Below are 144179 nucleotides of genomic sequence, written 5' to 3'. Positions count from 1 at the left end.
AAAATAAATATCTAGATCACAAAATTACTTTTTAACAGCACAAACATAAGCAAATACACATTCTTATGTCACGTTGAGATGAATTATTACCTGGTAAGACCCTTTATTTAAAGGTCTATCAAAACTATGGCAATGACAACTGCATAGTAACATGATAATTATACTTCATATTAAATGGGAAGAATGTAAAATTGTATATAAGTGCAATGATGTGTGACCAGGATCTGGGATGGATGTTGTGGCTCCTGGCTTCCCGTGTCCCAGACACTCTGGGGACCTTGAGGAGTTGGGAACAGGGGTCCATGCTTCCCTAGGCCTTGTTTGGGGAATTTAGATGAGGCTCTTTATAATGAAGGCCTCCTCCAGCAATGTCGATCCTTGGCAAAGGAGACAGCCTTTGCTTGTCCAAATTGGTTTATTTGATGATGAATGTGAATGCGTACATCTTCTTAGGGTGAACCAGAGATTAATAACCTTTTACAGAAAGAGATGCCCAGGAAGGGAAGCATACTGTCTAAACACTGGAGGCCTAGCTAGAAACCTCGTTAGCACAGCAGTTTTCTATGCTGTGACCAATTGCCATGGTCCTCTCAGTGGGTGGCATGGTTACATGTCCAGATCATGTAGTCTGGCAAGGAGCTGACCTAATGCCTGCTCTCCTCAATTCTGAGATTCTCCAGGGTTTAGGCTGGCTGAGCTTTACCAGTTCTTCTGTCTGGTGGGACCATCTATTGGCCCCACAATTAATATGCATTTCTTAGAAGGTACCATGTTTATGTCACGAAGAAACTGAATTCCTTCCTAGATCATATGTGAACACAGTCTAAAGATGCTTCAGATTTTCAAAGTGAGAAAAGGCAGGTACCAGATTTTAGGCAAGGGTGCTAGAGACTGTCACAAACACTACCTCACTTCATTCTCACGGCAATCCTTTCACTGCCGCCCCCTCTTCCACCTTTGCAGTATGGTAGGCAAGCTCTCTACCACTAACCCCGCCCCCCCAAAAGCCAACAAGAACAAACAAAAGCCAAGTAATTTGCTAAGGGCAGATTTGAATCCAGATCTGACCCTGTGTCTTTGAAGGTCTTTCTAACTCCCGGACTTTTTTTTTTTTTTAGGATCCTCAATTTACTTTCAATTATTTTGTGTGTAGGGCAGAATTTGACATGTCTTCCACAATCCACTTGATTCTTTGCAGGGTCTGTTTGCCAATCCTATAGCTCAATAACTCAGATAATCTAGGTAGCCTGTTTGTCCTTAGGGATCCCATCTTCACCTCCCGAGCACTGGGCTTGCAGGTGGGTCAGATCACTTGGTTTTTATGTTGGTTGCTGAGGAATCCAAAATTCAATCCTTACACTTTTTCAGCAAGCCACTTACCACTGAGCTACTTCTTTCTTTAAATGGTAAAGTTCCATGTAGAGCCCATATCCACAGTAATCCCTGTCCTTGCCAGGACTGCTCAGAATTCTTGCAGCAGAGACACTCTGAAGTTTTGTAGAGTGACATTGCTAGGGATTGAGGGCATTGTCTACACTGAGGCCTAGGAAAAGAACGTGGCAACCGGGACTAAGAGACATGACTGAACAAGATCTGAGATATCAGCAAACACATCCGTCTGAGTAAAACTATTATTAATGCTGCCATGTAGCTTCCCATTTTAATAACGAACTTTTAATACAAAGATTACCAAAAGAACAGACAGCAAGCCTTCATATGTGCATGTAGACGTTTGGCCTGGTCCTTCTTCCTAGCTCCATGCTCCCAGAAATAAGACTCAGACTTAAAATATATTTACAAATACTCTGGCCATGTAGTTAGGCTTTTCTCTGGCTAGATCATAACTTAATATAACCCATTTATTCTGATAAGCATCTGCCAATGTGGCTGGTCACCTGTGCTCAGGTGTCACTTGTCTATCTTGTCACATCTTCCTGGGCAAATCCTCCCATGCCTCACTCCATCCCAGAAATTTCTCTCCCGGATGCTCCACCTTCTGTTCCTGTGGGCCGTAGGTTTTTAATCGGCAGGGGAAGCAACAGAAGACTGGATTCTCTCCTCGTGTTCACCACTCAGCTTACCTATCTGCCCTGATACTGCCGCGTTTGCTTCATTTATTGTTTTTTATTGTTTTCTTGCTAAAGGGTTTTAAAGCAAAGTCTGAGTATGTGGTTTCTCCCTTTGAATATTTTCTTACTTAGCTGTAATGTCCTGGTCACACTGTTGCAGAGATCATTGTTTTACACAGCTGACATCATGTAAGGGAAGGGTGGAGCTGAAGGCTTGTCACAGAAGGACGAGTTGCTCTCTGGGGCCATGTTGTACAGGGTCCACAGGAGAGAAACGTTTTAAGGTCTGTCCTCTAAGACACTTCACTCACCTCAACCCAGACAAGTTTGCTTATCAATACCCAGTCTATAGTCATGCTGCCTTCATTGCTTCTAACTTTTCTTTTAAAATCTGTTTGTGTCATTTGGTGGTTGTACATTCCCTTAATCCCAATTCTGGAGGCAGAGGTAGGTGGATCTCTGAGTTTGAGGTTAACCTGGTCTACAGATCGAGTTCCAGAACAGCCAGAGCTGCACAGACAAAACAAAATAAAAACAAAACAAAATAAAACAAAAATTGGTTTGTTCAAATCTGAAGTTTAAAAGCCACCATTTTAAAGTGCTGAGAATAAGTAACTGTTGAATGCTAATGAGTTATCCCTATCACTGTCTCAAAGGCTCAAGAAACATCACCGATAAGAGGGTAGAGGCTGTGAGACAAAGGATGAAGAATTATATGAAGCACTGTCTGAATATGGCATGGCTATCACAATCTCAAACACACAACAGTTGTGACTACACATATGTGCATGTGAACACATGCACACACACATACAAGACGCACACATGACATGGGGTTAGAAGAGAACTTGTTGCAAAGAAAGGAGTAGGTAAGAGCAGAAGAGAAAGAAGAGGATTGTGGGAGTGAGTACAATCTACCCTTGCAATATCCCCTCCCCAAATAAAAATACAAAACCAGACCAAAAACTAAAACGAAAGCATAGAAAACATCTCATGGTGGAAGCTGTGGTGTGTCACAGTGTCTCTCACACTACAGCCCTCTGTCCACACATCTTCACTTGCACTGCAAATGCTCATTGCATGAGTCATCGGTTTGGTTCAAGGTTTCTGCCTTCTGTCAAACCATCAATAGTGGAACCTCACTGGAACTCTTCCTGGTTGTCCTGTTGTTACCTGTGTCATGGAGAGCCTGCTCAGACTGTTCCTCTTCTCTTTCTCGCCCACCCGTCTAGCACAGCCTAGCACATTATAGTGACTCCCACTGCAAGGGCCCCGCGGCTGGTGGACTCCTTTATCAGCACTTACAGCCCAGCAGGCATGGCAGCAGGCAAGTCTGTGGACATCTTTCCTCTTTCACCTCATTGCAAGGTGGTAGGCAGGGCTCTGCGTGCTCACCATCTGACAGTACAGTACAGGGGGTCAGAAGGCAGGTCTGTGGGCGTCTTTCCCTGCCCGTGCTGCGTGGCACGGTGCTTGGCAAGTCTGTCTCCCCATAGAATTATCTTAGGACTCATGTTCTCTTCTCGTGCAACTGTGTACACCTTTGTGGTTTGTAACAGTGCCTTTGTTTCCCAACTCTATTTTATCATTTCAAAGGACTACCTTTGAATTTTAATGAAATTCTTCTTTTATATAATTGTTTTCATTATTTACTTCCACTAACTACAATCCTGATGCTCTCATCTGAGTGACTGCCATCCGCTCTGAACCCAAGTGGTCCTGCCCAGACTGGAGATGCAACCTGGCCCAGATGTGACCATTCCTCAGCAGGTTTCCCTGAAAACATCTGAGATTCTGTGATGCCGTTTCTTCTTTCAATCAATTCCATTTGCTTTTCATTCTTTGGGGATTCATCATTTTCACAAACTTCAAATATGATGTTTTATGGACTGGAAGATGGCCTAGCAGTTAGAAATTCTGGCAGCTCTTGAGGAAGATCCAAGCTTTGTTCCCAGTATCCATGTGAGATGACTCGCAACAGCCTATAATTCAGGTTCCAGAGGATCTGACAGCATCTTTTGTCTTTGGGCACCCACGTGTAATGACAGACACATACAAACATAAACAAAATACGGTTACTTAAAACAGTTATAACTACAGAATAAATATCCTTTACCTGAAATATTTAGAACCAAGTGTTTCTGACTTTATACATTTTTTAAATTTTAGGATATTTATATTTTCTTTTATTCATAGATTATTTTATTTTTTGAAATTATAATTACATCATTTTCCCTTCCTTTCCTCCCTCCAAAACCTGCTATATACGCTGCTTGCTCTTTTCCACCAGGCTATCCTTTACTTGAGTGTTGTTGTATACATACATGCACACACACATTTCTAAATACACAAATATAACTATCTAAATCTGTATACTATTACTTGGATGAATGCATAATAAGATGTTATATACATATATTCTGGAATCCCATTGAGCTATTAAAATGATCTTTACAGGTAAATGGATGGAACTAGCAAAGATCATATTGAGTGAGGTAGCCCATATCCAGGAAGACAATGAAGCATGCTCTGACTTGGCAGAAGACTTCTACCTCCAATGAGATATACTTCAGATGAGAGTACACATCCTGGAGTCACTGCAAATACCAGGAAAATAAAAGGGATATATTACCAGAGTTGGGTGTGAGAGAGCAATAAAGAAATGAATAGTGGGATATTATTAATCTTATTTAAAATGGGTAAAGAGTGCTCTAGGGATGGGAAAAGGAGATAAATATAGGAGGGAAGAGGGTAAAATAACTGTAAGGATGTCTGAAAACGTAATAAGAATCACACTATTAACTGTTTACCTAAAAACCAACAATACATGTAAGTCTCTGTATAAATGGACATATATAGCTTAAAGGAAATTTTCCCACCTGGATTGAGAATGATTCCCCAAAGAGACAAAGGCCAGGTATAACACACCCTCTTTGGAGTCGTTGGCTAGGATTCTCCAAGAGACTTGCAAACATTACAAGCTATTGCTGTTGCCCTTGGTTGCCCCCCAAGATATGGAAGGTAAGCCTCTATTGCTCTTCAAACACAGGTCTTAGAGGCCTCTAAACTGGAACCAACCTGAGTGCTTCCTTCCTGAGGACTTGCCTTTTTGGTATGAGAAGCCATATAAGCTTCCAAAGGAGGGAGGCAACCAGCAGTCCTACCCAGATACTCATGATAACCCTAGAAAACGAAGTAGTTTCACACAGGACTTGGTGGTAAGAAATAGCTTTTTGGTTGGACTTAAGACAACTTAACAAGTGAGAAATCATTACAGGTACTAAACCTAGCAAACTAGCCAGTAATAATAAAACCATGGAGCTTGAAAAATAACAAAAAATTACTTTACTAAACCATCACAATTCCTAACTATATTCTAAATACTTATCCTTATACCCATGGGAGAAGTGTAGTTCTTAGTGGTCATCAAGGAAACATTGGGTTTTTGTTTTTGTCTTTGTTCTGGTTTTGTTTTTTTGCAACAGATGGAGTATACCATTACAGAAAACCACAACCAATCAAATGCTGAGTTGTGGAGCCCAGTCCCAATGGATACATCTACAAAACAACTTCTGCACTTAAGGTTCATGAAACACTGTGGAAGGGGGGCAGAAAGGGTGTAAGAGTCGGAGTCACAGTCAGAGTTTGCTGTAAGATTGTCTCCTAATAATGACAGCAGCTATACCCATCAAGTCTCACCAACATGGCTGCCTAAACATGAGCTGACTGAGGACAAGGACAGACACACTAAGGTGGCCAAGGGAAAGCCCATGAGGCCACAGTCTTACATAAGGAACTACAGACAGCTAATGAATGCTGAGATCAGGAGAAACAGTCTTCTACAGAGAAGAGAATTGCTTGTGCAACACCAACGGTCAGCCCTGGAAACAAACATACAGTAACATTCAGATTGAGGAGGTTGTATTTATGTATTTGCAATTTTCTAAGAGATATATTGGGCCTGGGACCCAAGTACATAAAGATTCACTAATGATTCATATCTACACCACACACCTAGCTGAGGGTAATTTTAGACAAAATTTTAAAAATGTAGGGGCTGGAGAGATTCCTTAGTAGTTAAGAGCACTTAATGCTCTTCCAGAGGGGCCAGGTTTGCTTCCCAACTACCACATGGTGGCTCACAACCATCTGTAACTACAATTCCAATGGATCCAATGCCCTTTTCTGTCTTCCATAAGTACCAGGCTTGCTCATAGTGTACGTACATGCATAGGATAACACTCATACACATAAAATAAACTTTAAACTATTATGAGTAAGACAGGTGGGCAGAGGAAACCCAGAGGCCAGCTTACCATTCTGCCTGCCTGCAGTGGGAGCCACTACAGTGTTAACAAGTATGTGGTGGAGGGATGGGAAAGAAAGAGAAGTGAAATGGTTTCAGCACTGTGAAGAGACAGAGTGCACAGAAGGCCTGATGTGAGCGGCCTGCCCTGCTACCTGAGGCCATGGTGAAATCCCAGCCCATGCTGCTTCTGAGGGCCATATCTCAGTCTGTAGCTGTGCTATAGCAGGGGTCTGTGTAGATGGTCCGTGGATCATATTACCACTAAACACAATTCGAGTCCCTGGTCTGAGCTGCTGCCTGAGACCATACTGATGTCCAAGGACTGTGCAGAGCTGGCCCCACCCTTCACTGGCTGAGGCACTCTAGAGAGCTGGCCCCACCCCTAGTCAGCTGCAGCATTCAAAATAGCAAGCCCTGCACCTCACCAGGACAGCACAGTAAAAATGGACCTACTGTCAGAAGCATGGGTGTACTTACCTGTAATGAGGTATTGTAAGTGAGGTAGAGATATACTTGCCTCTCCCCTCAATACCTGTGGCAAGTGAGAGAGCTGACCCAAAGGGCATGAGCAGGAGAGAAATGGTCCTGCCACTCACTGGCTGTGGCATTCAGGAGCGCACAAGTGCTCTACTGTGGGGGGCACAGTAGAGCTGGCCAGCCTAAGGGCATGAGTATAGGAGAGATGGCCCTGCTCCTTGCCCACTGAGTAAACTAGCCAGGGTAGTGCTGGAAAATTCACCATGGTGGTGTGAATGAGGGACAGCTGTCTGGATCACCATCTCAGCTACCACCCAGGCCCAGATCCAGGGCTTTGAGTTGGCCCAACCCAACATCTACCCATCTATGAACTGCTGGAGCACGTGAAAGGGCTATTGTGCAGCCTGAAAACTACAGAATCTGTATGGCACAGGACAACAACAGAATATCCTGGAAAAGTAACAGTGATGATCCAGTATTGATAGTGTAGCAGAAGCCAGAGGCCTCAATTCAGACCAATGACTCATTGCAATAACATTTGCAAGTAAAGATGTAGGGACAAAAGTGTATAGTTGTGGACACACTGTGACACAGTACAGCTTCCACAATGAGATGTTTTTCTGCTTTGTTTTTTTTATTTTTTGGTGGGAGCTTGCAAGGTCAGAGGGCAGATATTAAGAGACAGGGAGATGAGTGAGATTGGGGCACATGATGTGAAACTCACAAGGAATCAATAAAAACTTTTTTAAATGTGCATAAAATAAGTTCTGAGCACGGAGTAGTGAAAAAGTAAAGACATCACTACCTCAGATACTCGTGTGAGTCACCTAGATTCTCACTGTACCCATTATACTCAAACATGTTTAAGTATTTCAGATTTTGAATCTTAGTATTACTGATAACCTGTATTTTACTCAGTAATATGCCAAGCACGCAGGGTCAGATAGGAATAGGCAATCTCTGCTCCATGCAGTATTGCCTGGGAAGGTACAACCTCTCTAACTGGGCTCATCTACATCAAATAAATTATCAACTACAGCTGAAGTAGAGGTGAGTGCCACAGGTTGCTTGGGCTTCCTTACAACATGGTGGGTCCATCCAAAAGTAATCTCAAATTTTTAAAGGTCACAAGTGTGGCATTTTACACTCTCTGAGGCACCTAAGAAATGCTCAACATCCCTAGTCATTAGGGAAATGCAAATCAAAACAACCCTAAGATTCCACCTCACACCAGTCAGAATGGCCAAGATAAAAAAAAAACCTCAGGTGACAGCAGATGCTGGTGAGGATGTGGAGAAAAAGGAACGCTCCTGTTGGTGGGATTGCAAGCTGATACAACCACTCTGGGAATCAGGTGGAGGTTCCTCAGAAAAATTGGACATAGTATTACCTGAGAACCCAGTTATACCAACTCCTGAGAATATACCAAAAAGATGCTCCAACATGTTCCCCTATGTTTATAGCAGCCTTATTTATAATAGCCAGAAGCTGGAAAGAACCCAGATGTCCTTCAACAGAGGAATGGATACAGAAAATGTGGTGCATTTACACAATGGATTACTACTCAGCTATTAAAAACAATGACTTCATGAAATTCTTAGGCAAATGGATGGAACTAGAAACTATCATCCTGAGTGAGGTAACCCAGCCACAAAAGAAAACACATGGTATGCACTCACTGACAAGTGGATATTAGCCCAAAATCTTCAGCTTACAAAAGATACAATTCACAGACCACATGAAGCTCAAGGAGAAGGAAGGCCAAAGCAGATGCTTCAGTCCTTCTTAGAAGGGGGAGCAAAAATATGGAGATAAAGTTTCAAGCAGAGACTGAAGCAAAGACCATCCAGAGACTGTCCCATCTGGAGATCCAGCCCATATACAACCACCAAAACCCAGACAATATTGCTGATTCCAAGAAATACATGCTAACAGAAGCCTGATTTAGCTGTCTCCCGAGAAGCTCTGACAGATCATGACAAATACAGAGGCAGATGCTTACATCCAACTATTGAACTGAGAATGGGATCCCCAGTGGAGGAGTTATAGAAAAGATTGAAGAAACTAAAGGGATTTGCAACCCCACAAGAACAACAATACCAACCAATCAAAACTCCCAGGGACTAAACCACCAACCAAAGAGTACACATGGATGGACCCATGGCTCCAGTTACATATGTAGCAGAGGATGGCCTTGTTGGGCATCAATGGAAAAAGAAGCCCTTGATCCTGCCAAGATTTGATGCCCCAGTGTAGGGGAATGTGAGGGTGGGAGTTGGGAAGGGGTTGGTGGGGGGGTACCCTCATAGAAGCAGTGAGAGGGCATAGGGGTTTATGGAGAGGTGAAACTGGAAAAGGGAATAACATTTGAAATGTAAACAAAATATATTCAAGGGAAAAACATATAATGTGGAACACAGAAAGACATCAACTGACACTATGTGAGAAGTTGAGCTTTTATTGGTTTTTGTTTCATATCTGACATTCGGTAAAACAAAAATAACATTTATATTAACTAAAAAATGATACTGTTGATATGACTGTTGTAATACTGCTGTGAGTCACTCTGCCTACTTTTCTTATTTTTCTCAGTGAATACTACTAGAAGGCACATAGCCAAGTCAAAGAGTGTAGTTTCCTGTTCCTGGTACACACTGCCATATCCTTTTAAAGTTGGCTAAATCAATTACAGTACCACTAGTGAAGATAAAAGTTCCAGTCTCAGCAGAGCAGCAAATTCTCATTCTCCCTCCCCTTCTCCCACTCTTATTTCTTTTGAGACAAGGTATTATGTAGCCTAGATGGGATTACAGAAGTGAGCTATTATGACCAGCATATTATTAATTTTCAGTTCTTGCTAATTTCATAAATAGAATGTATTTTGTTTCTAAAGAACTAGAGATCGAACCCAAAGCCTCAGACATGTGGGACAAGTGCTCTACTTCGTCTAGCTCTTTCTTCTAGCTAATTGACATTTTCCTTCACAGGTAAATCTTTTTCTGTTTGTTTGTTTATTTTGCACAATTACCTATTTTTGCTCTTTAACCATGTGTTTATAAAGATCCTAATGAATGGGCTGGAAAGATGAATTAGCAGTTAAGAGCACTGACTGTTCTTCCAGAGGTCCTGAGTTCAATTCCCAGCAACCACATGGTGGCTCACAGACATCTGTAATGGAATCTGATGCCCTCCTCTGGTGTGTCTGAAGACAGCTACGGTATAGTCACATAAATAAAATAAATCTTAAAAATAAAAAAGATCCTAATGAACAAAGTCTCTGTAATACAAAGCTACCATTCTCTCTTTTTTTCTTTTTTCTTAGTATTTTTGAGAAAAGATTACAGATTTAAATAGTTTTTTTCTTCGTGGTTACTTTCCATAGCTCTATACTTAGAAAGTTTTTCTTCTAGAAATCATTTAAATATTTATAAACATTTTTATAAATACTATTACTTTGCAATTTTTTTAAACCAGTACTTTGATTTTGCCAGAGAGGATCTATTTGGTTGGTTGGTTGGTTGGTTGGTTGGTCAGTTGGTTGGTTGGTTGGGTTTTCAAGACAGGGTGTCTTTTGTAGCCCTGGTTTTACTGGAACTCACTATGTAGATAAGGTGAGTTTTGAACTCAGATCCACCTGGTGTAGTTCTCAAAGCATTTACTGAATTTTATCAGTTACCTGCCATCCATGTCCTCTGTGTCTGGGAGCCTTGATCTGACTAAGGGATGAAGAAATGATGGAAGGGCAAGTACACATACAGAAAAGGTGGGGTTAGGCGGGCTGTGTGCATTCTGATGAGAGAACAACAGCTATGCCACAACGGACAACTTCCATGCGTTTATTATGAAGAGCGGGGGAGGAGCTAGCTGTCTCAGTAGTCGGTCTTTGTGGGTAAGAAGTCTTAGGCTGTAAAATTCCTGGAGGAGGAAGCTGCAGTCGTTATTTTTTGCACACAGTGGACAACTGTTCATAAATACTTTGTCAATACTTGCACTGGGACCAGAGGAAAGCTTTGCTAGTTCTCAGCCTGACATGTATGGGGAAGGTTTTAACAGGTTCCCAGGGGTCTCAGGCAGTGTTCCTTGAAACGGCCTTGCCCAGGTCAACAATGCACACTCCCTTAGAACCTCCTCAGTTCTTTACACGCTCACTCGGGGTCCCTTGGCCCCCACAATTGCCTCTGATGCTTCTCTTTCCACAGATTTTTATGGACAGTTACAATCTGTTTAAAGATTCTATAATATCCGATTATTTTATTTGATAAGCATTGCTTTAAATACGTAGCTCAAAAGTATTTTTATGGTTTATTTTGTATGGAATAGATGATTTGATGATACCTAACCTTTTTTTTCCTTCTAGGGTGAAATTTTCATAAGGTCCTTAAAAATAAATTTTAAATAAATTTGTCTAACTTGAGATTTTGATCATAATATGAAATCTTGCCATCCTTTGACATAGTGTTCGATTATTCATTGTTTTATTTTCTTATTTGGGGCAAGTTGTTATAAGATTGGATTTTTTTAACTTAAGTGTGCCCTCCTGTTTCCTGTGATACACATTAGACATTATATGATAGTCTTCAGCCTCTTGAAAGGATGAATACATACATTTTCCAGGGTAGAATACATGTTTCCATATTTCACTTATGTTATCTCTAGTGGTTTCTTTTAGGTTTTAGATATACAGACAATATAAAATGAACAAACTAAAGATTGGAGAACCATATATTTCAGATGAAGAAATAATGCTGCTTATTTGATTTGTATTATTGGTATGAGATTCAACTTTCTTAAGATGCAGATATTTAAAATAAATGACTAATTTCATAATGTTTATTCTAGTTTGATTGATGTGTATCTATGCAGAATATGAAAAATTAAATGTCCAGAGTACTTGCTTAACATAGCTTTTCTAATGATGACTTCAGTTCCTGGTAATTATTTCTGTGTCAAACTGTTTCTAACTATTTGGATTTGGCCTGAATGAGACAAGCAAGTCTTAACTAATCTGGCTCCTAATATTAAAGCCACCAAAGAACAGCTTTACCTCTGAAGAAGTTATCTATATGAAAACAGAGCATTGTGTGTATATGGTTGCTGCTGTTTTATTATATTAAGTAATCTTATAATTTAATTTTGTTTCAGGGTAACCCTCTTCTCTCAGATTTTGACATCAGTTGGAAATCTCACCTTGTTCTGGAGAACTGTAAGCATACCATTTGCCAATATTGAATAATGCTGGCATTAAGTACTATTGCTTTATTTATAAAACAGTCATTAATTACATTAAAAGTTGTTTATTTGGACATCTTTTTACTTTAGAAAATGTGTTATAAGTTCTTTATATCAGAAACTTTTAAGTATCCTCATTTGGGATAAACTAAGTATCCCAAATGCAGAACACTTTTCTAAAAAATGATATTCAGGTTTTAAAACTTGTATAATTAATATGGTCAACCAGACAAATATTTTACAGACAATACTAGTTTCTAGTCCTAAATATTTGCAAGATAACATAGCTTGATATATATAAATTTTAAATGACACATATTTTCCCACATTTCTCTCCATCTGCACTTGAATTTTCTACCTAGAATCTTGGCAAATGATTAAGTACTTGACTAAGTACTTAATCCTGATTAAGTACTTGATTGTGGTTACTGATTTTTGAAGTTTTTCAACGGTTTGCTTAAGTTCCACTTCAGGCACTCTGTGATCAATATCTGTATCAATTCTCCTACATCCCTACAACAAATACGTTCTGAAGGATGCTCATATGGACTTGATCATATCTCTGCCTTGGAGAAAACTGAGAATCAAGCCATCTGACCTAAATGCTGGAGAGCTGGGTATTAGATAGCTTGGCAGGTAGGAGCTCAATTATACATTTTTTATTCAGCAGACTGAGTAATTCCTTTGAAGAATCTTAAGGAGCCTAGGCCACATAAGGCTTTTTGTGAAACTTCGATAGGCAGCTCTCCATCAGGTTAAAATCCCAACTCTTCTTTCTGCATTTGCCATATCAATCAATATAATTTTGAATATCTATGATTACTTTTCAGAATTTCACCTGGGCAAAATTCTAACTATGAACAGCTGTTTTTCTTTCTTTCTGGCATGGCATATGGACCTGTCTTGTCTTCCATATTTTTAACTCCTAGGAGGTGGGGCTACCTATGATCCAATTCTTTTCATTTCTAGCAACTCCCAAACACATGGTAAGCTGTCAATAAATGTTTCAGATGACTTTTATTTCTTCCTGTTACAACTATGCCAATTGTCCTGAGACATTCTAACCTGCCAATTTTATTCTGAAGTTGTTCTGTTGATAAACCAATCATAGCTTACCACTTTCTCTAGCTTCACTTTTTACATCTGCTCTGTCCCATTAGGCACTACTGTACTATTCTGATACCTACCTTCCTTTTTCTTGCTCTCATCTGTAGTTTTTCTCCCTCCCTTTTTATTCTTTCTCCCTCTTGCCATCTCTCATCTTCCCCTTTAATCCCCCACTGCTTCTGTTGTTATGAAACAGGGTCTTGTTATGTAGGCTGATCTGAAACTTAGTCCAGGTTTAATCCTCCAGTTTCATCCTTCTAAGAGCTGGGATTATAAGCATGTGCCAACCCAGGCTTACCCTCTTCTCTGAAATGTGCTCTTTGGAAAGAGGTGGGATTACACTTATGACATACAAGGATAGATAGATGTAACAATTCAATTCTCTTCAAAGACTTTTATACTTTTCTCTTGTGACAGGATAGTGGAGACTGGAGAAAATTTCATCAAGATTAATATATGGAAATCCAATGAAAAAAGCATAGAGAGGTTGGGGAAAACCGAATGGGAAAGGCAGGGAACTATACAAGGCCATATGCTAAGTAAAGGAATGTTTTTTTTGGGGGGGGGAGGGGTGTTTTCCTCAGCTTACTTGCCCACTTCTATTCTAGGGAGTGTTCTCTATTTCTAGATCTAATGAGTCCCTGGAACACAAAAGCCTGAGATCAAATATCCTCTGAATGTAACATTTGCAGCTTCTAAGCACATTTTCCTACCACTATAGGATTCCTCACTGTTTCTCTGATCTCCATGGCTAACTTAAAAGGTATAACTTTTTCTCAATAGCACTTTCTGTGGATGCTGGGATTTTTAGTTTGTCTATATTGTTGCTTTATTTCAAAATCTAAGAAAAAATGTCTTCAAACTTACTTCTTAGACTTTTAAAAATCCTTTTACTTAAGAGATTACATCCCTCACCCAAATGGAATCTCAATTTCTTTACTAACAATACTGTCACATTCTTCAGCCCCTAACCCTACCATGTGTTCTGCACTGGCATGACCCTGTAAGCTCTAGTGACACATCGAGCATCTCTGGACATTCTAACTTACAGGCCAAAACAATGACACTCAAGAGAGGTTAGCAAATGTGTTCAAGGTCGTCTAGGTAGATGCAGCAGCCTTTTGAGTCTACTGTATTTTCAGTTTTCAACACCCCCATGAAGAGAGGTTCACACATCATCATTCACAATGCTGAGACAGTCTCCCATGAAAAACCATTTCATAACACTAGCTCATCTCATCTAGAGCCATTTATTGATACACTTTTTGATTGCTGAATGTATTATATTTTTCTATGTTTGCTAAGTAGGTTTTCATATATTGTAAATAATGCAGAAGGACAATGTCTCACATATGGGAGCTGACTAAACATCAGTCTTTATTTTGCCAGATAATTGCAAAATAATAAACACCTAGAAAAATCAGATATAGCTTTCGGTACTCTATTGTCTTCAATAGCATTGGGTTTGATTAACATGGGAGAAAAGAGCTGAAATGAGAAAATGGAAGAGGGTTATTTACATCCTGGTTTGTTTGTATGTCCTCAAAGAGGCTGTAATACAGCACAATTTCAATGATTGTCACAAAATTGGTAGTTCTCAGCAGCACCTAAGATTCTCCATTGACCTGACTGTTCCTGGAATTCATTATAAAACAAAGATAAGGATAATTTTCCTGGGATTATTGTTAAGCGTCTGATTGTGTGTGTAAGCAACTACCATTTTCAGTTTTCTGAATATAAAAACATGGCAAACAGAAAGCAGTGATTAGGAAGAAATTCAAACCATGTTATATTCAACTTCATAGCATGCATCAGTATTTGTTTTGTGTTTAGAATTAAAATTCAAAGAAACAGAGACTATATCCTTTTGGATTCATCTTTATTTAATTTTCACTTCCTTTCTACTTCTTATGTTTGGCATGCATCTGTGCTTTACTTTTATTTGTTTTAATGGTGAATCTTCTAAATAGTGTATGGTCATTTCCAAAGTAAAATGTCTTCTTCAATGCTTAAAAGAAGTATATCCAGTTATAAACAGAGTCTCAATGATGGCTAATTTGAGTTTATCTGTTAATGTGAAGGTGGGTTTCCCACTCTACAATAAGGCCTTTAAGCAGGAACATTTTAGTTTAGGTTCTTCAAGAAGTAGATACTGCTTTTAGATAGACTTTTTAAAAATTGCATGTCACTAGGAGTTTATTAGTTAATATTATTTACAGATAAAAGAATATTTTCTTTAACACTTGTCATCCACAGCATCAGTACCTTTCAAATGAAACACGTCCCACGATTTTCTAAACAAATTGTCCCTGATTCTTTAACATTACAAATGAGACCTAATCTGTGCCATTACTTGTTATTCACATTTCTGTTTACTGCCATGTATTGTAAAATGTAGTATCAAAGGGAAGTAGGTTTATAAGATTAAAATACAACCTAATGGGAAGAGAATGAGAGAGCTCATCCTCATAATCTGATCTGGTACTCTGAACACACAAACCTGGGCATCCAAAATTTCCAAAACATCCCAGAAGACCATGCAGTCAGTTCATTAAAGGGTTTTAGAAGCTGTTCTAGTTTACTGTCATGGTGACACAACCTCATGTGCTCCTATTACATTAGACAGACTTTTCATCTTCCAAGTATCTGATGTCTCCTTGGGTTCAAGCCAATACTCAGGTATAATAATGTATAGGTAATATCATCTCTTGCTCAGTATTTTATTCGAAAGCACAAAATGTTTTCTCACTGGCATCTGTCTCTCTTTAGTATTGTTAATTATGATCACCTAATCAAGGTATATCTAATTTCTCCTAATAATAAGCCTTAAAGAAGATACTTTAAGGTCACACAAATCACTGCTACGCATCAGAACTTCTCCTTAGGACTGGCCAAAGGATACAAAAAATAAATTATGTTATTCTTTTGCATAGTAGAGTGACTCTAACAATAATGCACTTGTATATTTTTTAAAACATATAAGAGTAATTTTTGGCTTGCATGCCTACCAAGATTTCCTTCTTTTGCAATTATTCCTTGTTTGCAGAAATCTCTTTAATTCTGTTGGTATGCAATGTCATTTACACATTACAGAGTTACAAATGTATTTTAAGAAGAAAAAAAAGCCAAGCACTGACACAATTGTATTTGTATACATTTATGCAAAAATGTTTAAAATTTTTTCCTTTATCTTTGTTTTTTAAAATAAAGTTTAAAAAAAAACAAATGTAAAAAAAGAGTAATTTTTATGATTTCTCCACAAATGTAACACTTTGAGATTATTTACTTATTTATTTTGATTTGAACATGACACACTGTAAGCACAAACTAAAACACTAAATGATATTCAAGAAATATTTACTATCTACATAACCATCTCTAAAAATACATAAATAAAAGCATAAAACATAAAACCACCTACAAATTGAAATCTGGAGTGACAAATGTAAGCATTTAAGCTGAGGAAATGTCTCAGTGTGCAAAAGAGCTTGCTCTGTAATCATGAGAACTAACCTGAGTTTGAATTCCCAGAACCCATGTAAAAAGCCAGGCATGCATGTGGGTACCTGTAACTCCAGCACAGCACTGATGGGCTAAGACAGGTGAGTCCAGAGAGTTCACTGGCCAGTCAGCTTAGTCAACATGATGGGCTTCTGGCTGTGTGAGAGAGAGAGAGAGGAAGAAGAAGGGAAGGAGGGAGGGAGAGACAGAGACAGAGACAAAGAGAGAGAGAAAGAGAGAGAGAGAGAGAGAGAGAGAGAGAACTTATCTCAAGGCAGTAAGGCTGAGTAATAGAGGAAGATGTCCTTCTTTGGACTCCCATCCATGCACACACACATACATATATACATACACGTATACATATACATACATTCACCACATACAAACACACACACACACACAAAACCACTCATACATATGTGATACAACCCTCACATCAACACACATGAAATAAAAGTAATCTGTGCTCTCTCAGAAGAAAAGAGGTGGTAGATATCAGGAAAACTGAGTGAATATATAGATTTGAATCTATTCCTTACACTGTAAGAATTTACTGTAGTGTGGCAGTAGTGGTGCGTAACCGTAAGCTCAGCACTTGGGGGGCTGAGGAAGGAAGACTGCCATGAATCCGAGAGCATGCTGGAATGCATAGTGAGTTCAGGGCCAGCTGGAACTGTAGACCACACCCCACCTCCAAACAATGCTTCAGCATCAAGAATGAAAGAATACCAGGGGGAGGGGTGGTGAAAAACCAAAGTGAACATCTATAATCTAAAGATGAGATTATGACTTTAAAACCTAAAAAGGGACTTATGGTATAGTTCTGCTGATAACATGGTTGTTGTATAAGTATAATAAATTCAATGTTAATTTAATCCCCAGCAGTTACATAAATTAAATTGAGCCATGGTGGTGCATTCTTGCAGCTCGAGTGCAGAGGAACAAAGACAGAAGGGTCTGGGCTCACTCTCCACCCAGTCTAGCCTGACTGGCAAGTCCCAGACCCCAGTTGGAGAACCTGTGTTAAAAAGACCTAGCAATAGCTCCTGAGAAATGATACCAGAGGTTGTCTCTGGCCTATACATAAACACATATGCAAATGCACCTGCACACACATGTACACCATACACAAAAACATACAAACGCAAATAAAAAAAGTATAAAGAAAAAATGGCTCACAATCAGGCTCCAAAATGTCAGTCTGATGATATGTTTAAAGATGGAAGCTAAGATCCCACCGTAAGTTGTTTTTGCTAGGAAATATAAACCAAACCTCCAACATTTCTCAGAAAACCTTAACCCTTGACCTCATCTCCTCCTGCAAAGTCCCCTACAGGCCACCTCCCAGGACAAAATTGACAAAGCTTTTGCTGCCAAGCTGCTGCTTTCTGCTCTAGTGGACTTTGGCAATTTATCCGCCAATAAACTTTTCTTCCTATGTACATAATGGTCTAGTTTGGCACTTTTTTTAAATAATGATAAACTAGGAAATTGCTTTTGTTATTCATAGCAAGGCATATAGGGTTGTCATTCTTTTATAGGAAGAGAGTCCAAACGAAAAGAAGGAAATAGTCAATATCCCAACTGAAAAAAAAAAATGGACCAAAACTTCGAACAGGAAATTCAAGCTGCATCCTAGTTTGCGTTCTCTTGCTGTGATCAAACACCACAGCTAAAGACAACTAAGGAGCAAGGCTTCCTTCCAGTCAGCCCATCATCAGGGGAAGCTACAGGGGGAGCTCAAGGCAGGAATCCAGATACAGGAACCTGGAGGCAGGAAGTGAAGCAGTGGTCACAGAGAAAAGCCTGCTCACTGGCTTGCTTCACACAGCTCGGCTGGCTCAGCCTGCTTCCTCATAGCACCTAGAATAGGCTGTGCCCTCCTGTAACTGCCGACACGAAATCAGATGGGGGCATTTTCTTGACTGAGATTTCTTTTTTTCCAGATGACCTTAGTTTGTGTCAAGTTGGCAAAACTATCCAGCACAGCTGGGGATACAACTCAGAGATGTCCTTAGCAGGATGATGTCCCTGGGTTCATTCTCTTGTGTGGCAGGAAGAAAAGAGAGGGAAACGAAATAGGAAAGAAAGTCTTAGCCATGTGAAAAGGTCATTACCACATAAAAGGATGTTAAACCTTCCTTGCAATAAAGGGAAATAGAAATTAAGAGAATGCTGAAATACTATTCACCAGATTAGGAGAAGTTATCAAAAGCAGCACTGGCAAAATACAAAATGACACAACCTTCCCTGAAAAAGAACTTAGAAACATGTAAAATTACCAAGACAGTTTTTTTACCCAATAATTCTAACCTAAACCCCAAACATCTCCTGGGAAAAAACATAAAGTGCTACATATTATTTACTGCAGTATGCTTTGTAATAGTGAAAGACTTGAAAGACTCAAATTTCAATCGGAAGGGGACTAGGTGAATATATTGTAACATTCATCAAATGAAGCATCATTTACCTATTCAAAAATAGGAAATGTATATTACCTCCACACAGTAATCGCCAGGACATACTGGTATATGAAAAGTAAGTTTAAGAAAAGTTAAAAATCCCTTTCACTGCTGCATCCACAGCCATGAGTACGCTCAGGCTACAGAAAGGCTTACCTCTAGTGTCCTCTGCTGCGGTAAAAAGGTCTGGTTGGACCCCAATAAGACCAACGAAATCGCCAATGCCAACTCCCGTCAGCAGATCAGGAAATGATCAAAGATGGCTGATCATCTGGAAGCCTGTGCCTGTCCATTCCTGGGCTCACTGCCAGAAAAACACTTTGGCCCGACAGAAGAGCAGGCATATGGGCATAGGGAAGAGAAAGGGAGCTGCCAACGCTCGCTCGCCTGAGAAGGTGACCTGGATGAGGATCCTGTGGATCCTGTGCCCACTTCTCAGGAGATACCGGGAATCTAAGAAGATTGACGGCCATGTGTATCACAGCCTGTACCTGAGGTCAAAGGGAATGTATTCAAAACCAATACTACTCAGCCACCAGAAACAATGACTTGACCAAATTCTTAAGAAAATGGCTGCATCTAGAGAAGATCATCCTGAGTGAGATAACCCAGTCACAAAAGAACAGACATAATATGCAGTCACTGATAGTGGAATGCTAACCCCAGAGGCTTGCACTCCCCCAGAAACAACTCACAGACTGTACAAAGTCCAAGAAATAAAGAAAACAAAACAAAACAAAACAAAAAAAAACTTTACACAACAAGAAAACTTTGACTATTTCCATGTTACATTTTGTTTTACATGTACTTTATGCTCAGTGTAACTATTAAGTTTTCAATGCATACTATCAAATCTTAAAAAAAAATCAAGTACTGACTAAAAAATATATTCATATAGTTTTATGTAAAAATTATTTTAAAATCTGAAAAAAAAGTACTGACAAAAATGTATTGTATAATTTTATGCAAAAAATGCTTAAAATCTGTACATTTATCTTTGTTTTGTAAAATAAAGTTGTTAAAAAAAAAAAAACCAAGCGGATTCTCATGGAGCACATCCACAGACTAAAGGCGGACAAGCCCCACAAGAAGCTACTGGCTGACCAGGCTGAGGCTCTCAGGTCTAAGAACAAGGAAGCATGAAAGCTTCAGCAGGAGCGCCTCCAGGCCAAGAAGGAAGAGATCATCAAGACTCTGCCCAAGGAGGAAGAGACCAAGAAACAAAGCTTCCCTCATGTCTGCACATTGTGGCCTGGCTGTGGCCTCGCATGGATCAGTCATTAAAATAAAACAAGCCTTTAAAAAAAAAGAAAAGTTGATGTATACAGTATCCCCCCAACACATATCTTCAATGCAGGTACATCAACTGGATTATTTTATATCATGAGTTATTAATTGCATATGTCTAATAATAGCACTAAAATTTATATTTTTAGGAAAGATATATGAAAATATATACTCCAGGAGAGACAGAAATAGGAAGGGAAAACTCAGAACTCAAAATCATGTAAATGGAATCCAGGCATGAAGGCATACAAACTTAGTCCCAGCACTGAGGAGGCAGGGGCAAGCAGATCTTGATAAGGTAGTTGGTCTGGTCTACAGGACTACAGTGTAAAACTCCATCGCAAAACCAAAGAGTAGTAGATTAGAGATGTAAAAATCCCTAAAATGTATGAAACCTATATAAGACAAACATATACAAATCAGATATATGTTTATATACTAACAACAATTAAAATTTAAGTATATTACTACAATGATAAAAAATATAAAATGTTTAGAGATAAATATATACCATAAAACATTACTGACAGAAAAGTTTTTAAAATGAAGAAAATAATGTTTTAAAACATAACTCATTTCAGAACTCTAAGACGTGAACAGGAAGAAAATCTGAAGTTCTAGGTCATCCTTGAGTTCAAGACCAACCTAGTATACATGAAATTCTGTCTCAAAAATGTTCATAAGTTGTACAGTTCAATATTGTCAGGATGACAGTTCTCTTAAACTGATCTACAGATTCTAATACAATTTCAGTTAAAATGCCAACATAATGTTTCCTGAAATTAAATGTGTGTGTTGAATGTCTCTAAACTCCTTTCAATTTTATAAAATCATTCCAGATTAGGGAGGGTTCTGTTGGTGGTGGTGATGGTGTTGGGACTGGCTGGTGCATTCTCCTTTCTTTCTCCCTTCATCTCTTCCCCTCCTCCCTCCTAAGTGCCAGGATTTCCAAGTCTAACTACCCAACCCACTTTGAATCTGTTGAAGTCAGTTTGTAGCACCAGTGAGGTAAAACGATAGTAACTACTCTCAAGAAAATGAAATTTAATCTGTCAACCCGGCACCTCAAATCAGAGTTTTACATAATTATTTGGTACACTTTTCCTTTCCCCTCATATGGTTTGTCATTGACACTTTTGCTTAGAGATGTGACCTCACAGCTGAATATTATTTTCTCATCAAATGGAAAGTAAATTAATCTTTTACTAAGGAAAGGAAGAGACAGAAGATAGAGAGGTAAACTGGTAGTTTGCATTTAAAAAAAGAAGACAGAATTGGAAGTGTTTGGCTTAAGAAAACAAAATTAAATATAAAAATTATTCTATGAGTTTTTAAAGAATTGTTTATTTATTTTATGTATATGAGTACACTGTAGCTGTCTTCAGACACAGAAGAGGGCACTGGATTCCATTACAGATGGTTATGAGCGATCATGTGGTTGCTGGGAATTGAACTCAGGACCTCTGGGGTCAGTGACCATAACCACTGAGACATCTCTTCAGTCCCTATTCTATGGTTCTTAGCAATAAAAAAATGTAGAAAAATATTAATTGGTTTTTGGAGGCAAGATATCCTATAGCTTAGGCTAGCCTCTAATTTATTATATAGCTGAAGCTTGCCTTGAACTCTGAATTTTTATGTCTCCACCTCCTAAGTGTGGGTAGTACAGCTATGTAACATCATACCCAGCAAAATATTTCACTCAAATTAAAAAAATTATAAGTACAAGTAAGATTATGTTAACTTTATAAATATTATAAAACGAACTATAAAAGTATATCATTATTCATATATAAAACCTGATTATAATAATAACAGTGGTGAGAGAAATATACAATTGCACCAAATCTCTTTACTAATAGAAGATATTTCAACATATTGCTTTTCTCTTGTTTCTAAAGATTATGAAAATAATGGCTAAATATTATGTCTGAAAAGTACAAAAGTAATCACTGGTAGACTTGAAGACAGAAATATGTCTTTTTGATCACTGAAAGTACAGAAAAGTGCCTAAGACCATTTATGAAAAAAAAATTAGGGGAGAAAGGAAAACTAAAACAAGATGACAAAAGCAATGTAAGTCATACCAATTATAATAATCATTAAAACATTTTTAACAGACAAATCCCTTGACTCAGTAACAACAATGTCTCATCAAAAAGACCAAAAGGTCAGGTGAGTATTAATCAGGCAATTCAAAGAACACAAAATCAGGTTACAAAATTAATACCAAACAGCTAAGAATTTAGGGCAAACATTAATTGGGCAAAGACATTACAGCAGTTAAAAGAATGAAAGTTTCAAAATGAATTAGTCTCACTAAGTTGTACTTTCTAAGTAGAATTAAATATACAAAAATTATATATCCATAACTTGCATTTGAGTTTCTGTATCTTCTTTGAGCTGTTTGCAGACCAATTTCCAAAGATAGTGGAAAACATTTGTTCTCTAAGCACTGAAGAAAGGAGAGTTGGTTATAATGATTTTTCCTTTCATAGGATTATTCTAGGATTCATGTGCCAGGATTGTGACTTTGCACACAGTAACAGCAAGTCTATCTATGATGAAAACTTCAACCAGAGTATACCAACATTTTATTCACAGCAAATGCTGGAACGAACGCAATGTTGACTGCTGTGGTAAATATTATTTGGGGGGTTTCTTATATTATTTAGTTTCAGATAAAAGACACACAACCTTTACATTTATAATAAGCCTTAAAAGCACTAGAAGGGGGGTAGATTTCAACACTATGCTATTTTGTCTACTTCCCTGTCAATAACCCTGAGATATAATTTACCATGTTCTACCTGGGCCACTCCAACTCCAACTGGCCAGCCCTCGTGGCCATGTTCTCACGATCTACCTCCTCCATGGGGTCTTCTTGTCCCCCATCCTCCTCGTGGTCTCTGCCTCAGACTCCAAGCCTGAGAACCAGAGCCCTGCCTACCTCCGTTCTGCCCAGCTACAACTGCAGGCATCTTTATTCAACCAATGCACCAAATGATGCCATGTAACCTTGCTCCTAAGTTTAAAACTATTGACTACATAAAAATGGCTATAGCCAATTAATTACCTGATGGATTAGGGGTTTTGTTTGTTTGTTTGTTTGTTTGTTTTTTGAGTAACCTGGTTGGAGGTTGCAGAGGAGGAAGCCATGATGAGAGGAAGTGAGCCATGAAGACATGGCCAGGGGTAACAGCAAGTATTTAAGTATTTGAGGTATACCACTGGGGGAAATAGCCAGACAAGCAGTTAGAAATGTAGATTATGGGTTATTCCCTAATAACTGTCAAATCCAAATAAATCAACCATAGTCTGAGTCTCATTCATTCATAAGCTAAGGGATAAGTTTAAATTGGTCCAACCACAGTTGACAAGTTTGTCATCTGCACAACGAGAGTATATAACAGGATAGCGAGCCCATGATCTTTGGGAAGATAAAAGGTGGCGGCAGTCTTACCACAGACATGAAACATTTTAAGTCCAGGAATAGACAAGGCTAGCAAGATCACCTAGTATCTCTTAACACTTTTGACTGTGTTCATCTCAACAACCAGACCTTTTCTTTTGTAACTAAGAACAGTATACTTGTTCCCTTCTAAGTCTAACTGGATTGCAGAGCTGTATACAGTTATGAATAAAACCTAAATAATAGCAACAAAAAGAACAAAAACTATGAAATTTGTATATGAGCAGGACTTGTAGGAGGCAGAACAGTAGGAGGCAGAACAGACATAAGGAAAGGAACCTTTCAATGATTGCCACTGGTAGATCACATTAACATAGGACCACTGTATCAGAATGGAATATATGGAAGAGAGGTGAACTGGGCATCTATCCCCTAGATTACTGATATGTTTCTTCCAAAATCAGAAGCACTAGAATCTAAATAATACAAAGTTTAAAGTTGGCTTAAAAATATATTGAGCCTTTTGAGCTGGAGGGGTGGCTCAGTGGTTAAGAACATCAGCTGCTCTTCCAGAAGACTGAGTCAAGACACAGCACCCACATGGAGGCTCACAATTTTCTGTAATTCTAGTTCCAACAAATCTAATCCCCTCTTCTGGCCTTCATGAACAGCAGGTAAGCACATAGTTCACAGACATACGTGCAAACAAAGCATCTATATACATAAAGTAAATAAATACAAAAATTAAAAATGCTTTTAAATTTAAAATTGAACTTACTTTCCTAGCCAGCATCTAGGCAACCTTTACAATTTTTATTTTTACAAAATACTAGATTATAGAAAATGTGTTAGTACATTATAAGCAAATTATTTCCAATATTGTTCTAAATATAATAATCTATAAGAGCTAATTATCAGAAAATTGTAAGACAATAATTAAAATTAAAGCAGAGTCTAAAATAATAAGGATAATCAAAATAAAATATAATCTAGTCTTTCCAAATGCATTAGAGAACCATACAATTTCATGCTGAACTCCTAGTCACTTGAAAATATCTACTAAAGAGCAGCCTAGAACAAGTCTTCATAATTTATTCAAATCTCTTAAAGGAAGATAGACACATTCTAGTGGTAAACAAGATTAACAGTGTTTGATGTATTAAGAACTGAGAACATTAACTGGCAATGTTGGAGGATCATAATGTATTAAAGTATAACATTTTATAAAACTGATACACTGCCCACTATGCAAAAAAAAAAAAGTGAGTAAGATTTTAGAGATCATTTTTTTGGGAACTATGGCTGTTAAGATCAGCTTTATACTTTTTTTTTTTACATTATAAGAAGTATTTATTAAATGAAACAAAATTAATTAAATTCTGTCCTGTTATAAAAATTGACATTCACTGATGGATACAATTTAAACTGATTTTTATCTTTAAGCTTTATAGATTTTCCTTGACTGGGGCTCCTTCGAATCACCTTCTTTTTTTTTTTTTTTTTTTTTTTTTTTTTAGCTTTATACTTTTATAGTGCGGTTTCATCATTGAATTGTGCTTATTTTCATGAGCAGTAAGACACATTTCTCTTTGAACAGTCACTATGTTGATGTATTGACAACAAATTTGATATGCTACAATCATGAAACATGTTTTTCCATACACAGAACTTGCTGATTTGATTCTATGATACAATAAGAAAATCTATAATCCCTCTGCATTTTACTTTGAGTTCTAGTTTGAAGTCCAGTAAGCCAACAGCATCTTATTAGGTTATTGCCTTCATTTTATGTGACAAATTGTATAACACATTTCCAAAATTTGATCAGTGGCTAGTTTTATTTTTTTAATATCATTTTAAGTGTGTGTGTGTGTATACACAACTGAGTTCAGATGCTTGTGGAGACCAAAGGTGTTGGATATGCTGGAGCTAGTGTTACAGGTACTGGATAGCACCTGGCATGGGGAAACAAGGAACCAAACTCAGATCCTCTGAAAAAGCAGTAAGAGCTCTTAATTGCAGAGTCATTTCTCTAGCCCTTATTCTTATTTTCTGAAGTATCTACATAATCAAGTTTTCATTTTTACCAAATATTTCCAGCAAAAATCCTTTGATTCCATGAACTTGATCCTGTTGAACAGTCAGAGATTCCTGGTTTGGGATTCTGATAAACAAAGAAAGCAAACTTTTGTAGATATAATTTTAAAAGATACAGTATAAAATTAAAAGACAGACAAGTAACCTTTAAAAACAAATAACTATAAAAATTTATGACTCAAGAACCTGGTTATGACAACCTTTTACAGAATGCAAAAATTAGCTGCATAGCATTAAGTGCCCAAACAAATTTATCTCAAAACTGAATATTCTCATTCTCTCTCTCTCTCTCTCTCTCTCTCTCTCTCTCTCTCTCTCTCTCTCTCTCTCTCACACACACACACACACACACACACACACTCCCTTTCACATGTGTGTGCATGTGTGTGTGCACATACACACAATGCACAGACAGACAGACACACACACACACACAATTCTTATCCAAGTCCCCCCCCCCCAAAAAAAACACTGAAATCAAATGGCCATTTACACTCCACAAAAGCAGATATACCTATAAAAATAATTCTCTATTATGTCAGTTTGTACTGTTGAAAGTGGTTACCAAGAAAGACAGAAAATCTGAAAAGCAAGCAGTTAAGGACAATAACTGCTGCCTAAAGAAATAGAATGAAATTACCGACAATGATGGAGTGATTTTAGGAGGAAATGAGAAAATCATATATCAGCAAATAGAATTTTCACAAAGGAAAATAGCTCCAGTTTATCAAAGCTTTGATACTCACTATTCTGGAAATAAATGCACTGCTGACATCTGTTCTATAGAACATTAGTAACTAAATCACCACATAATGGAGAAACTCAGAAGACCGAGGCATTACCATTTATAGGGTATAAGGTCACTGTGCACCCACATGGTGAGAACCATTTACGATCTGTCTCAAAATAAATGTCTAAGCTATCCAGCTATCTCAGGTTGAGTGTGATGAATACCCACATCATGATCTTGGGAGTTACTCACATATTTTTAAGGAAGTTAGTTGGTTATTTCTGGCTATTAGCAACTCAGTAAGTACATTTGAGTATTAACTCACCTATGAATGAGTGAATCCTTTTCCCATCTGTCATCACCTAGAGGAACCTATGAAAATGGAAATGAGACTGCTCAGACAAATAGAGACCAATAGTTCATTTCTGAGTATCTGTATTTGAGTTTTCCCTGTTCTATGAGTTGTCTTCACATCTGGAGAATGCAAGGGGAAAAGCCTAGGTACTCTTTTCTTGCTTTTCTTGACACATTTCAGATTTGTTTGGAATGCCTGTTCTGCTTTCTCCAGAACTACTTGTGTATATGATAAAGTTTCTCATCCCTTCTTGGCGTATGTCAAGTCCCTAGTATCAACATCTGAAACCAATTCTGAGAAGGTGTCATTCTGTTTCCCTGTGGTAACAGAGTAGTTCATAGTATATTGCTGAGTAGGAATTCTTTCCCCTGGATGTTTTTATTCAGGAAAACCCAGAATGCTGGTTAATGTTTTACAAATTACAATGCTGGTATAGTTTGGTGACAGCTATACACATACACCTGCCACCCAAAAAAAAAAGGTTAATTTAATAACAAGAGAATCTATTCTGATTTGCATATGGCATATTTGGAAAAATTGTGAAAATGACTGTGAGAACACAACACAATCAAACAGGACTCCTGGTCCTACCTTATTTATGTGGTGTTCTTAAATTATATGTCAGTGATTCTCAATATTCTTAATATTGTGACATTTTAATGCAGTTCCTCGTGTTGTGGTAGCCTCTAACCATAACATTATTTTTGTTGCTATTTCATAACCACAATTTTACTACTGTTGTGAATCATAATATAAATATCTGATAGGTGACTCTTGTGAGCCCCACAGGTTGAGAATCTGGAATCATTACCTGTTGAGTGACTTCATACTATACTACCTTTCTCCATTCCACCATTCAGCATTTTCATAACAAGACAGATCCTCTGTGCTTAGATTTTTTAAAGCATCAAGAATAAATACATTTTAATATCTTTATATCTGAGGAAAGTATGAGAAGACAGAAGCTACAAAATAACTACTATATAAAAAATTTAAGGTCAATTTCTTAAGAAACAATACAATCAAATTTAATGACAAATTGAAGAAAATTTATGCAATATATACACAGGGCAAAATGTTAATGTGTATATTTTATAAAGAGCTTTTTAAAAGTAATTTATTTTTATTATTTTAATTATGGATATGTGTGTGAAGGGGGCACGTGCATGTGCCTACAGAGCCCAGAGGCCAGATCCCCCTTGAAACTTGAGTTATAGGAAGTTGTGAGCCACCCAATGTGGTGCTCTCTTAAAACATCATTGTTCAGGTATACAAAATGCACATACAGTAACATCAATGCATTTGTTGTTCACAATATTTGAAATTTTGATTAGCATCACTCAATAGGGTACAATAAATGGAATGATGCTATAACTGTACAAGGACTTCATGTGACAGAAAACAGAAAACATCATCAAGTACATAGAGGAGCCTATAGTTTGTGTATTATCTGGGGGCAAAGGAGAAAAAAAAGGAGGAAGGGAGGAAGAAAAGGGAAGGAGAGAGATGGGGTATTAGTGAATACCTATCATCTCAGTATCTGGGAGGCTGATTCATGAGAATCAAGAATTCAAGCATATCCTGGGCTCTATTAGGAGAGGGAAAGGTGGAGAGAGAATATAAGATGATGTAGAAGACTAAAAACTGTATTTTTAAATGGCTAATTCTGACATCATATCTTAGTTCCCTTGAGGCTAAGGAAAGGCATGCTTAAATGTTGAGGGATCATTTATACAGGTTCCCCATGTCCAACTGAGACATAGAAAGCAAGGCAAGAGACAGAGCTTTTGGGTGAGATCAGCTTCTTTTCTGGCTCCAGATGGCTTTTCCCCCAAGAAATGGGATATTAAGGATATAGGGGTTTCAGGGTACAGGACTTCCCTATAAATAAAGTATCAGCTCAATGAAAATGAATGGCTGAATCAGGATTAGACACATTTTATTTACTACCACCCAACTTGTTATCCCTGGTCATAATGTCTTCAAGAGTATAAGTTGTAGTCTTGGGATGGGGCAGAGTGCAGGAGTATTACAAAGTTTCATGGAACCCTTATTAACCAGCCCTCAAGCCTGGAGTAATAACTTTTGCTCTGCTCTGGTACAGGGTATGGTAAAGAAGCAACTGACGTTTTCAAAGATTGAGGGAAATGACATCAAGAAAATGAGTTGCTGGGAAAAACAAACCTTAAAGGCTATCAATCAGAAGAAAGGGGTCTGGGTATGTGGCAAGCAGAAATTACACAGTATATTCATAAAGGTGACCTGATACAACCTTCAGCAGATGTAGTGAATGTTTCTATCTGCAAGCCTAGATCAATATTTTTTTTTTGGAATCAGGTGCTTAATCATATACATAGATCAGAGTAAGAGGCAGGTAAAGTTGGAGAGTGACTGCTTTTTGTCAAGACAGAGATGAAAGTTTTAGAATATAAGTACTGAAGAAGTTAATTCAATTGTAAATCTCCTAATTTTGCCTCTGATATAAAATGTCAATGAATATAGTTGTTTAAAGCATTTTTAAAGGTAAAAGATATATAGAGAATATCCATGAAAAGCATATCTATATATGCTTTTCACTTTAAAATTTTTACATTTATTATTCGTTATTTGTGGGGTGGCACTATGCATAAGGCACAGAGTATGTGTGGAAATTAGGAGACTACTTGCAGGGCTCCCTTCTCTCCCACCCTGTGGTTCCTGGTGACTGAAATGAGTCATCAAGTGCTTTACCTGCTGAGTCACTTCACCAGCCCCTTACTTGTATGTTTTTTGCATGTCACTGATTAAATAAGTAGAGAAATACTGGTAACAGTGTTATGTCCTAATCACATCAGATTAATATTTCTAAGATTTATAGACATTTATATCAATTAAATGAAAAAATAAAGCTCAGGCATTTTAAATGTATATAAATCACCAAATGTATGCTGGGAATTAAATCCAAGTCCTCACTCTGGAAGACCAACCAATGCTCTTAACTGCTAAGCTAAGCTCCTGTCCCCTTAACATTTTTTAACTGGGTGTGGAAGTAGATGAACACAGTCTTCTCTTGTTCTTGTCAGTGATTTCATGGCATTGTTCTATTGATGAAAATACAGAGCAAGACGCTTTGCCAGAGATGGATTTGGTAGGTAAAGGGAGATGCAAGATGTCCACATAAACTTCCAGGCAAAAAGGGCTGTATTATACACAATCTTGTCAACAACTTTCCTGTGTGTTTTTATATTCTCTAACTCTACGTATAATGTAGATTTTCCTGGGAGCAAACAATGTCTTTTCATGGATATTTTATTTGCAAGTCCTTCATACTATGGAGGAATAAACACTTTTATTCAGGTGGTGATTTATCCTATATTCTTTGTAAATTACTCTTTGTGGCTTATTTGAAGACATTGCCACTATATATGGCAATATCATTTTTTGTATATAAGTAGTACACATTTTCCTCCATCATAAATATTTTTTGAATGTGGTACAGTTTGGCCAACTAGCCCTCTTTTTGGTATTTTCTTCAAAATCGGAATATGGAAGGCTGCAGTCACATCTTCTTAGCAGCTTTGCCTGAACTGTCATATCTGTCTCTTTCTGAGAAGCCAGAAACAAATTCTTGTTCTTTCTGGTAAGATGTCAGCTCTTCTATATTGAAGTCCTTCACCCACAAATGGGAATGAGCAAAGCCAATGATAGAATAGATAACATATGCATGGAAAAAGCACCATCCTTACTTAGCTTTGACATAAGCATTCTATATACGTACTCCAATGTCACCAGACCTACTACCTCTTTCCTTGTTTGCCAGGCCCTCTTCTAAATCCCAGCAGCTGGCTTTAAGAAGTAAGAAACAGTGGGTTTAATCCTGAGCTCATTGTCCTGTCAGGCTTCACAAAAACATCTGTAGGTAGAGGAATGCTTTCTTTGATGTCTCCTGTCTTCTCATGAACTATTTACAAAATTGGTGATAGCTCTATCAACCTTGATGACCCAAGGTGGGTCCTAATGGGGACCAAGGCCTGGACTAGGATGCCGTGCCTATATAATGGTCCAGATCATGCCATGTGTTTTCCAAGGGCCTGAATTACCCAGTTTACCTTAAACATGAATTAAGAACTTAAAAGTCTTAGTTCACCTCTGCCGCCATATGTCCTACAGCCTTACTTGTGATATATTTTTGATTCATTGGAATTTTTAACTCTTATGGACTTTAACCTGTAAAGTTTTCCAAAAGCAAATCCAGACTCTTCATTTGGTACAAACCAAATGAAGTCAAGTTACTTGCCCAGTTTTATATTCCTACCCAGTATTCTATAGTAATGCAGCTGTTTCCACATAATGCTCTTTAAGAACAACTAAATAATAACAAGTAATAAATGCAAACAATACATTTAATTTCATTGTAGTGATTTTTATATCACTCAAAAAAAAAAAAAAAAAAAAAAAAAAACAACCCAAAACTCCAAATTGAAAAAATCAAAGGGATAGACAGAGCCTGTCTCAAGAGTCACCACAGGAGAGAATCTGAGCTGGGTCTTGGTGCCGGCTGGGAGGAGGATAGCACAAAGGTACGTAGCAGAAGTTTTCTGAGGATAATGAGAAGACCACAGACTGCTCACAGAACTTCTAGAAATACAATCATTTGGGAAAGTCACCTACAGTTTTAGTTGGGGTCCTAAAAGCAATGGATTTTCTGAGTAGAAATCAAGTAAAATGTTATCTCTTCACCTCCCTTAATCTACGAGATGGCTAGATACAAGTTCTAATGTGAAGGAAATCCTGAAAAGCAATATAAATAAATACAGTCTTCTTAATGAATATTTGGAGAAAGTAAAGAGAAAGAAACCTGGTGAAAGCAGGCAGCCTGAGATCTATCAATTAAAACTATGAGATCTAGGGGCTGAGTGAGGGTGGAGTATAATGGAAGTTTTCTGTTCTTTTTTTATTTACTGATTTACTGATTGACTGATTTTTATTAGCATGCAAAAACAAGTTTGAGATTTATTATTGATCAGAACATCATATTTCCATTATTTGTGAAGGGCAAGAAAAATAAAGGGAGTCGACATTGGGATCACAGAATAAGCATAAGGTAGAGGGGAAACAGTAAGAAAACCCAAGGATATGGCAAAGATAGTCAGTAGCAGCAATGATAACAGGAAAGTCTAAGAAAAGAGCACTGGATAAAATCTATCAGATTATAAAACAGAGGTGTCACAATCATGTTTAATTTTTCTAGCTTTTCACTACCTTACTTTTGTGAGCTTCTCTCTACCCCTCCCATCTCAAATACATAAATATCTTTAACCTAATAGTTAACAAATCTTTAACCTACCACAGCAGGTTAGCACTTGTACCAAGCTCAATCAAACAGTCTTTTATAAGATTAGACTACAGCATCCTATGCAGACTTGCTGGGTTGCTGGCCTTATTTCTTGCTACACAGAGGATACTAATCAGTTAAAGAAGAAATGACACCAACATGCAGAGAGAAAATAGGTAAAGATGTCCTGGTGGGATGTGAATTTCTAATTCCATTTGTCCCTGACAATTGTATGTTTAACCTTTTCTTGTCTATGAGACTATCCCAGTAGTATCCAAATGAATTCCTATTTTCACATAGGTTCCTGAAACAAAACCAAGTTGTGAGTACTACAAATGTTTAAACATAAATTAGTGGCAAAAATTTCTACATGAGGCTGAATTTGTTTCTTCTAAAATTTAAAGAAGAAATGTTCATATGATGGTTCTTAGATTTTAAGATTCATATATTCCATCTCTTAAGTATCTTTCCCATCTGTCCTCTCTACTTCTATGGCTGCTTTTTAATGTAGGTCTAGAAACAAACAAACAAACACAAACTAAATGTTACTGAAGCAGTATTTTAGCTGGTAACTTTGTCCCTAAAGCATACTTACAGTCAGTGTGTCAATAAGTCAGATGGAGTTGTACCAAAAAATTCAATTATCACAGTAACATTTGAGCACTCCATCTCTTCATCAAACTCACCCTGGCAGGCTATTTCATTAATTTTCTTTGTACAAACTTCCTTTGCTTTACCTCAACTGCACATTTTTGACGAACAGACAATGCTTACTCTAAATTTAAAAGAGAAAACTAAGCCAGGCTCAAGCTATTTGAACAAAGACAATGACAGATAAAATTATACCTCAAGGTACACTAAAACCCTAGACTTACAGAATGTTACATTATGTTGGAAAGCACATAGGTCTTCAAGAGTTCAAAGGAACATGCAGACTTTTAGCATCGATGTGGTGAACAGCAAGGAAGCAGGAATATCTTGCCAATCCTACTCAAGCACCTTCACCCCGACATGAACTGCACGCTATGAAGAAGCTGAGAGTAGAGAGTAACCAGCTATAGGGGACCACTCCCCGTGGATCTGATTGGTTAGAAGATGAAATCCTGGTAGTCAAACCAACGAGGAATTAGGCTGCTGGTATACTGGTTAACTGGCTCTCCAGACAACAAGCAAGCAAAAATGCTCTAACTTGTAGGTTTTTAATTTTCTGTGATAGGAATGCTTCCATTATATTTATTTCAATATATAAGAAGACACCCTTAGTTTTGTGTAGAAGAGACACCAGCCTTGCCTCATTTGGAGCCAGTCTGAGCAGGTAGGAGCCAGTATGAGTTTGAAGCAAAGATCCCCCAAAGAAGAAAGTAAGATGAGCCCTTTACTTTTCTCATTATTGTAACAAAAAATATGCCTGGTGTAGAAAAAGTAAAAGGAAGCAGGATTTATTCTGCTCATGGTTTCATAGCATTCATTTGCTCTTAGTGGAGAAGCCATACCAGAGAAGCTCAGTCATGAAGACGAAGCACAGAAAGAGGAAGGCCAGTGCTTAGTGGGCTCTCTCTCTCTTCTTCATTCCTTCTGTGCTGTGACCACAGTCAAGTTCAATCATCCTCTTTTAAATGAATCCTCCCTAGGAATAAAGACACAACTCTTCAGTCCCCTAATTATTCTAAATGTGGTCAAACTGACCATGAACATTAACTACCACAAGTCCATCCTTTGCCAACTTGACACACAAATACATTACTTTAAACCATAATTTCCCACCACTGTCTCCCCAAAAGGCTAAGTTATACTTCTACACAAATTTCACTAGCCCAATATGAAAAGTCTCTATAGTTCCATTCAAAGTTACTCAAAAGCCCAAGTTCAAGTCCATACTAAAGTTCAAGGCATTCTCTTGCCTTTAAATATTGTAAAATGAAAGTATTCCATATTTCTAGTATACAGTGATACAAATATTTCCTATTCTTAGTAGAAAAAAATTAAAATTACCCATTTTATGTGAATGGGTGTTTTGGTTGCATGTCTATCTGTACACATGCATGCACTATCTCCAGACTGATGCCAGAAGAAGGTATCAGACTCCCTGGGACTCCCTGGGACTCCCTGGGACTGGAGTTAGAGACTGTTGTGAACCACCATATGGGTGCTGGGAACCAAACTCAGGTTCTCTGAAAAGGCAATCAATGCTCTTAACTGCTGAGCCATACCTACAGCCCCAATATCCCTATTCTTACGTGAAGAATGGCACTGTCTGTGGTGATGGCAGTGCACAGCTTTCATCCCAGCACTCAGGAGGCTGAGGCAGGGGAATCTCTGAGCTTGAAGCCAGCCTGGTCTACAAAGTGAGTTCCAGGACAGCCAGGACTGGAAAAGCCAAGTTTGAAAAGCTAAGTGTGGGGTGAAAAGGGACACAGAGCGAGAGTAAATACAACAGGAAAAGCACTAAATCCCATAACTTTGTGTCATATAGCCTATATGGCCTCTCTTAAACTGGGTTCACTTGTAGCCTATAGATTTTCATGGCAAACATTCCACATTCCTACTCTGACATCTAGCATGTCCATTACAGCTTAGACTTTAACCTAAGAGCTTCACACATTGATCTTTCATGGACTCCTTGCAAGTGAATCTGATATATTTCCTTAAAAATACATGTTTCTATGATTCTGTAACTTGTATTCTACACGCCTACAAAAGCAGTAGCTGGGCCCCCTTGGACAATGGTTGCGGTGACCTTTAAGTGTATGTGTAGTTAGCGCTAGGAAAACCACTCCAGTCTGTTGCTATTTGATATCTCATAATCTTTACTGTTCACATTCTTACCTGCAGCCTGACTTTTTGTGCTCCCACAAGAATCATCCATTAAACTCTGCTCATAGTATTTGGGCTTCTCCAGCCTAAATTTCCAAACTTCACATATCTTGTGTAAGTTTTTATAATGACCTTGAGCTGAATGCTCTGCTTCAAGCATTAATATTCCTGAATTCTTCATCTATACTGGTGCCAGAATGATTTCCTAAAACATAAATCTAGTCTTGTTCTTTGTGGATAAAGTTCCAATACTTAATATTTAGCAAAGTTCTTTATCATCTGGATCCTATTTGACTTTCCAATTCTATCTCCCATGGATTCTTATTTTGTAGCTTATACTCCATTTGAATGAAACAGTGTCTTTCTCTGAGCACTGTACATCTTTTAGGGCTTGGCACATGCCTAGTTTTTGCAGCAATACAAAAGTATCCAAAGCTGTGCAGTTATTAAGAAATAGATTTATTTAACTAATAATTGTAGAGGATAAAAGTCCAAGATCAAGTGGTCCCATCTGTTTGACCTCTGATGAAGGGTCCCTTAGCTATATCACAACATAGTAGGAAAATTGACACATGTAGAAAAGTCAATAGTAAGAGTACCCTTGCTGTAATATGCTCTTATAAGAAGTGATAAGTAAGGTCCCAAGAAAACTGTATTAACCCCATTCAATGGCAATACCCTAAATAGTCTATAAATTTCCTGTTTAATGTTAACCTTCCCTCTTTGTGGTTCTGGAAATTGAATTTAGGGCCTTGTGAATGATAGAGAAACACTCCTCTACAGAAATGCATCCCCAGTCACTGTCCCTCTTAAGAGGAACTATGTTTTCAGTACATGAAGCTTTGGAACACAAACTTACATATAAATCATAGCAGTAGGCACTGGGTAAACATCGATTTAAATTACCAGTTCTACATGCCTAGGCTCCCAGCGTTCAGAAGGCAGAGACAGGATTGTAAGTTCAAAGCGAGCTTTGGTTACATAATAACCTTTTTAGTATACTCAAAAAATATTCGAATACATATCATATATGCATGTATACATACATATCTTCTATAAGTCCTCCTTAAATGCTCTTCTGTCTAGAGTATGATTTCCATCTTCTATTTCCTCAACCTATAAAGTTCATAAAGTCCTCATCTATGGTTTCCTAGGACATACTTCTCAATGTTATTCTTCCTTAGCATGTAATTTCTCATTGCAAACCATTTGCTTAATAAAATTTGATTGATTCCAGAATTATACAGTCCATTTTTTTCTAAAAAAAAAAAAAAAAAAAAAAAAAAAACAGAGAGATGATAGAGAGAGAGTGAAGAGACAAAAGAAGGCACTTCTTTTATGCCTAAAGATATATATTTTCCAAACAAGTAGGATATTTCTCCACATCTTGGCTATAGAGTAGAGAAATGTTATGAGATCACAGTAGAATGACAACCCTTGAGGAAGTTAATCTTTCTATCTATCTAGATTTATAAATGTATTAACATTATTACTAAGCCATCACCATTTACACCTAAGTCCCCAAACATCTCAGTAAAATAGTATTTTTGGAAATAATCTTTTGTCATTCTTATAAAGAAATAAAAAGAAGAGTAAAGTGGACATCTTGGGAGAACTTCTATGACAATTTAACCCTTTTTATCTGTCACAGTTTTACAGTTAAGAACAGTGAAATACAGTTTGGTGGAGTAGGATTCAACCAAAGACCATGTAATGCTAAAATATACTTATATTTTACTATACAATACTGTCCTTAAAATAATGAGGGTAGAAATGAAAACAACGTTGTAAGCTTTTTTAAAATTTGAATAATTATATAATGACATTCCTGGACATTATTTCAGGGAGCTTTCTTTTTATACTTTATGTATTCTTTGGTTAATTTTTTATTCTTTTAAAATAAGTGACAGTATTTTAAAAACAGAAAAGTCCTGGAGATACTAAAATAATGATATAATACTGAATTAGTATTAAAGGGTTTAAGGCTTGAGAGATGACTCTGGGGCTGAGTCACTTGCGCCCCGAGCATAATCAATTCCAAGGACCTACATGATAGAAGAACAGAACTATTTCCTACAAATTGTCCCCCCTCTCTTTCTAACACACACACACACACACACACACACACATACACGTATGCACACACAAATGCTCTCACACACATGGACATGTGCATGCATATCAGCACACATTATGACACATATATGCACACACATTCAAACAAACACAAAATAAATGAAATTTTAAATTTAGCAATTAGCTAGTGTTGGTATCAATATGAAGAGAAAGTTTATGAACTATTACAGGTAAATGGATAGTTTTTGAAGGCAATTTGGTAACCTCTACCAAAAGTAAATTAACTCATACTTTGATTAAGTTTTACTTCTAGAAATTGACCTTGCAAAAAACTTATGTACCACAAGGACCTGTATGTATGTTACCTAGAGCAGTGTTTATAATAGAAAAGAAAAAGGGAAAGAAAGAATAACTTAGGAAGGAATGATAGAATGAATAAATAAACAAACAAAGAAAAGAATGAACATACATTCGTTGGAGACTGGTTAAACAACTTATGTGAATTCATATTGTGGAACATAATGTAATCATTAGAGAGATAACAGAAGCTGGGCATTGTGGGGCATACCTTTAATCCCAGCACTTGGGAAGCAAGAGGCAGGCAGATTTCTATAAGGCCAGTCTGTTCTATAGAGCAAGTTCTAGGACAGCCAGGGCTACACACAAAGAAACCCTGTTTCAAAATTTAAAAAATATAATAATAAAAGATGAATACCTACGCTCTTGGCCTCTCTTGCTCTTGTGCTCTTGCAGCCTTGCTCTCCCACTCCTACCCCTCCACTCCCCTTTCCCTTCCCCCTCTCTCCCACGTGCTCATGGCCAGCCTCTATTTCTCTTTCTCTCTCTCTCTCTCTCTCTCTCTCTCTCTCTCTCTCTCTCTCTCTCTCTCTCTCTCTCTCTTTCTCTCTCTCTCTCTCTCTCTCTCTCTCTGCCTCTACCGCCCTCTTAACTCTCCCATGACCTGAATAAACTATTCTGTACTAAAAATAAAAAAAATAAAATAAAAAAAGATGAATACCTACACTGTCACAAATATATAATTTTATATAAGATATAAATATATTTATTCATATATATATGAACATGGTAATCCCACCACTGAGGAAACTGAGGCAAGAGGATTGCCATGAGTTTGAGGCTAGTCTTGGCTAGTGGATACCAGACCAGCTAGGACTACTTAGCAAGAAACTAAAAAGAGAGAAAGAGACAGAGACAGAGACAGAGAGACAGAGACCAATTTAATTCCTGAGGTATAAACTTGTGCCCAGTTAAGCTTCCCTCCCTCCAGGCCAGCTGTGTGCAAGTGGTCTGGCTATCCCAAAGGAGAGGTGGACATGGGACAGCACATACCCATCTGGATACAAATATCCATCTGAGTATCACCTTTGTCAACTTTGTGTAAATAGCCATCAAATTCATCAGGCAATATAAAAAGTCTCTACTGATATAGCTGTCTCCTGAGAGGCTCTGCCAGATCATGACAAATACAGAGGCGGATGCTCAAGGCCAACCATTGAACTGAGAACGGGATTCCCCAATGGAGGAGTTATAGAAAGGACTGAAGGAGTTGAAGGGATTTGCAACCCCATAAGAACAATAATACCAACCAACCAGAGCTCCCAGGGACTAAAGCACCAACCAAAGAGTACACATGGATGGACCCATGGCTCCAGCTACATATGTAGCAGAGGATGGCCTTGTTGGGCATCAATGGAAAAAGAAGCCCTTGATCCTGCCAAGACTTGATGCCTCAGTGTAGGGGAATGTGAGGGTGGTGAGGTGGGATGGAGTGGGGGGGCATTCCCATAGAAGCAGGGAGAGAGAAGATGGGATTGGGGGCTTTTAAGGGGAGGAGTGGGAAGGGGATAACATTTGAAATAATATATATCTAATATATATTATTTCAATAAATATATATATTTATTTATTTTAAATAAATATATTTCAAATAAAATATATCCAACAAAAAAATTCATTCTCCCCCAAAATTAGTCTCTAACAATTGACACTCAAAGTTTGCATAAACCTTGACCCATCACCATTGCAGACTCAGAAGAAAATAATGCACAATTTTCTGAGTCTTTCTTTCCTCTCCTATTTAGAGAATTTACTTAATGTATGCCAATGTCAATCACACTTTTAAGCTCTATGTATCAGTTAACTTAGACAAACACATAAAACTCATGCCATCATTGAGTACGTTACAAGATATTAATAACTGCTAGTGACATTTAGAATTTAAGCCTACTGCCACATTCCAAGTAGGACAAGTTCTGAGAAGCTGATAAACTCAGGAGACTTTATAGTCTGTGTAGATAAATGTTTCTCCTCCTATTCTTTCAAAAAAGTTCTTATTTTTGAGATCTTGGTAACCTGCCATATATTTTTAAGAATCAAAGAATAAACAAACTGCATTTTTCCCGATACAATTCCTCCTGGGTGTCGAAATAGCTATTTGACAAATACAGCTGGCTTGAACACACAAATGATGCAACCTAAATAAGTAAAGATAGTTTATGGCTATCTTTCCTTTCCCTTTTTTCTTTTTGATTTAGGTCTTATATGAGACACAGGCTGACTTCAAATCCATCATCTTTCTTTTTCAATCTCTTCACTGCTGGGGTTAAAGGTGTGTAACCCTACCTTCATAAACAGACATCTGTAGTCATGAAAAATGTTTGACTTTTCATGAACTTGTGCTCATTCATTATCTATGAGGATAAATTGAGTCACAGAGACTACATTGAATATACACACATTATTCCTTCTTTGGTGTGAGTGTAGAACGTATACCATGATTTATCATTAAAGAGCTATGCTCAAACAATCCCTTTATGTCACTCTTTTCATGACAGGCACTTAAAATGACACTTGTCTCTACTAAACCTGATTTTATGCGAAGATGATTTCAGGGGCACGGGAAGCCCCAGGTTCCCTTCCATCCTTCAGTGTCTTTAGAAAGCAATTTCTAAACCACCATTTGCACCATCCTTTTAATCTGCAAATCATTAGTAAAAGCTATGTCAAGGCAATCTGCCAATAGCAGCTCAATCATATATGCATTATCGCCAATTATCCTAAAGAAATATTGTATTTAAGAGAATCCACTCTTAGATATATACCTAGCAGATTGTTATATAAAGACAAAACTTCAGACATAAATATCACTTGTATTGAATATTGTTTATGTGTAAAAGTTAGCTGTATAAAAGTATCAACTAGATTATTAAAGCTTTCATCTTTACTACATAATTTGTTTTCACTTATTGAGTCTCACCATTCTTTGTCATTGAACTTGTGTTGTTCTTAAAACTGATACTGTAGTTTTAGGCTTTTCATTATGGTAATTTGCCACTTTTGTCTTTATTAGATATTATACATTCTTAACAACATGCCAACAATAAATTGGTTTTCACTTAAACTGGTAGAAAATTTATCAAGCAAATCTTATTTCTCTGGAGCTATATTTTAGACTGAATTACAATGCCTTGTGCTTTGTGATACTTCTGTATTTTGTGAAATTCTTCTGTTTTTTTCTAAAAGAAACAAACAAACCTTTCCCATATAGTTGTTATATTACTTCCTATACTTAAATTTTATATCTAGTATTTAATTTTTTAGAACTTTAAAATAAACATTAGATCTGTCAAAGTGTCAGATCCCATTCTTAGTTTACTTCACAGCTAGTACTTTAGGGAATCATTTTCAAGTCCATCTGACAAACATACTGTGTTTTTTTTTTTTTTTTTTTACTGAAGGTGTTGTTGAAAGCATTTAGACTTGGGGTCGACCCTCAGCACTTCAGAATGAGACATCATTAAAACCTCCACTGCTATCTGTTTGCTTATTTGTTGACAGGATCTCTTCCGGTGGTAGCCCAAGTTGGCTTCAAATTGACTATGACACACAGGCTAGCCTTGAACCCACAATTCTTATACCTCAAGAGATTTATGATTACCAATGTGTTACAATATCCAACTTGATTTTACTCTTGAGATCTTATGAGGCAACTTTATCAATAAGATTTTCCTAATGGTACTCACAATGAGTAGAGTGATTAACTCTTTTGTATCCGGCTTTTTAATGCATAGTATTGAGCTAATAACTAAGTTGCTTGAAATTTACCCAAACTGTTTTATGAAGTAGACACTTCCTTGTAAGCACAATTATCAATCAAATATTCAGACTGATATACATAAACAACTAGTAAATAACACTTCAACATTAGCAATATAGACAAAAAAGTGAAGAAATTATTTCTGATTGTAATATTGCTCTAGTTGTTTCTTCTAAAATATACATAGTACAGCTTTAACAGCAATGCAACAGTCTAATAGTCAACGCAACAAATATCAAAAATTGGAGATCTCCTTTAAGTAAGTGCTGGCAGCAAATAACCCAAACATCCAGCTCAGATACAGAAAGAACACCTTTGATTGTTGCAAACTAACTCATAAAGCTAAGATGATGCAACATTAATATAATTTGCATTAAAATCATTAAACTAACTTAGACTGGGGATATTGATTGTATATGAAATTATGAAGGTATATATTTTAAAGGCCATGTGTAATAGTTCCTATTAAGAATGTATAGAGAAAGAAAAATTAGAATTTTTCCTGCATAAAATAATAAAAATGATTTTTTCTTAAAATTCAAAGTATTCTTTTTATAAGAGGAATTTAATGACATTCTAAAATATGTGAAAAGCAAATAGAAATAACAAAGTTTTAGACTTTCTATGGTAGAAAGATATACACATAAACTTGTTATTTAGAAACAAAAATTATATTACAATGTTGTTAGTTTTTCTATAGCATACATAACTTTACTCCAAAATATTATTTCTAAAACTACAGAAAAGCATAAATATCTAATTCAAGTTTGTATCCTAAGGTAAGAGAATTGTAATGTAGTAGATGTATTTATTCTTCTTGTTTTAGATGCACATATACATACGCCCTGTCATTTTCTACTGCAAGTTAAAAACTAAGATTACAGCTTTCCTATATTAGGAGAAGTACATTGTTTGGTGTGGGTTGCTTTATATTATTTGTTTGTGAAGGGTTTGTTTTGTTTTGTTTCTCTGTTTTTATTCTGGGTAATCATATTAAAAATTCATTATTATGATTTAGCCAATGATAACATTGCTGATATTTACCACTTGTTTTCATGATGTTTGAAAGATCTATTAATAATTGTACTAATTTAAAACAAAATCATTGGTTAGACTTACCCTTAGTGAGAAAGCAGAAAACAATTTTTCATCTAAAAACATCTGAATATTTTTCAGATTTAGTCAAGAGTCTTTTTGTAGGTAGTTAAATCATGAAAATTTGCATTTTATAAAGAAAATATAAAGGTAGCACTGTGTATCAGAGAAAGTCATCAATATATGAGTAAAATTGGCCTAAGAAATGTGAAATAATTTAAATAACCAATTAAAACTGAAAGTATCTAAGAAAACTAAAAACAAAAAAGGGAACTAAATTCCATAAATTGATAAAATTATCAAAAATTTAAAAATAAACTTCATTTTGTATCCTTAGTATTTTGTTTATACCTTCAAATTTTGCTACACAAAATTAGTGCTACTGACATGATTCTTTTATTACTTTCCAAGTAAAAAAGGATTGCAATTGTTAAATTACAGGTACTTCTCCAACATGAGAATTTCACTAACCAAATAAGTTTACAACTATTTCAAACTAATTCTAAGTGCAGCAAGTGTCTCATTTCTAAACAGCACTTATAGTCTTGATTATTCCACAGAGAGTAATATTTTCAAGGACAGTCACCCTGATGCAAAAATTCAGGAGCTATTGACAAAATCCATGTGCCACCATAGAAAAACAAAGTCTCCCTCTTGGTTCTAGCTGGAACTCTACTTCAAAAGGGGTCTGTCACAAGGTTTCTCCCCTTTTCCCAGGCCCCTCTGGCTGAGCTGCATGACAACAGTAAATCCCAATTGCAGGGAAGGCTCTTTCTTCTGATTTTAGTATTTTAATTTAGTCTAGCTTCTTGCCAGGATTTTTGTTTCCAAAGTTAACTAATATATCAGAGATTTGCCATACATTTCAATTTTTGTTTAAAAAAAGGAATAAACCTACTGAATCTTTTTGTCTAGCAAATTTTTCTTTTTCAGCTATAGGCTGTCTTAGTAAGTTTTCAGTGTTGTGTGATGTGTGAAACTACAAAAATCTGAACTATGGAAAATAGTCAAGGCACCAAAAACCAAATACATGCTGTCCCCTGTATGCAAAGTAGCATTGTGCTTCAAGACCAGGAGCCAATCCTAGCAGAATACAATGTCAAGTGTTGTGGGGAGAGGAAATGAGAAAAGAGACTAGAGTAGGAGAGGGAGAACCTTCCCTTTCACCACTGTATTCTCCTTAAGAGTTTCTTTCTTTCCTTTCTTTCTGCTAAGTGCCAAGAGGAGAGAAGAAATAACAAGAGAACATTCCTGAGAAATACATTTTTGTGACATATAGTCAATAGTATTTAATGATCACTAACTATAAATTTCCATTCACAATTTGGGCAGAGAATAATTGAATAAAATGAGTTTAATGGAAATCATCAGCAGAGTATCAAATTATTTTGTCCTTAGATGTACGTGTATACATTCTCCAGAGTCTATCATCAACTCTTCTGTACACGTTCAAATAGCAACTATATTTTAAAGGTATGAACTTTCCAGGGTAAGACACAATAATTGATTCTTTTAAATGTGGAAGATTTTAAGATTTTTTTTTTCTTTCCGAAAATTTCATATCCAGGAAAGGAATTCTATTTGGCCCAAGCAGTCAGAAAGTGAATTTTTGGCAGAAATTCTGTTTTGTTTTATATTTTCATTTTATAGTAGGAAATCTCTGGATCTGCATGCACTGATAAACTGAATAAAATATAGTATAGGCACTTTTTAAATTGTCGCACTAAAGTTTTATGAATAAAATGTCACAAGATAAAATGTATATCTAGAAAACAGAAAATTTATCTGAAAGAACTATAACTGCTTTTTCCTGGCTTGGATAGCTCCTCAACATGAAGCTTATGATAATTGTTTTATTTTTAAATGTGCCTAAACTTGAAAAATCTAATGGTTTGCAAGAGACTTTCATATTCACAGATATTATGAAAACTGTATTTATTCACCTTATCTTTGTTTAAAGTTTAAGATTACTTTCTGTTGTTTTTAAGCTAATTAGTAGTAAGGAATAGAATTTAAAGTAAATCAAAGTTTAGAACCCACATTGTAAAGGGATCCCAGCATTTGAGTGCCCTCCCCCCAAAGGCTTCTTTGTATATCATTAGTTCAAAACATGTGAGTCCAGAGTTCCAGCATAAGTGTCTCAAGTTCAGGGAAGACCTGTAGAAGTATCATTATGTCAGACTGTAGCAATACTTGTCTTGTTAAGACAGTCTGATGTCTGTAAACAACTGCTAGGACCTGGCATTTTGTCCCATAGTGTGTGTTCTAAAATATTAACCAGTACTCTGGTTGTCATTTTCTTTCCATGAGTGATCATATGGTTTTTTTCTCCCTACAAAAGGCAGGTTCTTTGCAAAAGTACATGGAAATGAACACAGTTGTTTATTAAAATCCCAAGACAGAACCACCAAGGACATTCAAACCACAGGACTGAAACCAAGAAAGAGATGATGCTGAACTGTGCAGATCTTCGAAGCATGTGCTGCCAGGTTGAACTTGGGGTGTTACTCTTTTGTTTTTAGGCACAATAAAATCTTGCATAAGAAACATTTTTCTTTCTTCTACTCCAGTTTCCAGGAAAACTTTTAAAATGTGTCTTTGTTTCCCTCTCATCCCCACGTTTTTCAATTTTAGTGGTGCCTGCACACGTCTTTGTCTTGTTCAGCACTTACAGTAAGTTCATAAAGTGTAAGTTCTTTGTTATGAGGAAACGTTTGTATACCAAGAGACAACATTTTTTTTTTTTTTTTTTTTTTTGGGAAATCAGTTTATGGGTTTGCCTTTTCAAGAAGAGCTGCCGATTTTAACCTGCTTTCTGCATCCACATCAATGTTGATGCTCCTTACACAGGTTATTTTCCCAACACCACCAAAAAGATCTGTTACAACAAATAAACATACTTGAAATCTCAATCTCCCCCCCCCAGTTCCTCCCTCCCCCTTCCCTACCCCCCCCCCTCTGTCTCTTTCTCTTTCTCTTTCCCTCCCTCTTTCATATCAGGGTAGTGATAGAAGAATAAACCATAAGTCAGATTCTAGGGATGAGGACAAAGAAAAGATAGCGGTAATGAAAGTACAAATTAAATAGAAAACGTTTTTTAGCAAATACACATTGTCTTGTTCAGTTTCTACCCTGAGAGTAGGAACAGCATACTTACAAGTCAGCATCTCTGTAAGCCAGCATCTCTCTGTGTGTGCTGTCCCTCTTCTTTGGATTTGGATACTTTGAGCTAATTTGTAAGTGTCTGTTAGGTTGCCTACAAAATGATGCTTTAAAGGATCTAACGATGCATAAATTAGAGAGCCCTACAATGGCAGAGGACGGTCATTGTACCTCTCCTCTTTATCTGCTCTTATGCTGGGACCCAAGAGCCTTTTTTTTTTTTTAACACTTTAGATGATGGAGCCAGTAAGGGGCTGGTAACCAGAAAGGAGGTGAGCCCTGCAAAACATCCCCCTCCCAAACTTAACAGCTGTTTGTCCTCCCCCCCACCCTCGACGTTACACTGAACTTTGCTACTAAGTCACTTTAGAAAAAACTCTCGGTGTGCGTAAAACAAGCGTGGGTCTTTCAGGGGCCTCAGATTTTTTTATTTCTCGAGGGCTAAGGTAGCCCGGATAGAAGCGCAAAGGATGGAGACAGAAAGGGGGGTAATCTTTTCAAGAAACACCCAACTGGCCCTTTACCTTTTTTTGCCTCCGTTATGGGGAAGAGGGGGTGAGAGGGGGGAAAAAGATGTCAATGACCATTGTTTGCTCGTTGGGGATGTTGCTCCGCCCCCCGAGTCTGTCGTAAACCTGGCGCTGGACTAAAATAAACCCGAGATCCCGCAGCTCGGGGGCTCGCCGCGCCGCGGACAGCTCTCCACTGGCGCTGCCGCCGGGCCAAGTGGCGGCGACAAGCGGCCGCCGCGTCCCGCCCGCGCCCGCCCCGGGCCCCCCTACCTGGCCGTCCGCCGAGCCATGTCGTTGAGCCCCAAGCACACGACGCCCTTCTCCGTGTCCGACATCCTGAGCCCCATCGAGGAGACCTACAAGAAGTTCGGCGGCGTCATGGACGGCGCGCCGCCCGGCCTGGGGGCGCCCCTGGGGGCCGCCGCCTACCGCGCGCCGCCGACTGGCCCCTCCTCGCAGGCGGCGGCCGTGGCGGGCATGCAGCCGCCCCACGCCATGGCCGGACACAACGCGGCGGCGGCGGCGGCGGCAGCGGCGGCGGCGGCGGCGGCGGCCGCCACCTACCACATGCCTCCCGGCGTCTCTCAGTTCCCGCACGGCGCCATGGGCAGCTACTGCAACGGCGGCCTGGGCAACATGGGTGAGCTGCCCGCCTACACGGACGGCATGCGGGGCGGCGCGGCGGCCGCGGCCACCGGCTGGTACGGCGCCAACACGGACCCGCGCTACTCGTCAAGTGAGCGGGGCCAGAGGCGCGGGACGGAGGGCAGGCCGGCGGCGCGGGCGTTTCCCGCCACGGCCGGGGCGCGAGGGTGCTGGCGTCCCCGTCAGCAGTGCCCGAGGGCCGACGCGCGGGGGGTCCTGGGACGCGGCCTGGGGCTCGTGAGGGGTTCTGGGTGCAGGCTTGGGACGCGCTGGGCGGCCTGGGACGCGCGGGGGGTCCTGGGAGCCCCCCGGGGCGCGCGGGAGCTGCCGGGCCCCTGGGCACGCGGAGGGAGCGGGGCGCGGGCCGCGGCGCTCGAGGGGTCCCGCGATCCGGTCGGGGCCCCCGCGCCGTTCCTTAAAGCGAGCGGGGCGACGGCGGGAGCGGTTCCCGCAGGCCCCGGGCTCACCGGCCGTCCTTCTTGGGCCCCCTCCCCAGTCTCCAGGTTCATGGGGCCGTCGGCGGGCGTGAACGTGGCCGGCATGGGCTCGCTGACCGGCATCGCGGACGCCGCCAAGTCGCTGGCGCCGCTGCACGCGGCCGCGCCGCGAAGGAAGCGCCGCGTGCTGTTCTCGCAAGCGCAGGTCTACGAGCTGGAGCGGCGCTTCAAGCAGCAGAAGTACCTGTCGGCGCCCGAGCGCGAGCACCTGGCCAGCATGATCCACCTGACGCCCACGCAGGTCAAGATCTGGTTCCAGAACCATCGCTACAAGATGAAGAGGCAGGCCAAGGACAAGGCGGCGCAGCAGCTGCAACAGGAGGGCGGCTTGGGTCAGCCACCGCCTCCGCCGCCGCCGTCGCCGCGCCGCGTGGCCGTACCGGTGCTGGTGAAGGACGGCAAGCCGTGCCAGAACGGCGCGGGCACCCCGACGCCTGGCCAGGGCGGCCAGCAGCCGCAGGCCCCGACGCCCGCGCCAGAGCTCGAGGAGCTTTCGCCCAGCCCGCCGGCTCTGCACGGTCCCGGGGGCGGCTTGGCGGGCCTGGACGCGGCCACCGGGGACTACGGCGGAGGCGTGCTCGGCACCAACCTGCTCTATGGCAGAACGTGGTGATGAGCCCCGGGGGTCGGCCTGCGACTCGCAGGATCCGCCAAGAAACTGCAAGAACCGAACGGATGGGGAAATGTACAGAAGCTGACCCGTTAGTGCATGGAGATAAGAACGAATGAGTCGCGGAGAGGGTCAGGCTGCTCTGAACCTCTGTACTGGGGGTGGGAGAAGGCGACAGCCCCGGACCGAATAATGTGATACCACACTTTGAGGTGGTGATTTCCCTTCTTTCAGAAGTTCCTAAGTTATGCGAAGAACTGATGGAATCCGCATTCACCACGTTCCTAACCAAAGCTCTCGGAGTTTTAGAAGTCGGAAACTTTGTTGGTGTTTGTATCTCTATAAATCAACCAGCTTTCACGATGAATCCTTGAAGTGGAATTTATTTTGGGAGATTAATTTGCAAAGCCCCTCCCCTAAGTGCAATTTCGTTAATGCTTGATTGAAAGTAAATTGAATTGTAGCCCAAAAGTGGCTCATACACAGAGCAACATGATTGCTGAGGAATAACTGCCATTTGGGTGAAATGGAGAAATGGAATAAAAAGAATTGAAATACTAACTATATGGATTGTTACCGTTTTTATATTTAAATACTAATTTTAAAATATTTTGTTAATCATTAGGCAACAAAGTAATTGTATATTATCCTAAAAGAGTACAACTACCCCGACCCCCACCCCAAGATACAGCTCATTATTTTTTTTAAAAAGGATTATAAATTACTTTTTATATAAAATCAAGCCTTTCCAAATCAGCTGATAAACATACCCTTTCCTTCTCTTTAAAGTATTTTTACCTGAATTTGGACTCCTTGACAAAGTACTAGAACAAACAAGTAAAAGGAACCACCAATCTGTTTCAAAGCATGTCAAAAAAAATAAGGTGTTTTACTGAATTGTTATCAAAATACACAGAAATAAGATAATTACACGTTCCCATCATATTTAGAATCCAGTAGGAGTTGCACCAACTCTATCGGTGTTTTGTTGTATAAATATTTGCTCTTTAATATGCCAACTTATATTTTCAGTATTTCAAATGGATATTTAAATATAACTCTAAAAAAGCCTTAAGTACGTTTTCTAAAAGTCAAGAGGTCATTTCTCTTCAAGTGCTGTAGGATTTTTTCTTTTTCCTTAGGCAGAGTGTGGCAGCACAGCTCCTTCACTTTATTAAAACAGTCATAGTGGAGGAAACAGAGCCGACTGACGGGTGCGACTTAGAGAATTAATAGAAGTTAACATGCTTTCAAATAATCAAAACAGATGGTCGCCAGAGATACCAAACCGCTTCTGCCTTTGAGCTTTTAGAAGAACAAGTTTGAGTGTGAAACATTCAATTTCCTCTCATGGTTTGAACATTTTTCTGGAAAGTTCAAAGTAATCACATAGAAAGGTACATAGAAGTCAAACTTGCACTTCCTCCAAAATTTATTTTATAAAGTAAATCTTTTTTTTTTTTTTTTAAATAACCCCAGTTCCTTTCAAGGCAAGAAAAGGAAGCATAAAGCAAAGAGATTGTCTTTTATCAAAACACCGTTGTGCATTTTTGGAGAATGAGACTTAATTTTAAAGGCGTTTAATATAATCTCAGTAGACAAATTAGTCTTAAATGGTGCGATAAACATACAGAAAAATCTCCTAGGTTGAGCTTTTGCATTACTTGTGGATTGACTTCAGAAATCAGTGTTAATTTTGCTGTTAAACTGTTACTGATGTGCGGTAGTTCAAAGTGCTTTGTTTTCCGTTTGACTATACTACCTCTAGAAAATGTTTTAAAATTTCACACAATTTTCAATAATTTTTTAACAGACCAACACTAACAAAGGTCCGTGAACATCCAGTGATGCCTTTAAGGAAAATAAACCTACAACAGCTCTACACACACACACACACACACACACACACACATACACACACACACACTCACTCATAGTTTATTTCCAAACAAAGAATCCTTTAAATTAAATGAACACTACTGGAAATAATGTCACCAGAAGCAAACAATCTTTTTTCCATTCACCATTTTCTGAAAGTATATGTATTGTAGCCACATCTTTTTTCATTCAGCATTTCTTAAGTACTAAAAAACCCCCAAGCTTGAAGTAATTGCTGCAGAAGGCTTAACATTCTACACCCAGAGACTATGTTAGGAAAAGGTTCGATTCCTGAAACATTAAAAGAAATGTTTTTTACTATAGAGTTCCACTTTCTTATTAATGCAAAGCAAAAGCCTTTTCCTTCTTTTGCAGTTGGTGCTTCACAGATCCTTTATAAAAATACAAACGGCTAGACTAGGTGAAACTCATTAACTGAAGAGGAGGATAAGTGTCTCCACAACCAAGAGGGAGAACTGGAGCAGGGGCTGGGTGGAACAAAGCCCTCTCAAAGTTTAGCAGAGGCCACAGCAAAACCGGGTTTCTGAAATGCTAACTCTGCAGATGTGACATTTTGCAGTATATTTTGGGGTCTGACATCTTTTCTACTGGAGGAATAGAAACCAAATTGCAGACTGAATGTTGCAGAGTAACAAACAGCAGGGACTGCAGGTACTTCGTGTAATCTTCATTAGGATGTAAATTAAAGTATGAGAGTGTGTGCAAATTTGAAGGACACCAGAAGGATGTTTTGTATACACAAGGGTAAGAGTGTAACCCAGTTGTCCTATTTAAGGCTTTGCATAGAACTACAATCTAAAGGTCAGAACAAGTAGTTAACACAGCTGTGTTCAAACTCTTTTCTGCTAGTAACTGTTTACTTTCAAGTTAAAGCAAATCAGACTCAATTCTATTCACTAAATATAAACATCTTTCATAGGCTTGCTTTGTTAACTGCATTGAACAGTACTAGTTCTAAAAATGAATTTTGACCATAATTATAGTAAAAGCATATAGATTTCATTTTTAGATATGAATTTGCGAATGAGAAAGTACTGCATTATGTGAATGTATCTGAACTTCCAGTTCAGATACAAATCACAGATAATATTCCCCTGTCATTTAATGCCACAGTATCTCGGTGGGCCTCTGCATGTTAATTATTTAGTTTTTTTTTTTAAATGCTGTGATTACCATCCTCAGGCCCAGTGAGACAGAACTGATACATTTGTAAAAAAAACGTCAGAAGCTGTTTTATTGCTAGTGAGAACTGGTGAGATAGCCAGACCAGGAAACAATTTGCACAAGTCACCTAGCGCTCCTCTATCCAGTGAGTATGGAAAGTTCTTTGTGAGCTCCTGGTTACATTTTCTAAATTTAATGGTGATGGAAGTTTCTGACATACGGGTTTTAGTTTTGTTCAGTTTTGCTTTAGATAATTTACCTGAAATAGAGTGAAATTAAGAAAAAAAATCTGTAACCTCGGTAACTCTTTAGGTAACTTCAAATAAAAAATATTAACCATCAAGCCTGTATAAGCTTAAAGTGCAGAGTTTTGCAGTGGTGCCATTTCACACATACAAATTAAGGCATCTTTTTACTCCAGTTCTGGAAATAGTCACAAAACATCTGTTGAAAGTAATGCTGAATGGAGGAGGCATATTTCAATGGGCCACTTGTTAGTTCCCTTATCTTTTTCCTGGTTAGAAATAGAAGACTCAGTCACCAGGAATACAACACCTTGGCTTTCTGACCCATTCAGAATGGGCAGAAGTCTAAGAGTCAAGGTAGAGTTGCAAAGCCTTTAATTACAGATAGATTGACTCTTGAGAACATCTAGATTTTAGATCTCTAGGCACAGCTAAATTTGTTTAGTCAAGACTTCGAATTTTAAACAAATTCTGGAGTGGGGTGATTTTCTACAAGTTCAGCACTTGCACTTGCCTGGAGAATTGTAAATATTCAGGGAGTAGTGAAATGCTGCTACAATGTCCACACTCATCCTACTCCACATTTGTTTGTTGCTGAGTAGGCTTCGAGGCTTCGGAATCCTAGGGAAGATGCTGGGCCAAATGCCTGTTTCCATATTCCACAGGGGCAACCCACCCTCAATAACCCTGCCAGCCCTCTTGCTCCCAGGCAGCTCAGCCTCAGCTGTAATATCCCAAACCTTCATTCAAGCCATATCCCTGAGCATCTGACCTCCATCTAGAAGTAGGAACCCAACACCCAGCTCTGTTATGATATCCCAGGTCCTTGCAAGAAAATTAACCTACAGGTCATTACATCCTATTTGCCTTTGAAAAGTGTAATGGTAGTCTAATTCCCATTTGCAGGTTTTGTACTTTCATATCACCCCTTTGGAGCTCTACAGCTAAGGAGGTTGCCTCTTTCTTTCTAGGTCCTTTTAACATGTCTCCAGGTACTGACTTAAAACGATTTGGTGAGAAACCCCTGAAAAAGGGTGCAAAAGGTAACAATGGAATACAAGCAGCAAAACTAAAACTTGGGGGAACATTTACATATAAAAGTATTCTTGAAAGCTAAAACAGCACTTTATTGAATTAACAGCATTTTTCTCATCTAACAGTAAGAGATGGGAAGAGGATCTAAGAGTTCAGGAGCTGGGCAAATGTTCCCTGGACACACCCACCTGTTTCACAGATATTAGCTAACTTCATTATGTCCTTTGCTTAGACTTCTTCAGGACCCTTCAGTCAAACCCAAGATTTAGAAACTAAACCAAAAACCAGGGGATTGGGAAAAATAAAAAGCATTAGTGTGGGTTTGGAGAATCCATGAAAACTATATAAAATAAGACACATGCTCCCTTTGGAAGATACAGTACTTTATTTAGAAGGCTAGGCAGCTTTAATATTTGGAAAACCAGACATTAATAGTAGGATTCAGTGCTATAACGTGGAGTGAAGGTAACATACAAAGGTTGACAATTCCTAATGGATACTCTTTGTTACAACAAAATGATCCTGCTGCTTTCACCAGCATCAGCAATGAATTCAACAGCTTCAAAATGCCTGTCTATTCAAAGGTGGATTTTCCTCCACATAATAAAAAATTAACAAGTGTGCTTTAGCTGTGTTCTAAAGAACAAACGTCCTAAGTGAGAAGGTCAAAAAGAAATTTTACATTAGGCTAGAAGGACTGAGACAAAGCCTCAGTCTTCACAGAAAGGTGTCCAATCTAAGTTTGTTTTGGTAATTAAATGAAAATAGCTGTGTGTGAACTCTAAACATGCATTTAGGGACTTAGTATGCTCAAATGAAAGGCAACAAGATTCAGACTAAATTCTTCTATGAAATATCACTTAAAATATGCTGAGTATAGATTCTTTAGCTAAAAAACTTCAACTAGAATTTTTTAAAAATAATCCCTAAATAAGAGATTTAGAAGTCCTTAAAACAAAAACACAAGTATAAAATTTGTAAAAATGTAAATATTTACAAAGATGTATCAGTAACATGTTAATATAATAAATGTTTCTCTTAAAGTGCTAGCCATATTCTTTTAAAACATGTCTTGACACTGACTGGCTCTTAACGTCTAATTGTAGGAACTACTTTCTGTGTAATAAATAAAAATTGGAACTATGAATAAGTCTGTATAGGCACCGTAAGTCAACACCCTCAGCTGAGATAATCAGACACCAGACACCACTGTTTTTAAAGTTTAGCTTTATTTTTATTTTACTAAAGTCCACAAATTTTGTAAGACAAGTTCTTTAATGAAATGTTTCCAAAGAAATGTTGAGCAATATATGCTCTAGTCTGCAGAATGTGCAGCTCAAATGTCCATACCTAATTTTTAATGTGCATTAAAATCAGCATTGAGCTGTTTTGAATTTTAACCATAATGAAAACCCAGGACACCTAATTTCATCAAATGTGTTTACAAGCAATAATAAATTCAGACCCACTGTATTATGCAATACACATCTCTGGAAAGCAACATAAAACAGTAAGATCAGATCAGTAAAAATATACACAGAGTTAAAATACACAAAGTACTGTAGTTTTATTAAAAACTACTACTTGAGAAAGAAACCTTTCCACAAATAGCATAAAAGTGAGGATGGTGAAAGGAATGTGGGAAGCTTCACAAAAGCCTAATTCCAACTGTATCTTCCCGAGGGTGGTGGCAAAGGGTATTTCCTTCCTTCTCTGGGATATCCCTGAAAATAGAAATATCAAGAGTTTATCTTCTGGATTAATACACCTAATATAGAAATTTACATCACTGTGAAAGAGCACGTCATGAAGAAGATGACTTTTCCTAAGGCACATCACAGGGGAAGTCTGCAGAAGCTCTAAGCCTACAGCTCTGACATAGCTTGTTACAAAGCTGAAGACACACATAAAGGTCAAATCACTGAACACTAACCCCACAACATCAATAACCACATCTAGAAAACCCCTAAAATGCAGACAAATGAACAATGAAATGCTTCTTGTAAGTATGTACAGTGGGGCTTATTTTTATATGTTCATTATTTCGAGATTTTCAAATAATGTTTTGATTATTTTCACTCCCTTCCCCTACTCTTAAACCACCCAACTCTTGTCTTTTTTTTTTTTTAAACCCATTAAGTATAGGCTGTGCTGCCCACATACTTTTGGCTGTGTGACCTTTATTGGTAAGTAGTCAGCCTACCAGAATCTATCCTACCAGGAGCTACACCCTTAAATAAACAAACAAGAAAAGCCATCAGAACTTTGCCTCTCTTTCCTAGTGATTACTAGCTGCCAACAGCTCCTTAACTAAGGGAGGGAGGGGCTTTGTGTCCACGCCCCCTCTCCATGCTTGGTTCTGTCTGTCTGTGCCTGCACAGGTATCATGCTGTAAAGACAGTGCTTTAAAATTTTCCACCATTCTGAAACCTTGATAGGAAAGTCTCTATTTAATCAAAAGAAAGAAACTTATTGATATCTAATGGCCTATTATTTTTAGGAATATATCTTTTTGTTCAATAAAAACAGAACATTAACAAAACACTTGCAAAAAAAAAAAAAAACATTCCCATACAAAAGTAATTCATAATTACTTTTCTGAAGGTTTGGGAATATAACTTAGTGGTAAGAACATTTGCTGGATGAGTGTGGTGTGGAACTGGGTTTGGTACTAAACGGAAGAAGAAATTTCTAAGGTTCTATTTTATCACTTAAACAGCTTACACATTATGGCATGACAGATCCTGGAGGCTTCGATGTGGGCTAAGAACTTGTTTAGACATATTAAGGTTGCTACAAATAAAAATCAAGGCATGATTCTCTTTAACAATAAACTCTAACTTCAATAGATTTAACCAAAACTAAATGGAAACAAGACTAAAAAGTATGAGTGTATGTCCAAAAAACAATCTTCCAACTTGTTTATGTATCTTTTCAGCAAAGGATTTCACCTCCTCAGACAACAGTCCTTCCACAAGGAAATCTCCTTGGCCACTTCCAGAGGCGAGATGAACTGGGGCTCAGTGTTCCCAGCTCTGCCTCTAAACTATGAAGTCACAGGCTTTCAGTTCCTTACTGCACACAGCATCCTCCACGGTTTCTTATGTCTTCATCTTAAAAATGCAGTTATTTTAATTGCCTAGTGCTATCTCAACTCCAGTAGCACAGACAGTAGTAATTTCCTAATGACTTTTCAGAGGTGTTAAGAAAGAAATTTAAGTTCTATGAAATGATTTTAATGAATTATAACAAAAATTTCTCAAAAGGCATCAACTATAAGCAATTGAGATGAGTACTTTCTTCTAAACTTACAAAAATATAACACTTTTGAGGTATCAAAATGGTTTCCTTTAGATGTCAGCGATTTTAGATTAGGGTGGGGCACAAAGTAAGAAACGGAAATTAGAAAAACAATATGCAAAATACTACAAAGGCCTGTAAACAATTTAAAACTCCTCATATCACTACAGGTACCTAACTCCAGGACACCACACACCAGAGCTGCAGTATTCCAAATCCCATTCTCTACCAAGCACTGGATTAAAGTACAAATTCTGTTCAGGGTGACAACTGCTAGAGGAAATTATATTAAACAGACCTCAGCTTTAACTATTGCTAAGACCGGATGGGATTAAGAAGACAAAGCTACGCCATCTCAGCTACTCTATGGACTACAGTGCTCATCTGCATCCCATGGCACTTCCCATCTAGTAGAAAACTGGAAAACCTTCAAAGAGATCTTGGCTTCCACAGGGAGGGACTCATGACGACTGGTTAAGAGAATCCTAGGGCGAATAAAGACAGCCGGTGAACAGGTACTTTTGTGTTTGTTCTATCTTATTTATTTTGTTTTCAGCTTCCAAGCAGTCTTCATTTGTTAATGACAGATTAGAACGCAATATCCTCCAAGATAAAAAGAAGTGTCTTTGGTGACTGTGACTCCTGTTAATCACCACTGACAGTTATGATAAAAGGGGTTTCTAGGCTGGGATTCTTGAAGATCGCCCACATATAAACTATTTAGGTGAGATACTTGGCATAAATGTATTTTTAATGATGACAGAAAGTTCACCTAAGCTACTCTATTAACAATTTCTCCAGAAATACTGGTAACAAAGTATTAATTCCTAAGAGGCAAGCCTAACAGTGAGCAGTGTGCTGCTCTTCTTCTGCAGCCAACATTGTAGTTATTACCTGTCTCCCTCCTCGATGGTCATCACGTCTGGGGGGATACCCTCCAGGCCCAGCCAGCATCTGGTACTGATTTGGCTGAAAGGCTGCATTTTGGGTTTGAAGCATTCGGTTCCACGGCAGTAGAGGTTCAGCTCCAACAGTTCTGTAAAAGACATTTCTATCAGAAGCGAAGCCTGCTTTACAGCACAGGCCTAAAACAAAATGTTATCTCCTCCAAATTTTAAGACAAACTAATTTACCAAGATGTTTTATACAGAATATGCAGTATGAAAGCTTTTGTGTCTCTGGTATCCAATGAATACCACAATTTATTAAGGGGGATGTTTACAGTTAGTGGATGGCTCATAGTGTCCAAGTACCTTCCTCATAAGTCGGATGACCCAAGTTCAATCCCCAGGACCCAATTGGAACTTCCCATGAGGTAATACCCCCACCACCACATTAGTGTGTGCACACACAATAAATGAATTATTGTTTTAAAGGGGAATGCTTAAAGCCAGCTGATTATTTTTTACAAAATATTTTGTGTGGTTTTAAATGTGAAGTCTCTTTGTATCTGGATCCACAATCAGCAAGCGGATTACATTTATGATGCTGCCCAAAAGAGTAAACATGTACAAGTAGGAGAAAGAGGCTTTATTTTTAAAAATGTCTGGACTTGTTCTTAGATTCTATTCTTCCTAGTTAATTGCAGGTTGCAAGTGAATTCTTACTGCTGAGTATTTTGAATCCAGGGTAGGGGACTTGGCAGCTTTTTCCCATCCATTATTCTGCTCAATATGTCAGAAGGTCTGATCGTGAAGAAACCTTTTCAAGTTCTATTGATGCAGTTTTCAATTGACCATGGTGACCTAGCAACATGAGCACTAATTGGCATGGGCTGACTGGCATTTGGTGTACAGTTTACATGGGAACACAGATTCAACAGCTATTATAACCCAGTTTGCTGTCCCAGATTACTAGTTGAAAGACATGTTTTAATTGTCTTCAAGTGCCTATTTTAACTTTTAGATACACAACAACAGGTAGAAGGCATTAAATCATAACTTAATTAAAACCTGTCACATAATGTAGCAAAAATATTTCTAAAGGCAATAATCACCATTTAAAATGTAACTTTCTCAGTAAAAAAATTTTAACTTCTATTAACAGTCACAAAAAATAAACAGACAAAATGTTCTTGTATACTTTAACATTAGAAATTTTGGGGGAAAAGAACTCAGTAAAATCTCTTATAGTTAAAGCTGGCTAGTCAGAACCTTGGTGAATATAATGACATCAGTATATGAATTTCACTTCTTTGTGGGAGAGAAAATGTTAGGGATAAAAGCCGGAAGCTGGGCTCATTGGGTGATGAACTAATTCTTCTCACAGTTAGCTATTCAAATCTGAATCTATCCTCTCTACTCTCCCTACAAAGTGAAAAAGCAAAGTAATTATTCCTGCGAACAGTTCAAAGACAAGTTATCTGAGGACTCAAGGAAGGCCAAAGCTACTCTCTCTAGAAAGGGTGAAGACAGAGCTCAAATAACAGCCTGAATGTGATTCAGAGTCAATTCAAAGTCAGAGTCAGGTGCCTATGGTTTGGACTTATAGTTATCTTTAGGATATTATCAGAACAAATGAATTCTGGCAAGAATGCCCTCTCTGATTCAGAATAGCTCTATGCACACATAGGATGTTCTCTTCTGACATCTGCAGAGGTAAGGGAGCTGGTAAATGGGTTATGATCAAGGATCATCAATGTGGGATATATGTGCAAAGTCTACAAACCAAAACTGCAACTCATACACTGTACTGTTCATTCTTCCTTTTAGTCTTAGTAAATTTCATGGAATTATGTTAACATAATATAAACTATAAGTATAATTTAAAAGCATTTTTATATTCTAAAAATAGGTTAGAAGGCAAAGTTACAGTGTAAAACATACAATTTTTCTTTTTGTTCAAAATAATCACTATTTTGTTCAAAAATAATTTCTATGATGAAAATCATAATTAGTAATAAAATTTAAAGAGAAAGAATATAGCAGTGGTATGTATGTACTACCAAGTTCTGTTTGCTGGCAAGAACACCTGCATTTACCACGAAGCAATAATTTTTATGCTAACTACATTAATTTGCAAATATAAACAAACTGAAACTTTGAGGAAACCCTAAAGTTGGCCTATCCTAACTTTTAATAGTTAGGACTACCTGTGGTGGAGCACACCTTTGATCCCAGCACTCTGGATCTCTCTGAATTTAAAGCCAATCAGGTCTACCTAGCAATTTTTAGGCTAGCCAAGACTACATAGTGGGAACTGTCTCAAAAAAGCAAAATAAAAAGCCAGTTGGTGGTGGTGTAGCCCCTTAATCCCAGCACTTGGGAGGGAGAGGCAGTAGCTATCTCTGTAAGTTCAAGACTAGCCTGTTCTACAGAGTTCCGGGCTAGCCAGGGCTACACTAAGAAACCCTGTCTCAAAAACAAAAAAGGCTAAATAAAAGTAAGCGTTAGTGGTTATAAACTGAGGTAACTTGTAAAACAAGGCCCTATTTGGTACTGCAGTGACAACAATATTTTTAACTTCCAAATCACTGTTCTAGAGAGTAGTTGGTAACTAAAGCCCACCAATTTGGGTAGTTTAAATTTGTATGATATTTAATCACACCATCTGAGGATTTTTTTTCCTCCATAATCCAGTTCAATAATCACCAATAAAGAAACTAAAGTGAACGGCTGCCTTGTACAGGCTGAAAGGAAACTCAAACACTGGCTAGAGCCAGCACCATTAACTGCATATTATTTTGTTTGGGGGAGGAGAGATGGCTTGATGGCGTTTGAGACAGTTCCTTCTGTCCCAATCTCCTCAGTTCCCAGATTTCAGATCTATGCCACCATGCCAATCTCAGACTGAATTTTTTTCTTAAAGAAATCACGTTTAATTTATTTTGTGTATTCACATTTGCCTTTGTGTATGTGTGAGGTCAGAAGACAACGTACAGGAATTAGTGTTCTCCTACCACTGACTGAGTCCTGGGAACACAAATCAGGCTGTCAGGCTTGGTGCTTTTACCCACTGAGCCTTCACCAGTCTACCCACTGTACTTTTAGGCCAACGGGATATATAGATTTGAAGTACTATCCCAAAGGAAGAAATAATTCAAGACAATATACCATAGTTTAGGAAACAAGATACACTTAAAAGTCATGTTATAATAGGATTCTCAACAAGACCCCAAAATAGCACATTGGAAATACTCTAAACTAGGGATTACAAAACCTGGCTCTCATAAGACTAACACCATCCATTCTCTATAATCTTTAAAAGTGGCTCCTACTGTCTTGTAAGGTCTGAGCACCTGATGACAAGTGCTATGGAAATGAGTGACAGACTGTAAGACTCACTTGCTAAAGAAGCTTAGGAGAATAAAATGGGAGGCTAACGCATGAAGAGTGCAAGTTACAGACCCATGTGGCCTCATAGTGAGACCCTACCTCCAAAAATAAAGAGTTCCAGTCCCTAAATAGCAATGAGTTGAGGATTCTATAAATGCTTACCTTTAACTTTTACTTTGGGGGATGATTTTAAAGTATCTAAAACACCCTCCACCCCCCCCCCAAAAAAAAAAACAAACGAAAGTCCCTCACTTGTAGGTTCATAAAGTCAGAGCACTAACAGTTCTTGGTGAGGGTAGAATAAGAACAAGAAAATGATAAACAGTGGGGCACGGAAGAGGATACAGACAGGAGTTCCTAGACAAACTCCATGTGTTTATAGAACAGAAGGAAAGCTGCTGCAATTGCAGAAAGAGCCTCAGAAGTGGAGGCTGATCCTTCATTTCCTTTGATGTGCTGCTGTGGCTTTATATCATGTTCAGAGTAAATAATCTGATGAGTTCTGTTCTACTAAAAGCTTTCTTGTTAAAGAGTGACCTTGGATAGCTACTAAACTGTGTTTTAGTTTTTATAAAGATAAAAAAATTAATAGCATATCTGAGATGTTAACACAGTGCTGATAATTCTTAAACTGAAGATTATATTACATTAGAAATTGTTATTAACACACTGAAAAAGTGATATGAAGAAACCAAATATAATAATTTATCCCTTTTTTTAAAAGTGTGTTTTCATGGTGTTGCATGGTAAACTCTACTCTCAGACTTGAGAGACTATGGCAGGAGGACTGGAAGTTTGAGGTTAGCCTGGGCTACTTTGGTAATTAAATAGTATGTGCAGCATGCTTTGAGCATGTACAACCAGTCGTATTAAATTTAAAATATAATTTGCATGAGGTAGCTGACACCATCAATAAACAGCTGAATTATACAAATCTTTGTAGTAATAGAGAAGAAAACAACTGAAGGCAATTTTGGAAGGGCTCAAGAGCTACTGAATGTGCATGCAAGAAGAGCACTGTTTCTAGTACAATTTGTTAAAGCACTCCATTCATTGAAGATATGAACAGATTAAAATGATTAAATCAGCAAAGTAAAAACAGATTCTAACTGGAAAGGTGAAAAAGGAAGCTTTACTTCCATGAAACTCCATTTGGTTTTACATTTATTGATGCTGTCAAAACCAGCCTGGAATGATACATTACACTCTTAAATGATTCTACAGATGATAATATAATTATTCATAACATGTCCATCTGACTTCTCACACAGGCCCACGTGACTTAGGAACACAGAACTTATGAATGACAGGACACATGTCAAACATCCCTTGTTATTAAACCATGTCACATTCTTCCTAGTCCATGGTACTTATTAGACTGCAGATCCCATAATCCTCTTCTGAGTCCCTTCTGCATTTAATTCAGTTCAGTCTTAAGTAGTTAAAGAAACTGTTTTCAGTGGCAACTAATAACTACTGACCTACAGTGACACTGCCCTACAATGGGCCTGTCAGCCCTGAAAAAGTTGCACCAAAGAAGCTGATGAGGACTTGAAGAGGTCTGTGGTAAGAATCAATAGCTGGTCTGTACTAATGCTGTACTGCTGGCAGACATGAGAAAAGTACAACACCATTAGTTATGCCTCATTAGACTGCACAACCCTGCTAAAAAGAAATTTGTTTAGCCTGACAAAAACCTAATATAATAAAAAATGCTGTGTTGCATTTTTAAAGAGTACCTCAAAGCATCAATAAAATAAAGTCCAAGAAAGCCAAGAAACACATGAAACTATGTAAACAAGAGCATTTAATTCAATGTATTGATTATGTATTTCCTAAAAACAAGCACAAAAAATAAAAAAAAAAAAAAAAATGGGCTGGGAAAAAGCATTATTTCAAACCAGGTAGGTTTTGGTTTATGAGCAGCCAGCATAACCCAGATATCAACAAAGGGAACATTTAGAGCGTGAAAGCTCCGGCCTTACCTTTCAAATCTATGCTGCTGGAAAAGAGGAGGAGGACCTCGCCAGGAATCTTGTTGGGGCCTCATATCTGAAAAATAAATGGAAGCAGTTCACAAAATGCTTGCAAAAGTAATCTCTATCATCACCAGCCCACATGGGTTATAATTCAAGTTCCTGAAGAAGGAATGAGAGCATGCATACCAAGTAAGCAAGCTAGAATCAGAACTAACCATTAATGAAAAAATAACCAGCAGAGCTAGCACAGACTTCTTTTCTGTTCATTCTATTTTTGTTGCTAACAAGGCAGCTTTGGTAACAACCTTAGCCATATTTACACTTCTCTCTCACTTGCAATATGTGGCTTTAAAAATGACTTTTTACATGTGTACTTTAAATGTTAAAGAAAAGGATCTCAGCCTTTCTCGTGACTGTACACTGAACCAGTAGTATTAATTCTAACGGACTATGAGTTTCCCATCTGCAACACCATCAAATAGAAAGCATACAATCTCTCTCCAACACACACCAAGAAAAGCTAATAAAAGAACCACCTGTTTTTCTATATTCTTTGTTATCAACTCCCCTGCCCCAACGCCATTATTGCAAAGCAGAACTGGCATTTTATCTACTTAGATAAAACCAAATGGCTTTGCTCTTCTACGTAAACTGACATTACAAAGAAGGAAAGGTCCATCAGCTCCTAGTCAGGCATAGCATTCCCCTCTAAAGCACTCGAAGGGGCAGGACCAACCAACCACTGCCCAGGCTTCTGCCTTGCAGTCACCACCTGCCTTTAGCATGACCTGCTGTGACCTAATGAAAACAGCTAGATCTAGAAGTTCACTATGTGAAGACAGAGCAAGGACAACAAAGCTTACCATAATGTATCCAGGCATACATTTTAATGGAAAATACAAACCAAAACCATGCTTTCCAAAATTGCTTTCTAAAAGAATGAAAAAACAAAGGCTTAGCCCTAGTTAAGAACAAACAAACAAACAAACAAACAACAAAAAAAGGACCAAATGGCTTTACAAAAATCTAAAACAATTAATGCTGTTAAATTTTTCATAGAGCACAAATGGGCCAAGTAAAGTGACAACCAACAACTGTAGCATGGCACAGCTGGTCTCTGCTCTGGGCTTTCTGTCCACAAGACTGTGAAAGCCAGCCTGATGTGTGCATACTATCCAAAGATTGGTACCACCTGCAGTTTCCAGCACCCAGTAGGGACCCTTTCAAAAAGGAGAGGAAGTCCTTCGTCAGAAAGCCAAGTAGTTTCTCTAGCTGAATTATATCCTGTTTTACTGCTTAAAAAATGAGATTATTAGCAGTAAAGCTGAGTCACAATGTTAAAAAAAAATAAGTTTCCAAATGCTCCAAAGATAAAAAGTAGGGTTCAAAACCCTGGAAGCTAATTATAAAGTTCATAGAAATGGAAGAAGAAAGTTGCCTGTTCTGGGACTTGAATGGGTTCAGTACTACAGACTATAAACTGTCAGAAAAAAAATCAGTATTTTAAGATTTGTTTTATTTATATGAGTACATGGTTGCTGTATTTAGACACACCAGAAGAGGTTGTTACCTCCCATTACAAATGGTTCTGAGCCACCATGTGGTTGCTGGGAAATGAACTCAGGACCTCTGGAAAAGCAGTCAGTGCTCTTAACTGCTGAGCTATCTCTTCAGCCCCCTTATTTTTTTGAGACAGGGTCTCATGTATCTCAGGCTAGCCTCAAATTCTAAGGAGCCAACATGACCTTGGACTAACCTTGGACTTCTGGTAGTCTTGCCTCTGCTATTTAAGTGTTGGGTATTAGAGGTGAGCACTGGTACCACACCTGGTAAACATGGTGCTGGGAGATGAAACCCATGGCTTTCAAACCTAGATAAGCACTCTACCAAGTGAATAAGCCTTAATCCCAAAGGTATTCTTAAACTGGTAAAGCCTGTAAGTTTGTATAAAAATGGCAATTGTTTCCTTTGTTTGGCTTCCTTAGAAGGAAAACCTAGGACAGTTACTAAACATACTTAAATTTTCAATGAACTGCAATCTATGAGAAAATAGTTCACTGAAAATACAAATATGCATTTGTGGTTTTTTTCTGATTACTTTGTTAAACTTGAAGACCAATGATCTATTTAGTTGGTATACAAAAATTAGTAAGATCCAGTTAAGTGTTTAAAAACTTGTACTTTTTACATCTTCACATGTACAAAATTAGGTAATAGACTGACACAAGTAAACCAAACAAAACCAAAATCAGAATGACCGATTCAAGACACTTCAACTCTACTGTGCGTGCCTCTGCTTCACCCTGCAAACATGCCTGTTTACTGTTAAGACTTAACTCTCAGAGTCTGGTTCCATGGTGTGACCTAAGAATCATAGAATGCACGCCCTCTATGGTACTTAGACAAACTTTCACACGAAAACCACGATTTATTCAAAATCAGCTAAAGACAGTGAAAGACATATGCACATTAAAATAGACTTTCCAGAGCCATTTACCCTAATGCTTTCTAAAAATGAAGGGGGGGAAATGTTTATTTTCTCCTAAAAAAGTGTACAGTTGGAGGGTAATGCCATCACCACCCTCTATTCACATATAATTCAAACATGATGTACATTAAATTAGGGATATGATTATTTTCAGGCACTAATACAATAATACAGAAGCATCAGGGTGAACACTTTCTATCAGTTTACCATTAAGTGCTAGAAAATGGTGACATTCATTCCATGTATTTCCAGGTACATCAAGTGCTTCCTTGATGCTCTTCCTTGAAGTGCTTCTCACTTCACAACAGCCCCTTTTCATATAATCTTAGCATTAGCAAATACATGGTATTTTGCTAAAATTTGAGCTAATATATAAAATTTAAATTTTTTGTCATATATTATTAAACATAACTTGTTTTTAATCCAAAAATAAAGAGCCACACATTTTTTCAAAGCTACCTTTAAACAAAATTTTTCATGTAACTCTGAGTAATACACATAGCCCTTAAGTATTCATAAAGTAGAAATATTTCTTGGCTTATAAGTAATGAAGTAGACAGTAAAACAAACTTATTACCATTCATTTGTATGATTCTAACAGAAGATCTTTTTGAGTGGGAAGAAAAAAAACTCCGAGACAATGAATTGCACTTCAGAAGGTACAAGAACAAGAAGGGGGCAGTTAATTTTTCCTTTGGTCTTTAAAAAGGCATCCCTTTCCTAGAGCTCTATGGCCACATAAACCAGCTTTGCTAACTGCTTCTCAAGTGACAATTCACTTAATCAGTGTGGCGATCAGAGAAAAGATTTCATGTTCACTGATTACAGTAATAACAAATCACTTTTCAAATGCAGCTAAACTGATCAAAGTGAAGAGAAGCCATGTGCCACCTTCTCTGGAATGCAGAAACTGATACTTTATTATTCATACTCGATTCCAAAAAGTTATCAAAAAACAAAGCATTATAATGTGACTCAAACTGTCACATTAAAGGTAAACTACAGACAGTAAGAGACACAATGGAGAGCAGCTGATAGAAGAGGCTGTTTGACCAAATGGTTTATCTTCAGTATATTTTACACTACATTAAAGAAAATAATTATGATACTAGTTTCTGACCAAAACTTCAAATTTATAATGAGTAATGTTCTACAGGTTATGGGCTCCTGTTAAGCCAAATAACACTAACCTAGGCTGACTTCCCAAAATTTTAGATTCTGATGTTTTGTGGGTTTTAGTTTAGTTGAGACAAGGACTCCCTCTCCTCAGATTTGTGGAATCCTCCTCCTACCTCCGTCCTACCAATGCTGCAAGGATTAGAGATGTGTGTTAGTAAACCCAGAGCAATTGATTTTTGGTAGTCACTGAACAACCTTTTCTATTTTCACAATTAATTTTGTTTTCATGTGTGTGTGCACATGTGTTTGTGTGCGTGTGTGACTGTTTGCAAAGATTTATTTTTATTTATTTGCTATCGATGTTTTACTTTCACAAATCTATCTACAATGTGTATGCTATGCTGTCAAAATCCAGAAGAAAATGACAGATCCCCTGAAACTGATAGCTGTGAGCTACCATAAAGGTGGTGGGAATTGAAGCAGGTCCTGAGACTGAGTCATGACCTTGTAATAATCAATTTCAGAAAGTCATGCAAACCATCAAAACTACACAATCAGACAGCACACCTGATAACAAGCGGACTCTGAGAGAAATGAGACTTTCAGAGCTATACCAAAAGAAGTATGTGCTTCAAGTTAGAAAATGGTCTATAAATCAACCGCCATTAAAACCATGATAGGCACAGAGCACAGACACTTCCTAACAATTACCTAGCACTTTAGTATCTACACAACATACCTAAAAGTAATGCCTGGCTCTATGGTATACAGTACTGAGATATTATTTGAATCAAGAAAGAGCAGCTTTGAGCAAGAAAGTCTGCTGTGGTGAATTAAGCCCACTGTGCCACCATCAAAAGGCTAAAACACAAGAATTTCTATAACTCTGAGGCCAGCCAGGGCTACATAATAGCTAATAAAACCTCACCACAAAAATAAACAACAGTAGCATCAACAGCTGAGTTGAAAGCGGGAAGGGGAAGGAGAGAAATGAAGATCTCTGTGAGTCTCTGCACTAAGCTCTCTATTCCAGATAGTAACAGAGATCAGACACAGGGCCTGACAAGCAAGATAAGGACCTACTACTGTTCAGTCACACCCCCAGTTCACACCTTTCTTTTCCAATTTAATTTATAAAATACTACAAACACTGAAAACATAGACTTTTAAGTGCCAGTGCCCTTCAGACTTAATAAATGCTAGTCTCTTGACAAAAGTTTTTCTCCCCCATGCTGCCCTTGTCTGGTTAAGTAGCAACTAAATAACCAGGAATGGAAAAGTAAGGTTTTGTGAAGATAGTTTAGAGAACCGGGCACATGATCTGTATCCTTCTGATGAACAAGCACAGCCATGGATCTCAAAAGGAATATTAAGTAGGAATAAAATTAAAAATCAGTGGTAAACCTAGCATGTATAACACTCAACTATACTCTATCATTACCATAGACATAAAATACCATATTACTTATTTTATGGTTAACATTACCAACTATTTATAACTCAGGTTTTGAGAAGTGAAAGAAAGGCCAAGGTTGTCTCAGATAAGAGAAATTACTACTTAAATTAACGCCTGGCCTTAGGTAAAACTAGCATACAATTTGAACCAAAATAGAAATACTTTTGTCTTTCAGCATCTAAAAGATCACTATTTCATATCTAACAGACCTATTTAACTGTTTAAATACTTTAGTTATATCAATGGCTAAACATAAATTAACTACATATACCTCAAGAAGAAATTCGGTTCACTTTATTCAGTTAGCTAAAATACAAACAAGACAAAGTATTTGAAAGAATTTTTATAAAGTGTCTCTTACAAGTCTTCTAGCAATGTTTACTTCTATCTCTACATCAAAGCAACAATCTTTCCCGGCAGTGAGGATGAGAAAGCAGCCTTTGCTGTCATATTGTTTAGAATATACAATAACCAGTCAGTAAAAACTTACTTGACATAAGTTTTGGGATCTGAGCTTGACCTCTCAGCAGTGGTCTGTATGCATTCCCCTGGTAATTGGCAGGTGGTGGTGCAGTATTGCTGTAAACACTAGTCCCAGGGCCTCTTGGTATAACGTGGCTGTAAAAGAGACCCTTACATAAGAAAAAATAGAGAGCTATATACAGAGATTATATTAATATGTTAAGCTGAAAAGTCAAACACTAGTAGTTTCCTCTATATTGTTAGACCTGATTAATTCAAAACTGAGGTTTGTAATTAAAATAAAGTTCCAAACTGTACACAATGGTGACAACAAATGCTCACCTACCACATTAAAATGTTATAATTCTGTAAGCATCTAATTACTTTGTAAAAGGCAACAAATTCTTTTTTTATATGGTCGGCTTTTTTCCTCAAGGATCTGTTCAGTTGCTGTCACTACTAATCACTATTCTTTATTGTGGTATTTTAATTTGCCATCTCAAATACTGCTCTGTGGCTTTCTTTTTTCTTAATAACAATAGCATGGAATCTTTAGACTATTTCACTATGTTAATGTCTCACATTTTACTAAACCTATTCTCTCATTTAAAGCTAGTATTACATATTTTGATGAACAAGACATTAGGTATACAGCTATGCCACTTTAAACTATTTTCTCAAGGTAACTTTCCCAAGTAATAAGAATTTAGATAAAATATTATCTTTGAAACTAGGAGTTCTACTTAGAAGATTTCAATGCTGCTTTCTAAAAGACTAAGAATAATGGGAAAAGTTACTTTTATTATCAAGAATTGAGAGGTTTCCAAACAGTAACAGTTATCAGCTGATACAGTGAAGCCACCACCTCTTCATGAGGAGGGTGCAATTATTATCTACTTTACACATTAAGAAACTAACATGTAGAGTCGTATAGTAACTTTTATAAATATAGGAAGAAACTTAGGAAAAAGGAGACTGAATTTTACTCTTAACCTCTAAGCCACAATTTAAATTACATGCTGCTGTGAATTACCTCTTTATTCTTTAGATGTCTCATTAACATCAAAATACCTATAACTGAGTTATTTTAATTCCTGAAGTAAGAGGTATTAACATTTCCTCCAGCAAGTTGCTTTGAGACAGTGTGTAGCCAGAGTTGTGATCCTGTGTGAGCTTCCCAGGTATTATGGACCACCACACCCACCCTAAGACCGAGCTTCTACTTTCATGGTTTCAAAGTCCTCTAAACACAGCTTCTTCTATAGCTAGGAAAAAGACAACAGCTAATAAGGCTTAGTAAAAGATAAAAATACAAATGATCAAATAAACATCATTTTAGCTGGCAGAAAGAATGCCAATGCAATAAACAGTGAAATTCCACCTTTCGTGGATAGGTAGGTGAACAAAACTTTAACAGCCTTGTGTCTTTGTTTTTGTTATTTTTATTATTATTTATTTTATTATTCTTTTATTCATGTATTGGATAAAACTTCATAAAGACACTCTTGTAACAATACATGACAAATCAAAACCCTTCCTGACAATAAAGACAATATTTCTTTCCTTTGTTAGAAAACTAGAAAAAACCTATTGAGAGAATAGACTCTTCATGCAACATACAGTGCAATGCATAAAGAAATACAGAATTGAACATCTAAGTGAGGAAAAGTTAATCAACACTCTGAGGGCAGAGGCAAGCAGATCTCTGGGTGTTTAAAAGTCAGTTTGGTCTACATATAGTGAGTTCCAAGTCAGCCAGAGCTAGAGAGATGCTGACTCAACAGAAACAGAGAGAAAGATAGACAGACAGACAGACAAGGCAGGAGGAGGAGGAAAGAGATGGTTATCGAAACCACTAACACAGATATAAAGTGGTTGTGCTGTGTAGTCTCTTAAATATCTGTAGCAGAAATACTGACTTGTTTATGGAATAACTCAAGAAAACAACAACAAAATCCCCATAATATACAAACAGGAACCATACAACTCACCCTAAAGTTCTAAAGGCTGCTTGGTCCAAGTGAACAGGCCTCCGGTCCCGGTTAAAGCCAAGCTGGGGTTTCCATTGCCGCCCATTGCTGGATTTTTCCCAGTCTCCAGGTTTCAGAACGGCTGCTGGCTTTCTGGCCATTTAAAGATACACGGTTAGGACACAGGGATGATTACTGCCACAGAGCACACATCTTAGGTAGGTGGTAGTTTACTGTTGTTACCTTGCTCCTGGAAGCATTACAGCTTTAAAAACATAATCGTCAGCAAACTGTGGATCTTTAAAATTAATACTGAAAGAGAACAATGAAACATTTAGTAATTCAATGCTGTCATCAGTTTTAATTTTCAAGGAAACAAAGACACTAAACAAAGATGTCTAGACAGACTAGACAGAATAACTAAAATTGAAAACTGTCCAAATCGTTATCTTAGACAATGATTTTGTCAAATGGTTAAATATCTTCCTTACCAAACTACCTCTGATCTCTATTGCATTGTCTTCGGGTAACTTTCTCTATAGAAAGTGCCAGGTTCTAGATAACTGTAAATGATTACAGAAAAATAATAAGACATTATTCCAATTATTTAAAATTTCCAGTATAGTACTGGAAAAGCTAAGAAAATTTATAACAAAATATAAAATGTATACACAAATAGTTAAGCAACTGTGCCTGATAGTTTTATGGAAACTTGACACAAGCTACAGTCATCTGAGAGGAGAGAACCTCAATTAACAAAATGGCTCCATAAGATCGGGCTGTAGGCAAGCCTGGGGTTATTTTCTTAATTAGTGATGAATGGGAGAAGACCCAGCCTACCAAGGGAGGTGCTACAACTAAGCTGGTAGTCCTGGGTGCTATAAAAAAGCAGGCTGAGCAAGCCAGAAAGCAACATTCCTTCATGGCCTCCCCATCAGGCTCCTGATCCCAGGTTCCTGCCCTTTTTGAGTCCCTGTCCTGCCTTCCTTTGAGGATTAACAGTGACATGGAAGCATAAACTAAAAAAACCCTTTTTCCTCAAGTTGCTTTCATCATGGTATTTCATCACAGCAATTGAAATCTTAACCAAGACAAGAAGTTATGGGGGAAAACAAACATTAAGAGCCTCAGTAAACATCACTGCTGGAATTACACATCCTGATCTAATAATGTGTTTAACACTTAAAGCTATCCTGAATAGTTCAATTAAATTCCTTTTCTGGTGATGGTAGGTGTCTATACCTAGCCCCCCCAAATTGTTAGGTATATGTCCAAGTCTGCCTTCTGACTCAGCATTGGCCACTTTAGAAATTTAGTTATGTATCAGGTTTATTACACTCAAGAATGCTTATGACATCCTTATTACAACTTGTTAAAGAAACAGGGTTCATCCTTGGAAGACAGATGAAAAAACTTTATAACAAAATATGACATAGGTAAAATATGTATGCAATAGATCAAATATGTTTCAACTTATTATCTGTGATTTTCTCTTTGTAATCACTATCTTCTTGTAAATCTTATTTTTTAACATTTTTCCAAATTACTCTTATGATTAGTTATTATAGTCAATAATTTTTTTTTACTGAATTACTTAGTTGAGACTGAATCAACTAATTATTTTCTTTCTTGTTCAGTATCACCATTTTTACAACTAGAGTCAATGTGTTACAGAAAAATTATAATGAGACTCAATTGTGTATTCAAATACACAAATCACTCTTAAAATAAACATTACCACAAGCACAAGGAACCACTGAACAATACTTCATCTAGTCAGCTGGTTCATCTTCCATCTCACAGGTTATTTACAACAATCCTCATCCCTAGTGTGTGTCTTCCTGGGCAAGGCGATAGGAAGGCAAAACAAGGACAGCAGTGGAACGTTTTAGAATATTGTACTGAGCACAGAAATTATGTATTCATTGTCACCAGGGAGGGAAAACCTGCTATATATACTCTCAAGTCCTCAGTCTCCTAACAGCTCTCTTGTTTCATTCAGTAGGCTTCCAATCTGATAGGTTGCCAATTATATACACATCAGGGTGGCAGTCTGAACAAGTCTGCACCAAGCCTATCTCCCCTTCTAAAATGAGAAATAAAGAATGTTTCATGGTTGTTTTAAAAATAAGGAAAGTAATAGTACTACCTGAAGACCCAGTTATTCCACTTCTGGGCATTTACCCCAGAGACGCTCCAACATACAACAAAGATACATGCACCACAATGTTCATTGCAGCTCTATTCATAATAGCCAGAAGCTGGAAAGAACCCAGATGTCCTTCAGTAGATGAATGGATACAAAAATTGTGGTACATTTACACAATGGAATACTACTCAGCCACCAGAAACAATGACTTAACGAAATTCTTAAGAAAATGGCTGCATCTAGAGAATATCATCCTGAGTGAGATAACCCAGTCACAAAAGAACAGACATAATATGCAGTCACTGATAGTAGGATACTAACCCCAGAAAGCTCTGAACACCCCAGAAACAACTCACAGACTGTGTGAAGTTCAACAACAACAAAAAAAGAATATATTTTAATTAAAATAGAACTGTATCACATCCCCCTTTCCTCTCTACAGCCCCTCCTAGTTTCTCTCCTATCCCCTCAAATTAATAGCCACTTTTCCTATATTATTGTTACATATATACATATGTGTGTATATGTACCCCCAAATACTTAATTACAACCTTAAAAAATGTATTCGTATACTTTTATGCAAAAATGCTGAAAATTTGTACATTTATCTTTGTTTTTTAAAATAAAGTAAAAAAAAGAATATTGAATGGATAAAAATGTTTCTAAAATAAAAAACACTCTGAAATTAAAAAAAAATAAGGAAAGTAGACATGCAATAAAAGGCACATAAAAGATGACAAGTTAAAGCTATGTGTGCCCTTGCCTTCTATAAACAAAGGTATACATGAATGAGGAAAGGAGAGGAGAACAAGGAAAATCTTTTATCAGGGGACCAAGGAAAACACACAAGGGGCTGCAATTTAAGGTATAATAAATAAGACTAATTATGGAATGGCAGAAAAAACACTGCAGCAATCTACAAAACACCTGAAACTGACTGCACTCAAACCATTCCAAAAGATTTAAAAAAAGAGACTGTGTCAAAATTTACTTTATGACACAAGCATTACTCAGACACCAAACTGCACAAAGGTAAGACAACACAAAATTAACATGCAAACCAGTATTTCTGATAAACACATATGTAAAAATTGTCAACAAAATCCTGTCAAGCCAAATCTGACAGTACATCAAAAAGATCAAACATCATGATCGGGTAGGGTTTATTCCAGAGATGCAAGAACATTCTCACAAGTCATTACAGGTATTGTCTGTGATATGGTTTGATATGTAATGCCTTTCATACACCCATGATTTGAATGCTCGTCACTAGATGGTAACACCATTTGTGAAGGCTGTAAAAAGCAGGAAGTGGCCTACCTGGAGGAAGCAGATCCTTGTAAGTATAGATTTATGGCTACTCCCTACAACATTGTTTCCTGGTTAGTCATGAAGTAAAACAACTCTCCTCTGCTACACATTTCCATTATCATAATGCCTTGCCCATGTTTGTGGGATCAAACAACTATGGCCTAAACTATTTACAAAAGCTCAAATAATCTAGCCTCTTCAAGAAAAAAGAAAAAAAAAAAAAAAAAAAAAAAAGAAAGAAAGAAAAAACCATTATGTTTACTCCTTACACACCAAGAAAACTTTGACTAATTCCGGGTTACATCCTGTTTTACATGTACTTTATGCTCATTGTAACTAGTAAGATCTTAATGCACACTATCAAACCTTAAAAAAAAAAAAAAAAGCCAAGCAATGAGAAAAATATTTGTATACTTTTATGCAAAAATGCTTAAAATTTGTACATTTATCTTTGTTTTTTAAAATAAAGTTCTTCAATTAAAAAAAAAGAAAAAATAAACTAGCCTCTTGTTTCAGGGACTATGAAAATAACTATGAGAAAGTAACTAATACAGTGTTACATTAACAAAGTGAAAGGCAAAACAGTTTGATCCTCTTAATAAAAGCATCTAATAAAATCCAATATTCTTTCATAATGAAGGGTATTTATGAAAAAGCACAACTAAGTTTAAGCTTTAAAGGGAAAAGGTTAAGTGTTTCCTCTAACACATGGAAAAATACAATATGTTAATAAAGCAAGACAAAGAGATGAAGGACATCCAAAGTGGGGGGAAAAACCATACGCCAACTTATTGTTGTCAGATTATATGCTTTTATATAAACAATTTCCTGAAGACTATCAAAAACCCAATGAAATTGATACATTTAGCAATGGTGCAGGATACAAAAACCAACATGTGCATACACACACCTAACATACAGAACAGAGATGGGGGAGAACATGGACATGTGTGCACACACATACATACACAAAGAAAGAGAGGGGAAGAGAGGATTCCTCCCCTACCCCCATTAGTAACAAATTTGCTGAAAAACAAATTTTAAAAAAGCAGTCTCATATGGCTAAAGAAATGTCTCAGCTGTTAAAGGCACTTGCTGCTCTTTGCAAAGGACCTATACCCACACAAGGCAGTTCACAACAACTTAGAACTCTAGTTCCAGATGCTCCAACACCCACTTCTAAGATCCTCAGGTACTTGCACAAGCATTCAAGCACACATACATAAAAAGCATTTTTAGAGGCAATTATCAATTAAATAAGTTAAACTAAGAAAGTAAAATATATCAAAATTATGATAGTAAAAAAAACCATGAGATTATACAAAAAGCTAGAAATATATTCCAAGCTCAAGAAATTGAGCCATTAATAGTTACAATGTTCATATTACCAAAGACAGTTTAAATATATAAAGCAATAACCACAAAACTACAAATACCATTCTTCATAGTATTATGAAGAATAATCACATAATAAACACGGGACCCACAGCAAATAAAGTACCCTGAGCAAAAAACAAAGCTGACACACCACAGATCTTGACTTCAAAATACAGGCAAAAACCAGCAGACTGTGAAAAAAACTCCAGAAATTAATTTGTGTCTTCACAACCAAGTTTGACAAAGGCATCAAAAATAAAAACATTGGTCAACAAATAATGTTGGAAAATGTATATGCAGAAAAATAAAAGCTAGATACCATGTCTCACCTTAAATAACCCAAACAATATAAATATATAACTAGTGATTATAAAACTACTAGAACAGAAAAAATACGCCAGGATTTATTTTGTTTAATTTGTTTATTCATTCACGATTATTTATAGAGTGAAATTATCTGCAGACTATTAACCAGACAGAATATGTAATGAAACGAGACAAGACAAATGGCCAGCAATTATACGAGGGAAACAGAGTCACAAGCCAGCAAGAAAATCAAATCAAGCAGCAGTTTCCATTCCACTCCAGTATAAACAACTTAACTATTAAGACAAGACATAGCAAATGTTGATGAGAATATAGAAAGGGAATTTTAAGACTTGGTTAACTTTTGAAAACTACAGCAGGAAGCCCGTTCTGTAGGCTCGCTTTACTGCTGCTGCAGTGCTTTTGTGGTCTATGAACTTAGGATCTTTGCCTAAAGTATGTTCCCTTTCCTAGTAGTTTTAATTGCTAGTCACTACATACACAGCCCAACTGGACATAAACTTCTGTTCTTCTTCTGCCTGAGCCTACTGAGTACTTGGGGTGGAAAAGGAACTCTCACATACTGTCTGTAGGAATATATGTTATAGCCCCAATATGGGAAAAAGTTTCACAATTCTAAAACAAAACAACAACAAAAACAATACAATGCCTAATAAAAGATACAATGCCTATAAGGCAATCCCACCAATGGGTATATAACTAAAGGAAACAAAGACTGCTGCATCTCCACACTTACTGCAGCAATCTTTTCAATAAAGATACAGCAACTAAGATGTCCTTGTGCAAATGACAAAGAAATGTGGTGCATACAGTGGTATACTGCATTTACAGGGAATTTAAAATATTGTGATGTGCACAGCCCAGAAAGAAGTATCACCTGCAGTACACTCAAAAGTAAACACAAGCCAAATTTGTCTAAACTCAAGTCTTTACTGTCATGTGGAGAACATAAGACAGTTGAGGCAAGAGCCTATTACTAGGCATTTGAGATAATATGGAGATAATCAGGAAGCACATGAAATATGAAGATGGAACCAAAATAATGTTAAAGTTCCAATGATAGCCCAAGATGCAAATATATCAGCCAGTTACATGTGGACTGATGTGAAACTAGAAAAAAAAGAAAACCAGCAAAAGAACAAGCTCCTGGGGAGAGAAAATAGTCCTGAAGTGCGAAAGGTCACTTCCTCTAGCTCTGTAGACTAGGATGGCCTCAAACTCAAGAGGTCTTCCTGCCTTTGCCTCTTAAATGCTGGGAATAAAGGTGTGGGCCAACATGCTTTTACTGAGGTGACAATGACATTTAATTAAGAGTTCAAACATTTGGGAAAATAGATTTACTTATTCACCAAAAATATGTCATTTACTTTATGAACCATTCCTTCAAGTGTATAATGTTCACCTTCCATACTCATGCTCTGAAGGGCAAATTTTCAAGCCAATAAAGAAAATAATTCCCCAGGCTTCCCTCAGAACCACACCCACACAATAATGTTTATATTTAAGATAGTACAAATCATTTAGAGAAAGAAAAAGTACCTAAGCATAAATTTTGACATTCTAATTCAGGGGGCAAAGATAATCATAAGGGCTAAATCCTTCTCTTTGAATATCTGAGACCATAATAAAGATAGGCTTTCTCCTAAAGTTAAAGACGTTTACAATTTTAAATAATTTCTAAAACTGTATATTAAGGCCTTTCATTTTTTTTTTTTTTTTAAAGAAATGTAGTTCCCAATGTGGTAACATTAGCAATAATAGCACAAACTTATTTCCTAAAGCAAAAAACCTATTAGTTAAGGTCCAAAGGGGAAAATCTATTATAGCTCAAAAGCCTTTTAAAAGACCATTTCACTTACTGATTTAGTTTATTTATTTATGCAGCAGCACAGATGCTGTCATAGCACCAGTGTGAAGGACAAAGACAGATTGTAAGAGTTATCTGGTTCTCTACTTCCATGCAGACTTCAAAGACTGGACTCAAATCTACCAGGTCAGATGGCAAGACCTTTACCTGCTGATATATCTCTGGCTAAGAATAATCTTTTATACCGGTCCAAACATTTCATGTTCTTTCACTTCTCTCGGGTTTATTTATTACTTACTTACTCATGTATTTATTTTTATTGTTCAGGTAGAGCACTAAAGAGAAACATACAGATGACCATCTACAATCTCCACAATCAGAAACAGAAACCAGCTGTGCACAATTTATCTGGGAGGAGAAAGCAGCAACACTAAAGGAAAGTAGAGAAGCGCCTGGACCCTACTTAAGTCCAAGGAAAAGTATGTATACAAATGGCCTATGGCAGAAAGGCTATATATAGATCTATGATAGGGCCCTTGTCACAAAGCCTTAAACAAAAGTGCCTAAACCAGACCAGCCTACAGACTCTATAGGCTGCTTAGCCAAGTCAGAGAACCAAGTTCAGATTTATACTACTCCATGCAACTCTAGGCACCTGAGAATAGCTTCACCTGCTTTTACCTAACAAAGATGTTACCATGCTGATTCAACACTGGTTTCCTCCTACCAGCTGAGAGCATAACACACCCCTAAAAAGTTCTCTCATTTTAACGTCCTCACAAATGTGATACAAATGCAAATAAGAAATAAAGAAGAGTATAAATCCTAAACATCTTTAAAAATAAGGGAACTGACTAACACTTATTTGTATGCCAGGTAAGATGTTGGAGATGCATGACATCTCTTCTTAGTTCACTTTAAGAATTATTCTGAGAGCTGTCAAAATGGTACAGCAGGTAAAGGCAGTTATTGCATAAACCTGGCAACCTGAATTTAATCTCTGTAACCCACATAAAGGTGGAAAAAAAGACCCAACTCCACATAGCTGTCTTCTGACAGACACGTGTGCTTGTGCAAGCTCTTTCCTGCACTGACCACGTACCTGCATGTCTAATAATAAATTTTAGAACAAAAAGAATTGTTTCTGACAAATGCTATTTTAACATTACTGTTTAAGAATGGTAGCATGCTTTTCAAAGAGAAAACTCCAAATAACGACCTATGTTCCTTCTTATTCTACCTTTTCCTATACACTCTAGGATTAGTGCTAAACCAGCATGGCAATGCAAACTGCTGTAGCAGGGAACATTTTATGATTCATATACTTGACATTTGAAAGCACTTCAACAGTTTGCAGAACTGTGACATTCTCCCAGGAGAGGGTATGTAGTTCAGTGTCCTACAAAGGACCGCAGGCAGTGTTAGCTAAACCCTCCCCAGTGTTTTTGTCACCATCAAATCTGCTGCAGAGTGTGTGTATTCCACTTCCTTCAGACTTTTTATCTTGGTTACCTATCTGCCATCAGTGAGTCTTATGAATAATGTGGTAATAATTACATTTAAAATCCCACTTACACACAATACAATTAAAAAACAAAAACAAACAAACAAACAAAAAAAAACCCTTCCTGAAGAGATAAACTTGAAGCACCCTAGTAATCTGTGTACTATCATACTTCAATACTAAAGACAAGACCAGAGATGACAGGAACCTATCCAGAGTCGATCTGAGGAACTTCAGGAGCATGGAAGGACACTGACGGGAAGGCTCTATCATTCTGATCTTCATTTATCAAACAAACAGAACTGCAACTTGCACGTGTTCATGCAAACACACACCACTGAGGAAAACTGGATCATGGTCTCAACACCATCTCTCAGAAAAAATGATGAAAATTACATTGAAAAATAAAAATTAGCTCAAGTTTTCCACAAATCTTTAGAAAATTAACTCAAAAAAAATTCCATGTTTCAAGTTAAAACTTTCAACATATAGCTAAATATGCATCTAGATCTTGGATTTGTTTTGTAAACTTAATCAACAATGAACTCATTCATATCAAACATTGTAATGCCCCGCAGATTCAGAAACAATGAACCAGCAAAGCAGTATCTATCACCCCCAAAATACTCCATGACTCATCCACTGATCTGTAACTCTCTGGGAAAAGTTCTCTTTCCTAATTAGAAGCTTGATTAGAATTAACTATTTCTAGAGGGCTAAGTAGTAAGGTCTTTGAAAAATGCAGAAAAACCTAACTAGTACAAACAAAATGTAACAACTAAAAAAGAAAACTAGTGTAATTAACTGGCATACAGCACCAATGAGAGGCAGAGATCCCACAGGTTGATGCAGTATCCACAATTAATGTGGCAGAGCCAGACTGTTTGTGATGGGCTTATGAGCACGGCTTTAAAGTTTGTACTTCGCCCTTAACTAACTAACTAACTAACTAACTAACTAAATAAATAAATAAATAAATAAATAAATAAATAAATAAATAAATAAATAAAGACAGAGTGATAACAAAATGTGTAAAGAGGAAAATGTATGTGTGTATACACACGTGTACCCCCACCCCCCCCACACGACCTTTTAGAATGGCAATTAGCCATTAATTAAATCCATTTAGGCCGGCAATTAAACTGGTTACATTTTGCAATGAGAAATTTTAATTAAAATCTAAAGTATTTCCTGAAAGTATGAGCAATTTTAACAATGGGCCAGGAAGAAAGATTAAAAATTATCATGTGTTTACCAAACCCTTAAATGTATTTGCTTTAGTCTTGCCTAAATAATAACAGCATAAACTCTGGCAACAAGATTTGCATTTATACCACAACAAAAAGCAAAATGTTTTTATTTACAGCAGTTAAATTGCTATTTTTTTACTCAATGGAAGATGCTAAAGTGAGAGATAAATTTCCCAGCTAATCTTAAGTAAAATATACTACATAATATTTTTTTATTTTTTAATTCTGCAGAACCACCATTATAGTAATAATTGTAACAAATGAAGCAGTGTGGGTCACTGGGAATAAAGGTTTGCTTCTGTATGACATGCTACTCACAAACCCCATTTCTACCTCCCACTTTTCTAATCCTAAAAGAATCAGAGGTTGTCAGGGGAAACCAGAAAACAGATAAGCATGCTTGTTAAATCAGTAACCTTAACAATATACATAATTTAAAGTCAAGAGGCTCTGTTCTGAGGTCTGCAACACAAGGACTCTCAACCTCAAAGAAGTGTGAATTAAAACTGTCATTTCCTTGTAAATTAAAGATCTGTTAAAATTCACTTGCAAATTCTAAGCTGTGCCCCTGGATGAATGCTCCGGATTCTAGAAAACTTACCTGATTGCAGTGTTCTGTGTCAGGTCCCTTAACATGGGCACAGGGGAACATACTGTTCTAAAAGAAACAAGAGGAAAATCACCTGTGTGCACACTGAAACTGTGGGCAAGTAAGACATGCTGTTTGTCAGGGTTTTGGGGGAAAAAAATCACTACAATGTGTAATGAAAACAAAATACCTTTATAAGATAATCTAGTTTATTATAAGTGAAAGCAATTATGGGCAAAGAGTTTATGTTAGAATCCCTAAAACATAACAGCCAAAGACACTCCCCCTTCCCTGATTAATCCAAAGGGGGCAGAAAGAGATTAGCCAATAATAATAAGAAAAGTTGAATGGGAGCTGGAGAAAGGGCTCAGCAGTTAAGAGGAAACACTAATCTTCTGAAGGACCAGAGTTTAGTTGTTAGCACCCATATTAAGAGGCTCACAACCTCCTATAATTTCAGGTTAGGATATTATGATGCCTTCTTCAGGCCTGCACAACTATGTGCACTCACATGCACTTACCCAAACATAGATATAAATTCACATGAGTAAAAAAGACAAAACAAGTTTTTAAAAAAGGCCAATCTCACTAGTAACCAGAGAAATACAACTGTAAACCACAAGTCAAACAGATTAACAAAAAAGTCTCAATATTAGTATCTCTCAGAAACTACCACTCACTATGATACTGTATCATATGATAGTATATTGTAGCCACTTTGAAATACCCAATACACCCTATGGTTAGTTAAGTCCCCTCTTGAATATGTTCCCTGAGTAGCTGTCTAAAAACTCATGTCTCAGAACTCTTTTATATTCTTGAAAATTATGCATTGGAGCTGGGGGAAATGATTCAGCCAATAAACTACTACACAGTATGAAGACCTGAGCTCTAATCCCCAGCACTATATAAAAACTGAACAGGGCAATCTGTCCTTTGTAACACTAGGACTGAGAAAGTAGAAACAGAAGGATCTCAGGTACTTGCTGGCCAGCAAGTATATAGCCAATATGGCAGCTCCAGGATCAGAGAGAGATAATATATCTCAAAAAAGAAACTAAAAATAAAAAGGTAGAGTAAATGAGGAAGGCATCCAATATAGCTGTCAAGTTTCTATACAAATGAATTTATGTACACACACACACACAACAGAGACAAAAAAATTATGAAGGATTTTGAAGTACTTTTATGCTGGCTATAACTATTAAAATTTTTAAAGTACTAAATTAGCATAAATTTAAAACATCAATGTAAAACAACTTTATTTCATAGAGCCAAACTAAAAGAAATAAAAGTATCATTGTTACATTTTTAAAATCTAAAAATCTGGCTTATTTATTTCAGAAGTCTTTTCTACTTCTTATCCCACATGTTGCCTCTAAAAACATTGTGTATTCAAGAGAAAAATGGAAAAGCCAGTGATGTTGGAATAGGAGTGATGTTCCTAATAGTAATGATACTAGCTCTGACTGTGCAGGTGCCTTAGTTTCAGGAACCCAGAAAGCACCCTGAAGGCAGCAAAGCTGCTGGATGCTAAAGCTGGCCTTGGAAACCTTGTCCTTATTTAAGTTCAGCAGCATCTGTTGTAGACGTAACTTCCACACTATTACTAGAGGATAGCAGACAGGAAGGAAAAGCTAAGTTTTGTTCTAGCTGTGTCACTCACATTCAAGTGGGTACTTACTGCTCAGGAAGAATGGCTTCTTCATCCAAAGAAAACTTCCCTTGAATTCCATGACACAACTCAGGCGGCACATCCACTGGCTGTGAAAAAACACATTTCTATAATATAACCAAACAAATGGACCACAAGGATGCAGAAGAGATTAGTGAGCCTTCTCTTACATTCACCTAAGTTAGGAGGACTATTATTCAGAAGAGCTAACCTAAGATGAAGGAGCAAACAAACCGAAGATATTATCAGCAAGTGAACTGACAAACAAAGGGTGGCATTTGCTTCTTATTGAAAATTAATCAGTCATATAAAGAAATGGCATTTTAGTCATGCCTACAACATGGATGAACTTTTAACATGCCAGTGAAATGCAGCATACAATAAGGTTTCATACCACTGGAGTCTTGTTACATGAGGTACCAAAAATAAGCAAACTCACAGAGAAAGATAAAGATCTCGATGGGATCACAGAATGAGATACTGTTTAATACTGTCTAATGGGTGGAATTTCTGTGTGGGTAAAAGAAAAAGTGCTACAGATGGACAGTGGTGCTAGATGTACAATTCCATAAATATACTCAGTGTTACAAAATTTTACAGTTAAAAAAGTTAAGGGTAAATAATACACACACACAAACACACACACACAACCTGTAACTTGTGTAACATGTGTATTCATAATTACTAAACAAATTCTAATACTGTACCTCTGTAGAACCTGTCTGATACAGCTCTAAAATGAAGTCGTGTAGTGGATGAAGTTTTCCCACAAACAAAACATCACTTCCAAGACTATTTCTCCTGTCTAAATAAAAAAGCATAAGATCACAGTCAAGCAATTACATCTAGTAAGACCTATCTTTATCAAGCTATAACAAAAGCATCTATATCCTAAAACTAACTCAGCACAACATTGATAAAAAACTTTGTAAGAAATACCATTCTGAGATGAGTTTCAACAATGAGTAACCCTAAGAAAGAAGTCATTGCTGAGAGATTCTTGGACGAATTGCATGAAAAAGGACAAGACTTTCTTAGTTATAAAGTAGTTGGCATCTTGCTTAAGACATAAAGATTCTCTAAGGAAATACAAATAGTCACAAAGATTATCAACAGCTTCTTAAACTTGTTATATTGGTACTATATAAAATTTTTAAAACTGAGTTCAGAGTCACAATTTCCACAATCTAAATACTCTACCATAATTACAAAATACTACTTTTTTTGCAGAATAACATTTCAAGCTAGCCCTCTAGGAGTAAATGTGTGCTTTACCCAACTCTTTCAAGAAGAGTTAATCCTTTGAATGATAATAGGAAGAAAGCAGATGGAAAGAATGAGGAATGCCTTCCTAAGAGGCAGGAGTATGTCTGTATGTGGATGTCATTAAGAATCAAAAAGTCAAAGGGGATTCTTTTTTTTTTTTTTCAATTAACCTAGGAATGTGTATTTCCTTCTTAAGTTTCTTCAAGGACCAGTCATTGTTCTGTAGTGTCTTGTTTAATCTCCACAAGTTTATGGATGCTCTAGGGTTTCTCTTACTGTTGATTTATAGTCTTATTCCTGCAAGACTGGACAAAATACAAGGAATTATTTCTCCCTTTATTTGTTAAGATGCCTCATATATCTATTTTAGAGATAGTTCCATGGTCTGCTAAGAAATAAGTAAATTCTGTAGTCCTATGAATTATCTTTTGTCAGAACTGTTAGGTCATCTATGACATTATCATTAGCAGTACTAATCTGATCAAACTGCATGCGCCTGTGTTGAGGGTTTAGAGTATTAGCATCCTCTAGATGATGATTGAAGTGAGCACCTTCCTATGTTTCCTCTAGATATGGCTTAAATTGTATATTGTTAGGCATGATACCTGGTTGTTACTAGGTCCACTTGCTTTAGAATGCCTCAAGAGATATATAACTTTTTTTTGATGGTCTTATTCTGTAGCCCAAGCTGAACTTGAACTTCCAGCAATCCTCCTGCCTTAGCCCCCTCAGTGCTAGAAATAACAAGATTGTGCCACCAAACCCCAGTTGAACTGCTAGTCTTTAATAAATTCAGTAAATACTTTTGAATTAAAAATGGCATTATTTAGTACTCAATTTACAGATAATAGATTAAGAAGCAAAGTTAATATATATTATAAAAAAGCAAGTCAGTAATTTATGCCTCCTATATGGGAAACTTTCCAAATGGAAAAAAGTCTAATTTTATACAGAAATAAAACTCTGTTGAACAGACCCCACATTGACCAAGTGGGCAGTGTGGCTCTTACTCTCTTCTGGAGTTAGGTCTGGGTACACCTCTTCTAGGGCCGCTCGCAGCCTTCGCTCATCCACAAATGGCAATAGAGCAACACCTGGAGAAAACAATGAACCAACTGACCATTAGAATGACCTGCTTTCAGTTCATTGGTTCAAATAAACATTCTAGTAAAGTATCTCTGTTGGCACAAAGACATTTAGACCTGAACTCTGTCATGTTCCAAAACTCAGATGCAAGTATTTTCATATATGATGGTAATGACAAAAATGTCCCCATCTTTTTTGTATGTATAATGCTATACACCTTACTAATAATGCCCTCAGGTCAACTATTAGCTCATCTTCCTTGAGCTTGAGCTTGTCCTTCCTGATTCTTTGTAAAATGATGTCCTTTACCTAACATACCCAGTAGTTCTATTTCTGGACTACATGAAAAGTCACTTTAGTTTCCAAGCTTCTTTAACAGTGTTTATAATTAATTTGACTAATTTGTATGCAAACATTCTTCAGAACTTTGCCTAAATAACTTACTACTAGTTGAGAACTGAACAGACTGTGCATGTGGGGGGCTGGAAACATCCCCCCACCATCCGAGGGTGCTAAATTATTTCACTTGAGCCTACAGTTACCATTTTGTGGGAAGCTTATCATTAATAAAGTGTCTGTTATAAATTGAAAAAAATGTTTTACTGAACCTTATCTTTGTCCTGCTAAAAAAATAGTATTTGGGGTAAATAAAACTTAAAGATAAGTAACAACAACAAATGTGAAATAGAACTAAACAATTCTAAAATAAATTTAAGAAATGAAAAGGCTTCCAAAGCAGACATTACTTAGTTACTATTATTTTCTCAGTAAGGAAGCATTAGATTTTATTGCCATGTAAGAATCTAAGTTCTGGTAAAAATTTTGCAGTGCCTAAAAGAAATGATCTCAAAATTATCATCATCTGCTATCTAGACAAGGCTAATTCAATTACTGGCAAACACAGGGAAATAAAGGAGTTGGTTCAAATTTTATTCATATACTTGGGAAAAATATACCAACAAATATCCAAATCTTTATTTATCTTTTATTTTCTACCCATTGTCCTTAGAATTTAAAGAAAGTTCTGTAAGACCTTCCTCTAACAAAACCTTGCTACAATATTAATTCCGGAAGATGAACCTAATCAGGAACCTAACCAGCCTGCAGTGCCACTGACAGTAATAACATCACCAAGGAACAAATTACCCTTGTTGCCTGGAGCAAAAAAAAAAAAAAAAGCTAACTGTGGAGCAATTATCTAACTCATCCTTGACCACTGTGGTCTGTGCACTACCTCATCTGAGCCTCTCCTTCACCCCAAACCAGCTCAGGCAGTGGTTAGTGTCAGGTAACAGTCACTTCAAGAGAGCTCTTCTAGAATCAGACCCCTAGGTTTAGATCTTGGTTTTGCCATCATGAACTTTGACCAGGTTGCCTAAGTTGTTTGTTCATATATAAAACAGAAAGAAATCAAAACTATTACATATAAAACAAATTGTATAAAATCACAATATTGCTTTTAAATTATTATATATAATGTTTAAAAGTACACACACACAAAATATTATTTTTTTTAAAGTGACCAGCTATATTTCTCTCCTATCATTTTAAGGGGTAATCAACTCTGGTAAAAGCTTTACCAAGAATATATTAACATTGCTTCCAGTAAGTTTCAAAGTTGTGTTTTACCATAACAAATCCTGATTGCCCACTGAGCAAGAATAAACTTTCTGACTTCATAAAACATATAAATCATCAAAACAGTATGATACTGGGATAACATAAAGACTAGATTAGTAGCCTCAAAAATAACCACATGATTTGCAAAAGAGTAGCAAGACTACTCAACAGGAAAGAAAAATATTTTTAACAGCTGGGTCATAGAAACATAGATAACCACATATGAATGAATGAGACTAAATCCTTATAAGATATAAAATTATTAAATCAAAATACGGCTGAAAACTAAAATATAAAAAGTAAAACTATAAGAAGTTTTAGGAAATAGGCAAAGGTTGACAATACTAAATGTGGCAAATGATTTCCTGAATACACAAAGACAAGCATAATATATAAAGCAGACCACCAAAATGTAACAGCTTCTGACACTGACGGACAACAAAGGGAAAAGATAACCCACAGAATTGAAGACAATACACAAAAATCATTATCAAATGTTCAAAGGCTATAAACTTTAATGCAACAACTAAAACCCAACACAATCTAAAGGGTTTGCATACATATTTCTTTAAAAATATAAATGCCCCAAAGGCAAATGAAAACATGCTCACTCTCATTATCATCAGGGAAATGTAAATTAAAGCTATCATGAGTTACCATTTCAAAATGCTTAGGGTAGCTCAAAAAAACAAAAAACAATAACACCAGAAGAAAAAAATTGGCAAGAATATGAAAAAAAATTAAACCACTGGGCATTATTTTATTTTCTCCCTAAAATTACTATTTTGAGAAGGTTTACTGTCATTGAGACAAATACTTTAATAACCATGACATAAGTTGGCAAGCAATCTGTATGTTTATGCATTTAAATATTTATTTATTTAGTAAACCTAAGCAAGCATTGAATTATGCACTTAAAAAACACAAATATATTTACTTATTAATTAACTTTTTTTAACTACCCCTCCATTTTCCTACACTGCTTCTCTTTAAACCATTCTCTATAAAGTTCCTTCAAAAGCCTTTAAAGACTCTAGTCCATTTACAAGTGACCAAAGCACATTTTAAACAGACCCAACATATTGGATGCATTTTACAATATCATTGTATTAAAGTAGTAAGAAATTATCAGTATTATTTAAACCAAAAGCTAACCCCCAATTATAGTATGTTTTTGTTGTTGCTTTTGCAGAGGGCTGTGGGGATAAGTGTTGTGAGGTTCTGGGGATCAAAGGCACTTGTGCATGTCAGGTCAATGATCTACCACTGCGCTACTTCTTAGCGCTTCAACCTATAAACTGATGATAGGCCTTTCTGCCTCACAGTTCTGAGCTTAGTATTCCAAAAGGGGTACAACAGAAGACAGTATGGGAGAAGAATTTGTTGAGTGAGTTGTTTTTTTTTAACTGTGTCTTATATTCAATGACCAACTTTTATTGAATAGTGCCTAACATCTTAAATTTAGTTTGAATTTTAAAATTGCCTTTTCTACATTTATTCACACAAGGAATGTAAAAAACAGGCAAAATAGAAAATGCCAGCTGTTGGTTTCTCCTATATTTTTTTTACAAGTTTCCATACCAAACAGGCAGGACTGTGTTTCTTTCTTAGCAGTTTTGAAAGGTGGCAATGGGTTACTGATTGAAGAAAAAGTCACAAAGAACACTAAACCTACAATTTTAACCTATTTCAGTAAGTTCCTATTTACCACCTTTTACTATTAGAATTGCTATTGATCACTGACAATCATGGATTAAATATTTAGATCTACTTTTCACATGTAATTATGAAAGTATGGTTTCTAGTTTCTTTTATCCTATAATTCATGATTGATCAGCTTTATTAAAAACTGTAAACAAACCAGGCGATGGTGGTGCACACCTTTAGTCTCAGAACTCAGAAGACAGAGGTAGGCAGATCTCTGAGTTTGAAGCCAGCCTGGTCCAAAGAACAAGTTCTAGGACAGCCAGGGGGGTAAACAGAGAAACCCCACAACCCAAAACAAACAAACAAAACAAACAAAAAAAGGAATAATATTTAAATTTTACCTTGCCATGCATACTTCTTCCCATTCAAATCAATAGCAAAATCTTCAGGATAGAAGTCAATTATACTGGAGTCCTGTTGTAGGGAAAAAGTAAAAGAATGAAAAACAAAAGCCACATTATCTAGTCACAAAAACATGTAATAACTTTAAACAAACAAACCAACAAAAAAAGGAGTTTTAGAACTGATAATTGTGGACTATATGCAGGCAGTGAAAGGTTTGGTTACTCAACATTTCCTACTTCCTGGCTGGGTCTCAATATTTAATCAGCACAAAAAAATAAGCTTAGAGTTAATTTTGGGTAAGTCAGATAGAATGTTTAAAGTTGTTATAGCAGGGTGTAATAATTCACAATTTTAATTCTAGTACTGGGGAGTCAGGTGGATCTCTGTGAGTTCAAGGCCAGACTTGAACAGGGGGAGTTCCAGGGCTATATAGTAAGTAAGTACCCAGTCTCAAAATAATAACATGTAGATTGAAAACAAACCAGTTTTATTTACTGGGTAGGATATGTAGAGGCAAAGAAAGTACAGAATACAGCATTATTCAGTGAAAAATATACAAAACACATTCTTTCTGCATTTCAGCTTTTAAAAACTATGACATGCAAAGTCAACTCTGACTAATGTTAGTAACACACTTGAAAACACTAAGACTTACAGGGTCACTCATGAGCTTCCGCCACGTTGGAGGTAGAAAGTTACCACTTGCAGCTGGAAAAACCCCCATTAGTTGTTCCAGTGGCTTAAACTACAAGAGAGGGAAAGGTTAAAGACTCCCAATTATTATCAAATTCAAATTCCTACTTTTTCAACTTGAAGCTTACCGGTTTAGTGCCCTTTTCAAATTCAGAAGACATGTCTGCAATACCTTCAAAGTCTGAGGCAAATGGTGCATAATGGAATGGATAATACCACTTCCAGGAAGCACAGCCCTAAAATCATTAATGACAATTAAAAACAAGATACTCTTGATGAACATGGTAAAAAAAAACTAGATGATGACTACAGCATCTTATTTGTAAAATATGATTTCTGGCATATACTCTACTCATTAATTTTTCTGAGTTCAAAATATTGTTTAATTGCCAGCTTCACTATATCAATGGTTTCTTTATTTAAAAAACATTGTAAACTTTCTTGAACATCAGTAGTTAATATCAAACTTTATATTTACATATACAAATTCATTAAGATATTTATTTAAAATATATTTGATGGCATTTCTTTCCAATCTCAGGGCTTCTGTCATCAAATAAAACCAAACAGTTTGCACCTGATACTTTTACTGACCAGTAGTAGCTGGGAAAGTCAACAATACTTAAGAATTAAACAACCAAAATTTACTATTATACCTCCATGTGGCAACTTTCTCTTCACTATAAATACACTAAAAACAAAATAGAAGCAAGTAATTCTTATGGAGAAAAGAGAAGCCTTTCTCATGTGCTGTAAGACAAGAAGGAAGATCTATCTTCCCACCACTACTCAGTGCACTGGACACACGGGCCCAAACCACCCATCCCCAGGTGACACCAAACTGAAGTTAATTCTCTCTAAGATGAAACCAGATACTGTCCATCAGTGTTACAATCTTCCGTGCGTTGACCTACTCTGCCACCAACCTGGCATCTTGATAAACAAAAGGTTCAAGTCAGATACAAACCAGTTTAATTAATAGTCATCTCATATAAAATCATAGTATTGTAAGAGAATTGTTACAATCAAATTCCTTTCAAATTTTTATTGGTACACCACAACACACTGCATCCTTTCTTCAGTTAGTGACTGTCTAATGCCTAATTATTTTTAAACTCTTTAAACAAACATACAAACCAAAACCCAGTTAAACTTTAATAATCTTAAAGACCAATTCAAACACTGTGATCCTTAAAATCCTTTAACACAATAGAACCAAGTTTTATTGATAGACTAATTCAGAAGAAACTTCCAAGTTTTTACAAATATTGTTCATGGTAATAATTTTTAGTAGGCAGTTTAAAATTACAAGTGTAGGTTTTATCTAAGGATATTTAACATTAGGTACAATTACAGAAATTATTGGTTTCCTAAAATGATTAGCTAAGAACTTAGGAGGAAGACTTCTTTTGATACCTGGTAATAATATCGAAGAACCCAGCACAGTCCTTCAACATAAGACTGAACAACCTTACGTCGGAATTTCTCATCAGCTGCATCTACATCAAATTTGTTCTTGTAGTATCGTTGCTTCCAACCAGCTTCCCATAACCTAAACCAGGTAAAGTAATTTTATGTTTAATTAGTACATCTCTCAAACTAAATCAATTTATATTTAATATATAAAGCAAATTGAAGAAGCTGAACAAAAAAGGCTAACAGATTCACTTAACTTTCTAAACACTCTATTTTCAGCATTATCAACTTAAAGATAATTAAACATCAAAAACTCAAGTACTGATTCTGATAAGTACATTTTAAAAAGAGAAAATAATCATTTATTGGGCAAATACATGATACTTGTCTGTGTCAATTTTAATACTGCTTCCCATATTTGCTTTAATTGTGCAGTAACTCTAAAACTATGTTCTAAGATTAAAATGTTGAACATTTTTTGTATATCAAAGTTTTTATTAGTATATTAAATGGTGTAAGTTACTAAGTCATTTTTAGAGTGGTAGTTATTTTAAATATTAATAAGGCATAAAATAATCTAGGGAGTGGGCAAAGATTGTGTGCATAACTTTTCTCTCTGTCCTTGTGTGTCTTACTCCTCTTTCAACTAAGAGTTCTGATGTCTCACTAGGAGACAGACTGATTGATTGTCTCTCTTAGTAGCTCCTCACTTAAGATTCTGGCATGACCGATAAGCAGTCATTTCTTATCACTGACACTGAAAATACACAATCACATTTTAAACTTTATGTTTGCACCTAAATGTACAACTGAGCACCACATGTATGTCTCATGCTCACAGGGACTGGATCTCCTGGAATTGGAGTTACAGACTGACTGGTAGCCATCATATACATACTGGGATTCAAACCCAGGTCCTCTGCAGGAACAGCCAGCCCATGCTCTTAACCTCTGACCTACCTCTCCAGCCCAGAAATTGTTACCCCAAGAAATGTATTTTGTTTTGTACTTTTATTTTCTAAAAGATTTACATACTTTATCCATAGAACAGAATAAACTAAAGAACAGTTTTTAAAAATCAAAGCAAACCAAGATCAAATCATTCTCCATTAAGAACTTTTGCACAAGTCTCAAACTTTAACAAAGAAACAGTAGAGAACAAACTACCCTCCCAAACCACCTCCCAAAACCAAAAGGATTCTCAGAACCAGAAGATATGGCCTCTACTGTTTCACATAAAATGTGAGACAAATGCCAAAAGCATCAATCATTTCTTGGTAGAAATGGTCCTACCCTGACTATCCCGAGCACCAGTATTAAACAATAAATTACTGAATAAATCAAGTTACCTATTAAACCAGTGTTTGTCATGATGGCTACATGATAAACAAAAAACAATCTAGTTAAGTAAGATGGCACATGCCTTTAATCCCAAATTCAGAAGCAGAAGCAGGTAGATCTCTGACAGTTCAAGTTCCATCCAAACCAAGGTTAGACAGTGAGATCTTGCCTTTAAAAAGAGGGAATGGGGTCCATCTGCCACCAGGAACAGTAGTTCCTAAAGTTTTAAAGGCTGGTGAGTAGATCTGGGCAGCAAGGGAGCAGAGAGATCTCTGCGGAGTGCGCACAGAAAGCGCACCCCCCCACCCCCCCTCCCCCGCCTGATCCAGGGACCAGGAACTCAACATTGGAACCTCTGTTTCCACCCGGAGACTTTGGGGCACAGAAGAGGGCTTGGTACATCTGCCATCCAGGCCAGCAGTTCCTAAAGTTTTAAAGACTGGTAAGTAGGAGATCTGGGCAGCCAGGGAGCAGAGAGATCTCTGCAGAGTACGCACTGAAAGCATGCCCCCGCCCTGTCTGAGCCAGGGACCAGGGACATAGCATTGGAACCTCTGTTTCCACCCGGTGACTTTGGGGCGCAGAAAAGACCTCGGCCCATCTGCCACCCGGACCAGCAGTTCCTAAAGTTTTAAAGACTGGTGAGTAGGAGATCTGGGCAGCCAGGGAGATCTCTGCGGAGTGCGCACGGAAAAGCGCGCCCCCGCCCTGCTTCCACCCGGCGGCTTTGGGGCGCAGAAGAGGGCTCAGACCAACCGCCACCTGGACCAGTGGAGATCCAGGGTCATAGACCAGATACAAGAGAAAGGTAAGAACATATCACTGACAACAAGAGGGCAAGAGGAAAGAGAAAGAGTATCCGAAGGAAACCAAGACAACCTGGCAACACCAGAACCCAGCTCTCCCATAACAGCAAACATTGGAATGCCAAACACTCCAGAAAAAGAAGACGCAGACCTGAAATCATACCTCAAGACGCTGATAGAGATACTTAAACAAGAACGGCGGGAGGAAAAGCAAAAAGAATCAGAAGCTTTTAAAGAGGAAACAAGAAAAACACTCAAAGAACTCAAAGAACTAGAGGAAAACAGAACCAAAGAGATGAAGGAATGAAAGAGGGAATTTAAAACGGAAATTGACACAATAAAGAAAACACTAAAAGAGATAACTCTAGAAGTAGAACACCTAAAAAAGAAATCAGGAGTCACAGAAGCAAGCATTTCCAATAGACTACAAGAGATGGAAGAGAGAATCTCGGGGGCAGAAGACAACATTGTACACATAGACAAAACAGCCAGAGAAGATGCAAAAAACAAAAAGCTCCTAACCCAAAATGTCCAGGAAATCCAGGAAACAATGAGAAGGCCAAACCTAAGGATAATAGGAATAGAAGAGGGAGAAGAGTATCAACTATAAGGCACAGTAAATATCTTCAACAAAATCGTAGAAGAAAACTTCCCTACCCTTAAGAAGAGATGACCACGAGCATAAAAGAAGCCTTCAGAACTCCAAATAGGTTGGACCAGAAAAGAAATACCTCCCGACACATAATGGCCAAAACACCAAGTACCCAAAGCAAAGAAAGAATACTAAAAGCAGTAAGGGAAAAAGGTCAGGTAACATATAAAGGCAGACCAATCAGAATCACACCCGATTTCTCAACAGAGACTATGAAAGCTAGAAGAGTCTGGACAGACATCATGCACACCCTAAGAGAGCACAAGTGCCAGCCCAAGCTGCTATACCCAGCAAAACTATCAATCACCATAGATGAAGAGATGAAGATATTTCAAGACAAATCTAAATTTACACAATATCTGACCACAAACCCAGCACTACAACGAATTATAGGTGGAAAACCCAATACAATGAAGGGAAATACATCCTAGTAAAAACAAGAAAACTCCTAAGCAAGAAAACCAAAAGAAGAAAAAGACACAGACACAACTCAACCCACTAAAGCGATAATAGCAGGAAACAGAAACAACTATTCCTTGATATCTATTAACATAAATGGACTCAACTCCCCAATAAAGAGACATAGGCTATCAGACTGGATACATAAACAAAATCCAGCATTTTGCTGCATACAGGAAACTCATTTCAGAGACAAAGACAGACACTATCTCAGAGTAAAAGGGTGGAAAAAAAACTTCCAAGCAAAGAGCCCCAAGAAGCAAGCTGGAGTGGCTATTCCAATATGGAATAAAGTAAATTTCCAACCAAAAGTTACCAAAAAAGATAAGGAAAAACACTTTTTACTCATTACAGGGGAAATCTGTCAGGAGGAACTCTCAATCCTTAACATATATGCTCCAAATACAAAAGCACCCACATTCATAAAAGAAACCTTAATAAAGCTCAAAAAATACATTTCACCCCACACAATAATAGTGGGAGACTTTAATACCCCACTCCTCCAATGGACAGATCATGGAAACAGAAACTGAACAAGGACACTGTAAAACTAGCAGAGACTTTGAACCAACTGGAATTAATAGATATCTACAGAACATATCATCCTAAAGTAAAAGAATACACCTTCTTCTCATCACCCCATGGCACCTTCTAGAAAATTGACCACATAATTGGACACAGAACAAACCTCAATCGATATAAGAAAATTGAAATACTCCCATGCATCCTCTCAGATCACCATGGTCTACAGCTGGTCTTTAACAACAACAAAGACAACAAAAAGCCCACATACACATGGAAACTAAACCATACCAGGGTCAAAGACGAAATAAAGAAAGAAATTAAGGATTTTCTAGAATTCAACGAAAACAAAAACACAACATACCCAAACCTATGGGATCCAATGAAAGCAGTACTGAGAGGAAAACTCATAGCCCTAAGTGCTTCCAAAAAGAAACTGGAGAGAGCATACATCAGCAACTTGACAGCACAGCTAAAAGGCCTAAAACAAAAGGAAGCAGATACACCCAAGAAGAGTAGACGGCAAGAAATAATCAAAATTAGGGCAGAAATAGACCAAATAGAAACAAAAAGAGCCATTGGGGGGGGGGGGGATCAACAAAACCAAGAGCTGGTTCTTTGAGAAAATCAACAAGATTGATAAACCCCTAGCCAGACTAACTAAAGGGCAAAGAGAGTATACAAATTAACAAAATCAGAAAGGAAAGTGGAGACATAACAACTGAAACTGAGGAAATTCAAGAAATCATCAGATCCTACTACAAAAACCTATACTCCACAAAGTTGGAAAATCTGGAGGAAATGGACGAATTCCTAGACAGATTCAAGATCCTAAAGTTAAACCAGTAAACCATCTAAATAATCCCATAACACCTAAAGAAATAGAAGTCATCAAAAGCCCAAAAAAAGCCCAGGTCCAGACGGGTTCAGTGCAGAATTTTATCAGACATTTATTGCGGACATAACACCAATACTCGCCAAACTATTCCACAAGATAGAATCAGATGGAATACTACCCAACTCATTTTTTGAGGCTACAATAACCCTCGTACCTAAACCACACAAAGACCCTACAAGAAAAAAGAACTTCAGACCAATCTCACTTATGAACATTGATGCAAAAATACTCAACAAAATCCTTGCAAACCGAATCCAAGAACACATCAAAATGATCATTCACCATGACCAAGTAGGCTTCATCCCTGGGATGCAGGGATGGTTTAATATAAGGAAATCCATCAATGTAATCTACCATATAAACAAACTCAAAGAAAAAAACCACATGGTCATCTCACTAGATGCTGAGAAAGCATTTGACAAAATTCAACACCCCTTCATGTTAAAAGTCCTGGAAAGAACAGGAATCCAAGGTCCATACCTAAACATAATAAAAGCAATATACAGCAAACCAACAGCCAACATCAAACTTAACTTTAGTGGGAAACTTGAAGCAATCCCACTAAAATCAGGGACTCGACAAGGCTGCCCACTCTCCCCCTACCTATTCAACATAGTACTGGAAGTCCTGGCTGGAGAGTTTAGACAGCAAAAGGAGATCAAGGGGATACAAATCAGAAAGGAAGAGGTAAAAACATCACTCTTTGCAGATGACATGATAGTGTACTTAAGTGACCCCAAAAATTCCACCAGAGAACTCCTACAGCTGATAAACAAGTTCAGCAAAGAGGCTGGATACAAAATTAACTCAAACAAATCAGTAGCCTTCTTACATTCAAAGGACAAACATGTGTAGAAAGAAATTAGGGAAAAGATACCCTTCACAATAGTCACAAAAACTGTGAAATACCTTGGTGTGACTCTAACTAAGCAAGTGAAGGACCTGTATGACAAGAACTTCAAACCTCTAAAGAAGGAAATCGAGGAAGATCTCAGAAAATGGAAAGATCTCCCATGCTCATGGATTGGAAGGATCAACATTTTTAAAATGGCCATCCTACCAAAAGCAATCTACAGATTCAATGCAATCCCCATCAAAATTCCAACCCAGTTCTTCATTGAGTTGGAAAGATCAATGTGCAATTTCATATGGAACAACAAAAGACCTAGAATATTGAAATCCATCCTCAACAACAAGAAAACATCTGCGGGAATCACTATCCCTGACCTCAAGCTATATTACAAGGCAATTGTGCTGAAAACTGCATGGTACTGGTACAGAAATAGGCAAGTGGATCAATGGAATAGAATAGATGATCCAGAAATGAGCCCTCATGTATATGGTCACCTGATTTTTGACAAAGGAGCCATAAACATTCAATGGAAAAAGAACAGCCTATTCAACAAATGGTGCTGGTCCAACTGGCACTCAGCATGCAAAAGAATAAAAATAGACCCTTTCTTATCTCCTTGTACAAAGCTCAAGTGTAAGTGGATCAAAGATCTCCACATTAAACCAGATACACTGAAACTATTATATGAGAAAGTAGGGAAAACTTTAGAACATATAGGCACAGGAGAAATTTTTCTAAACAAAACACCAATGGCTCAAGCTCTAAGGTCAAAGATTAACAAATGGGACTTAATGAGATCTAAAGTTTCTGTAAGACTAAGGACATTGTCAAGAAAACAAAACGGCAACCAACAGAATGGGAAAAGATCTTTACCAATACCACATCAGATAGATAGAGGCCTAATATCCAAGGTATACAAGGAACTCAAAAAGGTAAACACCAGAGAATCAAACAACCCTATTAAAAAATGGGGTACAGAGCTAAACAAAACGTTCTCAGTTGAGGAACACCAAATGGCCGAGAAACATCTGAGGAAGTGCTCGACATCCTTAGCCATCAGGGAAATGCAAATCAAAACAACCCTGAGATTCCACCTCACACCAGTCAGATTGGCCAAGATCCAAAACTCAGATCACAGCAGATGCTGGCGAGGCTGCGGAGAAAGAGGAACACTTCTCCACTGTTGGTGGGGTTGCAAACTAATACAACCACTCTGGAAATCAGTCTGGCGATACCTCAGAAAATTGGATATAGTACTACCTGAAGACCCAGCTTTTCCACTTCTGGGCATATACCCCAGAAACACTTTAATACACAACAAAGATACGTGCACCACAATGTTCATAGCAGCTCTATTTATAATAGCCAGAAGCTGGAAAGAACCCAGATGTCCTTCAGTAGATGAATGGATACAAAAATTGTGGTACATTTACACAATGGAATACTACTCAGCCACCAGAAACAATGACTTAACCAAATTCTTAAGAAAATGGCTGCATCTAGAGAATATCATTCTGAGTGAGATAACCCAGTCACAAAAGAACAGACATAATATGCAGTCACTGATAGTGGGATGCTAACCCCAGGGGCTCGCACTGCCCCAGAAACAACTCACAGACTGTGTGAAGTCCAAGAAATAAAGAAAACAAAACAAAACCAAAAAAAAAAAAAAGTCATGCTCAATCCTTACCCACTAAGAACACATTGACAAATTCCGGGTTGCACCCTGTATTACATGTACTGTTTGCTCATTATTTAAAAAAAAAAAAAAAAAATCTTTACACACCAAGAAAACTTTGACTATTTCCAGGTTACATCTTGTTTTACATGTACTTTATGCTCATTGTAACTAGTAAGATCGTAATCACACTATCAAACCTTTAAAAAAAAAAAACAAGTACTGACAAAAATGTACTGTATACTTTTATGCAAAAAATGCTTAAAATCTGTACATTTGTCTTTGTTTTTTAAAATAAAGTTAAAAAAAATTAAAAAAAAAAAAAAGAGGGAAGGACACTGACACAGCTCAGAGGTTAAGAGCACTGGATCCTCTTCCAGAAGACCTAAGAGGTCAAATCTTTTAAATTCAGACTCCATTTTGGAGAACCTGACCTAAGTTTAAACTCAGGTAAACTAGTAGGCTGGTTATTAGCATTAGTGTCCAAGTTCCCCTCCAACAAAACCTGGGCCTAGCTCCAATCTCCAGGTTACACCCCCAACAAGACCAACATCTCCAGATCATTCCCCCAACAAAACCAGGATCTCCAGGTTACAAGTTCACCCCCTGGATAATGACCACCAATGCAGAGAACAGAAATTAAGTTTATGACATGACTCCCAGCACCAGCCAATTATGTTAAAAGCCACAGTAGCTTTCCAATTAGATGCTTACACACGTACTCCCTGCTTGCTGCTTAATATAAGACCTTGCCCCAAGAGACATTTGAGGCTCCTCTCTCCACCAGAACCACCCTACATGTTGGCAGTAAGATGAGGAGCCTGAGCTAGCTCGAATAGAATAAAGACCTGTAAGTTGCATCAGATTGGCTTTTATCTGTCTTTAGGGGGACCTCTAATGTTTCCTGTCACTACAGACCCAGGTTCATATCCCAGCACTCAACAACCACTGTAACTCCAATTTCAGGGGACCTGACAATCTTTTCTGATCTCTCCAGACCCCAGGCACACACATGGTGCACAGACATACATCCAGGCCAAAACACATTAAGGACAAAAAGAAAAAGAATTTTTTAGGATGAAAATCCAGAGTGACAGAGATGGTAGAAACTACAGCAAGTTTAAATAAATGTTTATTCTAATGGTTACTCACTAGTCTGATATTAAAGAAAATTAGGAAAGTAAAGCCACATATGACCTACACAGGAAGTTCTTAATCTTAATCACAAATAAAAAGTTTCCCACTACAAAATTTAAATATGTAGTTAAAAGGATACTCCTCTGCCATGCAGCAAAATTGCACATGTGCAATGCTGTAGTTCTTTTTTTAAAAAAAATACATATTTATCTCTTTAAGAAATACATACTTATCTCTTTAAATGATTTCTGCACATTTCATTTTAAGGAGAAATCATTTCAGCTAAAAATACTAAGGCAAACTATATATTAATTGTCCAAATGTATCTAAACTTTCAAGGTTAAGCAACCTAGAAAATTTAATCTCTAAACAGTAACATTCAGATCATATCATCAGAGCTAAATATTCTTGCCTAGTCAATCTAGTGCTTGGTCTCTGAGGGAAAATGGCTTGGAAGACAGAAAGCTGCCTGCATACTAATCTAGATACTTGGGTTTAACAGCAATAGCTTACACATCTCCCTGGAATTAGTGACTATTCTAACTCTCCACGTTAATTACTGCTGGATAAAAAGATCATAGGCAAGAATCTGAAGGCATTGCCACTGTAAGCTAAATAGCATTAATTAGACCACATCTCTTTCAGCAATCCGCTACCCAAAGAAAAGGCTTTACCTGACATTATCCTCTGGCTCTGGCTCACTGTCACTGTCTTCTGCTTTTCTCTTAATTCCTCCTAGTGGAGATGGGGAGCCATCAGATGCAAAACTTGTATTAGGAGATATTGAAGGACTCTGCAGACAATTATGATATTACAGAAAGATTTCATTACTCATTTTACATAAGAAAGGTATAGCCAAACACCTACCACTTACCAAGTTTTATGGTGTAGTTTTTAAAGCTATTAAACAGATAGAGCAAACACATCAAGAAAGAACAGAGACTGGTCTTACCCCATTACCAGTCCTCTTCCCAAGAAAATTAACAAAGTACTGAACTTCCTATATTCAAACTCCAAAGAATTATTAGGACAAAACTTGTTTCAAAAGAAACTTAGCATAACAGACATAAAAAAGTTATTAAATTTAAATACTGATTTCCTTTGGTAGTTTCCTGGTATCATAAATTCACTATTCTCTACTATCAAACAGTAAAGTTCTTTAAAAAAAAAAAAAAAAAAAGAAGCTCTGAAGAAAAACATATGGTACATACTGTCTGTAATAGATACCAATTGCACACACACAAATAAAGATCATGAGAATGCAATCAAATGGTCAGCCATATCCAACCACCCTGGAAAGAAGCAATTTAATGAGACTCCATCTAAAAACTGCTAAATCATTTTACACGTACCTTTTAATACAGCATATAAAATAGAAAAAAATGGGAGATTTTTTTTATTACTTTTGTAAAAATTTGGATAACACTTTAGGTTTTTAGTTTTAATTTTAAAAAATGTTAAAATATTTTCTAATTATCATTAAGATACAGCCAGCACTATCATAACAGAAAAGACTTTCATATTTAAGTTTCCTTCTGTTAGTCACAGCAGGTTAGTGTCTGCATGTAAACTGAACTACTTTACAATTGAGAGCTCACAGGCTCTCAAAGCTTTAATGATGTTTGAACAAAACCTTCGCATGAAGATAGTTCACACTACATACCAAGAAAAGTTCAGCTATACTTCACACAGAACTTAAAAGCACTTTCCTTTCAAATATGCATGCTAGTTTTGATCACAAGGCCAGAAACGTGGCGCAGTGAGTGAAGCACTTGCTACACCAGCATGACAACTTGAGTTCAACTCACACACAACTAGAAGGAAAAGGCCACACACACACATACACACACACACACACACACACACACACACACACACACACACACACCAGCACTTGGGAAGCAGAGGCAAACAGACCTCTATGGATGTATGCTAGTCTGGTCTACACAGTGAGCACCTTCCGGGGCTACACAGTGAGACCCTGTCTTTTTTAAAAACCAAACAAAACAAAACAAAAGTTGTGAAAGGTAAAAGCCAACTCTACAAAGCTCTCCTGACCTCTGTAAGTGCATGATGATTCATAGTACCTCCCAAACACAAACTCAATAAGTACTAAATGACTTAAAAAGCATATACCCTATAGTGTCCAAAGCATAGCAGTGTAGAAAAGCATGATTGTATTTAGAAAATGAGAGAGGCATTATCAGACAGATCAGAGTCTGAGTACCAAGTTCAACCTTTATTGGATACATACATGGTCTTCAGCTCTGTGAATTTCACCCTTACACTGAAGATGATATCCTCTTTAGATTGTGTAACAAGTATTAAATAAAATCATGCATGTCTAGCATTCTGCTTGCCTTGCACAAGTTGACATTTGTATCAACTGTCTAAGTCACTGTCCTCTCTAGCTTCAGCCTTGAGACATTTGGATGTCCCAGTCATATCTCTAGCACATCCACCACTCAGTGCTTCAGGATGGAGAAGAGCAGCTATAGACCATTTGTATTATAGGAACACCACAGCCACTTGGCTATCTGTTTATATTCGCTTGTAATGTACCAACTACCTCATATACTTTTTTTTTTACTTCATTTAGTGATTTTCATCTTGAAAAAGGTATACTTAATAAGGTTAAAAGATGTTGGGGAAAACCTGTTAAAAAAGAAAAAAAACAGGGAAAATGATAAAATCTGCAGACACACAATTATAAAGGGTCCAATGTTCATCACTCAGCACACAGAAGTAGTAAGCACTTACAGAGTTTCTCTGCATCCTCATTTCATAGGCCGCTTGTCTTGGATTACTGGCTACTTGACAACCTGGTGAATTTCTTGAACCCAAGGCATGAGGTGTTAATATTCCACTAGGAGTAAAAGCTGGTTGATCTCTCTAACAAAAATGGAAGAAGTAAAATGAAATTATAAGAGTGACAGGAAGCAAAGAGGACAATGGAATGGTCATTATTTTATTGAGTTCTTTACTACTAAACCAACTGAAAAGTACATGGATTCCCATTAACATCACAGAGTTACTTACAGTTTCTAAGCAACAATCTGTAATACTTAATAACTTTGCCCTAAAATACACATAATAGTATGCTTATGCTGGCTAGTTTTACATCAACTTGACACACAAGCTAGAATCCTCTCAAAAGAGAGAACCTCAATTAAGAAGATGCTCCTACATAGGACCCAGCTAAACAAGCCTTTAAGGTATTTTCTTAATTAGTGATTATATTTCTTAATTAGTACATCGTGGGCGATGCCATCCCTGGGCTGGTGGTCTTAGGTTCTGTAAGAAAGCTGAGCAAACCACGAGGAGCAAGCCCTCCATGGCCTCTGCTTCAGCTCTGCCTCCAAGTTCCTGCCTCATGGATTTTGATGAAGAACTGTTACATGAAACTGTGAATGAAATAAACCTCTCCTCTCTGAATTGCTTTTGGTCATGGAGCTCCATCTCAGTAATAGTAACCCTGACTAAGACAGTGCTCTTGAAGCCAAAGGCAATGGGAAGCATCTTAACATTTCCAGATACTGCTCAGTGCTGATAAAACAAAATAAAGGTAATAAGCTTGAAACTCCATCTGGTAAGGGGGGAGCAAAGAAGGAAATGACCATAAAGTATTATGCAATTAAGTATAGAATCAGTATCACAGACAGACACACAGCAAACTAAGAGAAAGGACTGGTCAACACTAGGAGCAAAACCAGCAAGGGAGGCCATGTGTATGACTGGAGAGAGTAACAAAGGCAGATATGCAGTGGCTGTACAAATGAAGGAAACACTAAATACACATAGGTGATTTTGGAAGACAACAGGGGATAAGCTAGATGGTTAGACCAAAATGATGGTAGAATTGAATTCTGAAGGGATTGATGAGTCTCAAGATATTTCAGAGCTGAGAAACAAAGCTCATAAGGTCACATTCTAAGAGAATTAATTTGACAAAAATGAGAGAAGAAAAAGTGAGTGTGGTAACTTCCAAGAAGATGCAAAGGGACAATTGTTTTTATTTCAAAAACTACCTAATTTTTATAAATAATTCTACTTGCTGCCTACTTTCTATCAGGTAAAACACTGACTCCAAAGCATAGAAAGGGCTTCTTTAAAAAGAAACCAGATTTTTTTAAAAAGAAAATGATGGCACACACCAGTAGTCTTTGTACTTGAAAGACCAAGGAATGATTGAGAACTACACATATTCCCTATCTCAACACACACACACACACACACACACACACACACACACACACACACACACTGGGGGGAGGGAGAGACACAGAAAGACAGAGAGACAGAGATCCCAGTATTCCTTTGCCAGCTCCAAGACACCTGACTGGATACAGGTGTTCTTGACTGAATAAGGAATAGTTACTGTACTGAATAACGTCCTCCAAAAATGTTAAGCTATGGCTAATCTCATATGATTAAAATTAAAAACTCACCTTCATCCTCTTTCTTTTTTCTTTCTGTCGTCTTCTGAAACTGTCCTAAAAGTATAAAATCCACATATTCTGTCAAATAATTACACAAAAATGTCAGAGTTAAACATTAGCAGGAGTGATTCTAAAGATCGTTTTTCTGGGTACTTGACAATACTGGGCATCACACATAAACTATATACATCCCTGTTTATGAGAACTCTAGATGGGCAGAAAAACTGAATTAGATACAAATAACTATTCTTAAAGTTTTAGGATCTTAAAAAATTCATTTTCAAGAAATATAAGAGCTATGACAAAGATCTTAGCTTTACCTTGGATGGAATGCATCTTTCAATATGGAGAAAATAACAAGTTAAAAAGAAAACGAGCCCTAGATTGTTCACTATAACTGCCATTTAAAACCTCTACAAGACAGTTGAATAAATACGCTCTGCTACATTACTAAAGGCTAATCAATCACTCCCTAATTCTAGCATGAACGGCAAGCAAGAAAGAAGTAGGATTCCACAAAGACTAACCCCTATCGTCCAGAAAGCTATCAAAGAAAAAAGAAGACATTATTTTGACTCTGGAGTTTGGGGATGACACTGCTCATAATTAACAATCATTTCACAGGTTTGCAAACCCATACTCAGCAAAGTGAAACAACAGTACAATGCTCATGGCTGCTGTGGCCTAAACAGAAAAAGCCAGCAGCCACCCAGGCCACCAGTGCTTGTATCTCTTCTAAGTATATCGTGCCAAGAGCTATGCAAAACTTTAATGAGATCTGAAATTTTGGTTTTCTGCCAAGAGATGGGTTTTTTGGTGATGGTTTTCAAGAAAGTTTCCCTGTGTGGCCCAAGTCCTGGAACTCACTTGCCTCTGTTAGGATTAAAGGTGTGTACCATCATACCCAGCACAGGAGGGAGTTTAACATAGACCCAGGATGAGTCTATGAAACTTCCAATAGTATGGAAACTGCTAATTATTTTCTTTGATTTATTTCCGTGGTTCTGGAAGTCCAACCCAGAGAGAGGGGTGTGCATACCCTCCAGGCAGATCAGAAAACAAGTCTGAGGAGTCTGTTCTCTCCTACCATGTGAGGTCCAGAAATCTGAATGTCTTAAGGCTTGGCAGCAAGTGTCTTTACCCACTGAGCTATCTAGCTGGCTCCCCACTAATTTCTCTAATCAAGCTTTTCTCCTCCCTCTATAAAGTTTCTATTTAAGCCAGCTGTAGACTGTGAAATCTCTCAGTCCTTTCCAGGACTTCCTTGAATCAAACTCTTTACCTGGCTTTCCTCTACTCTCACTTACTGCCTTTGTTCAATGTTATTGTTCCCTTGGGCCAAGTACTTGGACCTCTTCACTTCTCTCTTCCCAGGGGAATGAGCATCTGCTCTCTTGTCTTTAAACACTAGCCATATGCTAATGACCAGGATCTCTCCCCCTTTAAAATCTCCATCTGGGTACTTTGAACTAAACAGGTCCAAATGGAATTCTCATCTCTACTTCTAACACCTTCCTGCACCCTAACCTTTCTTAGAGAAGCTACTCCACTTTCTAACTGCTTGGAAATACCCTATGGTCATCCTTGATGCCTCATTTCTCTCTTATAACCTAGTTAGCCCATTGGCCAATCCCACTGGCAACTACTTTTAAAACACGTGCTGACCTCATCTGCATGAAATATGCTCTCCATAGTTAATCAAAGCAAGGTAGGAGAACCTCTCTTTGATATATAATAAAGCTAAGTACTTAAAATAGCCTATAGGGGTACCTAAATCTGGCCCTCTATCACTTTTTAGAATTTCACACCAATACTCTCACCTGCCTTGCCTCCTCTCCTACTGCTACATACTGCTTGCCTCTTACTGGTCAGTGTACATACAAGGCAGCTCTTGTCAGAGCTTTTCTCTTTAAACATCTACGTGGCCGGCGCCTTCACACTACCCGTGCCTTTAGTCACTAATCTGTCAGTAAGGGCTCTTGCTGTATTTTCTAGAACTGCAATCTTGCCATTATCATTTTGCCAGATACTACCTCAACTAATTTTTACCTTAACTGCATTTAAAAATCTACCACTATCTGGCTACTATGTTTGCTGTCACACAACAAACATATTTTCCCTAAAGAACGAAAGCTCTCAGAGGGCAGACATTTCTGTCTAGTTTTTGTCTGCTGCCTTATGCTGGCAATCAGAGCATTGGCACATAGTGAGGCTGCTCATAGGAAGGACGACCAAAGCTCATAAACTACACAGCACCACAATTGAGGCTTAACTGCTTAATTTTACTAAGTACTGACACATCCTTTTCTGAAAACTTCCATCCTGCTGCCTGATGAATATGTGGCTCTAAGGGCTGGTAGTCACACATAAACAAAACACACCACTGGTGTGAACTGTACTGGTCTTTAATTTTTATGTGCTATCAATACCTTCATGGATTTACCAAAAGTCACAAATATACTTTCTAGAAGTTTCATACTGAAATTCTGATGTTTCTTCAGTTGTGCAGCCACGAGAAAAGACAGTGTGAGTTCAGGGATATCAAACCTTAAAATACCTTCTCAGCTAGGTCAGCAAGAAATCGTATTACGTCTGAAACACTAAAGTAAAAATCAAATCTTTTGCCCTTTAATGGTAAGTTAGCACCAGTATTTAATGATATAACATCTGCTGTAGCACAAGAAAAACTGCTCATCCATGGGGCTTTTATGCCAAGTTGTGACACACTATACATTATCTTTTGTTAAGTATCAATAGTAATAAAATGAAAAACACTGTGTTGAAGATATAGTCAAACACACATACACAGACACTCCAACACAGATGCTCCCTCCACTAAATACTAGAAGAAAAGTTGACTAAATACTTAAGACAACTAGAAAAAATGCATATTTAGTCAACTCATAGTTAATAAGAAAGGTCCAAAGTTCTAAAACTAAGAGAGCATAACTATGGTACACAAAGTTGAAAAACACAGAAACAATATAATTATTACTTGCTATTTGCTCAATATTGCCATTTGTCTTTTTATAAAATCAGCTTACAAAGTTTCTTTCTCTGTAAGAAGCTACTGTCAGCTCATGGCCTTCATTCTGGTCTCCCTTGCTATCCCTACAATCAATCTTCAATCACTGTACCTTTAGATTGTTGCCCCTACAGCCTACCAGCTTCCTGAGGTTTTGCATCTTGGTCAAGCGCTAGGTAGCATGACTAAGTCACTCTAAACTGCGCCTCTTTTCTACTTAGGAATCTCCTTCTGCCTCTCTCTCTGATTCCTAACTCCTATTAACAGTCAATGCTCCCTGTGCTTTTATGGGGGCACTTTCATTCCACACAAGCCCATAGAATTTCACATTCCTACTCATGGCTTCAATTATCTCCTTCTATCAACCAAGGTTCTAAAATTGTTTTCAGGATTTGCCCCATGTCAGATACCCTGTAGTCCCCACATACTCATCTCCAAAATGAACTTCATTTTGTATCTGTCCCTCACCCCCATTTTCTACACATATAGTACTTGCTGTCTCTGTAAATGGAATTAACAAACTGAACTGCCCAGAACAGAAACTTGGACCTACATAAGCTCTTGCGGATCCTCCATAAGCAATTTCCAAGTGCTTTGTTACTTTAGTTTCTTCCTTAACATTGATTTACCTAAGTGCTACCACCTTCCCCAGAGCCTCCACCGTCCTGCCATGCTGCCCAATTCAGACCTTACAGCTGGACTCCGAAGACTTGACCCTGTTTCTAAAGTATAAATAGTTCTTATAAAAACACGACAGCCGCAAGTTCAATGCCAACCTAGGTTTCAAGTGTTTGGATTTATACCCTAAATAAGATTTGGAAAAGAAAACCTGAGACTCAACTCAAATAATGTACAATACACAGTTTCACACAGCAAGCATCACAGCCTTTATAGAATAACCAAGTTCGAGGCTTGAGATGACATCAGTGGTAACATACTACAGTGGTCTTACAACACACTCAGACAGGCAAAGTACAGCATGGCCTATGAAAGACAGAAGGAGCAATTTCAGCTACTACAATGTATTTACCTCATCATCTTTTCTCTTTTTAAAAATGCTATCCTCAACTTCACCAACTGCTAACATGATCATCTGTACTCTTTGCAGATTGACATAACCACTTTCTGTAAGGTAACCCTGTAAGTGATAAAATACATGTAAAATGATCTTCTTAGAAAACCAAACACATCTGTTTTTAAATTATTCAAAAATAAACTTACCCCAGTTTTGTGTACCACGTTTTTGTATATGTTAACCAAGCGATCAATTGCACCTTCCCTGTCACCAGGAGACAAACATTATTCATTAAAACCAGTGGGCTCTGCAAAGTCAAGAAGACAGCCATCGGCACTTCCCACAGATACACATACCTAATCTCGAGTGACGGCAAGTGAGGAAGGAAATCATTTCCCACAAAGAAGCACATGAACACCCAGTCATCAATGCTCCTCTCTACATCAAATGGGAATGGCAAGCTGGCCATGGTGAGTTCTCTTTCTAGATACTACAAAAGAAGACTAACATCAAAGCAATGAAAAGAGCATGTTTTATGAATGCCAGTTCTAATAACTAGAGAAACATACCTCTCGAAGGACATTCAGCCGAAGGAAGATAAACTCCCCTTCTGCACAAGGAAGACTATCTGCAAGTTCATCATGCTGTAAGAAAGAAGCGGAGATTGTATCCAGCCTTATCCTGAAATTTTCCAGCCACGCAAATCTTAAAGAGTTTTTCTAATTTAAGATACATTTAATATTTAAGTACTAAAAATTTATAAGTTCACCAAACCATTTTAAAATAATCACATCTAGATCAGAAGTGAGCAATTATTTGGTATAAAGGGCAGTAAATATTTTACGTTTGGGGAGACACATACAGATGAATATTCTTTCATGTTCCAGAACACTCTTAAACTCCTTTTAGAAAATATAAAAGGAGTAGAGAGATGGCTCAGTGGTTAAGAGCATTTGATGTTCTTTCAATGACCCAAGTTCAGTTTCCAGCACCCACATCAGGAAGGTCAAACTGTGTCTGTCTGTCTGTCTGTCTGTCTGTCTGTCTGTCTGTCTGTCTCTCTCTCTCTCTCTCTCTCTCTCTCTCTCTCTCACACACACACACACACACACACACACACACACACACACACACACACACACAGTCTCTCTCAAATTAAACCTTTTAAAGAAAAGTAAAAAACCTTCTAACTCATAGGTCACCATGAAAGGCCTGTTTGCCAGCCCCACTTCTGTCCTCCAATAAGTATTCTGATGTGTATTCCTCTGCCCTTCTGTGTTTACTCAGATCCATGTATACGTCACTTTTTCTGCTCTCTGTCCAAAATCAGAGCATACTACATTTAACTGTTTTTCAGTTTTCCCCAAGCACCAAATTAGAAGCACATGTAGAAGGGTCTTCAACCAACCAAGTAAGCTCAGATTAACAGAAAAAGTACCATGTTTAATATAGTTGTAGTTCCTTTGAAGAAAATAGTAATCAGAATATCTTCCATAAACAATTCACATTCAATGCACATCGTTATCTATGGAAACTTACCTTCATAAAAACAAAATTACATTAGAAAAATGGAAAGTAAAAGGAATTGAGTATATGCAAGCTTGTGAATACAGCTTATTTCACATTATTTCAAAAGCTACATTTCAGTGAACTGTTTTTATGAGGTACTTTGAATAAGCTCGGTGGTTACTGGTACATTTTTAAATGGCTGAAATGGTATACTTTGTGGCAGTGTGCATATTTTCCCATGGTAACAGACTTTTCAAATAGAGTAGCATCTATCTTAAAGCTCTTACCTTTCCCTTCTTTTCTCTTGGCAAACCTTCACAATCCTTGACCTCGTGTCCAAACTGATTACAAAGAGCACATGGTTTAGGTTTATTTGGTTTGAATTCTTCTCTGATTATGGTGAAGTTAGGTTCGTGTGTAGCAAGACCAAGCATAATAAGATCAGCTATCAGTAAAAAAACAACAAATGAATGGTACTTTGGATGGATCCCATACCATAATCAATGTACTGCTAAACAATGACACAAGAAAAACCCCACTGTACACAGAACATAGACAGCAAATAGTAGTTTTCGGTTTATAAAGTCATTCAGAGACATGGACCTACAATAATAAACCACCCCTAGAGATTATGTGGGAAACTGTCCACTGTAAGGTCAATGGTACAACATCTAATGTTTGAAAAAGAACATAAAACAAAATTCATCACAGGTTAACTGACCACAGTATAACAACAAATCAACAGTGTTTCCTTCTAAACTTAAGCAAAACACCTGAGAATTATCAACCAACCCTGAAATACCCACCACACAACAACACACTAACATACTCTGGCTTAAACTAAGAACAATAAATCCACAAAAAGAAACTTACCATCAGCTCCACACAAACAATGATGAGTATTTGGGTCATGGTTAGGCTGGGCTAAAAAAGAGAAAAGAAACATGTATTTATGAAAACATACCATACACAACAGAAGTAAGTCAACTTGCCAAGTTATTTCCAGATAATGACCCTTTTGTTTGTTTTCAGTCAGTGCTAGAATAAAACTCAAGGTCCTGCTAGGTAAATCTTCTATCATTAAACTACACCCCTGACCTGGGTTATATTCATTATAATCAAATACTTTTGAATTTTACCTCTTTGTCTTCTAATGTAATCCATGATTTTGTGTTCTCCTTCACCAGGCGCACTAGCATCAGATAATATAACCTATTAAAAAAGGTTTTCTATGTTTAGTTCACCTCCCCAGTTTCTAGCAGAACAGAGGAAAACACAGATAACTTCCCCGATGTGCATTAGTAGGTGGAACAGCCACTGAAGAAGGCTGACTAATGCTGCTGACTATCTTAGCACAAGGATGGACAGACTGACTCCTTACCAGTTCACAAGTTCTCACTACTGACTACAAAGGATACAGTACCAACCAAGATAATTACCAAGTCTAATTAGAGAAAAGCACCCCTTAAGCTACAATAACAGAAAAGTTCACTCAAGTTTTACTTAAGTCTTCATGAGAAATATCCATTTGTAAATACAGTCTCACGACTTTATTTTGCAACATTGATAAAATGACAAATCTACTTTCTAGTTAAAAACTATATTCTTATCTGTATTTCTTAAAATTATGAATCCCATTTTAAAGCTTCAGTGAGGCAACAGAACAAAGTGGCATTAAGATAAACTCTATAAAACCTGACCACGCAAAGCAACCCATTTCCAACGACACAGAAAGCTTCTCTTTTCTCTGGCAGTCAACTAGCTTTTTGCCAGGGGAAAAGGATAAATAATACCAGTCATATCAAAGGACAGCCTCAAATGATCACTCTAATCTTTCTGAAGTACCAAAGTGTGAAACTTACTGTCAAATTTTTCCACCCAGGGTCATTATTTAAACGATCGGCTATGTAATAGCGAAGGCATTTAGCAAGATTGTCCATGAACTCAGTTCCCTAAAATGATAGAAAGAAAAAAATTAACCTATCATTTAAGAGTCAGCAGTAGCTAGCAAAGCCTGAGACTACTTACTGGTGTAATACAGTTGCTGTCAAATCTTTCTTTTATTTCTTCTGGAGGAAGAAAGCCACCTAGACAAAAGAGGCAATGTTTTGTTTTCCCCATAAAAACTGAAGTAAATTAATCAATATTAAGGCAGAAGAGTAACAAAAATAATTAAATATGAAAGAAAGATGTTATAACCTAGAAAAAGATGATCTGCTCTCTGAGAAGAAGACAGCACTTCTCTCCTTCAGTTGAAACAAAGCTTTAACCTAGTGGTTCTCAACTTTCTTTAGTACAACCCTGTAATAGTTCCTCATGTTGTATTGAGCCCACCATAAAACTATTTTCATTGTTACTTCATAATTGTAATTTTGCTAGTTATGAATCATAACAGAAATATCTGATATGCAGACTCCCAAAGGAGTTGCAACCCACAGACTGAGAACCACTGTTTTAACAAGGTTGCCAAAAAACACATAGCACACAAAAGATGCTACAATACAGAAACATAAAACTCATGAGGTCCTTTCTCTGTAAAAGAACATAAGCATTGGTTAATGATTTTAATTTTAACAATAGTTCCCAATAAATCACTAAAGTATGCTGTTATAAACATGCTGTAAGAGTCTTAACTACAAGTGGTGCATGCATAATCCCAGCACTCAGGAGGCAGAGACAGATCTCTGACTTCAAGGCCAGTCTGTCTCGGGGGAAGAGGCAAAGAGAATCTTAATTACAAGCCATGCCTAAAATAGCTATATATACTTACATACTTTTAAGCAAATTAAATAGCATAGTAAAATTTATGGCCCGTGACATCCTTTTCTACTGATGCAATTTAGTGACAAAAAAAAAGTGTGTGTGTGTGTCCATGTTCTTTTCTGTCTATTATACTGCTGTGGGTAACTCACTCTTAACAAATAAACCTGATAAAATCAACCAAATGTCACACCACACACACTGGGTTGAAGGAGAGCCAGTTTCAGTAGACCTCAGCATCCCTCTCCAACTTTCTTCTCCGAGACTTAGCTCTAACCTAGATACCCAACAGGAATTTTAAAGCACTGGGAACTGCAGAAAGGAGGAAAGTTCAACTTAAAGATATATTTTCCTTACCTTTTGCAAGTATTTCCTCTCTGACTCGCTGCTTCTCAACTGCTGCTTCCATTCCTTCCTTAGATGCTCTGAACCTCCTTGAACGCTGTTGGTTCATTTTGGCACGTGGTGCCTAAAAACAATGTATCTCATTTTTACATAATACTATTCAAAATATTTCCAAGCAAATCTATACATCATTTCTAACCTCCACTTTTTACCCATAATAAATCTAAAGTGCCTATCCTCCCAACACCTTGGTATGTGTCGCTTAGTACCTAAGTATCTAAATTCACTCAGTCTATGTCACTTTAAAGGAGTAGTCATCAATGAATAATCATAACATTGCATAGTACATGACAAAAGAAAACGTCGAATGAATTACTGGAGACTTTTCTTTCTGAAATTAACCACAGTCAACATTTTTTACTATTCAGCTAACATTCACGGAGATATTCAGAACATAGCAAAGATAGATAGATAGACAGACAGAGGCTTCTAAATCGATTTTCTTTCTTCAGCACTTACCACTCCATCTATTGCCATGTAGAGAAGTCTTCTTGGTCTTACAATATTGAAAAGTCTGTCAATGTACTCAAAAATTGCAACCATCATTTCATCTTCATTTTTTGGTGCTGGTCTATAATGATAAACAGACAACGTAACAGAATACAGTACTTCTGTGACTTGTGCTATCAATGGCAAACATGGATTACATACTTGTCTTCAGGATGAGTACAGGGATGGATAATTCCATTCATATCCAAATACAGATTATCAAACTCCACGTCATTTGGATTAGGTTTACTGGCATCAACTGGAATCTTTACACCATTGCATTCTTTTGGCTGTGAAGAAATGATAAGTAATGTTTTGACTGTGCAGACCTAAACATGACAGGTACTAAGCACAATATATACCAATTTAATTTCAGAACTGGTAGTATAAACAGAATCAAATTAAATATGAACAGCTTCTAATTCGAGATAATTATGTGAGATCACAGACATATACAAGTAAGGTCAAGGAAGTCATCTTGTCTCTCACCATTCACACTAACAAGTTCTGCCATTGTCACCTAGAATGCTGTTCCATTCATGTCTGTTCACACTGTGAGTATATCATGCTATCACATCATACCTAAAAAGTAGCAACTACCTTCACACAACCCCATTTCCAATTTTAACAGTTTTAATTAGTGCTTAAACACTAAAGTACAAAAGCATTTGTGTCTTACCCTTGACTATTTTCCCAGTGCTTCCCACGCCTAACAGCTAAACAATGAGACTGACCCACAATATTATGAAGGCCCAGTCCGTTTCTCAAAAGCTCCTACAAGCACGATGTAGTAACTGGCACCTAAACACAGTACTCAGGAAGCTGAGAAAGACAGTGTCCTGGGACTAATAGGCTATACAGTAAGTTCCAAAGTTATAGAGTAAGACCTAAAAACAAAACAGAACAGAAAAACAAGTTCCAAGAAAACTGTCCTCTCACTACTTTCTTCCATTATACTCTTGAGAAAGCCTTCTTCCTTTCCATTGATACTCACTTCCTGAAATCTTAATCTCTTCAGAGCCCAGCCTCAAATCAAATGTTACTCACTGTAACATGTGAGCTATCTCCTTCCTGCATTTCTTAGGATTTTGCTTATACGCTTGTAATACTGTCATAGTCTTATGAATAGTTTGTCATTTCTACCCTCCTTTGAAGAGTAGGGTTGTACTTTCAAAGGTTCTAAATTGTACTTTTATAATGACAGTGCTTGTCTTTTCATCCAGAGCCTCAATGAAAGATTAACACAAGACCCAATTTTTGTTTTACTAATAGTATGGGTCCTTAAACACATACAAAGCAATAGGGGAGAGGAGAGGAGTACATAATTTAAAGGTCCATCATGTACATGCTAAATCACAGGTAATTATAAAATGTTATGCTAAAAGATAGCAGTCACCTATCCTGGATGATTTTAAGGACCTAGAGAAATCTACAGAAATAGAAGGTAGATAAGGCTGTGTCAAGCTGAGGGTGGAAAAAGGGCAAAAGAAATGAAAAGTGACTATTAATGAATATCCACTGCTTTAGGTAGTAAGGAAATTAAAATTATATAACAGTAATGATCACACAACTCTGAAAATACACTAAAAACTACTGACAGCACTAGACACAATGGTGTATACCTTTGATCTCAGCATGTGAGAGGCAGAGACAGGTAGATCTCTATTCATTTGAAGCCAGACTGATCTATGTAGTGAGTTTCTGGACAGTCAAGACTGCACAAAGACTGTTTCAAAAGCAAATAACCCAAAACAAAGAAAAAAACCTGGTATTTTAAGCAAATAAATTTCACGATATAGAATTTATACCTCAAGGATAATGGGAAATGAACATGATTAAAATAATTTTATATGTATGAAAATTATATTAATGTTACTTCATATGCAAATAAGTTATACTTAATAAAGCTGTTTAAAAGAATAAAATTCAGAAGCTAACTTATATAAATCACCGTGTATCCATGTACTGGACTGTCAGGCCAAGTAAGAGCTAAAAAGCTAACTGGATGGTTATGAACACATCACTGAACAGACAATTTAAGAAGCAGAAAATACACATTAATTAGATACTGTTTAGGGCTGAATACACATGCAGCGAAGGCACAGAGAATAGCAAGAGAATAATGACAAAAACTGTTTCAGAAAAGTGGTTACTCAGAGGGGGAAGGACAGGAAAGCAAGCTTCGGTGTGTATTGTAATTGACAGTGAGGGGTATGGAAAAAGGGACCTTTAGACAGTTCTATAAATACATGCTGAATCAAGCAAGAGGGCTCAATCAGAGTTCCAGGACACTGTCTCTAAAAACAAACAAAGAAACAAACTGTGTGTATGTGTGTCTGTGTGTGCGCCTATATGCACACGTGCAAAATCTTTGGAAATGGATCCACGAACAACCTTTATAATAAAAATGCATGTAAAAACATACATAAGGAAAGGAAAGAGAAGGATGGAGCAGAAAAATAGTCAAAGAAATACTGAAATTATCACAAATAAAAAAATATACCAGCTCTATGAACTCCAAAATACACTTAACATCACAGTAAAAATGCTGAAATATACAAAAAGGAAAAGAATGATATGAGAATATACTGGAAGAACAAAGATGGCAGGGGAGGCGGTTCAGTCTGGTTAGAGCGTTGACTCAGCACTAAGAGTACTTTTTGCATCCTGTACAATAAACGAATGCCCAGAGGTATCAGTATCCCTGATTTTAGGCGGTACTACAGAACTACAGAAATAAAAATGGCATGGTAATGGCATAAAAACAGACAGGTTGACCAATGGGATCAAATCAAAAACCCAGACATAAATCAACACACCTATGGACAGCTGACTTCTTATAAAGAAGCTAGAATTACACAATGGGGGAAAAAGTATCTTTCAACAAATGGTGCTAGTGAATGCGTGTAGAAAAATGCAAACAGATCTGTCTCTATTACCCTGTACAAAACAAGTCCAAGTAGATCAAAGACCTCATCATAAAACCAGACACTGAACCTGATAGAAGAGAAAGTGGGGAACAGCCTTGAATGCCCTGGCCTTGGTATTGACACAAGAGACAACTTCCTGAACAGAACACCATTATCACAGGTACTGAGACCTCATGAACCTGAAAAGCTCTGTGAGGCAAAGGACACTGTCACCAGAAAAAGATCTTCACCAACTCTACATCTGAACGAGGGCTAATATAGAAAATGAACTCAAGAAACTAGGCATCAACAAACCAAATAATCCAATAATAAATGGGACACAGATCTAAACCAAATTCTCATCAAAAAAAATCTCAAATGGCTGAAAGGCACTTAAAAGAAATGCTTAACATCTTTAGCCATCAGGGAAATGAGAAATCAAAACTCTGAGATTCCATTTTACAACTGTCAGAATAGCTAAGATCAAAAACACAAGGGATAGCTCATACTGGTAAGGATGTGGAGCAAAAGGAACACTCCTCCATTTTTGTTGGGAATACAATGGAAATCAATACAGGGATTTCCTAGAAAATTGGTAATCAATCTACCTCAAGACCCAGCTATACCCAAAGGACATTCTATCCTACCACAAGAACACTTGCTCAACCATGATCATTGTAGCATTATTCACAAAAGCCAGAAACTGAACATGATTTAGGTGTCCCTCAACTGAAGAATAGATAAAGTGTTGTACATTTACACAATGTGGAGGAAAGGATGGGGGATACTAGAAAAGATGACTGGAATTGGGATGAGGCATTTGGAAGGTAAGGCAGAAACCTAGTGCAATGGAAACTTCCTGGAATCTACAAGAGTGACCCTAGCAAAGTCTCCTAGAAATGGGAGTATAGTACCTGAATTGGCCTCTCTACTTACTGTGACTAGGCAAGACTCTCAGCATGACTGGGACATCAACCCAGCCACAAACCTTCCACAGACACAATGTCCTGACTGCAAAACATGCTGGGGCAATGGTGACAATGGCATAGAACTTGTGTAAATGGCCAACCCATGACTGGTCAAACTTGTGGGCCCATGCCATGAGAGGGAATCCAGACCTGACACTGCCTGGATGACCAGGAACCTGAGGCAGAAGAGCCCAGAAACTCAGGATAGAACCAAACACAGACCCCCCCATCCCGCAAAAAAAAAAAAAAGACCCCCCCCCAAAAGTCAATGAAATAATTCCTAATGATATTCTGCTATACTTACTGATCAGTGCTTAGCCCAACTGTCACCAGAGGGGCATCATCCGGCAACTGATGGGAACAGATGCAAAGACCCACAACCAAACACTAGGTGGAGCCTGGGGAACCCCAAAAAAGAGGGGGAGGAAGGATTGTAGGGGTCAGTGACTCAAGAACACCGTGAGAACATGGCCCACAGAAGCAACTAAGGCAGTGCTCACAGGTGCTCTTTATGGGTCTGAGCCAGGTCCTCTGCATATACCTTATGATTGTGTAGCTGGGTGTTCTTATGGGACTCGCAGTGGGAATGGAGAAAATCTCTAACTCTTTTGCCTGTGCTTGGGGACCTCTTTCCTCCTACTGGTTTGCTTTATCCAGTCTTGCTGTGAGGGTTTGTGCCCAGTCTTTTATTATACCTTGCTAGGGTATTATTGGTAGACATCTCTGGGAGGCCTTCTCTTTTTTTACTGAAGGGAAACTGATCTAGGGGATACAGAATGGGAGGGGCAGGGGGGAGACTGGGAGGGATAGAGAAAGGAGAAACTACAGTCAGGATACAATATATCAGGATTAAAAAAAAAAAAAAAAAGTACTTGTTGCTCCTGTTGGAAACCCAGATTTGATTTCCAACATCCAGCTCACAATTGTCTGTAACTATAGTCTCAGTGAATCTGATGCCCTCTTCTTGACTCCAAAGGGCACCATCATACATCCATGAAGGCAAACCACTCACACACATAAAATAAATCTAAAAATTTTAAAATAATAAAAAGCAAATGCTTAGTAACTTTAAAGAGAACCTCAGTAAGATTAACAACTTCTCGGGGAAGCAGGATAACAAAAGCAACAAGTGTTAACCAAACAAAACTTTTACCTAGGAAAATTATCATTAGATAGTGAAGATGAAGTTCAGCAAGATGGCTCAAGAGGGAAAAGGCCCTTCCTTGCTGCCAAGCCTCATGACTTGAGTTTGACCCTTGGAATGCACATGGTAGAAGGAACTGACCTCCATATGCATACCATGGCGTTTACCTATAGTAGCCAAATAAATAAATGTAATTTAAAACATTTAGGCCAGTAAGATGTCTGGGGGGGGGGGGGGGACCTTGCTGAGTAATCCTGATCACATGAATTCAATCTTCAGAAGCCACATAAAGGTGGACAAAAGACCCAACTCCAAAAATTGTCCTCTGGCCACCAGATACCTGTGTGCCTGCTTATTTCTATGTGCACCACATGCATACGGTGCCCTTGGAGGTCAAAAAGCATTGGATTCAACTGAACTGGAATTATAGGCAGTACTGAACATAGGTCCTCTACAAAAGCAACAAGCTACTAAGCTACCTCTCTATCCTTCAAAATACCTATTTTAAATTACATTCCTTTATAATTTATATGTTGAGGCAGGGACCATGCACATGCATCTGGTCCCATGTAGAGATCAAGGATAACCTGGTAGAATGTTCTCTTTCCACCATGTCCGTTGTAGAGCTCAACCTCAGGTTGCTGGGTTTAAAGGTGCCTTTACCTAATGAACATCATCACACCAGCCCCCAAAATAAGAATGCTTAAAAAAAATTAATAAAAGAATATCCTCCAGCCTGGTGGTGGTGGTACACACTTTTAATCCCAGAACTTGGGAGGCAGGGGCAAGCCAGTCTGGTCTACAGAATAAGTTCCAGGATATCCAGGGATGCAAAGAGAACCCCCGTCTTGAAAAACTGAATACAAAACAAAACAAAGAACAACCTTGTCTAGCCTCTTTGGGTACCAAGTATGTATATGGTATACATACATAGACACAGGCAAACACAGATAATACATAAAATAAAAACAAACCTTAAAAAAAAATCTCAAGTTAAACCAGACAATATAGCTAAATACCTGTGTTCCCACACTTAGAAACAAGAGGATCCTCAAAGTTTGAGGTTAGCTTTGCTTACATAGCTAGACTATGCAGCAATAGTAGTAGTAGTAGTAGTAGTAGTAGTAGTAGTAGTAGTAGTAGTAGTAATAGAAACATTTCAATAACCTAACCCTTCCTCCATTTCAAGATCCAAAGAGGAAAAAAACCAAGCCTAAAGCAAACAAAAAAAAAAAAAAAATGCAAAATTAGAGTAAAAAATAATTAGAACAGGGGAAAAAAACTGAAACTAAACCCTAACCCTTCAAAAAGATCAATGAAACTGACAGTCCTTTATTTAAGGTGAGCAAGAAAAAGAGTCAAATTGCTAGACTGAGACACACAAAAAAAAACTTATTACTGACAATTTTGTAAGCAAAAAATAGTAATAAAAATACTGTAAATGAACATAAGGCCAACAATCCTGAATTCTACCAAGTATGCAAAAAAATTCATACTAGTTATTCATCCACCCTTGCTAATGTTTCCTAGTTTGTTGTACAAGACCAATATCATCTGAACAACAAATTCAGACAAAGTATAAAAAGAAAAAGCTACAGATGAGAACCTTGTGGGGAAAAAAAAAAAATCAATGCAAATCCTCAACATTAGTAAATAATGTTTATTTACTAATAAACACACACACATACACACACAACTTACTAAATTTAAAATTCAGCTTCAAAAGATCTACAATGACAGTGAAGCTGCAATAAAATCTCCCTGACAAAGAAAAATCCAGACCAGGGCAGATTCCATGTTCACTGCTAAACTCTACCAGATCTTTAAGAGATGACACCAATGTTCCTCAAAGTGTTCCATAAAACAGAAAGGGAAGAACACCACTAAACTCATTCTCTGGAAAGTAAAAGAGGAAGATGCTCAATGTCTTCCTCCTATGTCCTCTTCACGCTCAAGCAAAAGCAACCATATACCCATGTGCATGCACTGTGCATATAACCCAAAGTAAAAGGTAATAGAATACTGAAGAAATTGATGCAGACAGAAGACTGAAGTCTCCCATGCTTTGGATCAGCCCAAAAGCTATCTACAGATTCCATGTAATCTATATCAAAGTTGCAATGAAAAGAAAAAATTCACATGGGAGCACAGGAAACCAAAGCAATTTTGAGCATAAAGAACAACACTAGAGGTGTCGGTACACTCCATCTCAAATTATACAACAGAGTCATGGTAATAAAATCAGCAAAGCTATATACCACAAAAACAGACATATAAAAAAGAAATAAAAGAGAACCCAGAAATAAATAATAGCCATCATGCATTTGGCAAAAGTGCTAAAAAATACGCCAGTCTTTTCAAGAAACAATGCTGCAAAACTGAGTATTTACATGCAAAAGAATCAAACTAGAGCTCTAGCTCTTGTTCATTACAACATAAATTCAAAATGGATCAAAGATTTTAAATATTAGACCTGGAACTATGCAACTACCAGAAGAAAATATAAGGAAACCACTTTAAGATAAAAGCACAAGCAAGAACTCTAATTGTCCAGGAAATTTCCAGGAAAAATGACAACTGAGAGGGTGAAGAGTTGGCAAAGTGGTTGAGAGCACTTGTTGCTCTTCTAAAGGACCCAAGTTTGGTTCCCAGCACCAACATGAGGTAGCTCACATTTGCCAGTAACTCCATCTTTAGGGGGAAACCCAACACCCTTGAGGCCTCAGAAGGCACTCATACAAATACATAAAAATAAAATTTTAAAGGAAAAAAAAATAACAAATGAGATGCCATGAAATTAAGTCTCTGCATAAAAAAAGCAAGCAACTGGTAGTGAGAGCACACAGAATGAAAAACATTTCTGTCAGTTATTTATCTAACACACACACAATCTAATAAATAAATAAGAGAAATAACATCTTTTAAAAGATAAAAGTGACCAATAGTAATCCTTAGTCATGAAGAAATGCAAATCAAAACCACAATGAGATTTTGTCCCAGTGAAAATGACTATCATAATGAAATCAAGCATCGTATGCTGGCATAGACACTGGGGAGTGCTGATACTGCTAGAAAAGTGCGTGAAGGCAGCCAATATGAAAAAAGAAAAAGAAGAAAAAGGCAGAAAGGTAGAATTACCATATGATACAATCTAGCTATGCCTATATGACCGTGCATGCCTACAATCCCAGCACCCAGTAAGAAGGATTATGAGTCACTGGAAAACCTGGGCTATGTTTCAAAAATGGAAGAGATGTAATACATGCAATATCAATTAATCTCAAAATCTAACTGTAACATGAAAGTCAATGAGCCAGAAAAAATAGATAGCATAGGCCAACCAGAAGTTCAACAGGGTAAAGGTGCTTGCTTAGAAGGAAAAACTGACTTCACAAAGTTGTTCTGACCTCCATACACATGCCAAGGCATGCCACTGTCCATTCCTGTCCCGGGAGCAGGTACATTTGTATCTGTGTACATATACACATACTCAAAAACTTTCACCAGGTGGTGGTGCACACCTTTAATCCTAGCACTCAGTAGGCAGAGGCAGACAGAACTCCGAGTTTGAGGCCATTCTGGTTTACAAAACAAGTTCCAGGACAGTCAGGGGTACACTGAGAAACCCCGAGAAGAGAAGAGAGGGGGAAGGGGAAAAGAAGCGGAAAGGGGGAGAGTATGAGCAAGAAAGCTCGCTCTAAACACTGCCAGCTTACACACAAAGTCAATGTAGAAAGGTAGTTAGTAGGGAAGTAAGGGATAGTGTTCAGATACCTAAGAAAGAAGGATGTAAAGGAAGAGTGGGTGGGATCTAAATATATTATGTAAATGTGTGCAAATGGCACAATGAAAACACTGTAAATAACTAATACATGCACTAAAAAATTGATCAATTCTGAATAAAGGTTATAAGTTAGGAACATGACCTTCCAGTTTTCACACTGGTACTGACATTAGCTGAATAGGTAATTCAGAAATATTGAAATTTTTCAAAAATTGAAAAGAATCCTCTCTTTTCAATTTTCTTCTCAGTAATAGGCACATAACAACCTAGTATCAGTATAGTGCTCAGAACACTGATACATGGTAAATGCTACCTACCCAAAACCTGGTTAAATAAAGATCACAAAACTGCCAGGCCTAGAAGCCAGCACCTTTAAATCCCAGCATTTGGGAGGTAGAAGACAAATCTGAGTTCAGGGCCAATATATGAGACCTTATCTTAAAATATTTAAATTTTCATCAACAACTAAAGCTGGAAAGAGTGTTTCCAATATCTTCATGAACACTGGTTTTCCAACTTGGACTCATAATAACTTATGGAGAAACTAAAGGTATTTTGGGACCTAAAATCTCAGACCACACAGTGGCATTTCCTAAAGTCAATTCAAAAGTAAAAAGCAAGGATAGCTTTAAGCCAAGAAAGATGTTCAGCAAACAGTAGTTCTCAGGAAGCACCTTTCCAGGCAGCATACTGAAAAAAAAGTGCTGTGAAGAAAACAGACATAAAGACAACTCCATGCTGGGAGTGGCAGTACACAGACTGCCTGTGTGTGTGAGGGTCTGGAGTTTGAGGCTAAGTAGAGAGAGACTATCTCCAAAGGAAACATTAATACAAAGGCACAAGAAAAAGGAATGGACTGGACGGAATGCCTGATAAAATAATTTGGATGAGAAAGGTATAAAGTGCACCCAAACTAGAGGTGAAGGGGAGGAGGAAGGGAGGAGGAGCCAGCTCTAGTAAAAGGTAAAGATCCTAAACTACAATCACAGTATTAAACAGCCAACACCACTTCTCTCACAGCTTGTACAGTCATAGGTTTGACAATCCTGAATGAGAACCAAAATGTACAGGGGACCAAAGAGTTAAGACTGCTGGGGGGTTGAGGGGCTAACATCAATCTTAGAAACTATAAAATGATATTTTGTATAGGCGACAGAGTTATTTGTTTTGAGAGAGGGTCTCACTATGTAAGCCTTGATTTACTTAGAACTCTGCAGATCAAGCTGAACTCAAAAACTCAAGCCTACCTCTCTAGGACTAAAGGTATGTGCCACGCCTTGACCCGATAAACGTTTAGACTAGTTCTCTGTTAAATTACAAAATTTGCCGTCACATATATGGGTTAGCATTAGAAAAGCAGGGGTGGTGGTGAATAAATAGCTATTTCCCCTTCTATCCAAAATTATATTAGACCTAAAAACGACAAATCAAACTTAACCATATTAAGAGACAGAACCAAAGCAGTTCAAAGTGTCTATCTTTGGAGGAAAGATCGGATGGAAAAGGACAGAACAAGGAACTGTGGTTTTCCCTTTGCAAAGTTCCCACGGGGAAACGCAAAGTTTTACAAGAGAGATAAAGATTCAGCTTAGCAATTTGTCTTTTGAGAACAGAAAAATATACTAGGAATGTCACCAGAACAAAACTTTTTGTTTTTTCTAAGACAGGAAATAAGAAAGTAAATAACTCGAGCAGGAGACGTGGGTTCCGGGAGAGAGGCGGTTCTAAAGCCGAAAGTGGGAGGGGACACATGTGCCCGGAACTTTTCCAATCCAGAAATTCTAATTTAGAGTACAAAGTCGAACTCGGACAGAATTACGCGAACGACAAAAGCAAAGCTCACCAATCGGAACGGCTAAAAGTCTGCCTGTAAACTACCCAACCCAACTAACACCACACGAGAAGACAGGAAGTGAAAACAGCGAGCTGCCCGGCAGTCGTACGGCGAAGCCCGCCGGGGAGACAGACCGCTCCCCTATCCTACCCCATCGTAACTAACCGCTGCCCGCGCACGGTTAACTGCAACAAATGGCCAGGCTCGGGTGGGAAACGAGCGGTCCGACCAGCGGGAACCAGCCAGCCGTCCTTACCCAGCCAACCCTGCTGCCCGCGTTAGGGGCTGCCCAGACAGGGGCCCTTTCGAGCCCAGTGAGCAGCGCGGGCGCCGGGGAAACAAAGCCGTGGGCGGAGTCTGGGGTGTCCCGCTTGGCAGGCGGGGGAGGAGCCGCCGAAGCCCCCACAGACCCCTACTAGCCCTCGCTCCGCCCACACCGCCTCAGGAACCCCGAACCCGCGAAGCGGCCCGCGAGGCTGCCTGGGGCGAGCGCCCGTCCCCCGAGGGCCGCGGCCTAGACGTGCCGCGCCGGGTCCCACTCCGGCAAACTGGCCGCCTCCTCACCTTCTCCTCCACGCAATTGACAATGATGGACGGGTACTTGCGGCTGAGCCAGCGGAAGAACGCCGGGACTCCCATGACCAGCGGGCAGCTCGAAGCAGCGGCCGGGCCAGCGGGAGAGTGTAACCAACGAGACTGGCGGGAGCGGCGGCAGCGGGCACCGGCACTTCCTCCCACGTGCGTTCAGAGACCGGAAGTTGCGTCAACCCACCACCGCGGGGGAAGCAGGGAAAGGGGCTCGGTTAAGTTGGAGTTTGTTTAGGCTGCAGCAGTAGTGGCCAGGCTGGACGCGCTGTGAGGCTGGGAGGCCGCGGCGCCCTCCGGTAAAGCCTCTGAGAGCAGGACTCCGGGTTGACGCCTTCGCCCGCTGTAGCCCTCAGAACGCCGACCACCGCAGGCCCGCGGCAGCAGGTCCTGGCTTGTGTGGTCAGGGCTTTGGAAAGGCGTGACCTGTCTGACTTCCTTTCTCACTATCAAGTCTTGGGCTGACTAGAGCCTTCACACTCTAGTTTCCATTTCCTGGTTTCTCTCATTTTTATGCTACTGTGCCTGGCAGAACTATGAAAACGCATTGTAAAGTGTTTTACATGTTTTTAAATATCTGCATTGCACAAGCAACTTTTCAAAATACATTTAAGATTTATTTTTAATTATGCGAATGTGTGTGTGTCTACATGTGGCTATGTGAATGAGTGATGCTACTTGTGGAGGCCAAAGGCATCAAATTCCCTGGAGCTGGGATTACAAAGCTGTAATCTGCCTGCTGTGGCTGCCAGGAGTCAAACTCTACTCCTTTAGAAAAGCAGCATGAACGCTTTACTGCTAAGCCATCTCACAGCCCGGCGAGTCACTTTAAATACTTGTAGAATCTGGTGTTAAACAACTTTGTCGCTATGCTTAGTGTATCAACATTTACTAATGTCACGTTCTAGCATTTATTGAGTTCCTATGATATGCTGAGGCAAGGAACTAAAGAATTACCGTATCTAATCAATCACCAGTTGCGCTTTCTGTACTGGCTGGCTGGGTCCTGCTAGTGACTCCAGTGTGAAAGAATTCTCCAAACGGAAAAAACAGTTTATTAGATTCAGTGCATGCAGCAAGCAAGAAGTAAAAGCTGGAGGGGGCTATTTTTGAGGAAACGTGTTTCTGTGTGGGCAGTAACAGCCTGGTCTTGAGGCAGTGATTGCCCGAGTCAGGCACAGTGTAACAACTCCACCCATTCTGTGGTCTTGCTGTGCCATTTTTGTAACACACAACAGATAAAGTCAGGTTGTCAAAGAGTTAAATCGCTTGTATTTCACTTCAAGCAAGAATCATTTAATCCTCCATTCTCAAGCCAAGATACTTTTATCCCTTGTATTCTGGTGGCTTCAAATGTCACATTCCCCACCACACCCGAAGCTTATGAAAAGTCTTGAAAGAGAGGGTATTTGTGCCCATTTGCTCAAGCTTGAAAGTCTCTCTCTCCTGTATTCCCCTTGGCCTGACAAATCACACTTAATCACAGTGGCTCACCTTCAGAGGCCTCTGTAAAGTGTTTCTCTACTGCCTGTCAGGGAGTAAATGTCGCCCCTTACTCAGTGGTTTAATGACTTCATTTAAATGCTAGTGTGGAACTTAGATAATTAACCTATGTTTAATTTAAGAAATATATGTGTGTGCGTGCGTGCGTGTGTGTGTGTGTGTGTGTGTGTGTGTGTGTGTTCCAGAATAGTATTTGAGCACTATGATAAAATTTCCCATTTTAACTGGAAATAACCCCTTAATAGTTTGGGTCCTCTGGAAGGTGCTATGGTTTTTTGTTTGTTTGTTTGATATTTTTTTAATTGACATTTCAAATGTTATCCCCTTTCCCAGTTTTCCCTTCAGAAACCTCCTATGCCATCCTCCTGCCCCCTGCTTCTATGAGGGTACTCCCCCATCCTAGCATTCCCCTACACTGGGACATCAAGTCCTGGTAGGACCAGCGGCTTCTCCTCCCATTGATGCCCAACAAGGCCATCCTCTGCATATGCATCTGGAGCCATGGGTCTGTCTGTGTGTACTCTTTGGATGGTGGTTTAGTCCCTGGGAGCTCTGGTTGGTTGATACTGTTGTTCTTATGGGGTTGCAGACCCCTTCAGCTCCTTCCATCCCTTCTCTGGAAAGTGCTATGTACTCACGTGAACACAAATCCATAGGCAGTTGGGTAGGAGCAGGCAGCTTGCTACACTGAGGCCCCCCCAGAGCTCATCACAGTTGGTTTTGACTTTGAAATGTGAAAGAAGTCAAAGCCATATACATGTGGAGGTCAAAGGATGAGTTATCCTGCCATAGGGGTCCCTGGATTCAAACTTGGGTCTTCAGTCTTGGCACCAAGCATCTCTACTGAATGAGTCATCTCACTAGCCTAGTAAGGGCAGCTCTTAAAAACAGTTACACTAGATGGAAAACTACCGCAGTATATGTCAGAACAACATGAACACTCCTGCTTTTCGGGGGGGGGGGGGTTGTCAGCAAAGCTGGGGCAAAGCGAAATTAGAAAGAATAGGTTGCTGAGCTCTCTGGACCTCGGGTGGGGAGAGTGGGTGAGGAATAGACCCCTGAAGGTTCATGAACATTCAAAATTTCATTTTAATTCCCATTAACATTGTAATTATCATAGGGAATATTGTGTTGGGTTTTGCCTATTATTAGTGTCTAGATTATTGCATGCTTTCTTGATCCTTATGAGTTTTGCCCATTTTTTAACAACATAGTATACTCTTCTTTGTCAGTCTCATCTAGACCAGGCTGTAGCCAAGAGTGACCTTGAACCACTGCTCCTCCCTCCTATTTCAGCTGGGATTGAGGACATAGGCCACCATGCCCAGCTGAAATAGACTTGTTTTTCCTTAAGATTTAAAAATGTATGTGTGCATGGGAGAGGTGTGTGTACATGTGGCTATCCTCAGACACCCTGGAGATGCACTTATAAGTGGTCATGAGCTCCCTGATGTGAATGATGGGATCCAAACTCGGATCTGCTGTGCTCCTGGTAACCATGCCACCAACTCCCCCAGGCCCCAGCTGAAGTAAACTGTTTCCGTTTCTGTGGTCTCATCCTGGATCTTCCTATGACTTCATGTCACTGTCCTTTTTGTGTGTCCCAGTCTGAACTTTTTAAAGATAAAAAAATACAGCTGTATACTCCAGGCAAACCCCAAACTCCAGATCCTCTTATATCAGCTACCTCCAATTGCTAGAGTTACATGTGTGTTCTACATCATCACCTGGCACCAAGCTTCCCCTTTTTTTTAGGGAGGTCAAGCATAAGATGTAATGGCCTCATATAATTAGAACATTAAAGGTTCTATCTTCAAGTACATTCACATTTTGAGATGCTAGAGCTTAACAGCATTGACATACTGTTTTTCTCTTCTTGGGCTTTTATTTGTTGAGACAGTACCCCCAGGTTGGCTTTGAACTTGAAATCCTGGGTGTTAGGATTAAAAGCCTGTACCAATGTCAGCCTTTCTTTTTCAATTTCTCTTTTTCCTTTCCAGTTGATATTTGATCTTTAGAACTATATATTTCAGAAGAAAAAGCCTTTGCCTCTTTGGTCTTAAGGGTAGGACCTAACAGCAATGACTTTAGCCAGAATACCCAGCAAAGAGGAGCTACAGCCTGTAGAGACCACCTCCCAGCAAAGAGGAGCTACAACCTGTAGAGACCACCTCCCAGCAAAGAGGAGCTACAGCCTGTAGAGACCACCTCCCAGCAAAGAGGAGCTACAGCCTGTAGAGACCACCTCCCAGCAAAGAGGAGCTACAGCCTGTAGAGACCACCTCCCAGCAAAGAGGAGCTACAGCCTGTAGAGACCGCCTCCAGTGGATAGGCGCAGCCCACAGTTGAAAGATAGAGCCACCCACACATCTCAAATTTTTTAACCCAGAAATGTTCCTGTCCAAAGGAAAGACAGGAACAAAAAAAAAAAAAAAAAAAAAAAAAAAAGTGGAACAGAGACTGAAGGAAAGGCTATCCAGAGACCATCCTATCTAGGGAATCAGCCCATCTGTAGACACCCAACACTATTACTGATGCCAAGAAGTGCTTGCCAACAGTAGCCTGGTATGGCTGTCACCTGAGAGGTTCTACCAGCACCTGACCAATACAAATGCAGATACAGCCATCCATAGGACTGAGACCAGGGACACCAATGGAAGGGCTGGGGAAGGACTGAGGAGCTGAAGGGATTTCAACTCCATAGGAAGATCAATATCAACTAACTGGACTACCCAGAGCTCCCAGGGACTAAATCACCAACCAAAGCGTACACATGAACGGAGCCATGGCTCCAGATACATATGTAGCAGAGGATGGTCTTATCTGACATCAGTGGGAGGGCAGGCCTTTGGTCCTGTGGAGGCTTGATGCCCAGCATAGGGGATGCTAGAGGGGTGAGGCCGAAATGGGTGAGTGGGTGAAGGAGCACCCTCATAAGGGCAAAGGGGAAGAGGGATGGGGGGATGGGATGGGGGGTTGTGGAGGGTTAACCGGGAAGGGGGATATCATTTGAAATGTAAATGAATAAAATGATTAATAAAATTTTAAATTAAAAAAAATGGTGTGGCATTATCTCTCTTACGTTTAATTGTAAGTAAAGTTACAAAGCATCTAAGATCCATAATCTTGAGGCTTTAAAGATGGCTCAGCATTAAGGTTGCTTAATACTCTTTTGGAAGAGCTGGGCTGGGTTCCCAGGACCCACATAGTAGCTAACAAGCGTTTGTACCTCCAGTTCCAAGGGCTCTTGATGCCCTGTTTTGACCTTCATGAGCACTGGATATAACATACAGCCATACATGCAGACAAGACACTCATACATTAAGAAAGATCCACAGCCTTTTCTATATATTCTTGGATCTATGAAAGGGGGAATTAAAATGCCACAATTAAATTCTCTTTAATGAATTAAAAGTTAATTTAGGGAGAATTAAATATTGCCATCAGTACCAAGGGCAAGCTATAGCCCCCAAATATGAAGTGTCACAGAACCCAGTAAATCTACTCAAATCGATGCCTGTGGCAGTGGTGTGCCCTCCTCACTACTGCCCCAATGTTCTGGGTTCCCAAATGAAATAACGTACACAACCTTTAAACGCCTTAAACAGCTTAATGTCGGGGCCACTTCCTAACCTCCACATGGCTGAGTCATTCCCGGCACCCCATATTCCAAAGTTGGTTACTTACTAATCCTGTATTCCATCTTTGGTGTCCTAAACCCAACTGTGCAGCCCTCCTGGGCTGTGATCCCCAACTCCTACATGACAGTTAGACTCTCTGTCTTCTACACCTCTCAGGCCTAGTGTCTTTCTTCCTCCCCCTGACCCCTAATGATGGTTCTCCTTCTTCCTGCTCCTTCCTTGGTCCCTTGCCCTGGAAATCTAAAGTCTTAGCCCAACCATTGGCTGTCAGCATCCTTGTTTACCAATCAGAACCAACTGGGGTTTGGGACACTGCAAACAGATTTTTTTGGGGGGGGGGGGACCTAATTAGCATGAGAATACAAGCAGCTACAGTATAGTAATTATGTAATGGTTTAAGAGAAATAAATCTCACAGCACAGCATCTGGATTTTGAGTGAATTTTACAGGTCATAATAGCTACACATAAGGAAATAGAACGAGTCCTTGGCCTGTTGCTAAGCTTTGAGTGAAAACCGGGAACGTGAACAAGAGAACACTGTTTCTGGGGCTGGAGAGATGGCTCAGTGGTTCAGAACACTGGAAGCTCTTCCAGCGGTCCCAGAACCCACATGATGGCTCACAACTGTCTGGGGAGTTTCAGGAGAATCTAACACTTTCTTCTGGTTCCCTAGAACATCAAACACATGTGTGGTATGTAGACAAACATGCAGGCAAACTACACATGAAATGTTTTTTATTTATATTTTTATAAACAAATTACTTCGTTTTATTTCTTTTTTGAGCCAGAGTCTCACTATATAGTCCTAGCTGACCCAGAACTCGCCAGCGTGTCCTCAGACTCACAGAGGTCAGCCTGCTTCTGCCTCTTGAGTGCTACGATTAAAGGCTTGAGCCACCTGCCCACCCCCACACCCTCCAGAAAAAAAAAAAAAAAAAAAAAAAAAAAAACTTTTTAAAAGAAGATAGTTTCTTGGAGACAAGGATATATTCTCGGGTTTGGTTTATCATAATGCTAAAATAAATCTAAACAAAGGAGTTTTTTTACATGTAATGCTTAAGAGTGTAAAGGGGTCCTAAGAACAAAGGCATGTTTTATGTTGTATGGCGAAGTTGTATTTTAGAATGCAAAGCTAGAAAAAGGAACTACAAGTTTCTGTTCCTGGAACCCATCCAGAGTTCATCTTTCAGATTTCTATGGCTTTGACATATCCAGTCTCCATTGTAGATGTTCTTCACTAGCTAAAATAATCTATAATAAGTATTGCTGTGGGAGTGACCACCTAGACCCGACACTCCTTGGTAATTGTGCGAATCTCTTTAGGAATTGCAGGACTTCGTACCCCCTCTTTACCTGTTCATCTAATGTTGCTCACCCTCCTCTACTCACCACACTGCACATTTTCTCACACCTTTTTACTCTCAGTGTAAACCTATCGAGCCTGGAGAGGTGATCATGCCACTGCCTGAATGCTATGTTGCCTTGGGATCTCCTTCATCCAATAACTTCAAAAAGGAATTAGTTACTTATTTTATGTATATGAGTACACTGTAGCTGTCTTCAGACAGACCAGAAGAGGGCATCAGATCTTATTACAGATAGTTGTGAGCCACCATGTGGTTGCTGAGAATTGAACTCAGAACCTCTGGAAGAGCAGTCAATGCTCTTAACTGCTGAGCCATCTCTCTAGCCCTCCATCCAATAACTTTATCACTTTTTAACTCAGGTTTGCTCAAGTTTTAAGGGGATGGACAAAATGGAGTCAAGTTCTCTAAACTGTAACAGAAATGGCTCAGTTCCAGTATCGAATCCTTATTCCTCTCTGAGACGTCATGAGTAGTTTTTACTATCTGCCTTTTTGTCCACAGTCTAGTCCTCCACAGAGCCACCAGAATGATCCATTAATTACAATAATCTGAGGTTTATCTAGCCCACAGATTCAAACTCTTCCTTACTCCTCCCATGGTTCCTCAAGCCCAGGAACCACATGGTCAGGCTTATCGTATGAGGTCGCCACTTCTCAGTACAATTGACTACACTCAGTGTCTCTTTCACTGCTGTGACAAAATCCTGGTAACAACTTAAAGGGAAAGTATTTATTTTATTTATGATTGGAGATACTAAATTCCAGAACAGCATGGAACGCTTTGTGTTGGGAACATTTTGTCACATCTGGGCAGAGCAAGAAGCAGAAAGATGAATACGTGTATTCACTCGATTTCAACTTTCTTCCACCTGACTTAGGTTAGGCCCTCTGCCACTGAGGTGATGCTCCCCACATTTAAGGTGAATCTTCCCTCCTCAGTTAATCCACTCAGGAATCAGCCTCACAGACAGTCCAGGAGGTATATTGTCTAGATCAGCAGCTTCTAACCTGTGGATGTCATCCCCACAGGGGTTGGACATCAGATACCTACATTATGATTCATAACAGTAGAAAAATTACAGCTATGAAGTAGCAACAAAATAATTTTGTGGTTGGGGCCACCACAACATGATGTAAGGGTCACAACATGAGGCAGGTTGAGAGCCACTAGTCTAGATAATTTTAAATCTAGTCAAGGTGACAATGATGATTAACCATCATAATCGTCAAGTATACTTCAAAGACAAAAGTAAAAATGACTTTGGTGAGTAAGTATTCAGCACATGTTTGTTTCTATACAGTTCTATTTGCGTTGATCTTTACAATGTAGCTCAGAAAAACAAGAACAGAAGTGCATATAATTAAAAGATGCATCCTAAAACTCCGATAGGTATACATTGATACATATAGTCAGAGAGATTATTTAATCCCAAGGATCTACTGTTTATGGTTACATCTTAAGTCAACTAAAACCATATAGTACCCTCAGCCATAAAAACATAACAATGAATAATGTAGTGGTGGTTTGAATATGCTTGGCAGTATTAGGAGGTGTGGCCTTGTTGGAGGAAGTGTGTCACTGTGGGGGTGGGCTTTGAGACCTTCCTCCTAGCTGTGTGGAAGCCTGTCTGCCACTGAAACAAGATGTAGAACCCTCAGCTCCTTCTCCAGCTTCATGCCTGACTGGATGCTGCCATGCTCCTGCCATTGATAGTAATGGACTGAACCTCAGAATCTGTAAGCCCCAATTAAATGTTTTCCTTTGTAAGAGTTGCCTTGGTCATGGTGTCTATGCACAGCAATGGAAATCCTAATTAAAACAGTAGCCTAAAGTTTGTGAGAAATATTCTTTTGTGAAGTAATCTGGCCCTTACAACAAAGCAGACTACATTTCTCGGTCAGCTTAAAGCCGTTTTGCTAATCTTTCTCTAAATTTCTTTAACAATGACAATACTCTTTTTTCAAAACACTTGCATTCTTTAACTGCTTTGAGAAATGATGCTGTTTATATAGAAATAGGTACGTGCTACTACTAATGCATTTAGCAAGTAGGGCTACGTGTACTGGGTTTTAGAGAGAAAGATATGATAAAACCCAGAAGCCTAAACCCATACTTAGTTTTACATAGATTTAGATGACAAATCCTATGATTGAGTCTAAACTATAAGTTAAGTGATCGGAGCCTGCTACAACATGATTTGCTTGTTTGCAAAGCAGGTACAGTAAAATGAAAGGAGCCTGTTCTATTTCTTTCTGTAATATGACATTTGAGGAAATTCTGGCAGATTTCCATTTGAGACCACAGGTTGTATTGTGTCTTAAAGAGAGACAGGATGTTGACAGAAGTCACACAGTCCTAAGAGTAAGCAATGTAATTCCCTCCGTGGTACAAATGGAAGAGTCTCGGCAGAAAAGACTTCGGTTAAAGGATAATCGGGTGTAAAGCACTCTGAGAAATGTCGAAGGTAAGGCCTCAACCCTACAAGCTGATAAGCCAGCCCTGACTTCTATTTAGTGGTGTGAGTGACATTTATCTGCCTTTCACTAGAACATCTAATCCACTTGTCAAGGTGTGTCTTTAAATGGAGACCTGATTTCTGGTCAGAGTTGGCAGGCTTCGAATACAAATGTGACTGCCCTGGCTGAAATTCCTCATTGGAGAGAGAGGGAGAGAGAGGGAGAGAGAGAGAGAGAGAGAGAGAGAAAGAGAGAGAGAGAGAGAACACAGAGACACAAAATCCTCAAGCAAATCCTTCCAACAGCAGCACTGGTTTGCCTCTCAAAGTCATCCCCTGAAGAGAGTCTTACTACGGCTGTGCCGGCTTTATGTTCTGCCAATTAAGCAGACTGAATTACTAAAGTGTTTACAAACCTCAATGCTCCCTCCTTGGTCCCTGAGTAGATTCTTCTCCTTACTTCCTAATTATCTACCCAGATCAGTTTGGGAAACTGGAGATCAAGGTGACAGAAGATCCTCAAGACCTGCCTAGATCTACATGAAGGATCTATGTGAGGTCCAGAGTCCAGTGTAAACGTAAGGAGCTTACGTTTCAAGTGTGTAAGTAGTAAATGAATGCATTTGAAGCTAAGGAACAGCAGGCAATCAGTGAATATCTGACAGACTTAGGATGTAAGTTCCAAAGAGAGGGAAGGGCCTGGCATGAGTGCTGATGAACCGGAACAACAATCGGTAGAGGATGTGGGACAGGAAACAGGTCTTCATGGAATAGAGGGATAAATAGGACCCCCATTAAAGTGATTCCCGCTAGGCCCAGTGGCTCACACCTTTAATCCCAGCACTCACGAGGTAGACAATCGGATTTCTGTGAGGTAGAGGCTAGCCTGGTCTACAAAATGAGTCAAGGACTGCCAGGGCTTATTACACAGAGAACCCCTATCTCAAAATAAATAAATAAAGATAAATAAAAATAAATAAAATGATGTCTCACTAACTACAAGAAATAATGTTCTTTCTCTTCCCTGCCCATGCTTCCTTTTCTTTCTCTCCTCTGCTTTTTCTTCCTGTATGTTTTATTGACCACTTAATTCATTCTATATCATGAGTTTGTTCAGCCTCATCCTAAATCATTACACCTCACCAAAGTCTCCTTTGTTTGTTTTATTTTGAAACAGTGTCTCACTCTATAGCCTAGGCTGGCTTAAAACCCACAGTCATTTTTTCTACTACAGCCTTCCAAGTGCTAGGATTACAGTCCTGAGCAACCAGGTCTGGCTGGAAGTTCTCCTCTGTTTCCCCTTTTGTTTGTTTAAATATGTTATTTGAAGTGTGTGTGTGTGTGTGTGTGTGTGTGTGTGTATGTGTAATGCTGGTACCCATGGAGGCCAGAGACACTGGATCCTCCTGAAGCTGGATTCACAACTGCCTGATGTGAGAACTGGTCTTCCTGGAAGACCAGTACATGTGTCAAGTTCTGAACTATCTCTCCAGTTTGTTTCTTTTGTTGTGAAAGACCCCCACAGAGGGGAGACCCTCACTCAAGTCTCGGGATGATACGAACCCCCCCCCCCACAGAACTCACGAGAGACCATCCTTGCCGCAATTACATGAGGTTTATTGATGGGAATTGACAGGAACCAGTGCACTGGGGTTGAGACTCGTATCACACGCAGGGGTAAAAGAGTTCAACCCCTAGTAGCTGGGGGAAGGGGTATTTTAAGGAAAAAAACCACAACCCAAAGTGGGTAGGGAGGGCATCATTGGAAAATGCCAAAAATACCATTGAGGAACCACAAGGGAAACACCTGGTTTCTCAAGACTGCTGAACCCAATATAGCTTTTATGGTCAGTTCCTGGAGCAAAGTCACTGAACTGGCTATCCTACAGTTTTAGCTCTACTCTACCTGCTAGGGGTCTTCTACTTTACCTGTTAGGGGGTCAGGATTTATCCTGATCTTTCAGTTGTTAAGATAGAGACTCTCCACATATCTCTAGCTGGCCTGGAACTTGTTTTGTACTTCAGGCTGGCCTTAAGTTCGCAGAGATCTGCCTGCCTCTGCCTCTGAGTGCTACGTTTAAAGGCAAGTGCCACCATGCCTGAGCCCTGCTGTCTGTATCTCCACCTTCAGAGAATCCAATAATATCCTTTGGCCTCTATGTATATGCATGAACACAGTGCACAGACAAATAAATACACAGGCAGAACATATATACACAAAAATATAAAATAACTTATTAAAAGAGGTACATGAATTACTTAGGTATAGTTATACACATTAAAATGTATTCTAATGTAGGGCTCATGTATATACTATATACTCATGGATATAACGTGACATGCATATACTAGGAGATCATCACTAATCAAGATGTAAAATAATCCCATTGCCCCACAAATGTGCTCTGAGCTCTCAGTTCACTCCTGGAATGGAGTAGTCACTGAGCTGAATTTTGTGGTGTGGATTAGGTTTGTTTTCCCTAGATTTCAATCTAAAGGAAAGCATACACTTACAGTCTTTAAACTGTGTGATGTTTTTAAAATCCATCTATAATTGCATGGATCAGTTTTATATTTTAGTTGTTGTGTAGCATGACAGAAGTTGTTTTCACATTGCCTGATAGGGAATTTTGTTTCTGTTTCTGTGATTTCAAAAATCAAACAAACAACCCACAACTACAACAAACTAAACCATGACAAAAAGCAGCTTAGCAGAGAAGGGGCATTACTTGATCTTACAATTCCTGGTTACAGTTCATCACTGTGGGGAACTCAAGCCAGGAACTTCAAAAAGCTAGTTACATTACATCCATAGTCAAGAGCACAGAGAACTGAATGTACACTTGCTCATTTGCCTGTTTGTGCAGTTTTTCTTCCCTCACAGTTTAAGAATCCCTGCATAGGGAATAGTGCTGCCCAGAGTAGGTTGGGTCTTTGCTGGTCAGCTAATTGAAACAATCCCTTAGAGACATATCCAGAGGCCAACCCAATATAGATAATTGTCTTAGTTGGGGTTTTACTTCTGTGAACAGATACCATGACCAAGGCAACTCTTATAAGGGCAACATTTAATTGGGGCTGGCTTACAGGTTTAGAGGTTCAGTCCATTATTATCAAGGCAGGAGCGTGGCAGTGTTCAGGCATATGTGGGGCTGGAGGAGTCAAGAGTTCTACATCTTCACCTGAAGGCTGCTAGAAAACTGACTTTCAGGCAGTTAGGATGAGGGTCTTAAAGCCCACACCCACAGTGACACACCTACTCCAACAGGGCCATACCTGCTAATAGTGCCGTTTCCTGGGCCAAGCATATGCAAATCATCAAAATCCTTCAATGTGACTTTATTCCCAGCAGATTTTATTTTTGAGTCAGGCTGACAAACCTAACCATAAAGTGGAGGCTTGGGGGTGTTTCTAGTTTTGTGGATTAAAACTATTAGTGGGGAAACTGAGGTTTCCTTTTGGGTTTTTAGTCTCATTAATTAAAAAAAAATGTTTATAACTGAAAAGAATATTCAGGGACAAATTCATTAAACTTTCAGAGAAAAACAACAGATTATGCACACCTAAATCCCGGCAGCTGTCTAGAGAAGGAAGATGGAGGAGAGAAAATGAGAAAGCCATACCTTTTCCCATGGAGGCTGACTAACTAACTGCACAGCACAAGAGGAGGGGAGGGGGCTTCAGATAAAGTATAAGAAAGACAAGAGAGCCCGAGAAAGCATGTTTGGGCTTTTGGCTGGTATCCCAAAGAAAATGAGATAAAAGAAAGAGAAAACTCGAAACAGGCAGACTCTGCAGTGCCACATAGATGGAAGCTCTACCAGCAACTGCCCAGAGGGAGAGGCTTCTAGTCCTAGCTCATTATCTCCTCCTCTAGCCTGTTTCTAAATGCTAAGAGGTAGATGTGGTCAGGGGATCGTCAGGATCACCATTATTAACTCTGAAAACCAGGAGACATGGGATATAGTATTTTGAGTGGCTTAGAATGTCAAGTCTCTTCCCAGGACTGAAGGTAGAATACGATTCTCTTGCTCTACGAAGCCTGAGCAGGTCTATACTTCTATGGTGGTTTAAATTCTAAGAAGGGCAAAGTCAGCATTTACCTTTCTGAAGTCACTAGGTAGGGAAATGGGAGGTAGTGTCCAAAACGGATGATGAAAAAGGCAGGGGTACATCCAGCACTATTTTCCTGTCAAGTGTCATACAAGAGCCAGAACATGGGCCAAAGCCCCCACATACTTCTGGAACTTCCAGTCAGAACAGGACTGAGGACATTTCTGGCTTCAGACCAAAGGCACGAATCTAGGTCCATATCCCGAACGGCCTGCCTCATTCTTCTCTTCTCATTGTTTCCCCCTCTGACCAGGTAACCCTGACTGCTATGAGGAAACTAGACAGTGACAGGTCTGAATTTCTTTTACTAGCTAGACTTGTTGGGTTGCTGGTTTGAATGTCCCGCTAGTGAGCCTATCTAAGCAGCCTTGGGTGTACATTTTAATTTGAATAAAACTCAGCTGAAGTGAGAAAAGGAAGTCCTCAACTGGCACTCAGATGAAGAGATGAGGGAAGAAGAGTCAAAGCAAGGGTAGTGGGGATTCAATTTACATTGAGTAAGTTGGGGTGCAGAAAGATTTGGGGTTCCCGTTCTTATAGACTTTCAAGCCTTGGATGGAAATCAAGGCGACCCAGATAGTTGAAGTTAGATGGTCACAGGACCATCTGAGTGGGAGACTCATTGTCATATGAGGAAATAAAGCTAAACTGTGTTAAGTGCACTTGGGCCAAAGATGAATAGAATCACCATTTAAGTTGTAACAGGATAACCCACTTCCACTGAAGAGTCTGGGAGCTGGTTCCAAGTAGTTTGGTGTGGCTTTGGCCTGGTTTTGTAGATTAGCAGAATTACCATGAGTGTTACAAGTGTCATTTTGTTTATAGTTAGAAAGGGCAAGAAAGTCATTAGTCTGATTCCATCTGAGGAGGCTGATAAGTCTGCCTGGCATGTCAGCAGCCCATACTCGGGGCTCACTGGGGACCCTTTAAGACCTAGATCATCAGTTGTCTTTTTAGACGTCTAGTTTAGATTTTGTGTGTTTATTTTATATTCTTACCAATCATTTTAACCTTTGGTTATTTCTCTTTTTAAAGCCATGTAGACAGGGGTTGGAGAGATGACTCAGTGGTTAAGAGCACTGGCTGCTGCTCTTCCAGAGGTCCTGAGTTCAATTCCCAGCAACCACACGGTGGCTCACAACCATCTGTAATGGGACCCTCTTCTGGTGTGTCTGAAGACAGCTGCAGTGCACTCACATACATAAAATAAATAAATCTTTAAAAAAACATGTACACAGCTAAAACTAACCTCGTTTTGTTTTGTCTTGTTTTATTAAGGGCATTTAGGGTCTGTGGGGCGCCGCCCGCACATTCTCCATTACAAGATGGCGCTGATATCTGGCTGGAGTTAGCAGTAAACAAGCCATGTGCGCACGTGCTGGGTAACTTTCCACTTCTTGAGCTCTGCCTCTTCCGTGGCGTCATAGGGCCTGATGAGTTTCAACCAATCAGGGGGCTCCGCGTCCAAGGCAAGGACTGATCCCTTTATAAGGGGACGGGCTAGATAGTTCCGCCCCCTCTCGTTGGTCCCTCTCGGTGTTCTCGTTCGTGGTCTGGTTCGTGGGCTCGTCCGTCTTGTTCGTCTTGTTCGTCTTTTGGTCTTCTCCGTCTTCTTCGTCTTTTCGTCACGTGGAGCAAGTACTGGTTCTCGAGGATAATAAAGTTTACCGCAGAAGGATTCTATTTCGTGTGCCGCGTCGTTCTTGCAGGCGAGATGGTTGCGCGGGACAAGGGTCTGGTCATTAAGGGTCACTTGAGCTTGGTAAGTGCCACTGGGTCCTTTCATCTTTCTTTTGCTGGTTGTATCATCTGCTCGGGGTGAGTGAAGGCCTCCTTATGGGGAACATTCCTTTCAGGGTTGTCTCTCTCCTTTGCAGAACATACACTGGGTACAGCTCAGCTTTCCGAAGGCCGTGACCCTTTAATACAGTTCCTCGTGGTGTGGTGACCCAACCACAACATTATTTTGTTCCTACTGCATAACTGTAATTTTGCTAATGTTATGAGCCACAGTGTAAATATACATGTTTTTCATGTTCTTATGGGACCTCTGTGAAAGGGTCATTTGACCCCCACAGGTTGAGAACCGCTGGATTACAGTCTCCTATCTGCTTCTCAACTCCATGGTCTCCCAGGTCAAGAGGACAGAACCTAGTTAGAGCTGCATTACTGGACCTTGCAAGACATGCACCATGGTTCCCTGGGACCTCCTTGACCTTGGAGATAAAATTACTGGCTGTCCTTCCTTTCTTTCTCTTCAGATTAGTTTAGGCCCTTCAGTATGGTTTCAAGCCACTCTCATGGTTAGTTTCAAAGAGGCATTGAAGAACAAATCATGCCTTAAAAATTAGCTGTTATGTGGTGCCTAGAAAAAGCTTGATGGGAATGTTGTGAAGTAAACCTGACTTAAGTCTCAGTTTTGTTTTGTTTTTTAAGGTTTATTTATTTATTTATTTATTTATTTATTTATTTATTTAATGTACATGAGCACACTGTCACTGTTTTCAGACATACCAGAAGAGGGCATCAGATCCCATTACAGATTGTTGTGAGCCACCAAAAAGTTGCTAGGAATTGAACTCAGGACCTCTGGAAGAGCAGTCAGTGCTCTTAATCGCTGGGCCATCTCTCCACCCCAAATCTCAGTTCTTCATAAGAAACCTGACTCACTTGGTAGGAACTATAAACAATTATTTTAATAAAACATAAAAGGGTATTATTTTTTAAAAGCCGAAAGCACAGAACTAGGTCTTTTTTTAAATCTTTAGGTCCCAAGAATAGCTGAGCATAAAAGTTTACCCCACAGGTGGTGACAATTGTCTATAAAGGGTAAAGTTATACTCTGAAGCAGAAGCCATTTTGTCCTGAGAGAGTCTGTTTCCCCAAGCAATGGGGATGTCTGTTGGCTACCTGTGAATATTAGTGTATGAGTCTTTGTGGACTGTGTTACCATGTCTTTGGGTCAAACACCCAGGAATAATGGTTGCATTGAAGAAATACATTGAACCTTGTAAGAACCACTAGACTGGTTTCAAAAGGCATGTGTCATTTTTTCCTACATGTGATGCTTCTTTTTTTTTTTTTTTCATGTGATGCTTCTTATTTCTAGGAACATCTGTATGAACATTTGCAGGAAACATGGAAGCTGGTTTCTCCAGGGTTAAATTCCTAGTGCTGTTCTCAGATCTCGGCTGTCCTTCATCTATTTCCTTTTCCGGATTCCTTCCTCCACTGTGCTTACTCCCTTCTCTATACATGGCTGGCCGCTCGCGCCCATGGCTGAGCTATACCTCGATGCCCCTGCTTCCTCAGCTATTGAGATGTCCGTGTGGTTGCGAAACACAGTTACCAGCCACAGGGATCAGTGGAGTTTGACAGGGCCGGTGCAGGACACCACCGTGGAGGTGTGACTCACCATGTTCTCATGCCAAATTTCACAGACATCATCATCATACCAAATCTACTTCTTGGATTTTAGGATCTTAGTTTCTAGAAAGAAAGATTTAGAGATTCAGTTGATAAACATTCAGTGAGCATCTACTACATGTAAAGCTTTGAGGAGCAGGAGCTGGGTTTTCAAAGGTGCAGCATCTCTGCCTGATAAGACTCACTGCAATAAACGGGAGACCCTAGTAGATGACTGTCAGAGAGCCTTGGGTGACTGGTGGTTTGAATTTGCTTGGCCCATGGGAAGCAGCACTATTAGGAGGTGTGGCCTTGTTGGAGTAGATGTGGCCCTGTTGGAGGAAGTGCATCATTGTGGGGATGGGCTTTGAAGCTCCGCCCAGTGGAGGGAGACTCAGTTTCTTCTGGCTGTAGTCACGTCTCCTTCTCTAGCACCGAGCCTGCATGGATGCTGCCATGCTTCCTGCCATGATGATAATGGACTGAACCTCCAAAACTGTAAGCCAGCTCCAGTTAAATGTTTGCCTTTATAAGAGTTGCTTGGGTCATGGTGTCTTTTCACAGCAATGGAAACCCAGTCTAAGACAGTGACTAAGTACATTGATGCAATTTTAGCTGAAACACAGACTAGAAGGTTGGACTGTATGGTTCACGGAAACTATGGAGTGAAAGGAGACAGACAATTGTAGCCCATCCTGTCATGTTATTCATTAAGCAACTAATTATAAATAATCTTTTCGGTGATGCTGAATATGCGTGAAGTCTGGACCTATTGCCAAGTCATCTCAGGTGAGATTTGGACTCAATAAATTTGGGCTCAGTTTGTTATGTTTTTAAGGTAATATTGAGCAGAAAGTGGAAAGCAAGGATGGGTGAGAAAAAGACGCATATTTTAAAAACTACCAGTAGCCACTTTTGCTTAGTAATACGATGATATCAGTTTGAAGCCTAAAACTCATTAATAATTTAATGCCATTCATCATTTTTTGCTGTTTCTCAAAACGGATGTAAACCATCCTACAAATCTTTATACTTTTCTGAAATGAATCTTCCACACGAAACTGTGTGTTTCCTTATCCTAATGTGGGTCTCTTAAATAGAGTCATTCAAGAAACTTGAATAAGAACTGAAACACCGGACCGAACACTTGTATTATGCAAAAGCAAGTCATTATCTGGCTTGCGCTGCACAATGCAGGAGCGCCTCACACTCCAGAGTTTAGAGGAGCACAATAGGAGAACGCCTCAAATTAATTAGTGCTCTCAGCATGCAACAAAGATAAGGATCCAGAAGCTTTGCTGCCGAAGAGTGGCAGGAGCGTGTTTCTGTGTTCCTATCATGGGATCAGTTGTCGAGCGAGCGAGAGCTGACTTAGAAATCTTTACCTTTACAGAGAGCACACTGGCGGAAGGGAGTGGAGCGTGTGGGATAACACAGAATGGCCAAGGACACTTCTCATGGCCGACTCTACCCCAAACTAAAAACAGTAATAACGAATACATAAATAAATCAAGCCCTTTTCACTTGGTACAAAGCATGGGCTTCACATTGGTCATGGGATGCGGTCTCATTTGTTTCCTATCCAGCATCGAGGGCAAACTACAAGGCAACTTCCTAAAGCTGCCTGGGATGTGGGGCAGAGCCCTGTCTCAGGACCCAGATAGCCTGGTATGATTTTAAAACCTACTGTTGTGTGCCCTGTAACAAGCTCCTTTGCATCTCTGTTAGATTCTCACAGCCCTCAGAAATGGAGGAGTTAAGCCAATTTGTCTCCAAGGATCCTTCTAGATCTGGGAGACCCTTTCTCATTTGTGGCATCTGAATGTGACACCTGTGTCCTGCATTTGTTAGAAAGAAAGATAGTTCCAGGAAGTACAGAACAGGTCCTCCCAAATAGGACATAGGAACAGCGGGTGGACCAGCTCGATGGCCTGAAACAGGATATAAGCTAACGGTGATGGTCAACTCCAGCTGGGCCAGCTCAGGGCCTCAAAAACAAGATGTAAGGGACAGTGGGTGACAGGGGCCCATGCTACCTAGGTTAGCTTAAAGCAAGTTCAAGACAAAGTCTACAGGGAAGCACGTGGCAAAGTGCTGTTGCCCTTTTCCCTAGTAAAGTTTTCAACTCCAGGAATACTTAAACCCCTACATATATTATTGTATCATATATGTGTATGTATATGTATGCATATGTACATATATTAGAGAATCTATATAAAACACAGACACACACACACACACACACACACACACGTGTGCGCGCGCGCGCTTTAAAACAGACTGAATTCTGGGCTTCTGGGAAAAGCATGCCCTATTCCCCAAAGTGCTGACCCTGAAGGAGGTAAGGAGCCGGTGTGAGTGAGGGAAATAACAGGGAAAAGTATAATCCCATAGGCTGCCAGGCCCCAGCAGCCAGCTCAGCCCACTCCTTTTCTGGTCTATTTCTTAGTGGGGGAGGTGTCCCACCCCTACTGAGGAACTAATAGCAACTGGTTGTCATTTAAAAAACAAACAAAACAGAGGATCAGAATCCTTGATGCGGAAGAGAATTGGAGAGCAGAAGGGGAGAAGTAGAGGTGGGGTGGGTGTGACCAAGATGCAATATAAAAGTGTACAAAAAACTTCAAAGAAAATAGAGTATATTCTTGCTTCCTTAGGTAAACTTTTGACTGTTTGGGAGACTGCTATGTTCTGTTTGAATCCATTCAGGAGCTCAAGAACCAAGATCATTGGGCTAGAGAGTAAGGAAACTAGAGACCTGCCCACAGGAAGCACGGTTATAAATGGAGAGACACCGTGCAGGAGGAGCAGCAGGAGGAGGAGCAGGAGGAGCAGGAGGAGCAGGAGCAGGAGGAGGAGGAGGAGCAGCAGGAGGAGCAGGAGGAGCAGCAGGAGGAGCAGCAGGGGGAGCAGCAGAAGGAGGAGCAGGAGAAGGAGGAGCAGGAGAAGGAGCAGGAGGAGGAGCAGCAGGAGGAGCAGGAGGAGCAGCAGGAGGAGCAGCAGGAGGAGGAGCAGCAGGAGGAGGAGGAGCAGCAGGAGGAGGAGCAGCAGGAGCAGGAGGAGGAGGAGCAGCAGGAGCAGGAGGAGGAGGAGCAGCAGGAGGAGCAGCAGGAGGAGCAGCAGGAGGAGGAAGAGCAGCAGGAGGAGCAGGAGGCAAGTGAGCTCCCTGAGGATGGCCCACTGTTCTGCTCAGCTGCGATGGGTGTCCCTTGGAGAGGCACAGCCCCAGGGTCTTCATCCTAGAACTGCTTCTTGCTGCTGCTCTGTGCCTTCTCATATCTGTCATCACTATAGACTTCATATATCTGGTGTGGCGTGATTGTCATGGGGTGACTCTTACTGCCTATAGCCTGGTGTGATTCCTTCCCGGGTGACAGCCCCCCCCCGTGGGAAATTTTCCACAGAGCAGTATGAAGATGAACTTTCATAAAATAATGTTTAGATGAACTAATGAGTTTACAGAGTTCCTCTTTGATTTAAATAGTTTTAGGAAGTTAGATGGTTGGTAGAAAGTTTAAAGGGATGGTTGAGGTTGTCTTGCCAGGAAGATATAACAAAGTTAGAACTAAGAGCAGAGTGTGCCCCTCCCCCTCCCTTGTAGAATGGTGAGGGCTGTATGGGTGAGAAAAGGACAGGAACATAACTATAGTCAGAAGAGAACAATAGGCTCAGGACGAGTGAACGATCAAAGAAAACAGTCTTTCTAGGTTGGTCTGAGTTCTGGGATCTTGTGATCTAGGGATCTCACATAGGTTTCAGTGTGAACCGTGAAAAGACAGGGCTATGAACAAGGAGTAATTTTATTTTGAGTATAAAAGTAGAGGATAAGTGACTAGCTAGTTAAGCTGAACAAGACTTCAAAGATAAGACATAGGAGAGATGATCTCTTTCTTGGTAAATTCAAATTGTTGTCAGCTAATCACAGGAGAAAACTTGCCACTGTATAAGCTGGTTTGCTTAAACTTTGTTAATCAATGACAAGAGAATTACTGCTTTGGGATTATGTTGGACTTGTGGAGAGAAAGATAGATGGAGATTGTTTTTAGAGGACATTGGAGCTTTGCTCCATTCATCCAGTCTGTCTGTCTGTCTGTGTTTGTGTAAAGGTGTAGGAGCTTGACTTGCTTTCTCCACTTTGTGTGTGTGTGTGTGTGTGTGTGTTTGTGTGTGTGTGTGATTCCCCCCTCCCTTTCTCTTCTCCTTCCTGCTGGCCCCCGAAGTATTTAAAGAGTTCAGAGAGTGTCTCACCAGTCAAGGGAGGGCTGGCCCTAGTGAATCAAGCTTTATTCACTCAGGGAAAAGTCTGCTGAGTGATCAGCCATTGATTCCACACCTGGCCCTTCTCAGTTTACCCTGTGGTATTGAAGCTGGCTTTTGACAATAAACAGACTTGTTTATATTTTTAGAGTTGTATGTATGTGTGTGTGCACGTGTGCCCATATATGAATGTGTGTGTCCTGTGGGTACATATCTGTAAATATTCAGGCACTGTCTACCCTTCAAAGATTTTATGTATATGTATGGATGTGTGTCACCATGGAGACCAGGAGCTCCATGGAGCTGGAGTGACAAATGGCTGGGAATTACCTGACATGGGTGCTGGGAACGGAACTCAGGTCTTCTTGAACAGCAGTAAATGATCTCAACCACTGAGCAATCGTCCCAGCCTCTAGCTGCAGTATACTTTAAAGTTATCACAGTTATATCTTCTTTTTCCTTTACATGTTATAGGATCTCTCACTAGCTTGGAACTCCCCAGGGGTCTGCACCATGTTATCTCCTAAGGTTTGGTCGGATGTGTTGTTTTGAGACTGTATCTTACTATGTGATTGCATTGCTACTTTTCACATTGGTGTTGACTGAGCAGCAGTAAAGGCCCATTCAATGGAATGCCTAGCCTTCGTCACCCAAAATACAGAAGAACTAATCCAGACAGGTGGGACAATCACCTGGCTGAGGGGCCCTGCCTTGGGAGGTAGGCTTGCCTTAAACCATGCTACAGAGAGAGACAGGAGGAATAATTCCTTTAAGGGGGTTAGGTAATCAGGTAATCTTTCCCTCGAAGAATTCTTGCCCCCAGCCCAGTTATACA

The 144179-nt window shown here is 38.6% G+C and overlaps 2 protein-coding genes and 1 pseudogene across 5 annotated transcripts; 2 read left to right on the top strand and 1 right to left on the bottom strand.

Annotated features, from left to right (window-relative positions):
- The first annotated feature begins 19279 nt into the window (after window positions 1–19279).
- On the top strand, window positions 19280–20438 carry LOC308431471 (large ribosomal subunit protein eL19-like; annotated as a pseudogene). Its single transcript has 2 exons — window positions 19280–19662; window positions 20177–20438. The product of its transcript is annotated as a large ribosomal subunit protein eL19-like (transcript).
- Window positions 20439–46413: 25975 nt separating this feature from the next.
- Window positions 46414–47880, top strand: NKX2-4 (NK2 homeobox 4; the record flags this gene model as incomplete). The annotated part of the gene is made up of 2 exons (XM_080931787.1): window positions 46414–46861; window positions 47267–47880. The coding sequence occupies 2 exons, from the start codon at window positions 46414–46416 to the stop codon at window positions 47878–47880; spliced, it is 1062 nt and encodes a 353-aa protein (XP_080787913.1).
- A 5598-nt stretch (window positions 47881–53478) lies between these two features.
- Window positions 53479–122712, bottom strand: XRN2 (5'-3' exoribonuclease 2). Of its 3 annotated transcripts, XM_080931029.1 has the most exons (30): window positions 122582–122712; window positions 111541–111668; window positions 111349–111460; window positions 110842–110953; window positions 109753–109811; window positions 109587–109676; window positions 108864–108936; window positions 108598–108648; window positions 108012–108169; window positions 106785–106859; window positions 106572–106705; window positions 106422–106479; window positions 106231–106338; window positions 102185–102229; window positions 100497–100628; window positions 98411–98529; window positions 89391–89526; window positions 88103–88210; window positions 87937–88026; window positions 87278–87350; window positions 83534–83617; window positions 81965–82062; window positions 81267–81346; window positions 79595–79651; window positions 69512–69580; window positions 69290–69421; window positions 67327–67454; window positions 61780–61846; window positions 56415–56556; window positions 53479–53944 (listed from the first exon to the last, which is right to left on the bottom strand). In XM_080931029.1, the coding sequence occupies exons 1-30, from the start codon at window positions 122654–122656 to the stop codon at window positions 53879–53881; spliced, it is 2859 nt and encodes a 952-aa protein (XP_080787155.1). In that variant the 5' UTR covers window positions 122657–122712; the 3' UTR covers window positions 53479–53878. The 3 variants fall into 3 exon arrangements, with proteins under 3 accessions (XP_080787155.1, XP_080787156.1, XP_080787157.1); XM_080931030.1 differs by lacking the exon at window positions 106231–106338; XM_080931031.1 differs by lacking the exon at window positions 122582–122712 and having other exon boundaries at window positions 111349–111455; window positions 111537–111657.
- Window positions 122713–144179: the final 21467 nt, after the last annotated feature.

The sequence above is a fragment of the Micromys minutus genome, assembly GCF_963924665.1.
Source record: "Micromys minutus genome assembly, chromosome: 17".
Classification (NCBI taxonomy): domain Eukaryota; kingdom Metazoa; phylum Chordata; class Mammalia; order Rodentia; family Muridae; genus Micromys; species Micromys minutus.
Note: the sequence above shows the minus strand (reverse complement) of the source record. Positions and strands in the feature narration are given on the sequence as shown.

What these genes read in the sequence shown, in the direction of transcription:
- XRN2 (XM_080931029.1), bottom strand. Translation starts at nt 122,656, where the DNA reads ATGGGAGTCCCGGCGTTCTTCCGCTGGCTCAGCCGCAAGTACCCGTCC. An exon ending in AGACCTAACTCCAGAAGAGA is followed by an intron (nt 82,063 to 83,533) that starts GTAAGAGCCACA and finishes TTTTTTATTTAG; the next exon opens with ACAGGAGAAATAGTCTTGGA. An exon ending in ACACAGAACACTGCAATCAG is followed by an intron (nt 69,581 to 79,594) that starts GTAAGTTTTCTA and finishes GTTCTCTTTCAG; the next exon opens with TATTAATTTTAAAGATCCAC.